Here is a 140996-nt window from a genome sequence, read left to right as displayed (position 1 = left end):
GTTTTAGAATGTTTTGCTTTGTTGTTAAATTGTATACAGTGGTACCTTGGTTCTCGAACAGCTTAGTTGATGAACAAATCGGCTCCTGAACGCCGCAAACCCAGAAGTTAAGTGTTCCGGTTTGTAAACACTTTTCGGAAGCCAAAAGTCCGATGCACCTTCCGCTTGAGTGCAGGAAGCTCCTGCAGCCAATCGGAAACCACACCTTGGTTTTCGAATGGTTTTGGTAGTCGAACTGACTTCCAGAACAAATTAAGTCCGAGAACCAAGGTACCACTGTATCTGCTTGCTCCCGGGGCTCCTTCGGGACAAAGGGCAGGATATAAATTCAATAAATTAAAAAATAGTCCATAGCTCTATAGTACATAAGAAACAACCAAGTAGGATTTGAGCAGCACATCCCGCTCCCATGGAATTCAGCAACTGGTACAGTGGTACCTTGGGTTAAGTACTTAATTCGTTCCGGAGGTCCGTACAGTGGTGCCTCGCAAGACGAAATTAATCCGTTCCGTGAGGCTCTTCGTATAGCGTTTTTTTTGTCTTGCGAAGCCAGCCCATTGACAGCTTAGCGGATTAGCGCTATTAGCTGTTTAGCGGCTTTTAGCGGATCAGCTGATAAGCGGCTTAGCGGCTTAGGAAAAGGGGGGAAAAGGGGGGGGAACCCGCAAGACATTTCATCTTGCGAAGCAAGCCCATAGGGAAATTTGTTTTGCGAAGCGCCTCCAAAACGGAAAACCCTTTCGTCTAGCGGGTTTTCCATCTTGCGAGGCGTTCGTCTTGCGGGGCACCACTGTACTTAACCTGAAACTGTTCTTAACCTGAAGTACCACTTTAGCTAATGGGGCCTCCTGCTGCCGCCGTGCCGCCGGAGCACGATTTCTGCTCTCATCCTGAAGCAAAGTTCTTAACCCGAGGTACTATTTCTGGGTTAGCGGAGTCTGTAACCTGAAGCGTATGTAACCCGAGGTACCACTGTATTTAGAAACAATGTGTGCAAGCGGAGCAGAGCCATCGTGACTAGTAGCCATGAATTTGTTGCTGTGATCCCAGCAAAAGAACCCTCCCCCTGTCCCCAATTTCCCTCTCCCGCCCCCCGCAATATTTCTGCCCTCCATACACACCCAGTCCGTAGTGAAAGGCGCACCGTTTGCCATCAACGTCCTGACTTCGTCATCTTGGCCTTTGCGAGCTGCTTCCAGCAGCCTCTTCCCCAGGTCCACCAGGGACATCTTGATACATGGGAACAGATGGTTTCAAAAATCTGGAGTTTGACATGGGGTGCGAGAGAGAGAAGAGGATACGGTACGGTTCAAGGAGAGGACATCAAACTCCACGAGGATATAATTTAGCATTTTAAAAGGCATGACAATTATTAAATGCTCCAGCCCCTCCTATAACCACTTGCCAGGAGCACAGTGCAATAGGTAAGACCTTAAGCGCTGGTTCACAATACAGCAAGGCCAATTCTTTACAGCAGGGCGTGAGAAACCTGCAGCCTTCCCAGTGCACTTGGACTCCATCTCCTATCATCCCTTGCCACTGGCCTAGCTGGCTGCCAGGAGGCGCGTCCGTCCTTGATCTTGCTGCGACAGAGCAAACAAACCCCCTAGAAACTTTTACATGAAAGAAAAAACATGGTATCTTTGCAAACCGTTCAGAGGTTTCCTTGCAATCAAGCAGTATGCAAGACTTGTCGAACAGAACAGAAATAATGAATGTGAACAGGCACACGTGCATACACGTATTTAAAATAAACACATAAAGGATGTTTCCACTTGATATTTGCATCATACACATACGAAGGGGTATGTACAAATATTAAAACTGTGGGGGAAAGCGAACGCTAATATTTCATTGAAATGCACATGGCATCCACCCACAGAGGCAGGCATGTCTCTCCCCCCCACAAGAAACAATGAGATAAGATAAAAAGGGGGGAGGCCTCCTCCCCCCTCTGTATCCCCACCAATGGCAGGACCTGAAAGTGGGGTTACAGGGCGGATAGAAGCGTGCTTGTTTGTTGTATTTTCACTCAAATGTATTGGCAAGAGGCCATGGCTCTCCTGTCCTTTTTTAGCATTCTGTTTCTGTCCCCTCCCCATATATATATATATATGTGTGTGTGTGTGTGTGTGTGTGTGTGTGTTACATTTTAGATACAGTACAGTGGTACCTCGGGTTAAGTACTTAATTCATTCCGGAGGTCCGTTCTTAACCTGAAGCACCACTTTAGCTAATGGGGCCTCCTGCTGCCGCTGCACGATTTCTGTTCTCATCCTGAAGCAAAGTTCTTAAACCGAGGTACTACTTCTGGGTTCGCGGAGTCCGTAACCTGAAGCGTCTGTAACCTGAGGTACCACTGTATTACATTATACACACACACACACACACACACACATATATATATATATAAATAATGTGTGCGTGTCTGTCATTATACGACAAAGGGCTTCGAGGTCTCTCTTGGGAATGAAGCCAAATTAAATCCATAATCCTCGATACCCATTTTAGGGGGAAAGAAAACCACTCCCATCACTCCACTTATAGATCTTCCTGCCCCAAAGAGTCTTCTGCAACCTTGAAAACCAGCAAACTCATTAGGGGAAAAGCTTCCCTTAGTTTGAAGCGGTTTTCCAAAAAACACACACGCAAATATTTGTGGCCTCTTTTCTGTGGGGCGGGATCTGCTTCGCTTGGTGCGGTTGTTTCGAGTTTCTATTACTTTATTGTCATTGCTCCCAGTATTTATCTGTTTGTTTATATACCGCTTCATTAAAAGAAGAAGAGGAAGAAGACTCAAAGCATTTGTGTGTCTGTTGATTCCTGCATGAAATCCAGCGTTGTTTCTAAGGCAGCCCTTTCTCCCGAGGAGCTCGAGGCGGCGGACGTGGCACCTTCCCCTCTTTCTCTCTCTCTCTCTTCTTCACAACAGCCCTGCGAGGTCGTGTCTCTCTCTCTCTCTCTCTCTTTTTCTTTCTTTCTTTCTCTCTCTCTCTTTCTTTCTCTCTCTCTCTCTCTCTCTCTCCTTCTTCTTCACAACAGCCCTGCGAGGTCGTGTCTCTCTCTCTCTCTCTCTCTCTCTCTCTCTCTCTCTTTCTTTCTCTCTCTCTTTTTCTTTCTCTCTCTCTCTCTCTCTCTCTCCTTCTTCTTCACAACAGCCCTGCAAGGTCGTGTCTCTCTCTCTCTCTCTCTTTTTCTTTCTTTCTTTCTCTCTCTGTCTCTCTCTCTTTCTTCTTCACAACAGCCCTGCAAGGTCGTGTCTCTCTCTCTCTCTCTCTTTTTCTTTCTTTCTTTCTCTCTCTGTCTCTCTCTCTTTCTTCTTCACAACAGCCCTGCAAGGTCGTGTCTCTCTCTCTCTCTCTCTTTTTCTTTCTTTCTTTCTCTCTCTGTCTCTCTCTCCTTCTTCTTCACAACAGCCCTGCAAGGTCGTGTCTCTCTCTCTCTCCCTCTTTTTCTTTCTTTCTTTCTCTCTCTGTCTCTCTCTCCTTCTTCTTCACAACAGCCCTGCAAGGTCGTGTCTCTCTCTCTCTCTCTCTCTCTTTTTCTTTCTTTCTTTCTCTCTCTCTCTCTCTTTCTTTCTCTCTCTCTCTCTGTCTCTCTCTCCTTCTTCTTCACAACAGCCCTGCAAGGTCGTGTCTCTCTCTCTCTCTCTCTTTTTCTTTCTTTCTTTCTCTCTCTGTCTCTCTCTCTTTCTTCTTCACAACAGCCCTGCGAGGTCGTCTCTCTCTCTCTCTCTCTCTTTCTTTCTTTCTCTCTCTCTCTCTCTCTTTTTCTTTCTTTCTTTCTTTCTCTCTCTCTCTCTCTTTCTTCTTTACAACAGCCCTGCGAGGTCGTCTCTCTCTCTCTCTCTCTCTCTCTCTCTTTCTTTCTTTCTCTCTCTCTCTCTCTCTTTTTCTTTCTTTCTCTCTCTCTCTCTCTCTCTCTCTCTCTTTCTTTCTCTCTCTTTCTTTCTTTCTTTCTCTCTCTCTCTCTCTCGGGCCTCCGCCGCCTCATCCCCTCACGCCAACTGCCCCCCCATAAAGCCACCCGGCTTTTCCCCCCCCCACAACAACAACGACCCCCCTCCGCCCCTTCCCCCTCTCACTCACCCCCTCAGAGGCGTCTGGGGTTCGGTTCTTCTCCTCTCCTAACTTCCTACCGGCATTTTTCCTTTTTTTATTAAAAAAAAAGCCCTTAGCCTTTTTTAAAAATATAGGTTATTATCATCATGGGAATATATATATATATATATATATATATATATTAAATTGGTTTTGTTTTCCACGCCCCTCCCCTCCCCCCTCGGCGCCGAAAGGGAGGCAAAATGGCGGAACCGGAAGTGCGCCTCGGCTGGGTTTGAAAACGAAGCCACCGAGATGAGGGAGCGTCTCACAAGGGATATATCCGGTACGTACGGGAAAGGCCCACCCCTTCCTCCGACGTGCGTTCTCCCCCTCTCTTCCTAGAGGGGTTGCCGCTCTATCCGTCGCCATCTCCATGGTACAATGGTAAGCGGCCATGGTTGCCCCGAGGACTTTCTCGGACGCTCTATCACTTGCCACCTCTATGGGGAGCGGCCATGTTTCCCCCCTCCTCCTTCCTCTCTATCCCTCTTATTTCTATGGTAAGACTGAAGACCGCCCTGGAGGCTGAGAGTCTATGGCCGCTGAGCGATGGAGCCGCTCTAGCCATGGGCTTCTCTATGGCGATAAGTAGCAATTTGAATATTGGTGACTTTTTCCGAGGGTTTTCAAAGCTAAAATCTGCCCAAAAACCTCAAGGCTAACGTCTTCAGCTTATTTTTCTGCTCCAGAGGGGAGACGTTATTCGTGACTTACTGCTTCATTCTTTTGCACTGGTTTGCCTTAGTGTGAATCTAAATTTGTTGATATTTTTCAAAAAGTCATTTTAAATTTATTTATTTTCCGGTCGTCTGGAGTCCCAGGCTGTGCTTCGCGAACTCCACACTGGTGGCCCGAGGGGAGATGCCGCATTAAATGTTTGCATTGGCTTCTAATTGTATTTTAACCACTCCCATTATTTCTTACATTGCATTCTTTAAAAAATTTAAGTCCTATGGGATTTTAGAGGCTTGACCGATTTTTTTCCTTTCCCCTTTACGCTGCATTCCTTGTGCACCAGTTAGAGGCAATAGCAATTAGCGGGAAATAAATTGTCTAAGCAAGTAAAATTGTCTAAATAGATATAGGAAATAAAAAAAGAAATAAAAAAAATCAGAATCATCTAGCTCAGCACATTTACAATTGCTGCCACAGGCGTGAAGTTCATTCAACCTGCAGTTGTTAAAGGTGCAGGGAACCGTGGCTCTGACAATGATAAACTACAATTCCCATAATTCATGAATAGGGAGGTGCCTTAAATGTACGGCTTGCAGCCTCATACCCATCCAGCCCAGCACTGTCTACACTGACTGGCAGCAGCTCTCCAGGGTTTCTGATGGGAGATTGCCCCCAGTCCTACCAGGAGATCCGACTGGGGACTTGGCACCTTCTGCACTCAAGGCAGCCAGTCTGCCCACTGACCTGCGATTCTTCCTTTAGGATTAAATTTCATGAAATGTACTTAAACTATCCCATAGCTGTCAACTGTCCCTTATTTGGCGGGAAAGTCCCTTATCCCAGCGCTGTGTCCTGCTGCTGTCCCTTATTGATGATGTCCCTTAAATTTCCCGGGTTTCAAAGGACGCAGCTCCTCTCCCTCCCTCCCTCCCTGCCGGCCAGGGAGGAGGGAGGCTCCAGCTGTGTTGCTTGGCTGCGTTGCTCACCCAATAAGGAGTCTGAGAACGACTGGGGGGTGGAGCTTGCATGCCTTGTGCCGATCAAATCGGCCGCGTTGCCTGGGGACTTGCCTTTGCTCAGCGCTTCCCAGCGGAGAGGTGACGGTGGTTTCCCTTGCTGCATCCCCTTTGCCGGGTTGCTGCGCTGTGGGAACCACCGCTGGAGGCTTCGTTTGGCTTCTGGCTGGGCTTTCTGCCTTTGGCTTGGAGGGACTCAGAAGTCGAACATACAGTGGTGCCTCGCAAGACGAAAATAATCCGTTCTGCGAGTCTCTTCGTCTAGCGTTTTTTTCGTCTTGCGAAGCATCCCTATTAGCGGATTAGCGCTATTAGCGGCTAAGCGGCTATTAGCGGCTTAGCGGCTTAGAAAAAGGGGGGGGGGAAACTCGCAAGACGTTTTCGTCTTGCGAAGCAAGCCCATAGGGAAATTCGTCTTGTGAAGCGCCTCGAAAAACGGAAAACCCTTTCGTCTAGCGGGTTTTTCGTCTTGCGAGGCATTCGTCTTGCGGGGCACCACTGTACCTGTGCTCCGAAAATCCCTTATTTTGGCTGCTGATCCCTTATTTTCGAGGCTGCTGGTCCCTTATTTTCAAATCTGTAAGTTGACAGCTATGCTATCCTTGCAGCAGCACGCTGTGAGATTTGGAAGGACTCTTATTTATTCCACTTCTTGTCCATTTCAGGAAACCTTTCCACCCGGTATACGGAGGCCGTGGCGATGTGCAGCAGCAGGGTCGTCGTCCGATGAATCCCTCAAAGGCGTCAAAACTGTCCCCCCAAAAGAAAGGCTTCACTTTCTAGGGGTCAAGTTCACTGCATGTATGGTGTAAAGGAAAATATTATGAACATGATGTATAGATGGTACTTCACTCCTGTAAAATTGGCAAAGATATATCATAACAGTGATAATTTATGTTGGAAATGTAAAGAAAAAGAAGGTACCTTTTATCATATGTGGTGGACCTGCCCCAAGGTGAAAGACTTCTGGGAGAAGATTTATAATGAATTGGAAAAAAATGTTGAAATATACATTTATTAAGAAACCAGAGGCCTTTCTTCTTGGAATAACAGGTTTGGAATTGCCCAAGAAAGATGTTTTTGTATGCCACAACTGCGGCTAGAATTTTGTTAGCTAAGAACTGGAAAACACAAGTCCCAACAGTGGAGGAATGGCAGATGAAGATGATGGATTTTTCGGAGCTAGCCGACCTGACTGGAAGAGTCCACGACCAGAAGGAGGAGGACTACCAGGAAGAATGGAGGAAATTTAAAGACTATTTATTTAAATATGTTAAGGTAACTTAATTGGAAAAACTTGCAAATACCAGATAGGCTTAGGATTCAAATATGCAATGTTAGAGAATAACATGTTTAAAGTTAAAATGAAAAGAAAGAAAGATGTTAAGTGATTAAGTTAATTTCATGAGAAAATTGGTTTTGGAAAACTGTTACAATGATATACACTGAAATTCAGCTAGGGGGGATTTGAGGAAGTCAAGTAACAAGTTTGGATTAAGTATAACTAAGATGTTTGTTTGTTTGTTTGTTTGTTTCAAAATTTTGGAAAATCAATTTTAAAAAATTGGGGGGATAAGAAAGGCTTTGCTTTCTAAGGAAACAGAGCCTCCCCTTCTCTCCTGCCTCCACACCCTGCAATTTATTACGTTTGAGGCCTTAGGTCATGTGTTTTCTTCGCCAGCAGCCACCACCATCGATGAGACCTTCAGCCTGGCTTTGAGCAAAGTCTGCATGGTGCGAACAGGCATCTTGCGGTCTTTTGAATGAGGCTTTTGTCCGGCGCTGGGAGGCCACAACGCATTGGGCCCCAGTGCACTGTTTGGGTACTCAAAGTCCCATTCTTCTCTCGGATCTCCGTGAGACATACGGGCATAACGCCTTTTTGTTTGGATTGGCACAGGCTGGGTTAACAGAAGCTGGGGTTTTTTTAGTCTGGGATGTGGTCAAAGGATTTGTGTAGGCCAGGAGCCCCCTATGTCAAAGACGACTCTCCCTTGGGGAGAAAAATTCGTGTGGGGCTGCATGTTGGCTGTGAGCAAAAGAAGAGCCAAGAGCAACCTTTAAAGCCCTAAGACCCTCGTACCTACGGGACCGCCTCTCCTGGTCTGCCCCGCGGAGGACCTGAAGGTCCACAAATGACAACACCTTGGAGGTCCCAAGTCACAGGTAGTTAGATTGGTTTCAACTAGGGCCAGGGCCTTTTCAGTACTGGCCCCGACTTGGTGGAACACTCTGTCACTAGAGACTAGGGCCCTGCGGGACTTGACATCTTTCTGCAGAGCCTGCAAGACAGAACTGTTCCGCCTGGCCTTTGGTTTGGACTCACTCTGACCCTTATGTCTTCCCTCCCCTTACAGTTTGGATCTATGGGCTACTTTTAAAATGAGGCTGCATTTTAAATTGCATTTTAACCTGTATTTTAAATTGGGTGTTTTTTTTTCCTATTATGTTTTTACTGTACAGTGGTGCCCCGCAAGACGAATGCCTCGCAAGATGAAAAACTCGCTAGACGAAAGGGTTTTCCGTTTTTCGAGGCGCTTTGCAAGACGAATTTCCCTATGGGTCTTGAGTCTTGCAAGTTTTCCCCCTTTCCGTCCCCCTTTTTCTAAGCCGCTAATAGCCGCTAAGCCACTAATAGCGCTAAGCCACTAAGCCGCTAGTGGCCATGCTTCACAAGACGAAAAAACTGCTAGACGCAGAGACTCGCGGAACGAATTATTTTCGTCTTACGAGGCACCACTGTAATTTTATTGGTGTTAGCCACCCTGAGCCTGGGGAGGGCGGGGTATAAATAAAATTTATTATTGTTGTTGTTGTTGTGTTGTCGTTTAGTCGTGTCCGCCTCTTCATGACCCCCTGGACCAGAGCATGCCAGGCCCTCCTGTCTTCCACTGCCTCCCGCAGTTTGGTCAAACTCATGTTTGTATCTTCGAGAACACTGTCCCACCATCTTGTCCTCTGTCATCCCCTTCTCCTTGTGCCCTCCATCTTTCCCAACATCAGGGTCTTTCCCAGGGAGTCTTCTCTTCTCATGAGGTGGCCAAAGTACTGGAGCCTCAGCTTCAGGATCTGTCCTTCCAGTGAGCACTCAGGGCTCATTTCCTTAAGAATTCTTCTTCATCATCATCATCATCATTATTATTATTATTATTATTATTATTATTATTATTATTATTATTATTAATATCATCATCATCATCTCTGTGCCACTCAATTTTCCTTCTTTTCCTTTCTCTGTTTATCTTTTCTCTCTTTCCCTTTCTGCCACACTCCCCCCTCTCTCTTTTTACACACCCACACACCCTTTCAATCATTTTCTAACACCTCCTTTTCTCTGAATCCCTCCTTTCCTCTTTCTCGCATGCTCCAGAGTCGACTTCCCAAACCCGGTGCCTTCGGGTGGGATCTCCTCCCATCCATCGCTGTCTGGTCCTCTGATTGTCACGACAAGGCTGGCCCAAGTCATTCCGCAGAACCCGACCAGACTGGCAGTGAATTATCCCAACTCTGCCCATGGGATAATATCCTTCACCACGTAATGGAGGCTGGTTCGATAGGGCAAATGGGAGGTGGCCGGCTGCCCTCCACCAAAGGTGTTTACACAGAGGCTGGACGGACGCTGATCAGGGATGTGGATATGCAAGGTTTTGCATTGTGCTTCACTTGTGCATTTGGGCAAAGGGGACACTGACCAACAGTGGCAGAAGTTGGGTTCTCACATTTCAGCAGCAGCCCATGCAATGCTAAAATTCAGTGCCCACCACCGTTCCACAACATTTTTGCGGCGCCCCCTGCAGCACGGCGTCCAGTACAGCCACATCAGTCATGCTGCCTTAAAACTTTCTCTAGCACCCAACTCAGCTACGTTAGTAAAGAAAAAGCGTTTTTGATGTGTTATAACACTGGGACACCAGATGGCGCTGTAGAGCAGAAAACCTTTCTACACGATTTTACAAAGAGGTTTTTTCCCCTTTGTTATAATTTCTGACATATCTACAGTGCTTAAAAAAATGTTTAGGGGTACTCTCATTTTGACTCAAGAAAACCACCATTTTATAGTTCAAATCGGGGGAAATAAATACAGGAAATGGACAAAAGTACAAAGATTCACAAAATGTTTAGAGGGATGTGTACCCTGCGTACCTCCAGAAATGATGCACGGCATATCTATAGAATTTTTTTCCTGTCTACCTTCAGCCAGCCTCTCAACCACCCTCCCCACTTAACTTACAACCAATTCAGGGGGTTGCCCTGGCGCATAACCCTCCTCCTCCATAGTCTCAGTGTTGCTGCTTGGAGAACTCAGCAGGGCGGAGGAGCAGGATGGGGACAAAACTGGAATGAGTTGGCTATTCCTGCCATTTGCTCTGGCGCCCCCTACTGTTGGCCTCCCGGCCTCCCACCCTACCAGACCCAATGGGAACCTGATGCCACTGTTTCTGCCGTGCCAGAACAGAAGCAGAATACTGTAACTTTACATTGATCCCCTGCTGGTGAGGCTCGCTGACCTCCCGGAAAAGCAAAAATCTGACCTTTTCCTGTTAGGCAAAGATCATAAGACGACCCGGATGGTCGCCGGATTCTGTGTACAGATCTGTAGGCGCAGACCATCCCCTAACCGAAACTAGTTCGTTAAGAAAATCCCCAAACTCGATTCCATAGGTGACTCTGGGTCATCTCTCTGCGGTAGCTTATCTTAAAGTTTTAAGTGTCTATATGCTTATCGCATTTATAAATTTATTGTTGTACATTGTTTTAAATGTTTGTTTTCCTTCTGGGATTGTACCCCCAAGTGTGTTTTATAAGCTGGTCTCCGACCGTAATAAATTATCTATCTATCTGTAACTTTAGAAGTTTGCCGCTGGCTCTCTTAAGGCTTCCGGCTCGGAACGAGAGCAGCAGGGACTGGCGCCGCTCCCAGTGATGTGCCGCCTGAGGCCAATGGGCCACTGCAGGTCACATGATAAGGCCTGAGTCTCCACACATGATGTTATTGAAAAACCTGGATCTTTGTTCTGGTCTGTGGATAAGTGGAGAGGTGGCTGGTGCAACAGTGTTTATAATATTGGCTGCTGTCTGTTAACTTTCAGGCCATGCCAGCCTTTACCCAATTCACTCCCTCTTGCCCTGGCACCACATTGACCCCTGGGCCGGATTTCCCTTGCGGGCCGCTAGTTGCTAACTCCTGCTGTGGATTGTGGCTGCAGTCGGCCAAAATCCACTCCCTTTTTGTTTTACGGTTGGAGAGGAGAGGCATTCCCGCTCCAAGGGCCACTGGCGATAAGCCTACCCAGTTCCCGTCTTATCCCACATTCCAGCTGATAAAATAAGATTCGTCCTGATTCCTGACTTTGAACCGCAACCCTGTTTTCCCAGCAGCTGCTTAAAAGACAAAGCTGTAATTTGATAGTGTACTTGTGGGGGCGGCAAGGCGGGGGGCAGCCGACCTCCTCCGCTCGGTGCACGATAAATCTCCAGGTGCGCAAATCTCTTGTGGTTATTATGAAATCACCACCACAAACGCTCTTAAAGACACCTCTTTTCTTTTGCAGTTTAATCTCAAACACGTCCAGGAGCTGAGCTTTCATCTTGGCCTACACATCTCCCTCCCTCCCCCAAGAAATGGCGCTTCTTTGGCGCCCCCACCCCCCCTCGACTGAACCCGGAAGTGGCAGCGCAGACCCCCCCAAGCCCCCCCCCCACAAATTATCCCTCTCGAGTTATTCAGAAGCAACATGTGTAATTTCACGCTTTCTGGAAGTGGCTGCTGGCAAAAGGAAGAAGGAAACGGAACTTGCAGCTCAACGGGCCAAAGACTCGTGGGCCGGAATTTGCTCACAGGCTGCTTAGTTGCCGACTCCTGCTCCAGATCCTAGCTGCGATCCCCTCAAAAGCCACCCAGCTGTACGGAGTCGTTTTTATGATCAAGGGGGTGTGGAAATGCCTCGCTTAATTCCCCGCACACTTCTGGCTGCCATCGCCACAAACAGGAACGTGGACGCACCTCAGGCCATCTCAATGTAGTTAACCCTCTAGCCAATAAATACATTCAGTCCCAGTTTTGCAAACCACAGTCCCCTTCCCTGCCCGTGAAAAGACATAAGAGACAGAACATGAGAAGGAGAGAGACACAGGCAGACGACACCGACAGAAGCCATTTTGCAATTCAGCCTCGCCGTACAATTTGAAAAGGAAAACACTACGGGGAATTGGTCAGAAGGGGAAGAGTGTAGACAAAAGGTTTAGCCGCCTCACTCGTCACACTAAAGGACAGGAGCCCAGCTGCACAGGCCTCAGATCAGGTCGAAATCTAAAGGGCCGACACAGGGTATAGGAGCCCTCCAGAAATTGAAACTGTTGAACTGGAGGAGGCTGGTGTCTTCGCCGTCGTCTTCCCCGTCAGAGATGCTGCGGTTCTGTTTCTTCCGCTCTGCCGCAAAGCTGCCATAGCCTCCCTTGGGCTTGTAGGCAACCAGCTCAGCTAAGCCCAGGTGTTCCAGCTCGCTCAGGTCCAGTTCTGGGATGGGCATCTTCCAGTACAGGAAAGAGTCGTACTGGGAGTTGACTGTGTCCCTCATTTCTCGCTGAGAAGAAAGGAGGAAGGAGGGATATTCTGTTAGGGGAACGCTCGGAGGGCTGAGCGCTAGGCATGTCGCTAATAATAATAATAATAATAATTTATTTATATGGGGCCCATCTGACTGGGTTGCCCCAGACACTCTGGGCAGCTTCCAACTCATATAAACCCATAATAAAACATCAAACATTAAAAACTTCCCTAAACAGGGCTGCCTTCAGATTTCTTCTAAAAGTCAGATAGTTGTTTATTTCCTTGACATCTGATGGGAGGGCGTTCCACAGGGAGGGTGCCACCACCGAGAAGGCCCTCTGCCTGGTTCCTTGTAGCCTCACTTCTCGCCGGGAGGGAACTGCCAGAAGGCCTTCGGTGCTGGACCTCAGTGTCTGGGCTGGATGATGGGGGTGGACACCAGGTATAGTGGGCTGAGGCCGTTTAGGGCAAGCATAGGCAAACTTGGCCTTCCAGCTGTTTTGGGACTACAACTCCCATCATCCCTAGCTAACAGGACCAGTGGTCAGGGATGATGGGAGTTGTAGTCCCAAAACTGCTGGAGGGCTGAGTTTGCCTATGTCTGGTTTAGGGCTTTCAAGGTCAGCAACATCATTTTGAGCTGTGCTCAGAAACATACTGGGAGCCAATGCAGGTCTTTCGAGACCGGTGTTATGTGGTCTCGGAGGCCGCCCCCAGTCACCAGTCCAGCTGCCACATTCTGGATTAGTTGTAGTTTCCGGGTCACCTTCAAAGGTATCCCCACATAGAGCGCATTGCAGTGGTCCAAGCGGGAGATAACTAGAGCATGCACCACTCTGGCGAGACAGTCCACGGGCAGGTAGAGTCTCAGCCTGCGTACCAGATGGAGCTGGTAGACAGCTGCCCTGGACACAGAATTGACCTGTGCCTCCATGGACACTTTTGAGACCAGAATGACTCCCAGGCTGCGCACCTGGTCCTTCAGGGGCACAGTTACCCCATTCAGGACCATTGAGTCCTCCACACCCGCCCGCCTCCTGTCCCCCAAGAACAGTACTTCTGTCTTGTCAGGATTCAACCTGTTAGCCACCATCCATCCTCCAACCGCCTCCAGACACTCACACAGGACCTTCTCCGCCTTCACTGGTTCTGATTTAAAAGAGAGGCAGAGCTGGGTATCATCTGCATATTGATGGACACCCAGTCCAAACCCCCTGATGATCTCTCCCAGCGGCTGCATTTAGAGGTTGAAAAGCATGGGGGAGAGGACAGAACCCTGAGGTCCGGGCCCATCCCTCCTCCAGCTGTGAGTCCCTCTCCCCACACCCAACATCCACACCCCTGGGTGGGTCTTAACTGCGGTACCTTCCCTCTCTCCCACCCCCAACCACACATCTCCTTTGCCCCCTCCCTCCTCACTGCCCCACCTCTCAGTCTGGAGATTTCCTTTCTTCAGGCACATAGCACACCTCCATCATCTAAGGAGGGGCTGCCCCCCAACCTGCCCCTCTTTGCGCCTTCTCTGCCAATTTTCTCTGCTCCCTTTTCTCAGACATGCCGCCCTTGGCTAGCAAGACTGCACTCCCATGGGGCAGCGAAAGATCTTTTACGGGGGGGGGGGTTCAAAAATAAAACTCCGAAAGGGGGGAGAGCAGGCTAGTTTCTCGCCTCGCCTCCCCACAAAAATAAGAGCAGCGCCTGTCCATTTTGCCTCATATCTCAGCTTCTAGAAACTTACACTTTTTTAAGAAAGAAAGAAAGAAAGAAAGAAAGAAAGAAGAGGGAGGAATTGAAATCTGGAGGTTACGCTTCACCTCAGTGTGCATTTTTTAAAAATATAATTGTACGCATGCAACTCACCTCCGTGTTTTCCTTCAAGGGAACCATCTCCTGGTTCCTGCTGTGCTATATCTATCTCTGCCTTCAATGCCTTTCTGGGCTCCCAAGAAAAATGACATCACTTTTAATTTTAAAAGCAGGGTGGGGATTTGTGTGAGTGTGTAGGCTCCTCTGAAAGACCTTTGTGTGGCATCCCAGGCATGTGGCAGACATCTGCGTTTTGAAAATAGCCCCCTCTTCAAGATGGGGGGGTGGGTGCGTGGATATTTTTATGTACGCAGACACATCCTTCTAACATTATTTCCGGATAATCGTTTTATTGAAAGGAACCAAATGACTGTCGGAATCAAAACCGAAGAGGCTCCGCGAGCCCCGAATCACCACCTGCTTAATTTAATAAGTGGAATGGAGGTGGAGAAAGAGAGAGAGCCATCAAATGGGCTGAGATCCTAACCCTACTTACCTGGGGGTAAGCCCCCTTGCGTTAACTGGGACTTCCTTCTGAGTGGACTTGGTTAGGATTGCAGCCTTCTTGTTTTAGAAAAACCTGATTTTTAAAATTTTCATTTTCAAAGACCATTTCATTTGTGCACCTCCGTCGCCTCTTTGGGTTTCTAAAAATACCTGTATCTCTCGTTTCCATAAAGAGGACCAAATTAGCATTTTAAAACGTTTTTAACACTGAACAGGTGGCTGGCGATGACATGGGTAGAAGAAGTCGATGTTAGCCCTACTCTGAGGAGACCCATGGAAATTAATCGGGGGGGGGCGTTCTCAGGCCCATTTATTTCAATCAGTCTAATCTAAACACCTATCTATAACTATATATCTATATCTCCCCCTCTTTCTTTCTTTTTTCCTTTCTCCCCCTGTGATGAGGCTGCATTTTAATGTTTTAATGTTGTATTTTCATCTTGTTTTTTAAGTTGTATTTCAATCAACTTGTTTTTATTATTGGTTGTTAGCCGCCCTGAGCCCGGTCTTGGCTGGGGAGGGTGGGGTATAAAAATTATTATTATTATTATTATTATTATTATTATTATTATTATTATGACATTTATCCCTTCCAATCCCAACGTACCCCTCCAGACAGGCTTAACAGGTATGAATGAGCCTTTTTTTTTAAAAAAAAGAAGACAAAACGTACTGTATGCAGGAAGATGCTAACTCTGAACAGATTAACAACAATGTGAGATTTATTTGTTTATTTTAAAGGACAAGTGGAAGATGGAAGAATCCGACCAGAATTAAAATACATCCGCCCCGCCCCCCCGCCCCATTTCCTTCCAAATAATATATATTTCAAATACCCTCTTTCTTTTCCGACTCTTCCTTACCTTCCTCAGAGTAGGACCAAAAGGGGCTCGGAATGCAATAGAAACAGGAGATGCCTTTTGTGCCGCCGGAGGAGAGAGACAGAGAGATCTCTAGTGGTCCAGAGAGATGGGCAGATGGTGTGATCCGTCTCCCCTCCTGCTTTTGTCTGGCTGGCTGGCTGGCTGGGTGTGTGTGGGTCTCTGTGTGGGTCTGTCTCTGTTGCGCACAAGCCTCTCCTCTTTTTTTTGCTGCAATGCAGCCCCTCCTAAGCCTTCATCGCAGGGACTGCAGCGGCCCCAGTGAATCAGCTCTAAGAAGAATTTTCTATTTTCAGTCGGGGAAGGAGGCTGAAGCCATGGAGATTTTCCTTCCATATATATGCATGGCGGATGCAATCTCTGTGAGCTTGCCAGGAGCGGGGTGGGGGGTGTTTTTAAAACGGCAACGATTAGATAATTGCTGCATTATTAGCAATTGCGATGCACGTTGTGGAGGAACAGAGAAAGATGAACGCTGGTGACACACGTCTTTATTCTAGCCTTTGATACTATATCTATCTATCTATCTATCTATCTATCTATCTAACTAACTATCTATCTATCTATCTATCTATCATCTATCTATAGTATCAAAGGCCAGAATATATACACACACGAATAATGATGATGATGATGATGATGATTTTATTTATACCCCGCCCACCTCAGCCAAGACCAGGCTCAGGGCGGCTAACACCAAATATAAAAACAATTGATTGAAATACAGCTTAAAAAACAAGATGAAAATACAACATGAAAACATTAAAATGCAGCCGCATTTCAGCGGAAACTCAATCAAAAACTTTTGGGGGGATAAAAACGTCAAGTCTTCACCAAGGCTAACTATATATACACAGTTACAGATAGGTAGCCGTGTTGGTCTGCCATAGTCAAAACAAAACAAATTCCTTCCAGTAGCACCTTAAAGACCAACTAAGTCAGTTCTTGGTATGAGCTTTCGTGTGCATGCACACTTCTTCAGATACACACACACATGTACACACACACATATACACACACACATGTACACACACACATGTACACACACACACATGTACACACACATACATGTATCCATCCTATTCTTCTGATTGCAAATTATTGAATAAAAATTGCACACTGCTTGGTCGTTAAAAAGACAAATACAACCTCAAAGCAGTTTTTAAAGAAAGATGAAACGATAAAGTTACCAATAATAAAAATTAGCAGCAGCAATTGATAAGGCTTTTGGAAAGTTAAGGTAGCAATAGGTTTGTTTTTAGCAGGTGCCAAAAAGAGCACAGCGAAGGAGCCTGCCTGGTGTCACTAGGCAGGGAGTTCCACAGGTGCTGCCACACTGAAAAATCAAGTTCTTACAAATGTGGCCCCTGCAGATGATAAAAATAATAATAATCGTACTTTTCTGTTATAGTAGAACTTGGGGTCACCTGGCGAAATTGATGGGAAGTGTTGTTGTTTAGTCGTTTCGTCGTGTCCGCCTCTTCGTCACCCCCTGGACCAGAGCATGCCAGGCACTCCTGTCCTCCACTGCCTCCCACAGTTTAGTCAAACTCATGTTCGTAGCTTTGAGAACACCATCCAACCATCTCGTCCTCTGTTGTCCCCTTCTCCTTGTGCCCTCCATCTTTCCCAACATCAGGGTCTTTTCCAGGGAGTCTTCTCTTCTCATGAGGTGGCCAAAGTCTTGGAGCCTCAGTTTCAGGATCTGTCCTTCCAGGGAGCACTCAGGGCTGATTTCCTTCAGAATGGATAGGTTTGATTTTCTTGCAGTCCATGGGACTCTCAAGAGTCTCCTCCAGCACCAGAATTCAAAAGCATCCATTCTTCGGCGATCAGCCTTCTTTATGGTCTCACTTCCATACATCACTACTGGGAAAAACAGAGCTTTAACAATACGGACCTTTGTCGGCAAGGTGGTGTCTCTGCTTTTTAAGATGCTGTCTAGGTTTGTCATTGCTTTTTCCCCAAGAAGCAGGGGTCTTTTAATTTTGTGGCTGCTGTCACCATCTGCAGTGATCATGGAGCCCAAGAAAGTAAGATCTCTCACTGCCTCCATTTCTTCCCCTTCTATTTGCCAGGAGCTGATGGGCCCAGTGGCCATGATGGGAAGTAAGTTGAAGCATTTCCCCACACAAGGCAAGATTTCACTTGCGGAACTCCCCGCTGCAAGATTTGATGATGAACGCTGCCTTAGGTGTTTTGAAGGGGCGGGTCAGGCAGATTGGAAGAAGAGGAGGAGAAATGGCAGTAGCTGAGCACTGAAAAATCTGCTTTTTGTGCATAGGTTCTTTGGTTCAGTCCCAAGGTAGGGCTGAGAACGACTTCCTGCCCGCGATTCTGGAGAGATGCTGCCAGCCAGGGCTGACAGTACTGAGTTATGTGGATCAAAGGTTTTACTTGCTCTAAAGCCACATTCTTGATCATGAGAGAACCTCCATGTTCAAAGGCAGTGTATATTTCCAAATATTCTCAGGGATATAGCTCTAGTGATGCTCCAGGAAGCTGCCTTTAACTGAGATCATCAGTCCATCTGAAGAAATGGGTTTCCCAAACCCCAAAACCTGACTGGGCAGTCAATCTAAAACGGGCCCCAAAATCCGCATTTTTCCTTCTCCAAGGGAGCATTTCTAAAATGCTTTAACTTGAGCTCTTGAGCCAAAACCCAGCTATATAAACAAGTGCTCAAAGCTCTCTCCTTTATCAGTCCTTGACGCCTAATGAATGGCCTTGTCCATTCCAAAGTGGAGCGGGGATGGCACGTCTGGGTCTTATCTTACATCCTGACCACACTCTGATGCACAGACCTAGTCCGGGAATGGCGCCAGGAGTGCTCTTAGAGTTGGTGACCTTCTTACGCCAAGATAAGGAATACAGGAACAGGTGTCGTTGGATTGGAGTTTCCTCGAGATCTGCTCTTTAGCATCAAAGAATATCAAGAAGAACTGCAGAAGGGATGTGGAAAAGAGTTAAGAGCCTCGGACATAAGATCTCCAGGTTGATGGACTGTATGGAGTGGACGGAAGTGTCTGTCAGAGCCCGAGACCGGGGAGAGGAGATGGTGGAAGAAGATTGGAAGATTTAAAGTCTATATATAGAAATATTGTAAAATTAATGAGTGACAGGAAATTGTTGGAATGAATTTTTATGGCCTTAGTAGAAATGCTATAAGGAGTTAAGTTTAAATAAGTATACTAATTTTAATGGAAATAAGATTAAAAATATGTTAAGACATTTATGTGATAGAAAATGGAGAAAGATGGAAAGGAATTGCTAAAACAATTAATGGAAGTGGAATACAAAGAGGGAGGTGAGAGGAGGTCGATGATATAAGGGAATGAAAGTTAGAATATGGAGAAGGAATGATGTATGTTCTTAAATTATTTTTGTTTTGTTTTGTTTTGTTTAGTTTATTATGTTGGGTGAGGTGTTGAGGTTGTGTTTTGTATATTGTATTGTATTGTTTTACTTTTTCTTGTTCTTGTTCTTCTTTTTTTCTTTTCTCTTTCTTTTTCCTTTTCAAAAAGCAATAAATATTATTTTTTTTAAAAAAAAGGAATACAGGAAGAGGAACAACCTTATATGGTTAAGAGTACCGGAGCAGGAACATCTGTGATGTCAACCTGTGTGTATAAGCTGACGTGGCTGGATTCCTGGGGAAGGGGGGAGAGGGTGCCTAGAGGATGTATATACTGCATGAAATTTCTCATTTCTTTGGACTTGCTGTGGACTGACCACGCAAGTGCCTTCTGCTATCCGGAGAGCAGAATAAACTCTTTCTCTGAATCCACCTCGGTGTCATTTGACTTCCTTCCTTCCTCCCGGGAGCAACGCAGACCCAGTTGGTAAAGTCTAATAAGGCTACACATCTAGATCAATATTGTCCACACTGATAGGCAACAGCTCTCCAACGCTTCAGGCAAGGAGCCTGGTTATGTCTGCACCATAAATTTAAAGCACTCTTAACAGACTTTGGCTTCCCCCAAAGAATCCTGGGAACTATAGTTCACTAAGAGAGCTGAGAGTTGTTGGGAGACCCCTCTCTCTATCCCCTCTCCCAGAACTACAATTCCCAGAGCTGTTTAACAATCAACTCTTCTTCCCAGGGAACCCTGCACCATTTAAAAATAAAAAGATTCCTGAGTTAGAAAAGTAACTTAAATAACACAGTCTGGAGTGAAAGATGACACTTTACTGAGCAAACTGAACAAAAACAGCCTATGATTTGGGGAGAAAGTCACAGGGAGGTTTTAGCTCAGTCCTTGCGCATAGCAACGTACAGAGGAAAAACGAGATGAACCAATTGCTTGACTCAGTGTAAGTCAGCTTCCTATGTCCCTATCCACGTCCGCACTTTCTTCGGAACTATGAGGACTAGAAACTTGATATTATACTTAAGGGCCTTAGCTCAGTAGTAGGACACCTGCCCTGCATGCAGAAGGTCCCAGGTCCACTCCATCTCCAGGTAGGGCTGGGGAAGACTGTGGACAGCCAGTCCGCACCAACCAGCCTTCAGGGAGTTCAGATTATGATCTGCATGCTGTCCTCCTCCATCATAGCCGCAGAACAACCCTGTGAGGTAGGCTAGACCGGGAGAAATAAAATGTGTACATGACCCTCTCTTTTCTAAACCCAAACTAATGTAGAAATATGGGGGACTGAAGAGTGGAAACAAATAAAAACAGAACCTGAAATTTACTCATTTCCCCATCCTTACTCCTTGCCGGCATTTTCAGGGAGCCTGTGGAACTCCCCGTCACAGGGAAATGCTTTAATAACCTCTTCTGAATGAGCCGGTAGCATTGCCAGCAATGGATACGACGTGTTCTTTTAAAACTCCTGGGAGACATTGCTCAGCAGGTCTCGGAACAACCTCGCAGCTTGTCTTCAATTTCATGAATTTTTCAGCAGCGGATGCTTTTTGAGCACTCGCGAAGAGGTAAATTATGGGAGCTGTCGTGTTTCATGCTGACGTAATCTCATCGCTTATAGCCTCCTTTTAGGAAGAGTAATCTCTTTTTAGAAAACGGCCTTGAAGATTTGTAATGCATAGCGGTTGTGAGTCTAAATATAAGTAATTGTACAAACTTCTGTTGCTTTTTATTCGATGTTATTTTTTTATCAGGTGTTATTTTTATCAACGGCTTCCTGTCCATATCATTTGACACCCTGGGAGGGGATCTCATTCCTTCAAAAACAAAAAGAGAAGCCTGTTCCGTATGCTTTCAATATTTGCCTTCAGATTGCTTCTTCCTGTGTTTTAGGGGGAGAAGCACTCTGGACGCGCTCAGAGGCATTCCACTCAAGGTCTTAAAAAAAAATATTATGTAAGCAACCTTCTATCCTGTTGATGAATATTTACAAAACATCCCACATGCATATATATCTTACAAGAGTTGCAGCCAATTTATAAATATTTATTAAAGTTTTTAAATATAAATGCACAAATAATAAACAATCTTACTTCTATCACAGACATAATTTCATCACTTCTTTGGACTCCCTCGCGTCTCCCGCTCCCATTTACATCGTTAAAAGTTTTTTCCAAACAAATTATCAACTTGTTTACAATCTCATGTCCACACATTCAAATATGATCTAGCACTTCTTCCAAAAAATTTTATATTTTCTTTAGCCTCACTTATCATCAAATTTCAAATCTAATTTAGTGGTGGCCAATTTTTTATAATCTAGCATCCTTCTTAACATTCAACCAAATTACAATGTTTTTGTAGATACTTCTTAAATTTCTCCCAGTCTTCCTCCATCTTCTCTTCTCCCAGGTTACGGATTCTGCCTGTCATCTCGGCCAGTTGCATATAGTCCATCAGTTGCATCTGCCACTCTTCCAGTGTGGGTAGATCTTGAGTTTTCCAGTTTTTTGCGATGAGTATCCTTGCTGCCGTTGTTGCATACATAAAGAATGTTCGGTCCTTCTTTAACACCTTCTGGCCGACAATACCCAGAAGGAAGGCCTCTGGTTTCTTAGTGAAGGTATACTTAAATACCTTTTTCAGCTCATTATATATCATTTCCCAGAAGACCTTCACCTTAGGGCATGTCCACCAGAGGTGAAAGAATGTTCCTTCATTTTCTTTACATTTCCAACATTTATTATCAGACGAATGGTATATTTTGGCAAGTTTAACTGGGGTCATGTACCAAGAGTTGCAGCCAATTTAAGCCCTATTCAGAGTAGGACCATTGAACTTCATAGACCTGGTTAATTTCAGTGGGCCTACTCAAGAAAACAACATGGAAAGGGTTAGGCTGATTTTGGAAATCGGCTCTAATTATAACAATATTATTATTGCAAGCAGGCATTTAAGAAATTTAGTGAGCTGAGTGAAAAATGAAAATTCAGATAAGAGAGGCCTTTTAAAGTCTAGCGAATGTCCTACATTTAGTTTGGTAAGTCTACATTCATCGAAGCAGCACATCAACTGCTTTTGGAAAACCAAATAATTTTAATTTTACTTTCTGAAAATGTCAGCTAATGCTAAATACTTCTACTACTAAAATTAGAATATAAATGGCAATCATTTTAATGATTTCTATGCAATTTTACGTTTTACTTACCAAGCAAAACTAAATTATATGTTGGGCAGCTTCTGTTTAAACCAGCCCTTTCCTTCGCAACAATGAGGACTGGAATCTTATTGTTCTGTTTACGAGAAGGGCCAGGCACCTCAGCAGCAGAGAACTTTATTTGGTGTACCAAAAGTCCTGGGTTCCAACTCTGGCAAATCCAAGCAGGGCTAGGAACGCCTGTCGCCCGAAACCCCCAAAAGCCACTGAGAAAACCGGCAGCCTGGATTTGTCCCTAAACAGCGAAGCAGAAGAGCCTCCAAGTTTAGTGGCAGTCTACCAGCCATGGGCATACTCAAGTAATATAGAACAGCTGTTGTTGAGACATTTCTGCTAGACAGAGCCAGGCAGAGGATAGTGACAGGTGGGTGTCCTCCCCCCCCCCCCATGCTACCAGCTGGTACCCTCTGCTGGTAAAAAGGTAAAGGGACCCCTGACCATTAGGTCCAGTCGTGGCCGACTCTGGGGTTGCGGCGCTCATTTCACTTTACTGGCCGAGGGAGCCGGCGTACAGCTTCCAGGTCATGTGGCCAGCATGACTAAGCCGCTTCTGGCGAACCAGAGCAGCGCACGGAAACGCCGTTTACCTTCCTGCCAGAGCGGTACCTATTTATCTACTTGCACTTTGACATGCTTTCTAACTGCTAGGTTGGCAGGAGCAGGGACCGAGCAACGGGAGATCACCCCGTCGCGGGGATTCGAACCGCCGACCTTCTGATCGGCAAGTCCTAGCCTCTGTGGTTTAACCCACAGAGCCACCCGCATCCTTACCCTCTGCTGGTAGACTGCCTCTAAACATGGAGGCTCTTCAGCACACAGAACAGATGGCCAACCGCTGGGGTAGGGCGTCAGAATCATCAAGGGAGAAAAGGATCAGGCCCAGGGCCGGATTCAGGTTTGATGAGGCCCTAAGCTACAGAAGGTTACAGGGCCCTTTCTATGTCCAGCTGTCCTTTGTCAACAACAAATTGTCACTGTTTTTTCTGTTGAATATATGCTATATGGTAATTTATGGACCTACGATACGATAATCTTTATTGTCATTGTCCCATACAGAACAACGAAATTGAAAAAAATCCGCACCAGAAATTCAAAAACCCATAAGCCTGCTATCCCAGCTATCCGAGCCTGGTTAGCCCCTAAAAACTCTGATACCCCATAATTGAATACAATATACTCACATAAAGACTACCTTACACTGCGTTTAAAACCAAAATAGCATTTGGATAGAAACTGTTTCTCAGGTGGATACCCAATAGGTATCTCAAGCCATTTGCACATAACAAAATATTTATTTTATCAAAGTAGTTGTTGAACTGAAATACAATTAAGAAGAAGTATATTAATAGTGAAATACAATTAAGAAGAAGTATATCAATAATGATAGGGACGCAGGTGGCGCTGTGGGTTAAACCACAGAGCCTAGGACTTGCCGATCAGAAGGTCGGCGGTTCGAATCCCCACGACGGGGTGAGCTCCCGTTACGCGGTCCCTGCTCCTGCCAACCTAGCAGTTTGAAAGCATGTCAAAGTGCAAGTAGATAAATAGGTACCGCTCTGGCGGGAAGGTAAACAGCGTTTCCGTGCGCTGCTCTGGTTCGCCAGAAGCGGCTTAGTCATGCTGGCCACATGACCCGGAAGCTGTACTCCGGCTCCCTTGGCCAATAAAGCGAGATGAGTGCCGCAACCCCAGAGTCAGCCACAACTGGACCTAATGGTCAGGGGTCCCTTTAACTTTACCTTTTATGTTAATAGTGAAATAATTATTAAGCTCTAACGTAAAATGATTTTTTATTCATAACAAACTTGATCATGCGAACATATTGGCATTTGGCAATAACAAAAGTTCCTTTAGAAACGCAATTTGCAAAGACTCACAAACTTGCTATAACATGAGATAATAATTGTAGGTGTTTTTTAATCTTATATTTTGGAAATGTGCACCCAGGTGTTTTTTTTCCTTTAATTTTTTTGGGGGCCCCCAAGAGAGTGAGGCCCTAAGCTGTAGCTTGTTTAAAGGTAAAGGTAAAAGGGACTCCTGACCATTAGGTCCAGTCATGGCCGACTCTGGGGTTGCGGCGCTCATCTTGCTCTATAGGCCGAGGGAGCCGGCGTTTGTCCGCAGACAGCTTCCGGGTCATGTGGCCAGCATGACTAAGCTGCTTCTGGCGAACCAGCGCAGCACACAGAAACGCCGTTTACCTTCCCGCCGGAGTGGTACCTATTTATCTACTTGCACTTTGACGTGCTTTTGAACTGCTAGGTGGGCAGGAACCGAGCAACGGGAGCTCACCCCGTCACAGGGATTCGAACCGCTGACCTTCTGATCAGCAAGTCCTAGGCTCTGTGGTTTAACCCACAGCGCCACCCGCGTCCCAATAGCTTGTTTAGTTTATGCATAAATCTGGCACTTATCGGGCCCCTGAGAGTCTTGGCATCTTCGTGATACTGCCAGCCTGCTTCTTCTGCCAGCAGTGGCGTAGCATGGGGGGTGCAGGGGGGGCCGGCCACACCAGGCGCAACATCTGGGGGTTAGGGTTAGGGGGCGCAAATCCACGGGTTAGGGGGAGCAAATTACTTGCGTTGCCCCGGGTGCTGACAACCCACGCTACGCCACTGTCTGCCAGTAGTGATGGAGAGACCTTTGGACCCCCAAAGGCCGCCTTTCCTGGCTCCCTTTTTTCTGCAATGCCCCGGCCGCCCCCAAGTCAGCGCTCTTGCATCGCCTCTCCAAGGCGCACTGAAGCACCCGGGTGTGTTGTGTGTGTGCGTGTGTGTGTGCGCGCGCGCGCCTCTCTCTGTATGTGGAAAGTCCTTCTGAGCATTTCCTCCTTCTCACACGCAGCGGGGTGGAGAGCCACACCTCGTGCGCGGGGCTGGATTTCCCAAGGAAAGTTTCCATGCCAGTCTGAGCCAGGGAACTGGCTGGAGGCGAGAGAGGAAGGGGGTCGGAGGAGAAGGAGCCGCGCGCCCCAAGAAGACCAGGTAAGGCTGGATCCCCTCTTTTGCCTTTGGAAACTTTCTTCTCGGTTTTACGCCTGATCCTCTGTGCGCGCTGGCGACTAGCGGGACAGATAACTGCGCTTCGGGTTCTGCTCTTTTGTAAAACGCCTCTGAGCTCCTCTCTTACTTCAAAGGCTCCCAAATATGTCTGTGTATTCTTGTCCCTATTTTCTCCCCCCCCCAAAAAAAAAGTAAGCCTAGGAAGAACTGGGACCCGTGCTTTTGTCACAAACAATCTGCCTTTTGTAAGGGGAAAGCTTTTCGCGAAAGTGCAGGGAAACTCGCAAACTTAGGGCGGTGGAAGCCAACCCGGTCCTACTCGAGAGTAGACACTGTGAAATCGAGGGGCCAGGGTCTAGCCGTTCGTTTCAAGGGGTCTACTCTGAGTAGGGCAGACTTCGGCGTTGTGTGGCCATTCCGTGTTTGTTTTACGAAATAGACCTTTCCATTTTCTTTTAAATCCGCTTTCGCTTCAGACCTTGGGAGATGGCGTGTCCTTCCCAAGCCTCTCCCAAGTTGGGATTTCTTTTTATTTTTTAGCCAAAGGAAACTCCTGAGTCCCATTGATTCAGGGGGGAAAAATGGGTGTAAAAAATCTCTCAGCGTCCTTTGCCTAGAGGATTTTATTTTTTGAAAGCTGGTTGGCTAAATCCTTTAGCAAAATTCTCATCTTCTCTCTCTCTCTCTCTTAATCCCATGACACATTTTGAAAAAAAGTTTTTAAAAAAACTGAACCACCAACAGAAAGGAAAAAAAGAGGGGAAAGCCAAGAAGTCTCTGTCTGCCTCTTAATTCTTCCCCCGCCCCTTATTTCAAAGATATTTCTGGATTTTCCACTGTCTCTTGTTGGCCGGTCATAATAATTTTTTTCATCCATAAAGCAACATTAGATCCTTGACCTCCTTCCACAAACACACACCTTTTCCTAGGGGGAAAATTACTCAGCCCAAGGCTCATTCATGCTCCTAAAGAAAGCAAAGGCCTCTGCAAAAATTTGAATGCTTAAACCCTTTCCTAAAGTTGCCGCAACTCACAGCGGTTTTGTGTCACCTCTGGATTGTGGGGAGCAGGTGGGGCAGGTGGGTGGGAAGGTTGAAACCCCATAGCTCAGCAAAGTGTGGGCTGAAAACATCATACTGTAATTTCTGCAAAACTGGCCCACTTCACATTAGGCCCATGGTCTTCATGTGGCTTTTGGGAAAGCGCCACAACTCTGCCGGTAAGCGGTTTTGGACTTTGTGGGGGGGCTCAGACAGCCTCAGCACCCCTTTCCCCATCAGCTTTTGGGGAATGGGGGTTTGGAGAGGCCCTGCTCCCCACAGCTTTCTACATCATAATTTTTAGCTCACTCTTGAAACCCGGGGAGTTTAGCAAGATTCGAGGCCTCTCTCTGACAAAGGGAGCCAAAAAAATATATTTTTTTTGTACTTTTTTAAAGAAACAGTAGCCACTTCACAAAGCTGCTTACAGGCTCTTACAAAACCGTGCAAAAAGATTCCCCTCCCTCCACTCTACCCATTTCTTCTCCTCCTCCTCCCCCCCCCCATTTCCTTTCTCTAGATTTGACTCATTGAAGTCAGAAGAAAGAAACAGGCTTGTTTTGTACGGTTGCCTCTGTGTCTGAGAGGAAGACAAGGGCTTGTCAGCTCTGATTCCTCGCTCTGAAGTCAGGCCACATTTTATAGCTCTCCTCCTTGTGAGATTATAATTGTTTCTGAAACTCTTTGTGGGAACAGGGTATTGATGTTTTCCCCCTCATAGGGAAACACACACACAGTTTTTTGAAACATCCAACACATTGTTTCAAATTCACATCCCGAGTGTGGATCAATGTGGAAGTCTTCAACTATCAATATTTCTTTTTTAAAAATATGTTTGTTTATTGCGTTTGCGGAACACATTTTATCTTTAAAGTGGCATGCATGGTTCCACCCAGTGGCGTAGCGTGGGGGGTGCAGAGGGGGCCGGCCGCACCGGGCGCAACATCTGGGGGTTAGGGAAATCCATGGGTTAGGGGGTGCAAATCCACGGGTTAGGGGGCGCAAATCCATGGGTTAGGGGGCGCAAATTACTTGCCTTGCCCCGGGTGCTGATAACCCACGCTACGCCACTGGTTCCACTCCTCTCATTTAAACCCCACAACAACCCTCTGAGGTAGGTTAGTCTGAGGGAGGCAGGAACTAACCCCCACAATTTCACACCCAGTGATCTCCCGTGTGGCCAGGAGGGAGGATGTGAACCCTCCTCTCTCCCAGGTCCTAGCCTGACACTCTAACCACTAGAGCACACTACCAATTTCATCTTTTAGATGGAAATGAACCATTGTCCCCGGCACGTTTTTGTAGAATCCAAAACCTTTTCAGATTCACGTCCCATGCAATGTGTGTGGAGTTTTTTTTGGGGGGGGGCGAATTCTTTGACTTTCTTCTTTACACCCACCCCCCACCAATGTCTGCACACCATCCCAAAAACATTTTAACAGTGCAAGCTTTCTTGGGTGGGTCGGAAACCCCACTGAACTCCATTGCACTTCCCTCCTGAGTAAACAGGCCTACGAAGAGGTTGCGCTGTTGATTTGGGTGCCGTTGCCGTTTTTTAACAGAGAGACAGTTTGCAGTAGGCAGATAAAAAGACTGTCTTTACGCCTAGATATATATAAAAAAACAACAGAAGATGTTGAGAGGAGGGGGAAAGGGAAGAGAAATTGGAGAGACATGAGTTCTTAAAATGCAAAACTTTTCTCTTAGCTGCACAACTCTCCCAGCCAGAGCTATAAAAAAAAAAATCTGTTCAGTGTCCCAAAATGAAAGGGGGGTCCATCTCTCTCCCCTCTGCAGGCACCCCAAATTACTGCATTCCTGAGCTTTTGGGGGGCCCCTCCTTCAATATCCTCTCCGCTGTGGCACTGGATTAAAAAAAAGACGTTTAGTACTTTAGTTTCATTTTCCCCACGTGAACGAGAAGGTAATAGCTGCTTTGGTAACATTTTCCACCCCACCTGAGCAAAGTCCTTAAGAGATTTCCTCTCTCCTCTATCTGCACCCCTCACCCAAAAAACCCCCCACCCCATTCCGCTCCCCAACCCCCAGCCGCTGCTTCCTAGATCTTTCTCCTCTCCTCTGAATCCCACGCCCATGACGTGAGGTCAACTGGCTTGAAGGATTTCTCAACAGACAAGTCAGGGGCCTGTTAGGGCTTGGAGTGGGAATGACATGTGCTCTGGAGGCGGGAATATGACGGATCTCTCTGCCAACGTTAGAAACTCAGATGTATACTGTATGTTAATTGCTAAACGGCACCCTAAACCTTGGTTACAGTTGCCATAACGAAATGTCTAGGCACCCTTTTTATTTTGCAATGAAATTTATTATTATTTCTTTCATTTCTATACCTCTTTATTGGGACGCTGTGGCGCTAGGGATGATGTAGTCCCAAAACATCTAGAGGGCGAGTTTGCCTAGGCCTGATTTAAGCCAATCATAATATGTGGCTAATGGGATGCGGGTGGTGCTGTGGGTTAAACCACAGAGCCTAGGACTTGCTGATCAGAAGGTCAGCGGTTCGAATCCCCGTGTTGCTCAGTCCCAGCTCCTGTCAACCTAGCAGTTCGAAAGCACGTCAAAGTGCAAGTAGATAAATAGGTACCGCTCTGGCAGGAAGGTAAACGGCGTTTCCGTGCGCTGCTCTGGTTCGCCCGAAGCGGCTTAGTCATGCTGGCCACATCACCCAGAAGCTGTACGCCGGCTCCCTCGGCCAGTAAAGCGAGATGAGCGCCACAACCCCAGAGTCGGCCACGACTGGACCTAACGGTCAGGGGTCCCTTTACCTTTAATATGTGGCAAAGGAATTGACTGGGGCTGTTCAAATCCATCTGTGAAATTCTGTTTCTTCGACTCGGCTCTTAACCATCCTCTCTCAGTCCCCACTTCTAAACATCCTACATATCCCAAGGCTTCCCGCTCTGGAAACCCCATCGACATCAAATTTTCCAACCCTTGCCTTTCCCCGCGGCTTCAAATCTCCTCTCCCTCAGGGTCTCGGCTGGCAATCTTCATCCCAACCAAACAGACAGCATTCCCTTCCCTCACAGAGTCTGGCAGCAAACATTCCGTTGCTGCTCCTTATGTCCCTGAACAGTCGAATGTCTGAGTACTATGGGCGTAGCCAGGAGGGGCAGCTGCCCCCCAACCAAGTAAAAAAACCAAAACTTAACGAACTGACCACAGATAACACAGTTCTGCACCCCCTAACACAATAATAATTAATAATAATAATTTATTACTTACCGGTATACCCCGCCCATCTGGCTGGGCTTCCCCAGCCATTCTGGGTGGCTTCCAACAAAATATTAAAATACAGTAATGCATCAAACATTAAAAGTCTCCCTAAACAGGGCTGCCTTCAGATGTCTTCTAAAAGTCTGGTAGTTGTTCTTCTCTTTGACATCTGGTGGGAGGGAGTTCCACAGGGCGGGTGCCACTACTGAGAAGGCCTTCTGCCTGGTTCCCTGTAACTTGGCTTCTTACAGTGAGGGAACTGCCAGAAGGCCCTCAGAGCTGGACCGCAGCGTCCGGGCTGGATGATGGGGGTGGAGATGCTCCTTCAGGTATACTGGGCCATTTAGGGCTTTCAAGGTCAGCACCAACACTTTGAATTGTGCTCGGAAACGTACTGCGAGCCAATGTAGGTCTTTCAGGACCCGTGTTATGTGGTCTCGGCAGCCGCTCCCAGTCACCAGTCTAGCTGCCGCATTCTGGATTAGCTGTAGTTTCCTGCAGCCCTAAAATAAATCCTGCCTACGCATTCAAGAGTCCCTTCGTCTTGCAGAGTGTTTTGTGCTGTTCTTCAGGGCCTTGTATCTCTCAGTTGTACCTTACAGCCGCCCCACAGGAGTAGGTCAGTATTATAGACCCCCAGATCTGAGGCAGGAGGAGTGGAGGAGACAGAGTGAGGTGCACAAGGGCAGCTGAGCGATTGGATGGCAGAGATGAGATCCAAATCGGCGCACATAGGAGGTACTCAATTTGCCAGCAGGACTTGCAGAAAGGAACTAGGGATCTTGGTAGACCACAAGCTTAGCGTAAGCCGATGGTGTGATGCAGCAGCAAAAATAGCTCATGCAATTCTAGACTTGATAAACAGAAGTGTAGTGTTCAGATCAAGGGAGGAACTAGTACATGGGTAGGCAAACTAAGGCTCGGGGGCCGGATCCGGCCCAATCACCTTCTCAATCTGGCCCGCGGACAGTCCGGGGATCAGCGTGTTTTTACATGAGTAGAATGTGTCTTTTTATTTAAAATGCATCTCTGGGTTATTTGTGGGGCCTGCCTGGTGTTTTTACATGAGTAGAATGTGTGCTTTTATTTAAAATGCATCTTTGGGTTATTTGTGGGGCATAGGAATTCGTTCATTTTTTCCCTTCAAAATATAGTCTGGCCCCCACAAGGTCTGAGGGACAGTGGACCGGCCCCCTGCTGAAAAAGTTTGCTGACCCCTGAACTAGTACCAAACTTGCCAGGCAATTCTATGATTTTGTGACTATCCGCCTCGTCGCTTAGACCACGATCCTAACCCTGCTTACCTGCAAGTAAGCCCCATTGCATTTGCCAGGACTTTGAAGTGGGACTGGGATAGCTCCATCTGTAAAGCGTGAGACTCTCAATCTTAGGGTTGTGGGTTCAAGCCTCACTTTAGGCAAAAAAAATTTTTAAATTTAATTTTATTTTATTTCTATACCGCCCTATACCCGTAGGAAATTCTGCATTTCAAGGGGTTGGACTAGATGACCCTGAGGGTCCCTTCGAATTCTCTTGAGTCATATGTCTGTGGAAGCAGAGTAGAGGCACAAATCGGTAGCCTTTTCCTCCGTGAATTTGCCTGGTGGTTGCTCTGTTAAAGCCGTCCCAGTTGCTTCTTGTGGCAGGGAGTTCCACAGTTTGACTACGCCACCTTTCCTCCAAGGAGCTCTCGATGGCGTATGTGGATTTTGGAGGCGGTTGTGCACATGGCTTGTCCTCACCGTGACCCTGTGAGGTAGGTCAGGCCATGACTGGCCCTGGAGCTTCATGGCTGAAGGAGATGGATAAATAAAACTTTATTCGCATTAGCCAATGGCCATAGCAACAGTAAAACATTACAGTATACTCAGAAAAGGAAATTTGATATAAAAGCACAATTTAAAGTCCTGAATCAGCCGTCAGTTTGTTGTTGTTTAGTCGTGTCCGACTCTTCGTGACCCCCAGGCACTCCTGTCTTCCACTGCCTCCCACAGTTTGGTCAAACTCATGCTGGTAGCTTCGAGAACACTGTCCCACCATCTCGTCCTCTGTCGTCCCCTTCTCCTTGTGCCCTCCATTTTCCCAACATCAGGGTCTTTTCCAGGGAGTCTTCTCTTCTCATGAGGGGGCCAAAGTCTTGGAGCCTCAGCTTCAGGATCTGTCCTTCCAGAGAGCACTCAGGGCTGATTCCCTTCAGAATGGATGCGTTTGATCTTCTTGCAGTCCATGGGACTCTCCAGAGTCTCCTCCAGCACCAGAATTCAAAAGCATCCATTCTTTGGCGATCAGCCTTCTTGATGGTCCAGCTCTCACTTCCATACATCACGACTGGGAAAACCATAGCTTGAACTATACGGACCTTTGTTGGCAAGGTGATGTCTCTGCTTTTTAAGATGCTGTCTAGGTTTGTCATTGCTTTTCTCCCAAAACAGTCAGTTAGTGGCCCTTATTCTGATCGCCCCTGCTATGAACCTAGCAACCTTTGCTGTTATCTGCTCATTTTGATCCGATAGAAGTAAGGATATTGCGGCAGTGGCTGAGCTCCCTGGGATGGTTAGTACGAGTCGGGTGATTATCTCGTTCCTCAGGTCTTTGTAGAGAGTACAGGACAGGAGGACGTGTGCCGCTGTTTCGGTGCTGCCATCTCCACAGGGGCAAAGACGTTTCTCAGGCGGGATCTTTGGGAATCGACCCTCCAGTACCGCAGATGGCAAAACATCCAGTCTTGCAAGTGTAGAAGCACGTCTGCATTTTGGGATAATATGTTTGAGCAGATATGGGGCCAGAGAATCAAAATGGAGAGGTGGAAAATGAACATACCAAGGGCAGAATTTCCTTATACAGTGGTACCTTGGGTTAAGAACTTAATTCGTTCCGGAGGTCCGTTCTTAACCTGAAACTGTTCTTAACCTGAAGCACCACTTTAGCTAATGGGGCCTCCTGCTGCTGCCGCACACAATTTCTGTTCTCAGCCTGAAGCAAAGTTCTTAACCCGAGGTAATATTTCTGGCTTAGTGGAGTCTGTAACCTGAAGCGCCTGTAACCCGAGGTACCAGTGTTGTGGCCAGGTTGTTCTGGTGCTCGATATCTTTTAGACGTTGACCAGTTAGACTATTTGCTTTAGTGGGGTCCATGGCTGAACGAGGATTTGAACCCAGGACCTGGTCCCAACACACCAGCCGCTATGTCAGGGATAGGGATAGGAGAGGCAAGCCTTTCAATGAAAGCCTGGCTTAGCATTGCCGTCAGAGTGACTTCTTTCTGCCTCACTCAAGGCCCTTTTCCTTCCTAGCCTGTACCTCTGCCTGCCCCCCCCCCCCCCCCGCGATGAAGGCTCCCTTTGTCTGGAGCATGCAAGGCAACAAGGCGGATGTCTTGGCTGGGATGCCTCTGAAGACGCTGCCTCTGACCCCCCCCCCCTTGGGAAGGGTTAATTGCATGAGGACTTTTCTACTGAGATGTCTGCATTGCAGATTCGTGCAAACTTGAAAATCAAAACGCATGCATGGTTGGTCCTCCTTTGTTAGGCGGGTTAGGCTGGGGACATACTGACGAAGCTGACTGCCAAGGGATTCGGGGCAAAGGGAAAGGAAGGGCTTCTTCATGCAACACAAGAGTTAAACTGTGGAACTCCCTGCCACAGGAAGCGGCGATGGGCAGTTTTAAAAGAGGGCTGGGCAAATTTGTGGAGGGGAGGAGGCTGTCAAAAGCTACTTGCCACAATGGTTAGTAGTTTACCCCTTAATTTACACCCTTAATCTACAGTTTCCAAAATTTTCAGGGATGCTGTAAATGTGCTTTCGATGCATGGCATGGATGTGACTTAATAGCCACTGACAGATAATCTTCCCCTGTGAATTGGCCCAGGTTTAAAAATAATAATGATAATAATTTATTATTTGTACCCCGCCCATCTGGCTGGGTTTCCCCAGCCACTCCGGGCGCCTTCCATAAAGACCAAAAATACACTAAGATGTCACACATTAAAAGCTTCCCTAAACAGGGCTGCCTTCACATGTCTTCTAAAAGCTTGGTAGTTATTTTTCTCTTTGACATCTGGTGGGAGGACGTTCCACAGGGAGGGTGCCACCACTGAGAAGGCCCTCTGCCTGGTTCCCTGTAACTTGGCTTCTCGCAGCGAGGGAACCGCCAGAAGGCCCTCGGAGCTGGACCTCAGTGTCCGGGCAGAACGATGGGGGTGGAGACGCTCCTTCTGGTATACTAGACTGAGGCCATTTAGGGCTTTAAAGGTCAGCACCAACACTTTGAATTGTGCTCGGAAACGTACTGGGAGCCAATGTAGCTCTCTCAGGACTGGTGTTATGTGGTCTCGGCGGCCGCCCCAGTCATCAGTCTAGCTGCCACATTCTGGATTAGTTGTAGTTTCTGGGTCACCTTCAAAGGTAGCCCCACATAGAGCGCATTGCAGCAGTCCAAGCGAGAGATAACCAGAGCATGTGTCACTCTGGCAAGACAGTCCGTGGGCAGGGAGGGTCTCATCCTTCGTACCAGATGGAGCTGGTAAACAGCTGCCCTGGACACAGAATTGACCTGCACCTCCATGGACAGCTGTGAGTCCAAAATGACTCCCAGGCTGCGCACCTGGTCCTTCAGGGGCACAGTTACCCCATTCAGGACCAGGGAATCCTCCACACCCGCCCGCCTCCTGTCCCCCAAGAACAGTACTTCTGTCTTGTCAGGATTCAACCTGTTAGCCACCATCCATCCTCCAACCGCCTCCAGACACTCACACAGGACCTTCATAGCCTTCACTGGTTCTGATGTGAAAGAGAGGTAGAGCTGGGTATCATCCGCATATTGATGGACACCCAGCCCAAACCCCCTGATGATCTCTCCCAGCGGCTGCATGTAGATGTTGAAAAGCTTTCCAAGCCGTCCACACGAGGCCACGGGAGAGAGGAGGTGGGCGGGAGCAGGGGGCGGCAAGGCGTGTGAGTTGCAGCGAGGCACCTTGTGACCAGACCGCAGATGCCGTGTGTGACCAACAGAACCCAAAATAACCTCTTTGCAGAAGTGCCTGGGGTCTGGGCGGAAAACCCGGCTTTCGGTCAGTGCTGTCACTGGAATCTTAAAACCTCGGTCAAGCGCCCACCATCTGCGGCTAGCAGCTCTTGAGATCTCATCCTCCCCAGACAAAAATTAATTCTGCAGTGGGAAGAATCACTGTGTATATCTGTTTTCCCTTAAGGCAGCAATTCTCAACCTGTGGGTCCCCAGATGTTGTTGGACTACAACTCCCATCACCCCTAGCTAGCAAGGCCAGAGCTCAGGGATGATGGGAGTTGTAGTCCAACAACATCTGAGGACCCACAGGTTGAGAACCGCTGCAAGGTCTGTCTGTCTATCTACCTACCTAAAGGCAAAGGTAAAGGGACCCCTGGCCATTAGGTCCAGTCGTGGCCGACTCTGGGATTGCGGCGCTCATCTCGCTTTATTGGCCGAGGGAGCCGGTGTACAGCTTCCGGGTCATGTGGCCAGCATGACTAAGCCACTTCTGGCGAACCAGGGCAGCGCACGGAAATGCCGTTTACCTTCCCGCCGGAGCGGTACCTATTTATGTACTTGCACTTTGACGTGCTTTCGAAGTGCTAGGTTGGCAGGAGCTGGGACCGAGCAACGGGAGCTCACCCCGTCGCGGGGATTTGAACCACCAACCTTCTGATCGGCAAGTCCTAGGCTCTGTGGTTTAACCCATGTCCCACCTACCTACCTACCTATCTATCATCTATATATAATCTATCATCTATCTATCTATCTATCTATCTATCTATCTATCTATCTATCTATCTATCATCTATCTATCTATCTATCTATCATCTATCATCTATCATCTCTTGGTATTGATAAAGAGGAAATGGCTGCAATTTGGAAATTCACCAGAGTTCGGGGAGAAGAGATTGTGTGTTTGTATTTGTGCTCCTGAAGTTATATCGGGGAGGTTAGATGTGATCTTGCTCTCAGTCCTCTTTGCACTTGCAAAAGTTTCCAGGTGGACAGACCACTTCATTTCCACTTGGTGTCTGTCTCATTGCTTGCTGCTTAAAATCCGGTTGTTTTTCACCCCTCAAACGTTCCGGTTTATCTTGCGTCTAAATTTGGTCGCGCCACGCACACAGGCACACAGTTACATGTCCGTAAGAACATCAGGAGAACCCTACAGCTGGATTAGGCCAAAGGAGGCCGATCTATTCCCGCGTTCTGGTCTCACCGTGGCCAAATACCCTGAAGAACCTGGAGGACTAGATAGACTGCCTCTGGAGCTGGAGGTTCCATACGAACCTCAGGAGAGCCTTGCTTCTGGATCAGACCAATGGACCAGCTAGTCCCAACATCCTCTCCTCTCAGGGTCCACCCAGGTGCTTGTGGGAAATCCATTTGCAGGATCTGAGCACACAAGCACTCTCCCCTCCTGCAATTTCCAGTCCTCTCCCCCTCCACGAATTTGCCAATTCCTCTTTTAAAGCCGTCCAAGTTGGTGGCGATCACGGTCTCCTGTGGCAAGGAGTTCCACAGTCCCACTCTGCAGGAAGAAGGGCGTTTTCTCTCTCTCTCCTGAATCTTCCCACATTTGGCTTCATTCAGTGTCATCTGAAAAGAGAGGCATTGCTGGCTGGAGTCTGTTGGTGTCCTACAAAAGGAGTCAATTTGGAGATCTGCAGAGAACACACACACATCTACAGCATTAATTATTATTATTATTATTATTATTATTATTATTATTATTATTATTAATTATTTATACCCCGCCCATCTGGGTGGGTTTCCCCAGCCACTCTGGGTGGTTTCCAACAAAGTATTAAAATACAATAGTCTGTTAAACATTAAAAGCTTTCCTAAACAGGGCTGCCTTTAGATGTCTTCTAAAAGTCTGGTAGTTGTTCTTCTCTTTGACATCTGGCGGGAGGGTGTTCCACAGGGCGGGTGCCACTACCAAGAAGACCCTCTGCCTGGTTCCCTGTAACTTCGCTTCTCGCAGTGAGGGAACCGCCAGAAGGCCCTCGGAGCTGGACCTCTATGTCAGGGCTGGATGATGGAGGTGGAGATGCTCCTTCAGGTATACTGGGACGAGGCCGTTTAGGGCTTTCAAGGTCAGCACCAACACTTTGAATTGTGCTCAGAAACGTACTGGGAGCCAATGTAGGTATTTCTGGACCAGTGTTATGTGGTCTCGGCGGCCACTCCCAGTCCCCAGTCTAGCTGCCGCATTCTGGATTAATTGCAGTTTCCGGGTCACCTTCAAAGGTAGCCCCACGTAGAGTGCATTGCAGTAGTCCAAGCGAGAGATAACCAGAGCATGCACCACTCTGGCGAGACAGTCCGTAGGCAGGGAGGGTCGCATCCTGTGTACCTGATGGAGCTGGTAGACAGCTGCCCTGGACACAGACTTGACCTGCGGCTCCATGGACAGCTGTGAGTCTAACCATTACAGAAGAGACTAGAGCGGAGAAGCAGAAGGGATCTCATGATATCCGGTCAAAGAAGCCAGAACTCCAGACAGCTCTGGACTCAAGCCGACTGACCCTTTACTCGATGACCAGCTTTGGTCAGCTTCGGAACAGGGACACGGCAGAACCGTCCCCTGCCAGACCTTCGCAAACCCTTTCTGATCAAGGATCCGCTGTTACCCATCAACCCCCATCCTGGCAAGCGATGGGTGCAAACTCCAAAAAGCCCAGTGAGATGTTGCTGCTACCCAAACTCCCAAGAAAGAAGAAATAATAATAATAATAATAATAATAATAATAATAATAATAATAATAAATTATTTATACCCCGCCCTTCCCAGTTCAAAAACCGGGCTCAGGGCAGCTAACAACAAATTTAAAACACTTAATTATAAAAACAGCATAAAATACAGTATAAAAACATGAATGACGATAAAATTCAAAAATCAAAAATCAATTAGATAATCCCCAGGGCTAGCTGGCTGAATTGGTCCTACTTGGGCCAGCGAGGAGGCCAGGGGAGAATTAGCTGTGGGGTCTTAGAGCGGGTGATCTTCATAAAAGGGGAGGGGGAAATAAAAGATCAGGTTGAATTCAAATTAAAGGCCAGGTTCGTTAGCTCTGTCTTAAAGGCCCTGCGGAAGGAGGTTAAATCCTGCAGGGCCCTGGTCTCCTGGGACAGAGCATTCCACCAGGTTGGAGCCATCACTGAAAAGGCTCTGGCCCTGGTGGAGGATAGTCGGACTTCCTTAGGGCCCGGGACCCCTAAACTATGGTTATTCATGGACCTTAAGGTCCTCTGCGTGGCAGACCAGGAGAGGCAGTCCTGTAGATACAAAGGCCCTAAGATATCCTCTCCGTGCAGGATTAAAGGAACCCAGGAGGAGACCCTCTGGATCAGACCCAAAGGTCAGCTTCTTCCCTACAGCACCCTGCCAGATGCAGCCAGGGAAGCAGACAGGCAGGGCTCCTTTGCCGTTAACCTGTGGAACTCACTGCCACAGGAGGAGGCGACCACCACTGACCTGGCCGGCATTAAAAAAGGATTGGACAAATTCATGGTGGAGGAGAAGAGCTGCCGATGGCTACTAGCCACGATGGCTATACTTTGCCTCTCCTATCCTTCTGAATCCCAGTTGCTGGAGACCACAGGCTCAGATCTTGCTTGCGTGTTTCCCAGGAGAGGGACCTGGTTGGCTGCTGTGAGGACAGGATCCTGGGATAGCCGGGGTCCCCCTTGGCTGCCCAGTCCAGCCACAGGGCTCTTCTTAGGTGCTTGTGGAACCTCCAGCTGCAGTCACAGTCTATCTGGACCCCCTAGGCTCTTTGTCTGTCCACTGGGAGAACAGGGTGGCTGGGCCTCCACTTTGGCCTGATCCTGCAGCAGGGCTCTCGTGTTCTCTCTGGCAAGCAACCCGCTCAGCTGGGTGACCCGGAGCCAAGCAGAGACCAGTCCGTAGGAATGGCCGGGCAGCCGGCCTGAGCACTTTCCCTGCGCAAACTTACTGCAGATAAGGAGCTCCCCGCATTGCAAGACACCTCTGTTGCTTCCTGCCATGTCTTGAGCAACAGCTGATTTATTTTCTTTCTCTCTCTCTTTTTTGCAATTTATCCCCGGCCGCTGTGTAGCAACAGGCTCAAAACAGAAAGCAAGGAAGGGAGGGTGATGTGTCATGAGGCTCGCTTGCCTTTTGAGGAGGTAGGGTAAAAGAAGCAGGCAGATCGGCTGCTTGGCCTGCAGACGGTGCCAGGGTCAGTCCCCCAAAGCACCTCTAGGTACGGCCGCGAGAGACTCCCAGAGAGCCTCTGCCAGCCCGTGCACACAATATTGGGCTACATCAACAGGCAGCTTCCTGTTTAAGTCAGCTCTTGAATCAGAACCATGAGGACTAGGAAGTTGTTTTGGTTTTAGGGGAAGGACTGTAACTAACTGGTGGAGCACATGCGTCGTACGCCGAAGGTCGCGTGTTCGATCCTCAGGTAGGGGTGGGTGGACAAAGGGGCTTGACACCTGTGTTGATCTCCAGTCGCCGCTCGGGTTTTTACAAATGGTTTTGTTCCCCGATGTCATGAGGACTCCATAACTCTTGGAGGTAGGGAAACAAAAAGGAGCCAATTGCTTCTAACGGGAATCAACACACACACGTGAGTGTCGGCCGGCCTGCGGTTTTTAGATAGGCTCCACTTCACTATAAAGGGCGAAAGGCTCCACCAACTACCGTATTTTTCGCTCTATAAGACGCACCAGACCATAAGACGCACCTAGTTTTTGGAGGAGGAAAACAAGAAAAAAAAATATTCTGAATCCCAGAAGTCAGAACAGCAAGAGGGATCGCTGTGCAGCGAAAGCAGCAATCCCTCTCACTGTTCTGGCTTCTGGGATAGCTGCGCAGCCTGCATTCACTCCTTAAGACACACATACATTTCCCCTTACTTTTTAGGAGGGAAAAAGTGAGTCTTACAGAGCAAAAAATACGGTAATTCATTTTCAAATTAGGGGCAAAATCTAGGCCGCTTGTCTTCCCAGCTGTGCTCCGGGGTTTGGGGCAACGGACGTTCCCAACCCCAATTGGGATTTCCAGGGATAAGACCCGGGACTTTCCTCTGTGTTCTGCCCAGAGCTATGCCCCTTTCTTAAAGCACGATAGTAAGGTGCCAGTCCTCATGGTTTAAACAGGAAGATGCTCAAGCCAAGTTCCAAAACCATCCCACCGAGCTCTGGACCAGTGGATTCCCTGGGGTTTCCAAGGATGGGGGCATTCCCAGCCCTACCTGGAGACGCCAGGGAACGCCCCGGGACCTCCTATTGATACTACGTAACTTCCTTTAAAACCAACAGGAAGATTCTAGTCCTCATGAATGTGAGACGAGGTCTGATCTAGGCAGGAACTGAGGAGGTGTTTTCTATAGAGCCAGAAGCCACTTCTTCTTCTTCTTTTTGTTCTTAATCAAATAATATTTATTATTTTCAGCAGATTTGTTGTTGTTGTTGTTTAGTCGTTTAGTCGTGTCCGCCTCTTCGTGACCCCCTGGACCAGAGCACGCCAGGCACTCCTGTCCTCCACTGCCTCCCGCAGTTTAGTCAAACTCATGCTGGTAGCTTTGAGAACACTGTCCCACCATCTTGTCCTCTGTCGTCCCCTTCTCCTTGTGCCCTCCATCTTTCCCAACATCAGGGTCTTCTCCAGGGAGTCTTCTCTTCTCATGAGGTGGCCAAAGTCTTGGAGCCTCAGCTTCAGGATCTGTCCTTCCAGGGAGCACTCAGGGCTGATTTCCTTCAGAATGGAGAGGTTTGATCTTCTTGCAGTCCATGGGACTCTCCAGAGTCTCCTCCAGACCAGAATTCAAAAGCACCAATTCTTCGGCGATCAGCCTTCTTTATGGTCCAGCTCTCACTTCTATACAGCACTACTGGGAAAACCATAGCTTTTACTATACGGACCTTTGTTGGCAAGGTGATGTCTTTGCTTTTTCAGATGCTGTCTAGGTTTGTCATTGCTTTTCTCCCCAGAAGCAGGCATCTTTTAATTTTGTGGCTGCTGTCACCAGATAAACACAGTAAAAAAAAAAAAAAAAGATTAACAATAATAAAAACAAAGAAAGAATAAAAGAAAAAGAGAAAAAAGAAAAAAAGATACATACAGCATATTACCACTTAATTAATTAAAATTAAGTACCATCCATCTTCATAAACATAGTATTTGACTTCCTCGAATCTCTTCCATCCAAATTTCTTAGTAATTACATGTAGCAATTTCCAATATCAGTGTTTCAAAAGACTGTATCACAGTCCTAATCATATTACATAACTTTCCTTATCGTACATTTTCTTATTTATAAATTTAATTCCAGTTTAATCCTAGGCCTAATTGTTTCTTTCAAGTGGTTACATATCTTTAATATTACAATATTTATTCAAATAGTCTTTAAATTTCTTCCAGTCTTCTTCCAACCACTTCTGTATTGTCTGCACACTGGCTGGCAGCAGCGGCTGTCCTGGGATTCGGACAGGGCTCTCCCTCCCAGTTCTACCTGGAGAAGCCAATGGCGGGTCAAACCTTCTACGTGCCAAACAGCTGCTCTAGCCACTGTGACACAGCCCTTTCCCCCTCCAACTGTGCAGACCCAGCCTTCGTTGGACAGCGCCTGACGTTGTTCCACTGCTGAGTTGCCAGGCTCCTCTCCTGCCCACGGGGCCAAGGGCCTCTGCCCCATAAGTCCAACCTGCCCCCCACAAGCTGCTGGGTGCCCAGCCCCGCTTTCCTCGCAGGATTCAAACGGAGAGGGCGCCCAGCTCACTCTGGACGTGAGCCTCCCTGCCGACTCTGTGCACATCCTGTTTTCGTCCGACACTCGATCCCTTCCGAGAGCGAAGCCACCAGAGATTTGTTTTTTAAAAAGAGAGAAAGAAAGGGGGGCAGCCGAGGTTAAGGAAGTGAAATATCAGCCGTTGGTTTTCCTGGCCCCCTCGGGTGGCGTTTGTGCCGAACGGAAGGGGGCGGCCTGTTTTATTTTCGTCTCCTGCCTTTTACTCCAAGGGGCTCGAGGCCCCACCCCAATTTAAACAGGCCTGGGATCCACTGGTGAAAACGGGGCAATAATTTTAACAAATACGTTTAATCCCCTTGACAAAACTGTGAGGTGGGTCAGGCTGAGAGGCAGTGGCTGGCCTTCTAGGTTACCCCCATTTTGCTTCGTGGCTGAGCGGGGATTTGAACCCAGATCCTGGTCCGACACTCATATATTTATTTATTTATTTATTTATTATTGATACAGTAAGAAAAAAGAAAAAACGCAAATACGGTGGTACCTCGGGTTAAGTACTTAATTCATTCCGGAGGTCCGTTCTTAACCTGAAACTGTTCTTAACCTGAAGCACCACTTTAGCTAATGGGGCCTCCTGCTGCCGCCGCGCGATTTCTGTTCTCATCCTGAAGCAAAGTTCTTAACCTGAAGCACTGTTTCTGGGTTAGCAGAGTCTGTAACCTGAAGCGTATGCAAACTGAAGCATATGTAACCTGAGGTACCACTGTACCAAATTACACACAGGAATAACCATAGACACATAATTTTCTTAAGAAACAATAAAACACAAATTGGTCTTAAACCTAAAGACCCAACTTCCCGTCTATTCCATGTTTCAATTTCATATTATTTATTGCCAATACACACTTTTATCACAATTAAAACTTTTTCTTAATATATCTAATTTCTTTTAGCTGCCTTGCAACTATTACTGAAGTTCCTCGAATGCTGCAACAGAATTTAAACCACTATTTTTGTTTTTCAAATATTCTTTGAAAACCTCCCATTTCGAGACAAATTCCTGTTTCGATTTATTCTTTATTTTTTTCTGAGAGACCGTCTAATTCGGCGTATTCTGTCAGCTTTTGGATCCAATCTTGTATAGAGGGGATTTCACTACTCTTCCGCTTTGCCGCGGTCAGAACTCTCGCTGCCGCCGTCGCATATAAAAATATACCCTTCCTCTTTTGCGGAATATTCCTGGTCCGACACTCTTAACCGCTAGGTCGCACTAGTTCTTAGAGTGGGGCTTCAAAACTGTGTGTTTACAGGGGAGCCAGACTGGATTGGCCCTAGAGTAGGACCAGTGGGGCACTGCCCCACCAGCTTCGGTCTGCCCTCTGCCAGCCCTCGCTCGCTTGCCTTCATACTGACAACCAGTTTTGGGGGTGTCCGTTTCTCAGTGTTGCCTCTTCTGGAAGTCAGCAGCGAGGAAGGGGTCAGGGGCAAAAGTAGAATGGGATGGCTCTGCCCCCTATTGCCTCTGGCGCCCCCTACTGCCAGGCTCCCTACCTCCCACCCCGTCACGCATAATGGGACACCATGCAAGGAAGAGATTTGGAGAATCTCCCCAAATTACCATATTTTTTGCTCCGTAAGACACACTTTTTTCTTCCTAAAAAGTAAGGGGAAATGTCTGTGCATGTTATGGAGCGAATGCGTGGTCCCTGGAGCCGAATTGCCCAGGGGTGAAAAGCAGATCATCCTTTTTTCTTCTTCTTTTTTTTTGAAAGAGGGAAGGGGGTGTTGAAACAAAGCTGCTGATCGTTTGCTGATTGGGGAGAGAGATAAGGGACGCTAGAGATAAAGGAGGCTGCCTGGGAGGGGGGAGGTAAAGACAGCGAACTTGCAAGTAGAGGAGACAGGAAGACTAAAGCAATGAGGAGAGAAATTTGAAGAAAAGGAAGATCAAAAAACTGCTCCAGTTAAGGAAAAGACACTAAGGCAAACAAGAGGGAAGGGAGTGTTGAAAGGAAACAGCTAATCAGCAAGCGATCGGGAGGGAGATAAGGGATGCTAGCGATAAAGGAGGCTGCCTGGGAGGGGGGAGGTAAAAGCCCATGGATCCTCAGGATTTTTACATCGGGTCACCCCAAATTCACCATCAGATCACATATCCATGGCTACAGCCTGCACCAAAAAAATCACCCATCCACTGTTTCGTGGGGCCACAATGGCGCAAAAACGTGGTTACAATGCACGGATCCACATGGATCCTCAGGATTTTTGCACTGAGTCACCCCAAATCACATGTCTGTGGCCACAGCATGAACCACAGAAATCATACATCCCCTGTTTCGTTCAGAATATTTTTTTTCTTGTTTTCCTCCTCTAAAAACTTGGTGCATCTTATGGTCGGGTGCGTCTTAATGGAGCAAAAAATATGGTACTTTCCTTTTGCAGTCCTCTTCGGTGCCCTCCTTGGGCGCTTCTGCCAGACCAGGATGTGCTTTTGAATTCTTGAAGCTGGTTCTTGCTTCGTGGCGGAGGATGGAGGGGTGTTTGAGCGTGAGAGAGAAGGGATGGGGTATCAAAATCTCTGGCTTCTGCCTGGCAGGAATGCGGCCCCCGGAACGTCGCCCCTGGGAGAATGTGCGGCCCCCTTGTCCCGGGCTGACCTCTCGAGCCAAGTCTCCTCTTTCAACTGCTGCGTCATTTTAATAGGGGTTTATTATGATTATTATTATTATTGCCACATGTTGTAATGACTGGTGTTTATTTTTACACTGTAATGAGACTGCTTTTTATCGTGGGTTTTAATTAGGGACGAGCTTTGCGTAATTGGCTTTTAGTCTCCGTTAACGGTAGCCTAGTTCAGAGGACTGCTTTGGCTTCAAGCAGCATATATGTTAAGGAAGAATAATAAACACAGGTTATATACATATTGATATATATCTATATGTCTATAATCTATAGTTATCTCTCTGTATATCTGTATATGTGTGTATGTATCTATATATCTACATACAAACACACACAATTGCTGTGTCGACCCAAATCCTCCTCAAAAATATACACCTATTGAAATTTATTTTTTATTTTTAAATTTTATTTATTCAATTTATATACACCTTTTATCAACATTAAAAACACATTACAGAACATGAGTGATTAAAAACATAATAGAAAACATACTGACAGCCTAATAATAATAATAGAATTGGCGCCATGACTAAGGCGTCATCTTCATTATGCGTTTATTTATTTTTTAAAATAATATTTATTAAAATTTTAAAGGTTAGAAAAATAAAAAATAAAAATACCACATTAAACACAATTAAAACAAAAATAAAACAACACATCACAATATGAAAAAACAGAAAAATAAAATCCATTAAACAGAAACAAAAACACAAAGAAAAATACAGCAAATCTTCTCATTACTTATCTTTCATTAACTTATTTCCTTGACCTCCTCACACCTCCCTTTTTTGTATTCTAGATCAAATATCCATTTCAGCAAATCCTTTCCCTCTTTTAAAATTTTAGTCCTGTAAATTATCTTAATATGATGTAACTTTACTTTTCCTCCTTTCACCAATTAACAGTCAGTTATTCCCAAATCCTTTATATCATTCCTGCTAAAATCATATAATATTGTTCCAACATCCTTCTAACAGTTCTTAATTTTACAATGTTTCTGTAAATAGTCTTTAAATTTCTTCCAATCTTCCTCCACCAACTCTTCTCCCTGGTCTCGGATTCTGCCAGTCATTTCCGCAAGTTCCATGTAGTCCATCACCTTCATCTGCCCTTCATTATACGTTTAAAGCAGTATCATCCCAATTTAAACAGTTATGTTCCCCTGCAAAGCATCCTGGGAACTGTAGTTTTCACCGGGCGCTGCGACTCCTTAGGACCCCCCCATTCCCCACACAAAGCTACGATTCCCAGAGCGGTTTAACACTTCCCATTACTGTGATTTTATTGGTGTTAGCCGCCCTGAGCCCGGCTCTGGTCGGGGAGGGCGGGGTATAAATAATATTTATTTATTGTTGTTGTTGTTGTTGTTGTTATTATTATTGTTATTATTACAGTGGTACCTCAGGATGCAAACGGGATCCATTCTGGAGCCCCGTTCGCATCTTGAAGCGAACGCAACTTGCGACTGTATGAGTCATGATTCGCCGTTTCTGTGCATGCACGTGACGTCATTTTGACCATCTGCGCATGTCGCTGCGGAGCGCAATCCGAAAGTGCTCATCTTGAAACATATTCAACCCAAGGTATGACTGTACAGTGGTACCTCGGGTTAAGTACTTAATTCGTTCCAGAGGTCCGTTATTAACCTGAAACTGTCCTTAACCTGAAGCACCACTTTAGCTAATGGGGCCTCCTGCTGCTGCCGTGCCGCCAGAGCACAATTTCTGTTCTCAGCCTGAAGCAAAGTTCTTAACCCGAGGTACTATTTCTGGGTTAGCGGAGTCTGTAACCTGAAGCTTATGTAACCTGAAGTGTCTGTAACCCGAGGTACCACTGTATTACAATGCCATTTTAAACGTATGGCACAGATGGGTCCTCAAGGAAGACCATTTGTTTTGATGGATCTGCTTTGGCTAGGACATAGTAAGATCCCATTCTGAGGGAAACTGTATCTCGTCAGCGAGCCAGATTCTTACGTTAACACCCACCTTGGGCTTGGGCCGGCGGGCGGGACCACAGCCCTGCCAATCAGTCGCCTGGCAGCCTGACCCCAAAGCGACATCACCAGCCCTGCACACCTGATGCAGGTGGCAGGGGTGGCTAAGCAAACTGCTCTTTCACCGCGTAATTCCTGCCTCCAAAAACAGCCCGCCTGGATTCCCACGTCTCAGGTTCCTTCTTATTTATTTTCTGCCGCCCCACCCCGGTCCAGGTGGAGAGATGAGTCAGAGGTGAGCAGGTTGAGGCAGGAAGGTGAGTCAGTTTGGGCCAGGAGGGCTGGCCTTTCGCCTCGGGGAGGCCAGTCGTGCCAGGGCAGGTCGGATCCGTACTTCCCCGCCTCTCTGTAACATGGCAGTTACTTCTCCTCTCTGAAACGAGGGCAGATGGGGCTTTTTGGAGAGGCGAGCCGGTGGGAATAAATGCCTGCATGAACACTGCTTTATTTCCTTTGTGTGATGCTTCTGAATTCTGGTGCTGGAGGAGACTCTTGAGAGTCCCATGGACTGCAAGAAGATCAAACCTCTCCATTCTGAAGGAAATCAGCCCTGAGTGCTCACTGGAAGGACAGATCCTGAAGCTGAGGCTCCAAGACTTTGGCCACCTCAGGAGAAGAGAAGACTCCCTGGGAAAGATGTTGGGAAAGATCACAAGGAGAAGGGGACGACAAAGGACGAGATGGTGGGACACCATCATGAGTTTGACCAAACTGCGGGAGGCAGTGGAAGACAGGAGTGCCTGGTGTGCTCTGGTCCAGGGGGTCACGAAGAGGCGGACATGACTAAACAACAGCACAACAACAATAAATTTTATTTATATCCCGCCCTCCCCAGCCAGGGCAGCAAACACCAGATATAAAACAATTGATTGAAATACAACTTTAAAAAACAAGATTAAAATACAACATTAAAATGCAGCCTCATTTCAGCAGAAACTCAAAAACTTTTTGGGGGGATGAAAATGTCAAGTCTTCACCAAGGCCAGCTATCCAGACTGGTCCTATGTGGGCCAGAAAAAAGCCAGGGAAGTCCCCAAATAGGAGTTCCATCACAGGATGAGAAACGAAAAAGGAAAGAGGGGGAGGGGATCAAGTGGATTCCAAGCCAAAGGCCAGGCGGAACAATTCTGTCTTACAGGCCCTGCGGAAAGAAATCAGATCCCACAGGGCCCTGGTCTCATGAGGCAGAGCATTCCACCAAGTCGGGGCCAGTACTGAAAAGGCCCTGGCTCTAGTTGAGGCTAATTTGACTTCCTTAGGGCCCGGGACCTCTAGGGTGTTGCTATTTATGGACCTTAAGGGCCTCCATGGGTGTACTATCTGATAGTGGCGTGGCTTTCTCTGAGCATGTGCAAACGGCACGTTTTTGTTTCCTGCTGAGCCCAGGGGTTGGCCCTCCCTAAACATTAGGGAGAGCTTTCCAATGGCAAGAGCTGGAACGGACAACCTCAGAAGGTATTCTACTCTCTTTCCTTGGAGGTTATTAAACAAGAGTTTGGATGGCCATCTTTCAAGGATTCTTTAGCTGTGAGACTCCTGAAGCGCTGGACAAGATCACCCATGAGGCCCAACCTTACAATTCTATGATTCGGTCCACCTGCCTACTGACCTCCCTGCCTCTCTTTCTCCAGGCGTAGCCATAGCCTCTCCCATCATCTGGGACTGGCCCTTGCGAGTCAGAGTCCAGATTTATTGACTGATTTTGTAAAAATAAAAAAAGTACACCGCTTGCTCGCTCAAAACAGCAATCTCAAAGCGGTTTCCCTGGAAAATAAATTCTTAATAAAACAATGGAGTTAGTGGTTAAAAACATTTGAACAATAATTAAAAATCAACGAGCCACAAACAGCTTAAAACGCACGTCAACGTTCTGCACACCTGGGTAGTCTTGCCAGAACAAAAATGTTTTTAGCAGGAGCCAAAGAGAGCTCAGTGAAGTTGGCTGGCTGAAGTCAATGGCATAGCTGTCTTTTCTTGCGAGGAATCCTATTCGGAATAAGGGAATTTCCCTTAAAAAAAAGAGAAACGTTGACAGCTATGCAATGGGAAGGGAGTTTACAAAGATTCAAGACTATCTATCATCTATCTATATCTATCTTTTTATCTATCTATCTATCTATCTATCTATCTATCTATCTATCTATCTATCATCTACAGTGGTGCCCCGCAAGACGAACGCCCCGCAAGACGGAAAACCCGCTAGACGAAAGGGTTTTCCGTTTTGGAGGCGCTTCGCTAAACGAATTTCCCTATGGGCTTGCTTCACAAGACGAAATGTCTTGCGAGTTCCCGCGGGGTTTTTTTTGCTTCCCCCCCCTTTCCTAAGCCGCTAAGCCACTTATCAGCTGTTCCGCTGATAAGCCGCCTCTCAGCTGATCGCTAAAAGCCGCTAGACCGCTAATAGCGCTAATCCGCTAAGCTGTCAATGGGCTTGCTTCGCAAGACAAAAAAACCGCTAGACGAAGAGAATCGCGGAACGGATTCTTTTCGTCTTGCGAGGCACCACTGTATCTATATCTATCTATCTATCTATGTATCTATCTATGTATCTATCTATGTATCTATCATCTATATCATCTATCTATCTATCTATCTATCTATCTATCTATCTATCTATCATCTGTCTGTCTGTCTATCATCTACTTACCAACCTACCTACCAACCTACCTACCTACCTACCATCTATCTAATCTCTATGTCTCATAGATAAGCTTGGAAGTGTTCTCATGGCACCCAATGCCCAAATCCACTTTCCTTTCTCTGAGACGTTTACCGCTATTCCAAAGCAAAACCCAACACGGCAGACAGCACTGATTGGCCAGCGCCCGGGTCGTCACCGACACGATGCTGAGCCCCTGGAGTGGTTTTGCAACCTTAGGAAACTTGTACAGAGTCAGACCCTTGGCCTATCTAATACAGTACTGTCCACACTGATTGGCAGCAGCTGGAGAAGCCACTGGGGAATCGAACCCGGATCCTCCTGCACGCCACTGACCCACGACCCTTCCCCATTCGATTGCTTCCTTTCGCCTCCGTTTCAACATCCCCCTGTTCTTTCTTTGGTGCCAATTTTAACTGCAATCATTGGATTTGATTTTAGGTTTAACGCGCTGGGTGGCTTAAGGTTTTACTGGTCCGTTGGTATTTTAAGGGTTCGTTTGATGACAAGCCGGGTATTTTTGGAGGTGCCTCTGGCTTGACCCAGAAAGGTGGACGGGAAATATTTCAAACAGATAAATATAGCCGCTGCAGCAAGGGGAGTTCCAGCCTTCCAGCTGTCTCTTCTGGTTAGCCCAAAAGAGCTGCAGCTTGGAGGTGCGGGGTTTTAGAATCAGAGAATCACAGAATTGTAGTCTTGGAAAGGGACCGCAAGGGCCAGGAATCAAGGAATCAGATACTTGCAAAACTCTGGACAAATTACTGTCCCTAGAGAGGGGGAGTCAGGGGAGTGGGAAGCTGTGATTTATTTTCTTACATTCTTAATATGTGTTACATTTTATTTTATTTTATAAAATGTATACGGCGCTCAACTGCAGGAACAACAACCCTCAAAGCAGTTTACAAAGATAATAAACAATAGAATTATCAGTAAATTTTAAAAAATGCCTTCAGAACATTAAAAAAAATAAAATCAATAAAATAAAAACTGATCAAAACATACATCCACATTTTTTTCAGGTTTCTTTTTCTTTTATTTCAAGGTTCTAAGTTATAGTTTATCACTCAACAATTTTCTTTATTCTGCCATACTGTCTTCCCGCTCACCCTCCCTCGATATTTATAATTATGATTGCAGACAATTGTGTCTTAAAATTCCACCATATCCAGTTTCATCCTCTTTCATGGGTTTCTTAAAATATTCTGCTATTTTTTCTTAAACTTCAAACCCCACTGTGGATTTCACATATGGGAAATTATTTTTTCAATAGGCTAGAAAAAATCTTCCAGTCCACCTTGAAAGAGTCTGGATTTGTGTCTCCTATACACTTTCTCCATGTCTGGGGAAGCCCGTCTCAATAAAAAACCTTTTTAGCAGGCACCGAAAAGAGTGCAGTGAAGACATCTGCCTGATATCAAGAGGCAAGGAGTTCTGTAGGCGCTGCCCCATTAAAAGATCAATTTCCTTACAAATGTGGAACGGGTGTTATGTGGCACCTGTTGTTGTTGTTGTTGTTGTTGTTGTTGTTGTTGTTGTTGTTGTTGAATGTGGAACGGGTGTTATGTGGCACCTGTTGTTGTTGTTGTTGTTGTTGTTGTTGTTGTTGTTGTTGTTGTTGTTGTCGTCGTCTGTGGGTGACCTTGGACCAGCCTAGCCTGCTCTGCAGCGCTGTTGGGGGAATTAAATGTAGAACGTAATAAATCTTCACACACACACACACACAGTGGCCAATAAATGGCTGTGCTTAAAACAATAAAGGTGAAATATTTGCAGAACTTCACAGACAAAGGTTTTCGGGAAAAGCAGCTCATCGCCCTGGAAAAACGAGGTATCCCTGCCAATTTTCTTCTTATAGACTTGTAATTTCTATTACGGTCATACCTTGGTTCGCGAACGCCTTACCAGTCGAACGTTTTGGCTCCCAGATGCCGCAAACCCGGAAGTCAGTGTTCTGGTTTGCAAACGTTCTTTGGAACCCGAATGTCCGTCACGGCTTGGTTTCCGAACATTTTGGAAGTCGAATGGACTTCCGGAACGGATTCCATCCGACTTCCGAGGAACCATTGTATGTCAGAAGTCTGGAACGCACCGTATTTCCCGCTCCATAAGACGCAGCTGCCCATAAGACGCACCTAGTTTTTAGAGGGGGAATGCAAGGGGGAAAAATTCTTTAAAGGGAGTGCTGAGCAGAGCCTGTAGGCATCCCAGGTTCTGCTCAGCGCTCCCTTTTACAAGCCGCGAGGAGCGTGTGTGCGGCGCTTGCAGGCTTTTCCCCGAGGAGGGAGAAGGGCAGCCCGTATTTTTCGCTCTATAAGACATACTTTTTCCCTCCTAAAAAATAAGGGGAAATGTGTGTGTGTGTTATGGAGTGAATGCAGGCTGCAGCTATCCCAGGAGCTAGATCAGTGTTTCCCAACCGGTGTTCCGCGGCACACTAGTGTGCCGCTGGACGTTGCCTAGTGTGCCGTGGGAGGGAGGCGGGCGAGTCGGGCTAATCCTCCGACGAGCTCCACCTCCAGACCCATTGCTCAAATCCTTTAACCCAGGAGGGCGGGGAGAAAGGGTGGGAAAAAAGAAGGGGAAGAGAAAATATTTTTTTAAAAAAAGGAAAGAGAGGGAAAAAAGCGAGGGATGGAGGAAGGGGAATAAACAGAAGGGGAGGACAATGAAGAGGGGCGGGGCTTGGCAGGCAGCAGATAACTGGGGAGGGGGCGCGGCTGGCGGCGGCTCAAGGCAGGAAGGGAGGAGCTGCCTCGCGGAGAGTCTTGGGCTGCAGAGATTTCCCGTTCAGGAGCGCGGGAGGCCACGCCGTGGATGGGAATCTCCTCCTCCTCCTCCAGGAGAGAGGGTGGTCTGCCCCACCGAGTCGGGCGTGCTCAAGCGTGGGAGCCTATAGTTAGAGCTCAGCTCCTTTTCTTGCCTACCCCGCCCCCCCCCCACGGAGCACATTTTCCTCGCCCCCCCAACCCCCGCATGTAGAATAGAAGCCCTCCAGCCTCCACGGTGCACAAACTCTCCCCTCTGCAACGAAGCGCTTTGTTGCATATCTTTGGTGAGGTTTTTAGGCAGTCTTGGTGCACCTTAAATCAGCGCTAATTGCGCCTGGACGCAGTATTTACTTCCGAGTAGGCCCCCTCCCCCCCCCCCCCCGGTAGCACCTGACGTTGCTATTCGTATCATCAGGTTTGTTTGTTGATAATTTAATTGTTTTAAAAGCATCATGCTAAAGAGCTCTCTCCCACCCCCAGACCCTTGGGCAAAACAGAAACACACACATACACAAACACAGAGATTGAGCCCTGCAGGTTTTATGAAATGAATGGATTCTGAATGCCTGTTTCAGTGGCTTGTCCGCCTTAGGCCGCTGGGCCAGACACCTGTTACACGGTGCAGTCCGTAAGCTGTGAGCGCTGCTACCTGCCGCCGAGACCACGTAACGACAGTCTTGAAAGACCTACATTGGCTCCCAGTACCTTTCCGAGCACAATTCAAAGTGTTGGTGCTGACCTTTAAAGCCCTAAGCGGTTTCGGTCCAGTATACCTGAAGTAGCGTCTCCGCCACCATCGTTCAGCCCAGACACTGAGATCCAGTGCCAAGGGCCTTCTGGCAATTCCCTCACTGTGAAAAGTGAGGTTACAGGGAACCAGGCAGAGGGCCTTCTCAGTAGTGGCGCCCGCCCTGTGGAATGCCCTCCCATCAGACATCAAAGAGATAATCATTACCTTCTATGCTGTTACTATTTTTTTATTTTTTTTTACATAAGTAAAAAGTGACCTTTCCCCATCTGGCATGGTGGTGTGCCTCGAGATTTTTTTCATGAAACAAGTGTGCCTTTGCCCAAAAAAGGTTGGGAAACACTGAGCTAGATGAAGGCTCCCGCTGCTCTGAGGAGGCTTTGCACGGCGAAGCTAGAACAGCGAGAGGGAGCGCTGCGCAGCAATTCCTCTTGCTTGTCTGGCTTCTGGGATAGCTGCGCAGCCTGCATTCGCTCCATAAGACGCACACACATTCCCCTTACTTTTTAGGAGGGAAAAAGTGAGTCTTACGCAGCAAAAAATACGGTATTACAGATGTCTCTGGACCTCTCTCTCTCACCCTGCTTGAATATTTCACACCTGTTTTCTGGGATGATTTTGTTCTGTGCTTGATAATAATATAAAATATGGAGAAACATGTACACCACCTGAGTTCCTTCGGTCTGTCTACAACTTCCTTAACATCCATCTACAACTCCACTAGCATCTCTCAGTATTGTGAACAACACCAAACTTACCCTTGGTTGGTATCTTCATGAACTTACCTAAAAAGATACAGTCAAGAAGACTGAGTTAAAAATTTGAAAAATCCATTGAAACCAGACATTATAAGTTCATCTTAAGTTGGGTAGTTCACAAGTTCCTGTGGCTTTTTCTCAGAAGATTGATAAAGAATGTATAATTCTTTTGGTAATTATTGTTTGTATATTAGTCGCCAACATGTTGCATGAGTCGTACTGCCAATTTATATCCTTACAGCAGCCTTCTGAGGTAGACTATTCTGAGAGACTGACTAGTCCCTGGGGCCGCACCCAGTGCGTGGCAGGATTCGAACTCTGGTCTCCCAGGTTCTGACCGCTCACCACGATGTAAAAACCAATTATACCTTTGTTTTTCCGGCTTTGTCACAGTTAGGGGCGTTCCCACCTTACTGCGCTCTGCTGGGTGGCGTGTACCTGATTGTTTGCCCTGTGTCGTGTCCTCCCCGTGCAATTAATTTGAATTTATGGACTCTTACGCGGCCGGAAGACGTGAAGGTAGTAGCTAGAGGCTTGGGTAGCCTTAAAAGCGGGCTGAGGCAAATTTCTGGAAGAGGAAGAGAGGATACCAGACCCTGGAGAAAATGAGAGGGGAAACAGAGAATGGGGGCTGTTTCTTCTCTGCCCTGTTTATAACCTTCCGAGAAGTAACTAGCTGTCCTCCATCAGGAGCAGGAGACTGGGCACAATGGACCCACGTTGGCTTCCAACCAAATATTAAAATACTGTAATACATTAAACATTAAAAGCTTCCCTAAACAGGGCTGCCTTCAGATGTCTTCTAAAAGTCTGGTAGTTGTTGTTCTCTTTGACATCTGGTGGGAGGGCATTCCACAGAGAGGGCGCCACCACCGAGAAGGCCCTCTGCCTGGTTCCCTGTAACTTGGCTTCTCGCAGGGAGGGAACCGCCAGAAAGCCCTCGGTGCTGGACCTCCGTGTCCGGGTAGAATGATGGGGGTGGAGATGCTCCTTCAGGTATACAGGACTGAGGCCATTTAGGGCTTTCAAGACTGGTGTTATTTGGTCTCGGTAGCCGCCCCCAGTCCCCAGTCTAGCTGCCGCATTCTGGATTAGCTGCAGTTTCCAGGTCACCTTCAAAGGTAGCCCCACGTAGAGTGCGTTGCAGTAGTCCAAGCGGGAGATAACCAGAGCATACACAACTCTGACAAGACAGTCTCCAGGCAGGGAGGGTCTCATCCTGCGTACCAGATGGAGCTGGGAGACAGTTGCCCGCCGCCCTGGACACAGAACTGACCTGCGCCTCCATGGACAGCTGTGAGTCCAGAATGACTCCCAGTCTGCGCACCTGGTCCTTCAGGGGCACAGTTACCCCATTCAGGACCAGGGAGTCCCCCACACCTGCCCACCTCCTGTCCCCCAAAAACAGTACTTCTGTCTTGTCAGGATTCAACCTCAGTCTGTTAGCTGCCATCCATCCTCCAATCGCCTCCAGACACTCACACAGGACCTTCACCGCCTTCACTGGTTCTGATTTGAAAGAGAGGTAGAAACAAAGGGTGTGTGGGCACCTCTGTTCCCAGAGTGGCCAGACAGATGTCTGTGGGGAAGAAAGTGCATGCAGGATTCGAGCACTAGTTTGTTTCCCTGTCTGGTGGTTTCCCTCAACCGCTATTCAGGGTTCCTATGGGGTATGTATGAAACCTCCAGGTGCAGAGGCAGTCTATCTGAATTCTTGAGTTATTAAGGTCGTATTTGAGAGGACAGGAGGCTGAACCAGGCCTTGACCTCATCCAGCTGCAGGTCTCGTCTTACGTCCACACCTCCGTTGAACCGCGGCTTCAGTTTCCTAATCAGATTGAAGCCAGTTTGAGGGAAAGGGGAGTTTCTCAAGGAGCCGCTTGCGGACGCCACGCAGACATGGCTCAAGTTTGGGCACCTTGCAGGATCGCAAAGCGAGCGGAGGAAATCTGTGGAAGCCCACCGAGAGAACGTTGGTGGAGTGTCAGGAAGAGTATCAGGAAGAGTGGAACAGTGGCGTAGTGTGGGTTGTCAGCACCCGGGGCAAGGCAAGTAATTTGCGCCCCCTAACCCCTGGATTTTAGCACTCGAGTGCGAGCGAGCGCCCCCCAGATTTTGCGGCCGCCCCCTGCACCCCCACGCTACGCCACTGGGGCTGGGGGCGAGCGAAGGAGCCAAGGACCCCCCCCCTTAAGCCTCAGCAGGAATTTATTAAATTTATTATTTGCGGAGCCCCTGCGGGCCGAGGCAGCCGAAGCCCCCTCCCCTCGGGCGCCTCCCCGCCCCCTCCTCTCCTTGGGCTGTAGGTGGAGCCCGCGCTCCGAGGCGCTCCAGATCCGGGCTTGGCAAGCGCCTCTCCTCCCCCCGGCCTGGTCCGGGGGCTTCCAGCCGCGCTCCGTCCTCGCCCGACCCCCCCCCCCCCGCGGCTGAGACTTGCGCTGAGAGCCGGAGCCAGCGGCGCCCCCTTCCGCCGGGAGACCCTCGCCCGCCCGCCGGCTTCCTCTCGGAGGATTTTGGGGAGAGCAGGGCGCGGCGAGGCCCCTCGGAGCTCTCCTCCCTCCCAGTCGGCAGAAGCAGCTGCCGCCTGTGGCTGGGCCGAGGGGATGGCGGCAGCGTCGGGGTGCGGAGGCTGCCCGTGCCCGGCCAGGCGTTGGTGGCGGCGTCGGCACTGTTGCAGCGGCTGCTCCTCCTGCGAGCAGTGAGTGGAGCGCCGCCGCCACAGCGGCGGCGGCGGGGGGCGGGCGCGCTAGGGCGCAAGGCTGGCGGTGGCGGCGGGGAGCCCGGCGGAGGAAGGAACTTGTCCCTTCCCTCTGGACTCGCGCCCCCCCAGATGTTGCGCCCGGTGCGGCCGGCACCCCTGGCACCCCCCACGCTACGCCACTGGAGTGGAATAAATTTAATGATTATTTAGTTAGATTTGTTAAACTAACTGAAAACAGCTTGCAGATACTTAATGGGCTTAGGATTTTATTTATGTTAAGTGATGAATTACCGTATTTTTCGCTCTGTAGGACGCACCTTTTTCCCCTCCAAAAATGAAGGGGAAATGTGTGTGCGTCCTATGGGGCGAATGCAGGCTTTCGCTGAAGCCTGGAGAGCAAGAGGGGTCGGTGCGCACTGACCCCTCTCGCTCTCCAGGCTTCAGGAAGCTATCCGCAAGCCTTCGGAGTGCCCGCCGGGCTCCGAAGACTTGTGGATAGCAGTCTGCAGCCCAAAGCCCGGGGAGCGCAGCGCCAACTCCCGCTGCACTCCCCGGGTTTCAGGCAGCTATCCACAAGCCTTCAGAGCGCTCCCCCAGCCCGCAAGCTCCGGGAGTGGCAGCAAGGCTGCGCGCAACCTTCCCGCCGCTCCCGGACCTGTTCTGGGGGCTGGGGTCGGGGGAAGCTTGGGCTTCCCCCACCCCAGCCCTGCGGCTAAAAACGAAGCCAAGACAGCGAGCGGGATCCATCCCACTAGCTGTCTTGGCTTCTGCCAAAGCCACGCGCAGCCTCTCCCGGCTGGAGAGGTTGTGCGTGGCTAAAGAGGAAGCCAAGACAGCCAGCTCTTTGGGGCTGGGGGGGAGGAATATTTTTTCCCCTTTATTCCCCCCCCCCCAAAAAAAACCTAGGTGCGCCCTATGGGCCGGTGTGCCCTATGGAGTGAAAAATACGGTAATATGTTTAATTCCATAAGGTGAATATCAAAGGATGTTCATGTTTTGAGTTAAATTTCATAAAAATTGGGATTTGGAAAACCGTTAAAAGGACATGCAATGAAATTCAAGCAAGGGGAAGCGAGGAAGTCACTTAACAAAGTTAATAACTGTAATTTTCAATAAGGCTATGATTTAGGTTTGTTTGTCTTATGTGTTTGTTTGTTTGTTTGTTTGTTTGTTTGTTTGTTTGTTTATAATATTGTGAAAACTAGTAAAAAAATTGGGGGGAGGAGAGAGAATGTTCTCCCGTCCCAGGAAAAGGAGCAAAGACTCTTTGCTGAGTCACGTTTTTCCTTCCTCCTGACGAGGCTTTTCTCCGCTTGCAAAAACAGCAATTTGCTCCATGACTCTGTCCCGGTGCCTCCGTCATCCTTTGGCAACAAACGAGAACCCTGGTGATCAGCCGCAGCGGCTGCCGGCAAACCCCGCCGGAGGGATGAAGGCCGCGCATTGTTCCTGTCTGGCTGATCCCACAGCAGAGTCTTGGGGGCTGGCTGGGCCTTCCCCGGCGGTTTGCTAAAATGATGCCTTTAACAAAAATCTCTTCTTAATTCCGCTTTGCTAAATCCCCGTCGGAAACTCCTTACCTCTGCCTCAGGAGAGCATTTTGGCGGATCGGGCCAAAAGGGGACTATCTTTTTTTTTATAGTAATTTTTATTCATTTTAACATATAAATTATAGTACGTACCACAAAACTTTGACACTTATACAGTCTTTTTGGACTTCCATCAGCACCTCTGATGACCCACCGTTTTAATCACTTCTTATGCATTTCTTAACTTTATTTTACCTTTAAATTTCTTAACTAATCATCCTTCCCCTTCTCCATTTTTGCAATATTTCGGATAATACTCCTCTCAAAAGTTCTTGCAAACCTACAAACGTCGTATGATCTTCACAAATACTTTTCAAATAGTCCGTAAATTTACTCCAGTCTTCCGTGAATTTCTGGTCCCGCCGGTTTCGAATCCTTCCTGTTAGTTTATCTAGTTCTGCATAGTCCATTAGTTTCATCCTCCGTTCTTTTTTCGTCGGTAATTCTTCTTGCTTCCATTTTTGGGCCAATAACATTCTTGCTGCCGTTGTTGCATATAAAAAGAGCTTACATTCCTTTCTATTTATATCACTTCCTACAAAGCCCAGTAAAAATGCTTCTGGTTTCTTTATAAATGTCTATTTCAACATTTTTTTCAGCTCATCTCCCAGAAGCTTTTCGCCGTTTTACATTCCCACCACATGTGATAAAATGTTCCTTCTTTCTCTTTGCATTTCCAACATTTATTGCTAACTTTATACATTTTAGCTAACTTGACAGGTGTAATATACCATCTATACATCATTTTCACCATATTTTCCTTTAAGGCATTGCATGCAGTAAATTGTAATCCTTCTTTCCATGGTTTTACCCAGTCACTAAAAGGGGCCCATCTTAGTCTGGTATCCTGTTCCCTCTGTGCTCAATTGCCCCCAACCACCTAGAAATCTACATAGACTGCCTCCGGGCCTGGAGGTTCCATCCTGGCTAGTAGCCACTGATAGCCCCCTCCTCCACCATGAATTTGCCTAATTCTCTTTCACAGCCGTCCAAGTTAGTGGCTGTCACCTTCTCCTGTGACAGGGAGTTCCACAGTTTAACTGTGTGATGCACAGGGTGGATTTCACGATTTAAATCACTAGTCAGTAAGACTTGGTTTAAATCATTATTATTTTTTACCGAAAGACTCATTCTTGCTGGTATAATATTTACAACCAGATGAAGGTTTCCTTTTTGGAATAATAAATTTTCAGTGCAGTTTTTACAGTTGTAGCAAAAATTACTGGTTTGGTTATACGATTAGAACTACATACGACAGATAATTATGAAATTATTGTTTTTATTTGGGCAACTTTCCTGCTGTACTTTATTGGAAGGAGGAAAACAATCATTTCCTTAATAACAATTGAAACAATTTATTTGACTAAAACAATAACATTGTAGCATGTGTATCCATGTTTGTTAACTGATGTGGTTAAACAATTAAAAAAAAAACACCTTAGACTGAGTTTTAGCACACATGAAAAACTTAAAATGAATCCTTATTTCCTAATGAATAGCCTTTGGACTATAATGCAACTTAAATAGAAAACTATCTTTGGTAAGATTTTTCCTCCAAAAGCATTTTATTTTAAAAATCCAATGGAAATTTTAAAAATCCGATATATATTTTTTAAATCATTTATTTTTATCCACCTTGGTCAGTGCTAGAAATTCCTTTTGTCTGTCCTTCAGATGTCCAGGAGAATAATATTTTTTTCTATTCTCCGAGCCAGGGACAATTTCATAAACTTCTATCACATTGCTTCTTACACACTTTTTCCCTACACAAAAATCTCCCAAACACCACTTTGTTTCTTCATCAACCCCCAGCAACCAATTTTACTTCTTTCTTTCAATTCTTTAAAACTTTCAGTTTTCTTTGAATTAAAATCATTTCCTCCTAGATGTGCATCTCTACAAATAAACTCCTTTTCCTTCCTCCCCCACTTTTTTTTTCTTTTCCAAATTGGGCGTCCTCTCTGACTTTTGCATCGCGATGCATCAGCGATCAGCCGTACCATCTTTTTGGAACCTCAGGACTGCGATAGAGGAAAACCGGCAGCATTTTTATTTATTTCCGATGCCACTTTGAAATGCGCCCACACGACAGTGACAACAGAGATGATCAGCAATGGTTTCTGGGCTGAATGAGTCAGTTGAAAGAGAGATGAAAACTAAGGACCAAGCAAAGTGCTTCAAAAATGCGGCAAACCTCTGAGTTCTCAGGAAGTGTTCATCAGGCAAAAGGAGAGTTCTGGAGCACTCAAAAGCTTGTCACATTTTTTTAAAAAAACAGCAACTTTTGCTAATAATAATAATAATAATAATAATAATAATAATAATAATAATTTATTATTTATTATTTATACCCCGCCCATCTGGCTGAGTTTCCCCAGCCACTCTGGGCGGCTCCCAATCAAGTGTTAAAAACAGTACAGCATTAAATATTAAAAACTTCCCTGAACAGGGCTGCCTTCAGATGTCTTTTAAAGATAGGAAAGCTGCTTTCCCCCTTCACATCTGGTGGGAGGGCGTTCCACAGGGTGGGTGCCACTACAGAGAAGGCCCTGTGTCTGGTTCCCTGTAACCTCACTTCTCGCAATGAGGGAACCGCCAGAAAGCCCTCAGAGCTGGACTTCAGTGTCTGGGCAGAATGATGGGGGTGGAGACGCTCCTTCAGGTATACAGGACCGAGGCTGTTTAGGCCTTTAAAGGTCAGCACCAAAACTTTGAATTGTGCTCAGAAACGTACTGGGAGCCAATGTAGGTCTTTCAAGACTGGTGTTATGTGGTCCCGGCGGCCGCTCCCAGTCACCAGTCTAGCTGCCGCATTCTGGATTAATTGCAGTTTCCAAGTCACCTTCAAAGGTAGCCCCACATAGAGCGCATGGCAGTAGTCCAAGCGGGAGATAACCAGAGCATGCACCACTCTGGCCAGACAGTCTGCGGGCAGGGAGGGTCCCATCCTGCATACCAGGTGGAGCTGGTAGACAGCTGCCCTAGACACAGAATTGACCTGTGCCTCCATGGACAGCTGTGAGTCCAAAATGACTCCCAGGCTGCGCACCTGGTCCTTCAGGGGCACAGTTACCCTATTCAGGACCAGGGAGTCTTCCACACCTGCCTGCCTCCTGTCCCCCCAAAACAGTACTTCTGTCTTGTCAGGATTCAACCTCAATCCATTAGCCACCATCCATCCTCCAACTGCTAGGGTGAGCGCATGCCCTGATCTGTATTTGAAGGATCTCCTCTATCTGTCCAGTCTTAAGTCTGGTTTAAAAGACCCCTGTGTGTCAGACTAAGGCCTAGGAGACCAGAGTTCGAATCCATCCATCGTTAAGAGGCGACATGATGGAAGTTTATTAAATGATGTACGGCATAGAGAAGGTGCATAAGAATTTTCCTGCCTCTCTCGTGACAACTCAAACTCGTGGACCTCCAGCAAAGCTGAATGTTGGAAGATTCAGGACAGGGAGAAGAAAAGTTAACCTATGGAACTCCCTCCCACAGTAGGCAGTGATGACCACCAACTTGGAAGGCTGTAGAGGAAAATTTAAAAGCCAAAAGTTCTCACACCTTTACACCCACTGACTACATCTCTTTCCTTCCATGTAAACAAAAGGCACCATCAGATTTCAAGGAGCTGGTGAGAGGGTTGCCGTGTAGGGAGGATCCCGAGGGCCGGATATATAGGCACAGAGGGCCGCATTAAATCTCCAGGTCTGAGTCTCCCTCCACCAAGTATAAACAGCTGTGGTCTCTTAGGAATCAGACAGGCTCACATACGCAGAATAATAATAATAAATATAAATATAAATATAAATTTTATTTATACCCCGCCCTCCCCGGCCAGAGCCGGGCTCAGGGCGGCTAACACCAATAAAATCACAGTACAAAATAGGGAGGAAGGGGGGGGACCCAATTTAAAATACAGGTTAAAATGCAATTTAAAATGCAGCCTCGTTTTAAAATTGCTGATAAATCAAAACCAGAAGGGGAGGGAAACATAAGGGTCAGACTGAGTCCAAACCAAAGGCCAGGCAGAACAACTCTGTCTTGCAGGCCCTGTGGAAAGATGTCAAGTCCCGCAGGGCCCTAGCCTCATGCGACAGAGCCTTCCACCACGTCGGAGCCAGTACTGAAAAGGCCCTGGCCCTAGTTGAGACCAGTCTAACCACCTTGCGACTGGAGACCTCCAAGGTGGTGTCATTTGTGGACCCTAAGGTCCTCCGTGGGACATACCAGGAGAGGTGATCCCGTAGGTACGAGGGTCCTAGGCCGCACAGGGCTTTAAAGGTCAAAACCAGCACCTTAAACCTGATCCTGTACTCCACCGGGAGCCAGTGCAGCTGGTATAGCACCGGGTGAATGTGATCCCGTGGCGAGGACCCTGTAAGGAGTCTCGCTGCGGCATTCTGCACCCGCTGGAGTTTCTGGGTCAGCTTCAAGGGCAGCCCTGCGTAGAGCGAGTTACAATAATCCAGCCTGGAGGTGTGTGCATTTAAAGCTCCTTCGGTGCACTTTTAAAACACAGGGGTTCCTGTCCTGCGAAGCAGAGTTTGCTAAGGATGCCGGGAATTGTAACTCTGTGAGGGGTAAACTAACTTTCCCAGGATTCCCGGGGTGGCAGTAGTGTCCTAGATCGGCTCCCAATTTTTAAACACGGCTGTGTTCCGTAGAGGGCCTGGCCCTTCTCATTTTGGTTATGCTTTGGGCACCATTCATTCATACAGAATAAAACTAAAGTTCAACAAAACTTTAAATAGAGTTCAACAATAACAAAGGGGAGAAAAACCACAGTAGTTGCAATATCAAATCATTACAATTAACCAATTTTAACATTTTATAAATACTAAGAAAGAAATTATACCACATCACTTTTAGCTTACTGAGCTTCTCGTACTACACTTTTCTCTCTTTATCTTTTTCTTAACGTATCAAAAAAGGGAAGACCAAGAAAGGAAACATCAAAAGGAAAAAAGAAAGAGAAGGGGGAAGGGGAGGGGAAGGAAGGGGGGGAGAAAAGGAAGAAAAATACAAAGCAAAACAAACACGTTTAACTTCCGATTAGACTCATTGTATTATTATTTCTACAATTTTTTCACACACAGTTCCAAGTTGTTATATTTCTTTCTTTGTTTTCCTCAGATATCAAAAAACATAATATTTGTTGTTTTACAAGGTTCATTCTTTTTCTGCCAGGAGATATTTGTTATTGTAATACTTTCCCAAATATTCTTTAAAGATCTTCCATTCTTTCTGTACTTTCTGTTTTGGATACCCTCTAATTCTCCCTGTCATCATATCCATCTGTAGATATTCTATCATTTCGACCTGCCAGGGCACTATACATTTAAAGCACATTCATAGAATCACTGAATTGTAGACCTGGGAGAGACCCTGAGGATAATCTAGTCCAACCCGCCGCAATATAGGAATAGGCAGCTGTCCCGGCCGGGTTTCGAACCCGGAACCTTGGCATTATCAGCACCACGCTGTTAACCAACTGACCACATGGCTTCCCGCAAATATTCCTGGGAAACGTAGTTTCCGTTAAGGGCTCCGGGAACCGCAGCTCTGTAGTGGGTCAGCTACAGTTCCCAAGATTCTTTGCAGGGAGGAACCATGGTTCCTGAAGCGTTGTAAGAGTGCTCAAAATGTGTGACCTCTGTATTTTTTAAAAAATTGGGCTTTTTATTATTTGCAAGGCTGGGATCCGACGCAGTGCAAGCTCCGCTGAGCTCAGTGGGCTCAATTTTCAGTAAACACACATCAGATTGCGCAGCAGTTGTGTTATGACTTTCCGGCCCGTCGTGTGACGCAGGCGGCCGCAAAAGCTTGAGAAATCCAAGCCCCGGAGCCAGTGACCCTCGCTGAGTCTCTCTCTGTGGCAACGCTTGCAAAATGAGGAAGTGGCGTCTTTTTCGTTTAGAGTTCTTTTTTTAAGAAAAATAAGTCACTCCAGTCTGGTTCTATGGAAACACTCCGTTTCCTGTTATCTGCAGAGAGCAGTCAAGTCGACCAGTAAAAAATGAGGTCTTATCTGCCGGCTCTCATCTTCCTCAAAGGGAAGTTGTGGGGCGATCTGCGTTGCAACGCCCTTCAGTAAGAAGGTGTCCTTTTAAGAAAAGGGAAGTAAAAATCATATTAACAGTCTTCCCCAAAAGAGAATTTCTTCCTCAGGACCAAAACAGGGCAGGAAAGGGTTATTAAGCCTTGTACATGACAAAGGAGGCAGCATAATTAAGAGATTAAAATGTTGAAATATTGAAAGCTTTATGGAAGTTTTTAACCTTCTTTGGACTATCTGGAAAATTATTAAAAGTTCGAACAGGATCCAACATAGCAGCGTATCGACCATGAATTTTTAAAAAGGGGGAAATAAAGGAATAATTAATTGTAATGAAGGGAAAATATAATAGATAAAAGTATGTTGTAGATAGATAGATAATTTACTACGGTTGGAGACCAGCTTATAAAACACACTTGGGGGTACAATCCCAGAAGGAAAGCAAACATTTAATACAGCAGGAAAGGGTGGGATTGGAAACATCAAGGGGAAACCAACATAAAAAAATATTTTAAACTTGTACTAAATTTGAAGTTAAATTGTGAAAAATCTTTGAAATTCAAATTAATTGGCCAAAAAAACCGCACAGCCTCTGCGATCCTAATACTCGTAGCTGATGCTGTTTGCAGTTTCTTCCTATATACATAGAAACGCAATGCTGTCGTCACGCAGCTTCCATTGGAGGATTTGCAGCGCAGGATTTGCAGGAAGTCAGAGCTCAGCCTCCCATTGGCCGATCTGTCGTTCCTCAACAGGACCCTGGATTCACCAAGGGTGGGTGGGGTTTCTGAGCGATTCAAGCGGGGGGGGGCAGCCCTTCATATAAAAATAAGAGCCTTGCTGCAGGATCACACCAGCATTAACCCCAGCTTCCTGTCCGTACAATGGCTGCTATGACACCAGGATGCTGAGCTGATCCAGAACGCCTCTTCTGACGCTTTCATCTTCTTAAGGAATATTTAAAATCTCCTAAATGACTCTCTCTTTCCTCCCTTCCCCAAAGGTAGACTTCAAACAACATCCGAGGAGTCCTATTTGTTTCTGCCTCGCTGTCAGGGCACGGGAACGAACTCCGCAAATCTCCGCCGGCATCTTTTCTCCGGAACAGCGGAATTGCCTCAGCTCGCGGAATGATCTCGGAGGCCGTCGTGTGAATTTTCTGGACCCTGCAGTGGTGGTGGTGGGGAACAACTTTGGGTTGCGACGGTCGCAGAAACCTTCCAGCGTAGAAAAGGATCCGGCACGCGGAAAGGGGTTCGGCTTACCAGTATCTGAGAGGAGATCGACCCCCTAGGCGGAAAGCTGGAATCCTCAACGAATATGAGCGATTTCTGGCACAAGCTGGGTTGCTGCGTCGTAGAGAAATCGCGGCAGGTGAGTCGTCCCGAATCTCTTAGCCCAGGAGCGGAGAACAGCAGCCCAGAGGTCTGAATTCAGTCTTTGGGGTTGGTTTTTCCTGCCCTTGGAATGCTCCAGTGCAGAGAGTTGGCAAGATTTTTTAAAGGCTTGATTATTTTTATTATGTTTTTTAAGGCTTGATTTTTATTATTAGTTTTTAGATACAGTGGTACCTCAGTTTTCGAGCGTCCCGGATGCCGAACGTTTTTCAAACGCCGAAAACCCGTTGCTTCCGTTTTCGAACGCACCTCGGAAGTCAAACGGCTTCCGCTGCCTCTTTTTCCATTTTTCCAATTGAACTTGCAGCCAGCCCTTTGCGCCTCGGTTTTCGAACATTTCGGAAGTCGAACGGTATTCTGGAATGGATTACGTTCGAGAACCGAGGTACCACTGTATGCTGTAAGCCGCCCAGTGTGGCTAGGGAAGCCCGGCCAGATGTGTGGGGTATAAATATTATTATTATTATTATTATTATTATTATTATTATTATTATTATTAGTTCCCCCAAGAGGGGTTGACTGCTAAAGCCACTCTGGGAACTATAGCTCTGGAAGGCGGGGAAACAGTCGCCTGACAAGTCTTCACACCTGTAACAAACTACAGTTCCCAGAATCCTTTGGGGGAAAGCCTTGACCGTTCAGCGTGGTATCAGAGTACATTGAATGTACAGTGCTACAGTGGCTTGAGATAATGACTGTTTTTGTTACCAACACACTGGCAAAGTTTCCTGCAGCCGTTTATTTGGACGGATCCTGTGGTTTCCACCTGTTTCGGTGGTACAAGGTATATCTTGACTGGGTTTGCCCAGCCACTCTGGGCAGCTTCCAGCGAAACGTAAAAAGGCAATAAGACATCAAACATTAAGAACCGACTCTTAAATCACATAGAGATATTTTGGTAATTAATCACTAACAGGTCTAATGATAAATGAACAGAAATCACCCTCATCCGGCAATCTGCTTCCAATAGCTCAGTCGGTAGAGCACGAGACCTTTAATCTTGGGTTCATTGGTTCAAAGCCCCCACTGGGCAAAAGATTCCTGCATTGCAGGGGGTGGACTGGATGACCCCTGGGGTCCCTTTGAACTCTACAATTCCATGAGTCTATCTCAGAGGCAGGGACGCGGGTGGTGCTGTAGGTTAAACCACAGAGCCTAGGACTTGCCAATCAGAAGATCCGCGGTTTGAATCCCCACAACGGGGTGAGCTCCCGTTGCTCGGTCCCAGCTCCTGCCAACCTAGCAGTTCGAAAGCACAAAGTGCAAGTAGATAAGTAGGTACCGCTCCGGCGGGAAGGTAAACGGCGTTTCCGTGCGCTGCCTGGTTCGCCAGAAGCGGCTTAGTCCTGCTGGCCACATGACCTGGAAGCTGTACGCCGGCTCCCTCGGCCAATAAAGCAAGATGAGCGCCGCAACCCCAGAGTCGGTCACGACTGGACCTAATGGTCAGGGGTCCCTTTACCTTTTTAACTCAGAGGCAGCTATACTTGTGAATACCAGTTGCTAGAAACCGCAGGAGGGCAGAGGGCTCAGCTCGTGTTTGGGGTTTTCGAGTAGGGATCTGGTTGGCTACTCAAAGAACCCCTTTGGCCTGATCTGGCAGCCAGGATCTTTTGGTGTTCCTATGGAACCTCCAGCTCCAGATGCAGTCTATCCAGATTTCCAGGTTCATAGAATAGAATAGAATAGAATAGAATAGAATAGAATAGAATAGAATAGAAAGTAAATAGAATAGAATAGAATAGAATAGAATAGAATAGAATAGAATAGAATAGAATAGAATAGAATAGAATAGAAAGTACTTCCAACAAAGTATTAAAATACAGTAGTCTTAAAAGCTTCCCTAAACAGGGCTGCCTTCAGATGTCTTCTAAAAGTCTGTTAGTTGTTCTTCTCTTTGACATCTGGTGGGAGGGCGTTCCACAGGGCGGGTGCCACTACCGAGAAGGCCCTCTGCCTGGTTCTCTGTAACTTGGCTTCTCGCAGGGAGGGAACCGCCAGAAGGCCCTTGGAGCTGGACCTCATTGTCCGGGCTGAATGATGGGGGTGGAGACACTCCTCCAGGTATACTGGACTGAGGCCATTTAGGGCTTTCAAGGTCAGCACCAACACTTTGAATAGTGCTCGGAAACGTACTGTGAGCCAGTGTAGGTCTTTCAAGACTGGTGTTATGTGGTCTCACCAGTCTAGCTACTGCATTCTGGATTAGTTGTAGTTTCCGGGTCACCTTCAAAGGTAGCCCCACTTAGAGCGCATTGCAGTAGTCCAAGCAGGAGATAACCAGAGCATGCACCACTCTGGCAAGACAGTCCAGTTCTTAGGGGCATTTGGTCTCTGTGGGAACAAGGGGGGCTGGACTTGATGGACCCCTTGGCCTGACCCGGCAGCCAGACTCTTCCAAGTGGCGATTCCAATGCGCCAAAGCTTTGCTCGCCTTCTGGCTCAGGCAAAGCCCTGTTTTTCTGTGTTTCCTCGACTCTAGTGGTGATGTTTTCCTCCCGTCATGTTCCTCCCTCTCTCCCCACAGCCGAAGAAGATGCGGCGGAGAATTGACCGCAGCATGATAGGGGAGCCCATGAATTTCGTCCACCTGACGCACATCGGGTCCGGAGACATGGCGAACGAGGGTCTTCCCATGGTAAACCTCTCTTCTCTTCGGTGGTTCTGTTTGGGTTCAGAAGGAGTTGGGCGTTTCTACACAGCAGATACAGTGGTGCCTCGCAAGACGAAATTAATCCGTTCCGTGAGGCTCTTCGTCTAGCGGTTTTTTCGTCTTGCGAAGCAAGCCCATTGACAGCTTAGCGGATTAGCGCTATTAGCGGTTTAGCGGCTTTTAGTGGATCAGCTGATAAGCGGCTTAGGAAAAGGGGGGGGAAGGGGGAAAAACCCGCAGGAACTCGCAAGACATTTCGTCTTGCGAAGCAAGCCCACAGGGAAATTCGTTTTGCGAAGCGCCTCCAAAACGGAAAACCCTTTCGTCTAGCGGGTTTTCTGTCTTGCGAGGCGTTCGTCTTGCGGGGCACCACTGTACAAACTTTCCCATCCACTCAAGCAAATGGCAGGAAGTGGGTTTTTCATTAGGTTCTATGGGGAAGGAAAGGTTTGGCCTCGTCTGCCCTCTAGCGGCTGTTTGAGGGCGGCAGCCGAACCGGCCTCATTTTTAATTTTGGTTTTGTAAAGGTTTTTTTTTAAAAAAATTTCATTTTATAACGTATATAAACCAGAGACAGCAGTTGCAGCCGCAGATGCAAATCTAAAGAGGAGCAACAAAACTGTAAACCAGGCATGTAGAATGAGTTCAGTTGCACATGGGTTAATAAATAAATAAATCCCAAATCCAGACTATCAACATTTGCAGATTATCAGATCTGGTTCCAGGCTTGTGACGTGGACTGGTTTAACTGTAAAGGAATGCGTAATCATTATTAACATGTCTGGAGCTTTTGGTCCTTGTCAATATCTCAAATCATGCATAATTTGCTCCATTCTACTGATATTGCAAAGCGAGCGATACCAAGTGCGAAATTCTGGGCTGTTTTCTTACTAGCCCGTCCGCCAAGATCATATATAAGGCCAGTTCTTTTGACAATATATCTCTCTTGGTATCATCAGAAATATTTGGCGACATTAATTTTGGACAGCAAACCCTCGGTTTTTTAGTATTTTTCTTAAAAATTATTTATACATTTTTCCATTACAAATTTTCACATTCCATTCAATTTACTCATACAATCAGAATCATCGACTTCCCCTTCCATGGTTCTGTATATATACCCATTACGGCTACATTTTTAAATTGCTCCATAAATTCTTTTGTTCTCCTTCTGCCTCATATCTTTATATACTCTAAACTGCTGAAGTTTAACCTGTTAACATGATACTTCAAATATCCTGCAGTTAACATGATTCTTCAAATATCCTGCAAACATTTTCTTCTCTTCTTTAAACACTCCACCTTCCTGATTTCTTTAGTAATATTAGGGTTGCCATATTTCAAGAAATCCGGACACAAAGGTTGTTGAGCTTTTGGGGGGAAATTGCCCAAAGAAAGTTCTTTTTTTGGAAATTGTTCAATTTTTTAAGGAAAGTTGCTGAGCTTTTTTAAGGAAAAAAACCCAGACGTATGGCAACCCTCGTAATATTTACCATTTGTGTCAAAGTAAAATTCCCTTCATAAAGGATAAGCTATGCCAAGCTTATCACAACCCTTCCAACAATGAGGTGAGATGGAAGAGGACGTTTTTGACGTTTGCCAGGGAACAGAGAGCCCTGGTTATTAATCAGGATCGAAAGCTGCAGCAGACAGATTTTGACAGTTTCAGAACTCCAGGGCTGGCAAAATCTGGGCTTGCCACAGCCTGCCCTCCCCTTTTGCAAACATGCCTCTGTGTGTATCTGGGCTTCATCCTTCCTCGACCAGCTGGCGCTGAGAGTCTTGTGTGTGAAAGGGAGATCCGAGCGGCAGCCAGACGCCGTGCCCTCGCTTCTCCAGCTGAGATAGCGCCAGCCAAAAACCCGCCCTGCCTTCGCCACCCCGATCGCTTCACCCCCAGTTCCAGATTTACGTATAAGCTAAACAAGCTATAGCTCAGGGCCCCACTCTCTTGAATATAGAGTGAATATTTTCAGTGATTTATTTTTTGTAACCAACAGAGTGTTGGAAGTCCCTTTTATTTTCGCCTCTTTTTTTCTTTTCATCTATTTTTTGGTTTTCCTTAGGTGCTTTTATTTTTGTCTTTGAGGCCCTTTCTGCATTTCCAAGGTGGTGGTTCTGAGTTGCCCTCCTCTTTGCGTCCCACAATTCATCTCCCCAGTGTCGTCCTGCACTCTGCATCCTCATGGGGCCGGATCCAACCTCCTCCGAGTAGACCCATCTGAACAAATGAAGATGGGCTAACCTAGGCCTTTTCAGAGACTCTACTCGAGAGCCATTGGTTACGACCCCCAGCATCCAGCTTGGATGCGAGGAGTCAACATAGCTGTCAACCGTCCCTTATTTGGCGGGAAAGTCCCTTATCCCAGCGCCGTGTCCCGCTGCTGTCCCTTATTGATGATGTCCCTTAAATTTCCTGGGTTTCAAAGGACGCAGCTCCTCTCCCTCCCTCCCTCCCTGCTGGCCATGAGGAGGGAGGCTCCAACTGTGTTGCTTGGCTGCGTTGCTCACCCAATAAGGAGTCTAGGAACGACTGGGGGGTGGAGCTTGCATGCCTTGTGCCAATCAAATCGGCTGCGTTGCCTGGGGACTTGCCTTTGCTCAGCGCTTCCCAGCGGAGAGGGGACGGTGGTTTCCCTTGCTGCATCCCCTTTGCCGGGTTGCTGCGCTGTGAGAACCACCGCTTGAGGCTTTGTTTGGCTGCTGGCTGGGCTTTGTGCCTTTGGCTCGGAGGGGCTCAGAAGTCGAACATACCTGTGCTCTGAAAATCCCTTATTTTGGCTGCTGATCCCTTATTTTCGAGGCTGCTGGTCCCTTATTTTCAAATCTGTAAGTTGACAGCTGTGGGAATCGAAGGTGCTGTAACAGGACCACTTCTGACACCGTCATCGTAGAATGGGGGACTTGGAAGGTAATCCAAGGATCATCTAGTCCAGTGTTTCCCAACCTTGTGCCTCCAGCTGTTTTTGGACTACAATTCCCATCATCCCTTGCCACTGGTCTTGCTAGTCAGGGATGATGGGAGTTGTAGTTCAAAAACAGCTGGAGGCACAAGGTTGGGAAACACTGATAGTCCAACCCCGTGCAATGCAGAAATCCTGACAGATGGGCCTACTTGGAAAAGGAGGGCCCGCTACCTTCTAAGCTCTGCCATTCCACCTCCAAACAGCTTTTGCCTTCCAAAACTTCTTCCTAATGCTTAGTCCTAACCTCGATCTCTTTCTCTCTCTTCCCTCAGACGGGCGCAATGCATGAAATGAGATCCAAATGCGGCCGAGATCGACAGTGGAGCAGCTCCCACGTTTTGTAGCTCTGTGGTATTTCCCCCGCTTTCTCTTCTGTGTAAGTGCCTTGCTAGATACGAAAATCCCTTCCCTTTTTTTTTAAAAAAAAAAGTTCCCCATCCGATCATTAAGGACTAGCTGCTTGTTCTGCCATAGGGGCAGGAATCCTGGCTCCCTGCCCAAGGTTTGAGCTGTAGTCCCTGTGGGAATGTTCAGGGAGGCAGGAGAGGATATATTGTTTATTAATATCCTTCCTAACTTGCGCTAGCAAGTTCTGTAACAGGCATCCCCAACCTTTGGCCCTCCAGATGTTTTGGACTACAGTTCCCCTCATCCCTGACCACTGGTCCTGTTAGCTAGGGATCATGGGAGTTGTAGGCCAAAACATCTGGAGGGCCAAAGGTTGGGGATGCCTGTGCTATAACTTAGTAGAGTTTTACATTCCCCTTTTAAACGCAGAGCAGATAGCTGGTTGCAGGCTTGTTTAAGCCTCTTACTATTAGGTTCCTGGTAAAGGGACCCCTGACTGTTAGGTCCAGTTGTGACTGACTCTGGGGTTGCGGCGCTCATCTCGCTTAACTGGCCGAGGGAGCCGGGGTACAGCTTCCGGATCATGTGGCCAGCATGACTTCTGGCGAACCAGAGCAGCACACGGAAATGCCGTTTACCTTCCCGACGGAGCGGTACCTATTTATCTACTTGCACTCTGACGTGCTTTCGAACTGCTAGGTGGGCAGGAGCAGGGACAGAGCAACAGGAGCTCAACCCGTTGCGGGGATTTGAACCGCTGACTTTCTGATCAGCAAGCCCTAGGCTCTGTGGTTTAACCCACAGGATCCTAGTAAGTTCCCATATATCCCTCTTAAAAGAATAAACATGCCACAATCTTGTTTAAAGTACAGTCATACCAGTTACAGCTTCAGGTTGTGCGATTTCGGGTTGTGCACCGCGCCAAACCCAGAAGTACTTCCAGGTTTCGGCACTTGTACATGTGCAGAAGCGCTAAATCGCATTTTGCACATGCACAGAAGCGCCAAATCGCAACCCGCACGTGCGCAGACGCGGCGCAGCGCGTTGCGAACGTGCTTCCCGCACGGATCACGTTCACAACCTGAGCGTCCACTGTATATATAAAAGTTTACTCACATCATCAGTTCACAGTTGGATCCCTGAAGGCAGACTTAGTTACAAATACGTAGATATGGATCTACCCAATATAGGGGGGTTAATCCCAGTGACTGCAAACTGGCAGTCGCTGCAGTTCACGCGACGAAAGGAAGATGGAGAAGAAGGGAGGGGGGCTGCGTGCCTTGTGCTTTTGTTACCTGCACAGGTAAAGTCACACCCACCCCTAGTCACATGCAAAAGGAAGGATGCTCCAGCCCAGGAGGAAACAGGAAGTTTTCGACCGGCTAGAACAAACATCCCCTTGCATGTCCACTCTAGGAAAACAAGGAATGTTGTACTTGTCTGCTACTTATGTATCACATCCCACAGTCCTCACTGCCTGGAGAGCAGCTTGCCAGGGAAGTCTTGAGTTAAAATATATGGCTTAGACGCTGTTTTCTAAGTTTCACTTCCCCTGCCAATTCAGGTGGAGGATCTGGAAGGAGGTGGAGAGGGAATGTAATTCTTCTTTCCAATCTTTTTTCTTCTCGCAGGTCCCGGGCAAATTAACGAATCGAGAAAACCCAAAGAAAGAAATAAGTATGTAAACAACCCTCGCGCGAGCGGCCTGCTCGGATCCTGTCGAGGCAGGTCGGCGAAGCTCAGAAGACACCAAACACCCTTCGTAACTTATGCAAACTGATTCCAAATCGGATCGGATTTTCTTTTTCTAAAGAGCGTCAGCAACAAAAACGCAGCAGCTTATTCCGCCGCTAATTTTCGCCTCCCAGATTTGCATAGAAAGATTTCCTGAATCCAACACTCCCTTAGCTGCCGCTTCCTCTCTCTCTTCTCTCCCCCCCCCCCAAAAAAAATGCAGAAGCATCTCTGGACCCTCAGTCAGTCTCTCATGCCGTCCTTCGTTTCGTGGCTGCCGCATTTTGCTTTTTCAGAACTTTGCAAGGAATCGGGGCGGGCGTTTGAGGGAGATTGACGCCTGGGGCTCCATCAAGCATCTTTGTCTGCGAACATGCCATCCATTTAAAGCACACCCAAAGCCTCTTCCACACACACACCTGCAGGCCAATCACCCTGGGAACTGTAGTTTGCTATGGGTGCTGGGAATTGTAGTGCTGTAGGAGTAAACTACAGTTCTCCGGATTCTCGGGGTACATGTGCTTTAAATGTATAATGTGTGTGCCATTTTGCTTCATTTTTTAAAAGTGCATTCTGTTTTATCCCCCTCAAAAAATCTGGAGAGGAACTTCCCGTAACTGGGTTGTGGTTTTGTTTTGTTTTTACATGGAAGTGTAATCACTGGATTTTGGGGCTTTTTCTGGGGAGGGGGAGAAGGATCGACCTTTCCATGAGGCACGATTTTTTAAAAAGAGCAGGAGGCAGAGTGCTAACCCTGCTGGAATCTCCCCTGTGAAAGCCTTGCTGAAATGACTGGAAGGCCTGCGAGAGTGTGGTTAGTGACGTCACAGGCACTAGCCAGTTGCCACCTTCCAAAATTGGCCAGCATTTTGCTCCTGCTGCTGAAGACCTCTTCTCTGTGCCAGTCACTGAAGATGAAGTGTGGCCGCTTTTGGGTTTCCTGCGGCAAAGCATCCCACACTCAGGGCGGCCTCTGCACATTGGACTTCCTCTACCGAAGGACAGCAAAATGGGAGAGACGATGTTTGATCAGGCAAAGCGAGAGAACGAACACGGAAGATGGAGAGGATCCGGTCCGGATGATGGCAGAGTCTTGTCGCCTCTTTGGCCAGGCAAAGCACCGTGAAGGGAGAAAATCTCTGGATCACATCAAGGCAATTTTGGAACTTCCTTTTATATGTATAAAAAATGCAATATTCCTGTTAAAAGCTGGGCAAAGTTCGTCATTCTGTTGGGATAGGGACATTTCACTGAGATCTTGCTTGGACTGCAGGAGCCTTGATCCTCAGTTCTTCCCGTCGAATCATGAATGTTGGGCTCTAGAGGTGCTCAGACTACAACTCCCAGCAGCCCCGGCACACCCAATGAGGGAATTATGGGAGTTGTAGTCCAGCAATTTCAGGTGGGTGCATCCCCCTCCCCAATTTCTGGAAGTTCCTCTCTCTGACCCTGTGAAATTCTCCGCAGAAACATCCCCCCATCTGATCGCTAAGGACTAATCCTGACTCTCCTCCCGAGGGGTGGAGAACCTCAGGCCAAATCCGCCCCCCCGGGCTGCTCTGTTTGGCCCTCGGAACTCTCCACAGGCCACGCCCCTCTCCACAGGCCACGCCCCATCTCCGTCCCTCCTTCGCATCCTGAATGATGTTCCCTGGCTGGGATTTGTCCCTAAACTCTGACGGGGACACACAGAGAGAGGACTGCGTGAAAATGTGCAGGGTCCAGCCCACTGCAGAAAAGCGAAAATTATATCTCTTGCTATGCCCGTTTTTCTCCCTGGCACCACTGCCCACAGATGGCACGCTGCCCCCGGAAGGAAATTCAGCCCTCCGGCCAGTTCCTCGCTCCAGAATTACTCCTTCTGACTGAATGGGGTTTCCCAAGAGGAGGAGGAACTCTGAGGTGGGGTGTGTGGGAAGGGCGCTAGGGGCTGGTGTTGGGGGAGCACTTCAGATTTCAAATTTCTAGGCCTCATGAGGCTCTGGCACCGGATGGCGGATCGTTCCCACCCCCATTCCTTCTCTCTCATTATTATGAGCAGGGGCATTGCAGGAAATATGAAGCCAGCGAGGCTGAACTCTGGAATCGCTTTAGGGTTCCACTGCAGATAAAATAAAATAAAAAGCCCACATCTTTCTGTTTGTTAAAGGAAAAATAGTACGCTTAGCTTACTTAAGCAATGCCAGCTTTGTTTGTCTGTTGATGCCCCCCCCCAAAAAACCCTCTTTGCTTTTTCACATTAAGATGAGGAAGACTTCCATCCATTTGCTCATTACACGACAGGTTTGAAATATATCAGAGTCTGCCTTCATTTCTATGTGTGCTGGCAAAAGAATGTTTTGCTGCCATTTTACCACCTTTGTTTAAAAAAAAAGTTAACAAATGCAGGAGGGCGAGATTCAGCTAAGTCAAGCTCAGAGTATACCTATTGAAATGCTCCCTTGCTTTCCCTGGGTCTCCTCGGAGTAGGACTGATGTCACCCAGAGGCTATCAGATAGCTGGGAATTGACATTTAGAACTTATGGGTGAGGAGCCTCGATCCTTGAGGCCAAAAGTGGCCCCCAAACCCCTCTGCCTGGCCCTCAGAGCCATCTGCAGGCCATGCCCCCTCTCCCCAGGCCACACCCCTCATTGGCTCTCTTTCACACCCTCCTGGAGCAACCTTTCCGTGATTCGAACTCGGATCCTGCTTCCTGCTTGCGTGGATGTAGGATGGAAACCTAACCCTACTGCACAGAGGCGAAGTTTGTACTCCTTACTCAGCCGACTTTCCCCCCTGACACATTCGAGCTGAAGAAAACCTCCGGAACTGTCCTTTCGCTCCAAATTAATCTCAAATCTCAATCATCTGAAGGAAACCGGTTTAGAAATACAGCTATGCTACAATGCGCCCGTATTCCTGCTCCCCGTAACTTTGGACCCGCTCCCCTACAGCCCCAAGTATTTCTGGTGCGGCCCGACCACACCAAACAGGGGATTTTCTCAGGCTGCGAATGAAGTCGGCTCTGACTCTGCCTGCCGTGTCCTCTGGCGCCACCTACTGTTGACCTCCCACCCTGATCACCACTTTGCCTAACATCAGAGCCGGCCCCATCTCACCCCCCCACCCAAAAGCTCCTGCAACCACCTCTCCCCTCTGCGATTTCAATGGGTGACTCCGTGTCAAACTGCTTAAGTTTCGCGCCGGCAGGGCTGGCGTCGAAACCGTCGCTTTTGGGAAAGAATAGCTGGACTATTTGGGTGTATACTTGTTTGCTGAAAACATGTTCTCTTTTCTTCTTTTTTGTAAACGAGAAAATTTATGGGGGGGGGCGAGGGGGCAGACCAAGCTGTCTAATTATAACGAGGAAGCTTCCTAAAAGAGTATTTTTTTTAAAGGAGGGGAGAAGCCGCAATCTGTGCACAGAAATTTCGCTGGGGTGGATGCAAGAATCTGGTGTGTATCCGATCGGCAGGAAGGTTGGGTTGGTGGGGTAGAGGAGGAGTGGGGTAGATTTTTTTATTTTCCTTCGCCTCTTAAAATGTTTTCTCCCCTCTGCACTGCTGCCTGCCCCCCCGCCACCGCCAACTTGCGACCTGTTCTGGAGAGTGTAATGTATGCTTGAAAAATTAAAAAGTCAAAAGATGGTCAGGATCTGTGTCTTGGATGGCAGGAGGAGGGAGAAAATGGCAATACCTGCCCACTCCTCCTCTTAAGAGACTTTCCCTTGAGGTCCCACCCTGCAATAATTTCATTATTATATGAAGTTTGGATTCCAGAGATGATGGGCCCAGCAGCTGTTCTTAGAGGACCTTCAAGTCCACAGTGCACATCATAGATTTAAAACACATTCGATGCACATTTTTCCCCGGTCCAGGAATCCTGGGAACTGTAGTTCAGCCCCTCGCAGAACTACAGTTCCCAGCACCCTTAAACTACAATTCCCAGGATTCTTGGGTGGAAGCCAGGTCCATTAAACGCGCTTTCAAGATATGGCATGGATTTGACCCAATTGCACCTGGCAGGTTTTCTTCCATCTGTGAATTTGTCCGTGTTTATTCTTTAGTTGAGATTCCTGCATTGCAGGGGGGGGTGGACTGGATGACCCCGGGGTGTCCCTTTGAACTCCACACTTCTATGATTCCCTGAACAGAAAAAGAGGTGCATCTTCAGCATTTTCTGGAACCTATTTCATGAAGGTGCCAGGGGAGAAAGATTCACAACTTAGGGGCCACTGCAGAGAAGATCCCGTCTTGGGTCACGAACCCCCGAACTTCTGAGGGTGGTGGAGCTACCAAGAGGGCCCCTCTGCCAATCTGAACACCCAGGGAGGTCCATAGGGAAGGAGGTAGCCTTTCAGATATTTGGGGTTTAAGTTGCTTACAGGTCATGCAAGCGCCGAGCAGAACCTCAAGCAGGAATCTGGCTGCTATGTTTTGAACCAGTTGGATTTCCTGTGTCGTCTTCAAGGGCAGCACCACAAAAAGTGCATTGCAGCAGTCCAGCCTGAAGTGGACCAGGGCATGGAGTGCGGCGGGCCAGTCACCCATGTCTGAAAGGGGCCTCCTGTAACTATGTTGAGTCCAGGAGCAACCCCAGACTATGACTCTGCACCTTCCATGGGTGTCCAGAACAGATAATCTCCCCAACTTCTGGACCTGGAAACTCAGGAATATCTCCTAAAAATCCGTACAGTTTGGAAAGGTTCAGACTGCATCCAAACATTTAAAGGAAGATCCGCAGCGTAGATGCAAAGCAAACCCAATGTGCCTTTATAGCATGGGACACCCCCCGCCATTGAATTCTGGGAGCTGTCGCCTGTCAACAATGGGAATGGTAGTTCAGTGAGCAAGGAACTATAGTTCCCAGGATCCTTTGCAGGAAATCACCTGCTCTAAAAGCACGGTGCAAGCCTTTATCTCGGGAACGGCCGTGCAAAATTTGGTTATGATATCTTAAGAGAAGGGACACGGGTGGCGCTGTGGGTTAAACCACAGAGCCTAGGGCTTGCCGATCAGAAGGTCAGCGGTTCAAATCCCCGCGACGGGGTGAGCTCCCGTTGCTCGGTCCCTGCTCCTGCCAACCTAGCAGTTCGAAAGCACGTCAAAGTGCAAGTAGATAAATAGGTACCACTCGGGCGGGAAGGTAAATGGCATTTCTGTGTGCTGCTCTGGTTCGCCAGAAGCAGCTTGAGTCCTGCTGGCCACATGACCCGGAAAAACTCTCTGCGGACAAATGCCAGCTCCCTCGGCCAATAAAGCGAGATGAGCGCCGCAACCCCAGAGTCTGTCACGACTGGACCTAATGGTCAGGGGTCCCTTTACCTTTACCTTATCTTAAGAGAGCTTGGGATACGTAGCAAGGAGACAAACAACTTTTTTTCAAAATACATACAGTGGTACCTCGGGTTACATACGCTTCAGGTTACATATGCTTCAGGTTACAGACTCCACTAACCCAGAAATAGTGCTTCAGGTTAAGAACTTTGCTTCTGGATGAGAACAGAAATCGGGCTCTCGCGGCGCGGCAGCAGCAGGAGGCCCCATTAGCTAAAGTGGTGCTTCAGGTTAAGAACAGTTTCAGGTTAAGAACGGACCTCCAGAACGAATTAAGTTCTTAACCCAAGGTACCACTGTAGATACAATCCTGTACTGGAGGGATATCTGTGCCCTCCTTCCCAGATACTTTAGGATTCCTACCTACCATCATGGCCTCAGCATTCAGTGTGCCTATTGGTCAGGAATGAGGATGATGGGCGTTGTAAGGCCATTGTATCACCTGTCCACAAGTCACCTGTCTGTGCCCCAGTCTCTCTACACCCGAGAGAAATAGAAAACAGAAAAACCTACTCAGGAATCAGCATTTTTTATTCAGCTGCTTTCAGCAGCGGGGGGGGGGGTGTCTCCAAAGGAAGGCAGAGGAGACCCCAAAAAGAATACTCAAAAACCCCTTTCTTTCCAACACAGAATGTTTAGGATGCTGCATCAGTCCGTGGTACAATCTCCTTCGCCCTGCCTGTTTTCCCGGCTCGCTTTGTTGCCAATTTGAAAGCAGTTCTGGCAAATCAAGGGTGTTTGCTTTTGGGTAGAAGAAGAGCAAGATCCGAAGCGCCACGTTTCCTAGAAGGCCCTGCTCAGGGCCGATGTTCAGCGATCGCCATGGCTGCTTGGCCTTCACTGCTGGCGCCTCGGCTTCGGTTCCTGAAGTGTAAAAATGGGAAAGCAAAGAGAATTAAAATGGGAAAGCAAAGAGAATTAAAATGGGAAAGCAAAGAGAATTAAAATGGGAAAGCAAAGAGAATTAAAATGTAAGAGGGGAAACACATGCCGCACACATTCGTGGGAATCTACCAGCTCCCCAAGATGTTGCTGGTCTGGTCAAACAACTCTGTTTGAGCGACACTAGAGACGAGGTGGGTCAGATGTGTCCCTACAGAAGAGGTTATTAAACAGTAGGTGGCATGGAAAGTTCGGAGAGGGAAAAGGTTTTCTCCCTCTTGCATCATGCTAGAATTCAGGGGCATCCGAGGAAGGTAAACCTTGGAAGATTCAGAACAGGTAAAAGGAAGGCATTCTTCAGAGCATAGTTAGACTGTGGAACTCCCTGCCACAAGGGGCAGGGATGAGCAGCAATTTGGATGGCTTTAAAAGACGACTGAGCAGATTCATGAAGGAGAAGGCCGTGGGTGACTTCTAAGCCACAATGGCCATACTCCACGGTATGCGATGTTTCTGCACACCAGCTGCCGGAGACAGCAGGAATAATAATAATAGTAATAGTAATAGTGATAGTGATAGTAAAAATAATAATTTATTATTTATACCCCACCCATCTGGCTGGGTTTCCCCAGCCACTTTGGGCGACTTCCAACAGAACACTAAAATACAATAACCTATTAAAACATTAAAAGCTTCCCTAAAGAGGGCTGGCTTCAGATGTCTTCTAAAAGTCTGGTAGTTGTTTATCTCTTTGACATCTGATGGGGAGGGCTTTCTACAGGGTGGGCACCACCACCAAGAAGGCCCTCTGCCTGGTTCCCTGTAACTTGGCTTCTTGCAGTGAGGGAACTGCCAGAAGGCCCTCGGAGCTGGACCTCAGCATCCGGGCAGAACGATGGGGGTGGGGACGCTCCTTCAGGTGTACTTCAAGAAGGGGAGAGTTGCTTCTGAGCTTGGGGCTACCTTTGAAGGTGACCCGGAAACTACAACTAATCCAGAATGCGGCAGCTAGACTGGTGACTGGGAGCGGCTGCCGAGACCACATAACACCGGTCTTGAAAGACCTACATTGGCTCCCAGTATGTTTCCGAGCACAATTCAAAGTGTTGGTGCTGACCTTTAAAGCCCTAAACGGCCTCGGTCGTGTATACCTGAAGGAGCGTCTCCACCCCCATCGTTTTGCCCGGACACTGAGGTCCAGCGCCGAGGGCCTTCTGGCAGTTCCCTCATTGCAAGAAGCCAAGTTACAGGGAACCAGGCAGAGGGCCTTCTCGGTGGTGGCGCCCGCTCTGTGGAACACCCTCCCACCAGATGTCAAAGATATAAACAACTACCAGAAATTTAGAAGACATCTGAAGGCAGCCCTGTTTAGGGAAGTTTTTAATGTGTGACATTTTAATGTATTTTTAATCTTTGTTGGAAGCCACCAAGAGTGGCTGGGGAATCCCAGCCAGATGGGTGGGGTACAAATAAATTATTATTATTATTATTATTATTATTATTATTATTATTATTATTGGTTTCCCATTGAGACATCTGGTTGGCCACTGTGAGAACAAGATGCTAGACTAGATACACCTCCTTTGGCCTGATCTAACAGGCTCTCATGATCTTATGCAACATTGACCACATTGGCCAGGTCCAAGGAGAACTGTGATCCAACGTCACCTGAACCTAGGAACTAAGATAGACTGCCTAGAGACCTGGAGGCTCCATGAGAACATCGGAAGAGCCCTGCTGGGTCGATCTTGGCTGAATCTCTTCGCTCTGAACTTAGCCGGGAATTTTTTCAGTGCCGGCCCAAAACATTTATCTGCCTAAAGGAAGGCCGAGATGGTGTGTTCTTGCACAATTCTAGTGATTACTGGTGAGCTGAAAGGCGGGATATTGGCAGAAGGTGGACCCAGAGCCGATGGCAGGCAGAGCTACCCCCTGGGTTGGTTGTAGGGAAGGAGACAGGCAGGTGGGAGGTCTGGGGAAACACCTTGCTTTAAATTAAAAAGAATCCACTCCCCAAGCAAGCGGTGTAATTCTGATGGGAAGCATTCCTCTGAGCACGTGCAGAGAGTAGCCGTACAGGGCCCCACTCTCGCGACCCGAAACAACAGGTCTCCACAGAGGAAGGCCTCCCTGTGGGGATAAGCAACCTCATATAACCGACATGCTTAAGTTGAATTAGGGACGTGGGTGGCGCTGTGGGTTAAACCACAGAGCCTACAACTTGCCGATCAGAAGGTCGGCGGTTCAAATCCCCGTGACGGGGTGAGCTCCCGTTGTTCAGTCCCTGCTCCTGCCAACCTAGCAGTTCGAAAGCACGTCAAAGCGCAAGTAGATAAATAGGTACCACTCCAGCAGGAAAGTAAATGGTGTTTCCGTGTGCTGCTCTGGTTCGCCAGAAGCGGCTTAGTCCTGCTGGCCACATGACCTGGAAGCTGTACGCCGGCTCCCTCGGCCAGTTAAGCGAGATGAGCGCCGCAACCCCAGAGTCGGCCACGACTGGACCTAATGGTCAGGGGTCCCTTTACCTTTAAGTTGAATTAATGCATGAAGGGGTTAAGACCATAGAGTAAGCTGTCCAGCCAGGCTTAGATCACTTTGGGAGGAGCTAGATAATCAAGACTTGGTTCTCCTCCAGTTTCCCTGAGAAGCTTGGCGTGTAAAGAGGTCTGAGCCTGTTGCTCCAAGTTCAGGCTCTTACAAGCCACTCGAGTTCCTGTACCAATAATTTAGGAACTTCCACCACTGTAACTAAGCCACGTTTTTCTGCCTGCGTTTTCTGACTGATGTGTGGGAAAGCACATGATCGTGACCTTGAAAGAGTTTGTAAGTAAACCAATTTTTAACTTACTAAACATGTGCTCTTTTTTTCTGTGCTAGGGGAAGAGGGGAACTTTGGAACTTTGGAAGACTTTGGAACTTTGGAAGAAACTCCGAGGGGCATACTGTATTTCCATGCTTTTATTTGCTGCATGTGTTATGGTTTTAAATCTCTGCTTTGCCCCAAACCTGGATCTTGGCATCCAGGCAGTCCTTCGTTTATATGCCTATTTAAACGAGAAGAAAGCCCACCACCTGACATAAGAACATCAGTAGAGCCTGCTGGGTCTGGCCAAAAGGGGCCCTTCTAGTCCAGCATCCTTGTTCTCCAATGGCCAACTCCATCCCTCTTCTGGCAAGACCTGAGCGCTACAGCAGCTCTCCCCTTCCGTGGCTCATCACAGAGCATAGCTACCAATAGCCTTTCCCAACCAGCGAGTGCGCCTGCATCAGCCCTAACTCATAGGAGCTGGTTGAGAAATTTGAGTTTTCCTCCTCCCTCCCCATTCCTTTTCCCTTGTGTGTCGTGTTGCTATTGTTTTCCAGATTGGATGCCAGCATGGCGGGCCGTCTCGTTTTAACAGATTGTATGCAACCCACTCTGGGGGGGGGCTTTGGGCCAAAGAGCAGGGGTGCACCAATGCTCTGAATGAATAAACAAAACGGGGAGCGCATTATGCGGCGCCTCGGCACCCCCTGCCCATCTGTCCCCCACCTGCTCCGGCGGGAAGGCGTCCTTGATGCTCTTCCAGAGGTCCCTGAGTCCCTCGTGGACCTGGGTCCAGAAGTCCTTCCTCTTCTGCTCCTTGTCTTGCTTGATGTCTTGCAGTGCGCAGATGTGCATTGGCCCCTGGTCGCACGCCAGCGTCGAGGAGTTGCACTGGCCCTGCTTGCACTGGCAGGCCTGGTAGTTGCACACCTCCCTCTCAAAGCGCAGGATGTCGTAGTCAGCCGGGTCCAGGTGGACGCCGGGCTGCGAGTAGGTGATGTCTCGCACCCGGGACATGCTCCCCGCGGCGCAGTTGCAGTGCCACTCGCTCCACTCCTGCCAGGCATAGCGGTTGTCGCCCACGACGAGGACGGTATCCTTCTCCTGCGAGGTCCCCGCGCTGAACGTGATGGAGACCGACACCAGCGGCGCTTCTGTGGTCATCTGGGTCTCGTTGCTGTTGGTGTAGCCTGCCGCCACCGTCGCCATGGCAGCCTCGGGGATCAGGGCCACCAGGTGTGGCGGCGCACCCATCTGGGTCATGTCTTCCGTGTCCTCGCCCAGGCCTGGCCCGGGTGCCAGCCAGCCCCACAGGCAGAGCGTCAGCACCAAAGTGACGCCCCCTAAGGCCATGGAGGGGGACTGCGGGTTACGAGCTTGGGCAGGGACAGCGCCCGGAGGTCTTGGTCTGGTCGGGATGGGAAGGGGAGGGGGCGTGGCCTGTCGTTGTTGGGGGCGGGGTCTTGCTAGGCAACCTGCTCAGAACTCTGGGGGAGAACAAAGGAAGGGCGGAACTCTGGGGAGGGCAAGTAGGCAGGATTTATGAAAATGCGGTGGGATTGAAGGCTAATAATAATAATAATTTTTAATACCCCGCCCATCTGGCTGGGTTTCCCCAGCCACCCCAGCGGCTTCCAACAGAACACTAAAATACAATAACCTATTAAAACATTAAAAGCTTCCCTAAACAGGGCTGCCTTCAAATGTCTTCTAAAAGTTTGGTAGTTATTTTTCTCTTAGACATCTGATGGCAGGCCGTTCCACAGGGCGGGTGCCACCACCGAGAAGGCCCTCTGCTGTAACTTGGCTTCTCACAGGGAGGGAACCACCAGAAGGCCCATGACGCTGGACCTCAGTGTCCAGGCAGAACGATGGGGGTGGAGACACTCCTTCAAGTATACAGAACCGAGGCCGTTTAGGGCTTTAAAGGTCAGCACCAACACTTTGAATTGTGCTTGGGAGCCAGTGTAGGTCTTTCAGGACCGGTGTTATATGGTCTCAGCGGCCGCTCCCAGTCACCAGTCTGGCTGCCGCATTCTGGATTAGTTGTAGTTTCCAAGTCACCTTCAAAGGTAGTCCAAGCAGGAGATAACCAGAGCATGCACCACTCTGGCGAGACAGTCCACAGGCAGGGAGGGTCTCATCCTGCAAACCAGGTGGAGCTGGTAGACAGCCGCCCTTGACACAGAATTGACCTGCACCTCCATGGACAGCTGTGAGTCCAAAATGACTCCCAGGCTGCACACCTGGTCCTTCAGGGGCACAGTTACCCCATTCAGGACTAGGGAGCGATATTGGAGCAAATTAAGAGGCACAACCAGGTTCTTTTGAATATTGGGTTCATTCATTCATTCACTGATTTGCTTATTTATTGCTGACCCTCCACCCTACGGTCCCAGGGCGGGTTACAGCATCAAGACACATGATGAAAAACTGTTTAAAACATACAATCATAAAAGGAATAACATGTGTCCTAAAAGCATACCTCAAGTCTCAGGGTAAAGAGCACTCTCACATTACACGTGCAAGAGAGTGTATCTTCCTATATACATAAAAACGTAAGGCTGTTGTCACACAAGTGCAATGCAGCCTCAAAACCCTGGATTTGCAGGAAGTCAGGGTGGGGGAATGGGAACGAAAGAGAAGGCAGGTTTTAAACAACAGCAGAGGTTTGCGCAATGGAGGGATGCCGAGGAAGAAGAGTTTGGATTTTATATCCCACTTTATCACTACCCGAAGGAGTCTCAAAGCGGCTAACAGTCTCCTTTCCCTTCCTCCCCCCAAACAAACACTCTGTGAGGTGAGTGGGGCTGAAAGACCTCAGAGAAGTGTGACTGGCCCAAGGTCACCCAGCAGCTGCATGTGGAGGAGCGGGGAAGCGAACCCGGTTCCCCAGATTACGAGTCCACCGCTCTTAACCACTACACCACACTAGCTCTTTATTTTTGAAACGAATTATGGTTTCCCTCCTCTATACAGTATGCTGTTTTAATGGGGAAAAGCAAAATACATATTTTAAACTCCTCGTGTATATGCCTACTTAGAAATAAATTCAACTCAGGTTAATGGGGTTTGCTCTCAGGTAAGCTATAGTTTCATCATCAATTAGTTTCATCATCAATTAATCATGCGAAAGGCTGGGCTGGATGAATCCCTAGCCGGAATTAAGATTGCTGGAAGAAATATCAACAACCTCAGATATGCAGATGACACAACCTTGATGGCAGAAAGTGAGGAGGAATTAAAGAACCTTTTAATGAGGGTGAAAGAGGAGAGCGCAAAATATGGTCTGAAGCTCAACATCAAAAAAACGAAGATCATGGCCACTGCGCCCATCACCTCCTGGCAAATAGAAGGGGAAGAAATGGGGGCATTTCTTGGGCTCCATGATCACTGCAGATGGTGACAGCAGTCACAAAATTAAAAGACGCCTGCTTCTTGGGAGAAAAGCAATGACAAACCTAGACAGCATCTTAAAAAACAGAGACATCACCTTGCCAACAAAGGTCCGTATAGTTAAAGCCATGGTTTTCCCAGTAGTGATGTATGGAAGTGAGAGCTGGACCATAAAGAAGGCTGATCGCCAAAGAATGGATGCTTTTGAATTCTGGTGCTGGAGGAGACTCTTGAAAGTCCCATGGACTGCAAGAAGATCAAACGCATCCATTCTTAAAGAAATCGGCCCTGAGTGCTCACTGGAAGGACAGATCCTGAAGCTGAGGCTCCAAGACTTTCTCCACCTCATGAGAAGACTCGACTCCCTGGAAAAGACCCTGATGTTGGGAAAGATGGAGGGCACAAGGAGAAGGGGACGACAGAGGACGAGATGGTGGGACAGTGTTCTCGAAGCTACAAACATGAGTCTGACCAAACTGCGGGAGGCAGTGGAAGACAGGAGGGCCTGGCGTGCTCTGGTCCAGGGGGTCACGAAGAGGCGGACACGACTAAACAACAACAAGAAGCCATAGTTTTGTTTTCAAGTTTACTTGTACTCGGTGGTACTGCGATCTCCTTCCAGTCTATCTTCCATTTCCTGCAGTTCATCCTCCAGTATCACTGTCCCAATCATCTTAATTACATTTGTCCATTAGGTATTTCTGAGGTGTACGTAATTCCATCATCAAAAGGTTTCTGGGCTGGGAGGTTGGGCTGCAGAGAGAGGGGGTGGGCAAGGGGGCAGCTGGAGGGGGTGCGGGTAGAGTCTGGTTGGCAAGCTTTGTAAGCTGGGCAGCAGCCCCTAGTGTGTGTGGCGAGATAGATATATAGATAGATAGATAGATAGATAGATAGATAGATAGATAGATAGAGTGGTACCTCGGGTTACATACGCTTCAGGTTACAGACTCCGCTAACCCACAAATAGTGCTTCAGGTTAATAACTTTGCTTCAGGATGAGAACAGAAATCGTGCTCCGGCGGCATGGCAGCAGCGGGAGGCCCCATTAGCGAAAGTGGTGCTTCAGGTTAAGAACTGTTTTAGGTTAAGAACGGACCTCTGGAACGAATTACGTACTTAACCCGAGGTACCACTGTAGATAGATAGATATGATTTACGGCTATTGGGCCAATCACTGTCTCTCAGCCTAACCTACCACACTGGGTTGTTGTGATGGTCAATAACAGAGGCAGGGACAAACATTTCCTGCTTGGACGAAAAGTGAAATAAATTTAAAAACAAATTTTAAAAACAGATAAATGAGCTGCCATTTACCTAGTTTACATTTCGGAGTGGGAAGGAAACTTAACGTATATGTTGCAATTAAATATGCATGCACAGCTTTACATAAAAAAAAGAAATTAAAGCCAGGTTTTCCGGACCCAGTATTTTATTCCCAGAATGCACAAACCATTTCCTATCAACCTGATCAATAGAAAATTTTGGAGGTAGCTTTTTCAGTCTGGAGGAGGAACACTAAAAACTCAACGTCCCATTGGGGGCTTTTGTTAATATCAGTTTATTTACAAATGTACAAGTTATGCCCAGGAGAGCCAGAAAGCACCAGGTCAGGTGGGTTCATCTGGGTCCCCCAAACCAAGCAGCATGTGTTTGTGAACCCCTCACCCCCCCAAACCCCCCCCACTTCTCTCTCTTGTTTTGGGCCATCCAGCTGAAAAATACATTCCATTCCAAAACTGTGTCTCCTCATTCTTTCCCCCTGGTACGCTTATTGAAAGCGAGTAGCCGGCAGCTCGAAAAAGCCACCGGCAATTCGTTTAGTGAGCAAAAGTTTCCAGCCGTTTCAGCCTCTTATAAGAATTAAACAAAAATTGGCGTTAAATAGCAATGACCTCAGCAGCAAGCCGAGAGCAGTTCGTCGACCCAAAGCTTTCCTGAACAGAGCTTTGGGTTGAATGCTTGGTTGCAGCTTTCCACTCTGTATGTGCTCAGAGACACTGGGCTGCATTCAGTGTCAGTCCTGCGCAGAGTTAGACCCTGCAGGACCCAGAATCAGTCTCCTTTTCGAATTCAGGTGCAGAACAAAACTATCGTAAGTTTCCTTTCCTTTTAACCTCTTTAAAGAAATGTTTTTATTTTTTGATGTATCACGGTATTTTAATATTTTGTTGGAAGCCACCCAGAGTGGCTGGGGACGCCCAGCCAGATGGGCAGAGTATAAATAAATTATTATTATTATTATTATTAGGGGAATGTTTAAGAAGCAGGAGGGTCTTAGCGACAGAGAGGGAAGGAAGGAGGCACCTGTGAGTGTGTGTGTGCTTGTCAGCATTTGACACATTAAAAAAAAATAAAAATAAAACACTGTCGTAAGGTGCTAAGTCATGCAGCCAGCTTCACGTCTCGTTAGCTCCGGGAACAGACCCTGGCTTGCTCGAGCCTGGAAGAGATGGAGGAAAAGGGAACAGAAAGGGCTGTCAGACATTCAAATACAGTGGTACCTCGCAAGACAAATGCCTCGTAAGACGAAAAACTTGCAAGACGAAAGAGTTTTTCGTTTTTTGAGTTGCTTCGCAAGACGAATTTCCCTATGGGCTTGCTTCGCAAGACGAAAACGTCTTGCAAGTTTGTTTCCTTTTTCTTAAAACCGTTAAGAAAAAGGTGCATTCAGGGGGTGCAGTTGCGACTTGACTTCGAGAAGCAACTCATAGCACGCGGTGTGGCAGCCTTTTCTGAGGTTTTTGAAGACTTTGGTGATTTTTGAAGCTTTTCCAAAATCCGTGCTTCGCAAGACGAAAAATTCGCAAGACGAAAAAACTCGCAGAACGAATTAATTTCGTCTTGGGAGGTACCACTATATTAAACTGAACAAGGCTGCAAACGCATCGTGCACACTGCCAAAACGCCACACACATTTAAAGCATTTCCAAGTTTCCTTGGGAGCATCCCAACAGAAAGGCCCCCCTTTGTCCTGATCCATGTGCAGAGCTCCTTTTGCATTCTTATGGAACCTCCAGCTCCAGAGGCAATCTACCTTGATTCCTAGTCCTTAGAGGCCTGTGGCCACAGGACGCTGGGCTAGGTGGGCCTCCAGCCCTTCTTACGCTCTTCTATCCCCTTGGGGCTCGCTCACCCACCCAAGTTTGCTTTCAGGCATGGTGGTGGTGTAACCAGCTGCTGAAGGAACAAGCCGCCCTCCTCTTTCCGCTGCCTCCTTGGGGACCCAGGTGGGGACGGAGGGAGTGGGAGGGCCAGGTACTCACCGGTGGACGCGGTCCGGGATGTGGACCTGCTCCAAAGGGATAAGGTGGCCCAGTTCCTCCAGGCTGTCCACAAACTGCACTTTCCGGCTGAACTTGGAGCTGGAGAAAGAGAGGGTGCAAGAAAGAGAAGCTAAAGGGGCAGGCAGAGGCAGGAGCGAGGCAGCAGTAAATCACACTGAGCAAGCCAGAGTTAACTCTTGATTAGCAAAACAGGATTGGCACAGGAGTGTCAGGCCTAGGGAGTGTGATGGCCTGGGACTCGGACTCGGAACCAGAGGAGACCAAGTCCACACCGGATCCTTTGCTTCAGGCATCATCTGAACCAAGTCTGGGGCCTGATCCTGAAGAGCCCCAGTCTGCACAGGTTCCCCTGCAACAAGCACCGGCCAAGTCAGGGGCCTGAGCCTGCCCTGGCTCCAGATGCAGGGATTCCCTCGTTGCCTCCAGCTGGGCCATCACTTACAGCTGCTCCACTACCAGCTGGGTCAGGAGAGGCTGAGGCGGCCCCTGGGTCTAGTAACCCACCAACGTCTCCCGAGCTGCAGAGACTGAGGTCTGAGAGAAGGAGAGACCTGAGTACTGGCAGGAGGAGTGTTCGCCTTTGGGTGAGACAGGGAGGTGAGTCGACGGGGAATCAGGACCGGCCGTTACCCCGACAGAGATAAAAGGCTGTTGGACCCTGCCCCAGGTTGCGGGAGCTGTATGCCAGATCCTGTACCTGTCCTTGCCTGGTGTCCTGCCTTGGCCCTGTCGGACCAACTCCCAGCAGAACCTGCAGATTCTGGACCAGTCCTGGACCGCGTTTCACGCGTTACCACTGGGCCCAGCACAGGGAGCACAGCAACTTGTCTCCGGCAGGTCTTGCCCCCACGAAGCAGCTGCCGAGACTGAAGGTGCCCACCTCTCCAGAATTTTCCCAAAGCAATCTGAGACTACGCCGGCATGTCTGCCTTTGCTCCTCTCTCTGTATGCGTCTCCTAGTCCTGGGAGATTTAAATGCAGTAAATAATAAAATGATAATAATTGGCCAGCCTACCTAATGAAAGGTCTGAACACCGCCATCAACGCTTTGATGTACCAAGTGGGATGGACGATAATCAACGTCTTCAGGTTCTTCCGGAGCCTGTAGCAAAAAAAACCCAAAGGAACTTAAGGCACTGTTAAACTGGTGGAACTCCCCGCCACAAGATTATCAGCAAATTGGCAAATGAACTTAATTTCCTTTTGGCTAGCCTCTGGTGTGAAAACATGTATCGTTGTTTTTAAAAAAGAAACAGTGCTCAGTTGGTTAGACCGTGGTGCTGATAACACCAAGGTTGCAGGATTGATCCCATTATGGGACAGCTGCATATTTCTGCTTGCAGGGGGTTGGGCTGGATGACCCTCAAGATCCCTTCCAACTCTATGATTCCATGAAGGAAAGAAACGAAAAGATTTCATTTTCTAGAAACAACGGTCTGTTTTTGCTTTTCTAAAACATCATATCGGTGTTTCGGAAATAATCCATTATTTTCTTACACAGTCCTAGTAGCCCTTTCAAAATAAACAGCGAAACACCAGCACACTGTATTTCAAAGCTGTGGTAGACAAATAAGAAAGAAGAAAAAAATGGACCTGAATGAAACTTAAAAGTGACCACGTCTGTTTAAGAATTTCTGCAGCAGGAAAGAGAAATGTCTTTCCATTATTTGCACCGGCCTATAAGTACAGTGTCCCATGGACTGCAAGAAGATCCAACCTCTCCATTCTGAAGGAAATGAGCCCTGAGTGCTCACTGGAAGGACAGATCCTGAAGCTGAGGTTCCAATACTTTGGCCACCTCATGAGAAGAGAAGACTCCCTGGAAAAGACCCTGATGTTGGGAAAGATGGAGGGCGCAAGGAGAAGGGGACGACAGAGGACGAGATGGTGGGACAGTGTTCTCAAAGCTACCAGCATGAGTTTGACCAAACTGCGGGAGGCAGTGGAAGACAGGAGCGCCTGGCGTGCTCTGGTCCAGGGGGTCACGAAGAGGCGGACACGACTAAATGATTAAACAACAACAATACGTACAGTGGATGCTTGAGTTGCGAATGTGATCTGTGCGGGATTCATATTCGCAACCCGCAGCGTCCGCAACCCGCAACAACATGTCTGCGCACATGCGGGTTACGATTCGGTGCTTCTGCGCATGCACACAGTGTGATTTAATGCTTCTGCACATGCGTGACTGCTGAAACCCGGAAGTAACCCAGAAGTAAGCCATCGGAAGGCGGGATAGAGGGCAATTCGGCCCCCAATCTGGAAAAGATTCCCATAGCAGAGCAGATCCACAATTCCAGTGCAGCAAAAGGAAGCAATAAATTTTGCGCCAGGAAAGCCCAGCTGGCGTTCGGGGAAAGTCCCAGATAGTTATCCGAACTATTTATTGTTCGGACTTGTAGTAAAGTCGGCAGGTGGGGAAAGTGGACTTGAAAAGCAGGTTTTGCAAGAAGACGTCATGGAGATCTGGGCGACAATTTGGCTTCAGCCGAAAGTTCAGGATCAATCCTGCCCAGCCGTGACCTTCGGCGAGAAGAAAGCATCTATTGCTCAGAGCTCTGGAGCGTAAATTCACGTCCAGATCTGAAGAAAGAGGTACTGAGAACTTGGGAATGTTTTCACGCAGGACAGGGCAGGAGAACCTTAGAATCATAAAACTCATATGAGAGAGAGAGAGAGAGAGAGAGAGAGAGAGAGAGTTTAAAAAATATTTAGAATAACTTTTTATTTAAAAACCTGAAGCCTTCCTTTTAGGAATTCTGGTTTTCCCAGTAGTGATGTATGGAAGTGAGAGCTGGACCATAAAGAAGGCGGATCGCCGAAGAACGGATGCTTTTGAATTCTGGAGCTGCAGGAGACTCTGGAGAGTCCCATGGACTGCAAGAAGATCAAACCTCTCCATTCTGAAGGAAACTAGCCCTGAGTGTTCACTGGAAGGACAGATCCTGAAGCTGAGGCTCCAAGACTTTGGCCACCTCATGAGAAGAGAAGACTCCCTGGAAAAGACCCTGATGTTGGGAAAGATGGAGGGCACAAGGAGAAGGGGACGACGGAGGACGAGATGGTGGGACAGTGTTCTCGAAGCTACCAGGATGAGTTTGACCAAACTGCGGGAGGCAGTGGAAGACAGGAGTGCCTGGCGTGCTCTGGTCCCGGGGGTCACAAAGAGGCGGACACGACTAAACGACAACAGGTGCCGAAATCCCAATGGAACAGAAAAGACTATTTATGTATGCGACTACAGCTGCGCGGATGTTAAAGTCTTTAGCAGAGAAGAATGGCAGATCGAGTTGATGGATTGTGCCAGGAGAATCAGAAATCGGGAAGACCAAACTTTTAATAAGGAATGGGGAAAATTTATAATTTATCTTAAAAACCATTGTAAACAGTTAAAATCGTTTGTAGGATTGGAATAACACTTGTAGTTTAATGGTGAATTTTTGGACGCAAGGGAGAGGTAAAAGATCTGGATTATTATAAAAGATGCAGGAGGAAATGATTAACCAAAGGACCCACAAAAGGGGAGGAAGGAAGTTCAGGAGACTCTTGGGAATCTTGTTTCTATGTTGTATGTTGGATATATAACCGTAAAATCTTAATCTGAAAAACCAAAAAAATAACTTATAAAATTATAAATTATAAAACCAAATAAATAAATTATATATGTATATATAACCCCCTGCAGAGTCAGCCAGAACTGCTTTAGCTGCAATCTTTTTTCTTTCTAGAATGTAGTTTTAAAATGTATTCATTTCCCCTCATAAAATTTATACACTGCTTGCTTATGAAAAGCAAAACGCCTACAAATAGAATAAATAAAATAAAAACAACTCTTTTAAAAGTTCGGAAGATCAGCAATGAACTAAAACAGGTCGAAACACCCACCCACATTCTACATGTCCGGACAGGCTTTGCCTAAACAAAAATGTTTTCAGCAAGCGCCGAAAAGAGAACAGTGAAGGACCCTGCTTGGCGTCAATAGGCGGGGAGTTCCGAAGGGGACCATTCCCAAAGTGGAAGAATGGGATTCACGTGGCACCTTGAGCAGTGTTTTCATTTTGCTTTTAGACTTTGTATTTGTTTGCTGCCCTGAGCTCCTTGGAGAGGAAGGGTGTTGTAATAATAATAATAATAATAATAATAATAATAATAATAATAATAATAATAGGCTCCAGTACGTTTCTGAGCACAATTCAAAGTGTCGGTGCTGACCTTTAAAGCCCTAAACGGCCTCGGCCCAGTATACCTGAAGAAGCGTCTCCACCCCCATCGTTCTGCCCAGACACTGAGGTCCAGCGCCGAGGGCCTTCTGGCGGTTCCCTCCCTGTGAGAAGCCACGTTATAGGGAACTAGGCAGAGGGCCTTCTCGGTAGTGGCACCCGCCCTGTGGAACGCCCTCCCACCAGATGTCAAAGAGAAAAACAACTACCAGACTTTTTGAATACATCTGAAGGCAGCCCTGTTTAGGGAAGCTTCTAATGTCTGACGCTGTATTGTTTTTAATATTCGGTTGGAAGCTGCCCAGAGTGGCTGGGGAAGCCTAGCCAGATGGGTGGGGTATAAATAAATAATAATTATTATTATTAGTTAAAGGTAAATGACCCATGGACTGTTAAGTCCAGTCAAAGGCGATTCTGGGGTTGCGGCGCTCATCTCGCTTTCAGGCCGAGGGAGCCGGCGTTTGTCCACAGACAGCTTTCCGGGTCATGTGGCCAGCAGGACTAAGCCACTTCTGGCGAATCAGAGCAGCGCAAGGAAACGCCGTTTACCTTCCCGCCAGAGCGGTACCTATTTATCTACTTGCACTTTGATGTGCTTTCGAACTGCTAGGTGGGCAGGAGCAGGGACCGAGCAACGGGAGCTCACCCGATCGCGGGGATTCGAACCGCCGACCTTCCGATTAGCAAGCCTAAGAGGCTCAGTGGTTTAGACAACAGCACCAGCCACGTCCCTATTACTATTACTATTACTATTATTATTTCTAGTCCTGCTCCTTGGAGCTACAGAGCTCAAGCCTGCTCTGTCTGGGGCAGGAGGATTTGTTGATCAACCTAACCAGGCTGATTTTTTATTTTCTTAATAATATTGGGAGTTGTCTGGGACACAGATCCTTTTAAAAACACACAAGCTCTGTCAGGAGTAACCATGGACCAATGGTACCAAATAGTCTGGGAAACAGCCTTACTAGAAAAATTAACCGATAAACTGAAACGGACACGGGGACAAATAGAAGAAGATGCCTTCACCCCAGTATGGCTCCCCTTCATCACCTACACAGCCCAACAAGACAACGACAAAAATCCACCAACGGCATACAAATCAATATGGCTAACCTGATCCAAAACACCCACCCACCCCACTCACACACGAAAACAAAGACCACCACAGCCAACCACAAATAAACAACCACACCTTGGCCAACCCCAACCTCTCTCACCACCAAAGGAACACAAGTGAACAGCAAAGAACCTGCACAAACAACGCTGACACAAAACCCTACATATAGTAAGTAAAATAGAAACATCGTCACCCGACCCCATCCCATAGCTGTCAACTTTCAGATTTGAAAGTAAGGGATCGTCAGCCTCACCTGTCCCGGGGACAGTCTACGGGATATCTAACAATCCGGGATAGCAGCGGGAAACGGCGCTGGAATAAGAGAATTTCCCGCAAAAAAGGGAAGGTTGACAGCTATGCCCCCCCCATCTCCCCCCCTCCGCCTCTTTCCCCCTTTTCTTTTTATGTCTCAACAAATGGAACTGATTTGTAAAAATGTCACATGGGGGGGGGTATACGAGAGAGAGACATTGCAAACACTTTTGTAAATCAAGAAAATCTTTAATAAAAAGAAAAGGGGGGGGGGACCCACAGGCTCAGAGCCAATGCTGCTCACCGTCTGTCGATGGTTTGGTAACACTGCTTGATCCAGGAAAAGGAGGGCACCTGGCTGCGGGGTGTGGCTCCACTCAGACACACCAGGATGTAATTTTCGGCGACCATCAGCTCCAGAGTTCCAATGATGTACCTGGGATTTGAGGCAAAACAGGGACGTCAGAGCCGGTTTCAAAAATGCAATAGATACACTGGATAATAGATAATTGGTCATAATATAGACATGGAAGCATGGGAGCGATTGTGGAATATGGGTATAAAATTTACAGCTCCCTTGGCCAGTAAAGCGAGATGAGCGCCGCAACCCCAGAGTCGTTTGCCACTGGACTTACCATATTTTTCGCAACATAAGACGCACTTTTTTCCTCCTAAAAAGTAAGGGGAAATGTCTGTGCGTCTTATGGAGCGAATGTGTGGTTGATCGCCCTGCCCCCTTGCCATTGTTGAATGTTCTGCAGACGGAGGCTGTTTCCCCAGCGACATGGGACTGGCGGATTAGATTATCTGTCTGGAAACTGTAGAAACGGCTCCCTTTCCTTTCCTTAAGAAGCTGCAGAACTGTGATTTGAACCCCATAAAAACGGGATTTTTTTTCCCTTTGCAAAGTAAGCTCAACAACTTTGAGCTGATCCTCAAAAAAAGGGGTTTCCCCCTTTGTAAAAGAAGCTGCACAACTTTGAGCTGATCCCCCCCAAACTGGGCTGTCCGCCTTTCCTCCTCTAAAAACTAGGTGCATCTTATGGTCAGGTGCATCTTATGGAGTCCTTTACTGTTGCCTTTTATGGTTTAAGAGAAAATTACTGTATATGAAAATGATATATCGATGGTTCCTAACACCGAGAAAATTGGGGAACATGTCTAAATCGAAATCAAAAAAGTGTTGGAAATGTAAAGAGAAAGAAGGTTCCTTTTATCATATGTGGTGGTCTTGTAGTAAGGTTAGCGGGAAATGATATACAGTATTATAATGAATTGAAAAGGATGTTTCAAATAATGTTTGGAAAAAAAAAAAAACACCAACCCAGAAGTTTTTCTTTTGGGAATTATAGGGACAAAACTACCCAAATTGCATAGAAATTTATTCATGTATGCTGCTACAGCGACAAGAATGTTACTTGGAAAGGAAGAATGGAAAGGAAGAGGAAAGGAAGAATGGATACAAAAACTTATGGAATATGCAGAAATGGCAAAACTTACCGGAAGAATAAGAAATCAAGATAACAAACATATATATATATATATATATATATATATATATATATATATATGTATATATATAGAATGGAAATGGTCTATTGAATGTTTACAGATAAATTGCAAACAGATCAAAACACTGGCAGGATTATTGTAATAACCTGCAGTTTCATAAAAGTATATAAATAAACGAGCAAATTAAAGGAATTCGGATATGCAGAAGAGATTAAAAAATAAATTTAAGGAACGGGAGAAAGAGGGGAAAAGGAAGTCGAGCAGTGAAATGTTGAAATGGTTGTAAAATTAATGAAATGTATAAATCTGGAAAGTATAAAAAAAAATGAAAAAAAAAATGCATTTAACAGAGAATCGTAGCATCCCCAGCAGTCGACAGCCCCGGCAGAATCCCTTTTTCCCACCCAGTTTCAAGGGACCAGGTGGCTCTCACCTGAAGAGATTCTCCATGACGTACGGATAATCTGGGATGGAGCTGTCGGGTAAGTAGCACGAGGCAAACATGATGATGGCGTTTAGGCCTTCTCCGAAGTAGCCTGGGAGGAAATAAGGGGAGAGGTCAGCTGAGAATCCTTTGGGAGGAAGGGGTCACCGGTCACACTTTGATTTGTGTCTGTTACACGGTGACGGACAGGTTGGATAATAATAAATAAATAATAAATATAATATTTTATTTATTTATTTATTTATTTATTTATACCCCATCCATCTGTCTGGGTTTTCCCAGCCACTCTGGGCGGCTTCCAACAAAGATTAAAGATACATCAAATTGTCACACGTCAGAGAGCCTGGAGTCAAGAAGCCAAGGGTCCGAGGGTCAAGAAGCAAGGAGTCAAGAAGCCGAGGCCCAAGGATCAGGAAGCAAGGAGTAAAACGCAGCAAGGCTAGAAACCAGTTGCTGTGGCAAAGAGCTGAAGGGAAATGCTGACCTTATATCCCTTCCCGGCTCTTGCCACCAGGTGCAGCGAGTTACCAGTCGGCCTCACCTGTGCGGCCGCGCCTTGCCTCTCCAGAACAAACTTAGGAAGGCCCCAGTCCTGCAAAGCCCTACTGGTCCCAGGGCCTGGCTCCTGCACACACGCCTGACACTGGCATTATTCCTTACCTCCGTGAGAGATGACTTTCTTGTAGGGCTCGACGGCACCCAGGTCCACTTTCTGCTCCCGCTCGTCCGTCAGGAAGATCCGCCACTTGCGCCCGTCTTGGCCCTTGATGTCCACCACGCGGCCGGTGCAAAACTTCTCGGGCAAGTTGCCCTCCACCCTCCGGGCTCTGGGGAGATCATCTGTGTGCATCGGACAGGGCAGCCGGGGTGGGGGGAGGACCAAATTTGGGTCAACGTCACGCAAAGGATCTGGAAACGCCTGAGCAGAAGCTGGACAGCTTCTTGGGACAGCGTTTCCCAAACTTCACAGCGGGTTGGTCTAGATGACCGCTGGGGTTCCGTCCAACTTACTGTTCAAGGATTCTATGAGCCTATTTTCCACCCTCCTAGTTTCCTCGGGGCGCAGTGGATCCCACAAACAAATCTCTTTCCGTTCCCACGCAGGGCCCACCTCCCTGGGGTGTCGTCCGCCTTGGGAGAACCTCGAACCCAGGCCCCTCACCTTCCCATTCAAACTCGTGCCCGTTCTCGGAGCCTTCCTGGAGCTCGCTGTCGGACGGGGTCTCCAGCTCGTCCACGTTAATGTCCAAACTGCCTTCCGGCGTGGCTTCCAGCCCCTCTCCAGATTTCACCGAGCTGAGATCGGGGGCTGGCAGTCTTTTCTTCATGAGCCGTCGACCGCACAGCTCTAGGGTGTTGGGGGCGACTGGTGTGGGGCAGAGGAGAAGAAGGAGGGGGGGATCAGAGGTCAGAGGCCGGACGCTTGCTTGGCATTCAGAAAGACACTGATTCAATGATTCAATCCTGAAACAGGAAGGTGGACTAGATGGGCCTTGGAGGGCCCTTCCAACTCTTATGATTCAGTGATTTAGGCCCATGGACAGGTCAAACTGAGGCACTGCCAATGAGGGGAGGGGCCTGGACAGGGGCCCCCACAGGCCAGAAGGAAGACACACAAACCCTGTTACTCCAGCAAACCCAAGCAGCCACCTGGTGGGTCTCTTACCTGGGCTCATTTCCGAACTGGATTCTTCCAGATCCTCCTCAGAGATCTCCTCTGGAAGAGGCCTGCAAGGCAGAAAAGAGAAGGGGCCTCTGAGGAACGAGAGGAAGGTGGGGGAGGCAGAGGCAGCGTTGCCTAGCAGCTATAGCAGGAGCAGCTGGCATTTTCCATCCCAAGAACCTTCTGAGGGCCACAGGGCCAGAGGGAAGAGTGGTACAGCCAGCTAGTTTCTATCCACACCTTCCCCCCATCTTCCAACTAAATAATAATAATAATTTATTATTTATTCCCCGCCCATCTGGCTGGGTTTCCCCAGCCACTCTGGGCGGCTTCCAACAGAACACTAAAATACAATAACCTATTAAACATTAAAAGCTTCCCTAAACAGGGCTGCCTTCAGATGTCTTCTGAAACTTTGGTAGTTATTTTTCTCTTTGACATCTGACGGAAGGGCGTTTCACAGGGCGGGTGCCACCACCGAGAAGGCCCTCTGTCTGGTTCCCTGTAACTTGGCTTCTCACAGCAAGGGAACCGCCAGAAAGCCCTTGGCGCTGGACCTCAGTGTCCAGGCAGAACGATGGGGGTGGAGACGCTCCTTCAGGTATACAGGACCGAGGCCGTTTAGGGCTTTGAAGGTCAGCACCAACACTTTGAATTGTGCTCAGAAATGTACTAAGCAGAAATTAGGTGTGACCAGAGGTCAAGGAGACATCCCAGCAAAGGAGGTGGGTGTGTTTCTCGGGGAAGTGCCGGATAAAGGACTGGAGGGCCGCATTGGCCCTGCCCTGCCAGGCCTGAGATACAGCACCTAAGAACCCAAGAACTGCCTGGGCATAAGTGTGGTGTGTTTCCTCCCAGCGAGGAGTCCCATGGATGCCTCGGGGAGGTGCCTGCCAGGTTGAGATGGATGCCCCTTTTTTCCAGCACCCCTGCGGCCAACCGGTCAGCCAGCGAGCTGAGCTGAAAGGCCCACCCCTATCAGTCGGCCTCCAGCCAGCCAATGCCCAACGTTCTAAGATAGACTGCTCTTGGGCATGAAGGCTCCGTTCCTCCATCTCCTCCCCGGGACACCCGCCGTCACCTGCGTTACCCCGGCACGCGGCTTACCGAGGGAATTCATCATCCTGCCATTCCTCCTTCAGTTCCATGTCCTTGATGTTCACGGCCTCATCGGTGTTGTCTCCCTGTTCGGGAGAAAGAGGTTCTGCGAATTCCTTCTTAAACCTGCAACAGAGAGAGAGAGATTGGTCGACAGCCAAGTTCTGCAGATGTCTCCGCCGAAGTTCGTCTTGGTGCTGAGTTCCAAAGAAGCTTGGTCAAAATTGAGTGGGGATGGCTGTGACCTTTCGCACCTAGAACCCCTCTGTCCAAGGACGTCTGAGCTTGGTTTCGCCAGCCACTCTGGGCAGCTTCCAACAAAGGATTAAAATACAGTGGTCTGTTAAACATTAAAAGCTTCTCTAAAGAGGGCTGCCTTCAGATGCCTTCTAAAAGTCTGGTAGTTGTTCTTATTGCCATCTGGTGGGAGGGCGTTCCACAGGGCGGGCGCCACCACCGAGAAGGCCCTCTGCCTGGTTCCCTGTAACTTGGCTTCTTGCAGGGAGGGAACCACCAGAAGGCCCTCAGAGCTGGACCTCAGTGTCCGGGCAGAACGATGGGGGTGGAGACACTCCTTCAGGTATACAGGACCGAGGCTGTTTAGGGCTTTAAAGGTCAGCAACAACACTTTGAATTGTGCTCGGAAAAGTACTGGGGGCCAATGTAGGTCTTTCAAGACCGGTGTTATGTGGTCTCGGCGGCTGCTCCCAGTCACCAGTCTAGCTGCCGCATTCTGGATTAATTGCAGTTTCTGGGTCACCTTCAAAGGTAGCCCCACGTAGAGCGCATTGCAGTAGTCCAAGTGGGAGATAACCAGAGCATGCACCACTCTGGCAAGACAGTCTGCGGGCAGAGAGGGTCTCATCCTGCGTACCAGATGGAGCTGGTAGACAGCCACCCTGGACACAGAATTGACCTGCGCCTCCATGGACAGCTGTGAGTCCAAAATGACTCCCAGGCTGCACACCTGGTCCTTCAGGGGCACAGTTACCCCATTAAGCACCAGGGAGTCCTCCACACCTGCCTGCCCCCTGTCCCCCAAAAACAGTACTTCTGTCTTGTCAGGATTCAACCTCAATCTGTTAGCCGCCATCCACCCTCCAACCGCCTCCAGACACTCACACAGGACTTTCACTGCCTTCACTGGTTCTGATTTGAAAGAATTATCCCGTCCCAACCAACACACCACTGAAATCGCTGCCTATTCCTCTGCAACAGTGCCGGATTTATGTATAAGCTAAACAAGCTATACCTTAGGCCCCCACCCTCTTGGGGCCCCCCAAACAATTTAAGGGGGGGGCTGCTTGTACATTTCCAAAATATAAGATAAAAAACATACAGCAACCGTGTTTTGTGTTGTGTAGGCTCCTAAGCCTACACAATCCCGGACGAGCCCAAACTCTTTAGACTCTTGAGAGTCCCATGGACTGCAAGAAGATCCAACCTCTCCATTCTTAAGGAATTCAGCCCTGAGTGCTCACTGGAAGGACAGATCCTGAAGCTGAGGCTCCAAGACTTTGGCCACCTCATGAGAAGAGAAGACTCCCTGGAATAGACCCTGATGTTGGGAAAGATGGAGGGCACAAGGAGAAGGGGACGACAGAGGACGAGATGGTGGGACAGTGTTCTCAAAGCTACCAGCATGAGTTTGACCAAACTGCAGGAGGCAGTGGAAGACAGGAGTGCCTGGCGTGTTCTGGTCCAGGGGGTCACAAAGAGTCGGACACAACTAAATGACTAAACAACAACAGGCTCCTAAGATGTACTGTATTTTTCGCTCTATAAGACGCACCAGACCACAAGACTCACCTAGTTTTTGGAGGAGGAAAACAAGAAAAAAAATATTCTGAATCTCAGAAGCCAGAACAGCAAGAGGGATCGCTGCGCAGTGAAAGCAGCAATCCCTCTTGCTGTTCTGGCTTCTGGGATAGCTGCGCAGCCTGCATTCGCTCCATAAGACACACACACATTTTCCCTTACTTTTTAGGAGGGAAAAAGTGAGTCTTATAGAGCAAAAAATACGGTAAGTCATGGGCCCCGCCTGCTCGCTAAAATATCACTGCTTTGTTCCTTCCTGTATATAGGGTGCCTACATTCTGCATGGACTGGTTGCAGGCAACATGTGCAAATGGATTTAGATACCTATTAGCTCCAACAATTACCATATAGCATATATTCAACACAAAAAACAGCAGCAATTTGTTGTTGACAAAGGACAGCTGGACATATAAAGGGCCCTATTACCTTCAGTAGCTTAGGGACGCATCAAACCTAAATCTGGCCCTGACCTCCACAGGTTCAGCCTCTTTCCTCCCTCTGTCCTCAAATTTTGGGCTCTAGCGCCAAGCAGACCTGCTCTCTGGTGCAAAAGCAGTTGCACCTTCTCCCCCTGCCAAAGACCCCTGCCTCGGTTTCCCTCCCCTTCCTGCATCATACCGCTCATTGTAAGCTCCTCGGGGCAGAGACCCGCCTCCTCCTTCTCTGCAAACACAGCCGCTGTGCAACACCAGAAATGTTATTTAAAACGACAACAGTGATAATTAACGTCAATAATAGTTGGCGATGCATTAGAACGAAGCCCAAGCCGTTGGGAATTACCTTCCAAATGAATTTGGCCTCTGGGAGCTACCGGTTGCCCAACTGAGTAGCTCAGGAGGTTAAGAACTGTGAAGAGAGAAAGTTTGCTCCAGGTAATCCACAAAGGTTTCTCATGCTAAATATTCACCGCAGGGCTGGTTTTGCAGCCGTGCGCCACACCCAGGAGGGGGAGTGGCTGTTTGCTCCCGTAGCAACCGGGCCGATGGATCGGCAAGCTCTGCACAAACTATGCAAAAAACCAGCTCTGCGATGGGAGGCGGATCCTGGTACGGCATTTGAGTTCTCGAACACAAGGTGAACCTGAAAGGACAAGCAGCCCTGCTGGATTGGGGCCAAGAGGCCTAGCCAATCAGGAATCCTGTTTCCCACGCTGGCCAGTCAGGGAAGACAACAGCCGGCCAAACGCCCGGCCTTCGATTGAATCGCCTGTTCCCAGCGCCAGGCGATTCTGAGAGGTAGACTGCCCCTGAGAATGGAAGCTCCGTTCCACTAGCAAGGCTTTGCTGCTGACCTCTTGGTTTTAGAATCATAGACTCGTGGAGCTGGAAGGGGCCACAAGGTTCATCTAAATCCAGCCCCCTGCAATGCAGGAATCTTTGGCCCGACGCAGCACTCGAACTCGTGGCCTTGAGGTTAAGAGTCTCATGCTCTCATGCTCTGAGCTATCCTAGCGTTTGATAGATAGGTTTCAAAATTTATTTTGTTGTGAAGGATGCAGTCCCTTGACCAAGGATGCAGTCCCTTGACTGCCCAGAAGGAAGAAGCCCTTCAGACAACGAGGGAAACTTGTGGAACTCCAGGCCACAAGATGTCTTAAATGGAGATTCCAGATTCTGGAGCAGTCTACCACATGTTCAGGACAGGGGGAGGACGCTCCTTGTAACTTTCCGAGAGGTGCCTGGCTCTCTGCTGGTGGGCTAGATGGGAGCCTTACTCGGCCACAAAGACATTTGTACATGGGATCGTCGAGTTAGAAGGGACCCTGGGGTCATCTAGACCAGTGTTTCCCAACCTTGAGACTCCAGCTGTTTTCGGACCACACTTCCCATCGTCCCTGACCAATGGTCCTGCTAGCTACGGATTATGGGAGTTGTAGTCCGAAAACAGCTGGAGCCCCAAGGTTGGGAAACACTGATCATTCTAGACCAACCTGTCGCGATGCAGGCTAAAATTAAATCATACATGACAGGTGGCCATCCATCTTCATTCTTTAAAACCTCCAAAAATGACTCCTCTCATGGGAGTCTGTTCCACTGTTCCTCTTACTGTCAGAAAATTCTTCCTGATGGTCTGTCGGAATCTCCTTTCTTGTAACTTGAAGCCATGGGTTCGAGTCCTACCAGTTTGCTCCATCGACCATGTGACAGCCCTTAAGGATGCGCCAGCAGCTTTGGAAACTGCAGGGGGCTCCAATCCACACAAAAAAAGAAAACTGAGTACTCCTCTTTCGGAAGTCACTGGCAGGAACTTAAAAGTGGCTTTGGCAAAGAGCACTTGGCAAGCAGCTGCTCTCACTGCGAGCCCTTGGTTGCAAGTTGCAACTCAACAAGTGGTAGGCTTGTATTTTAGAATGACTGGGCAAATATAGCATAAATTGGGTGCTGCTTGTTTGTACAGAAAGCTTGGTTAAACGCAGCAGAATTCAAATTGCATTTTGAAGTAAGCATGGCTCCGTGGGGAGAGGAGGGATGTGACCATGGTTGTGTGCCAAGTGGAAGAAGTGAAATTACACACTTTGGTTCTAATCCGCAAGCCAGCCAGGGGCTGCGCCTGTACTTCCTGAAAATGTAGATGACCAGTGTTGTCTCATTTGACATTGCCAATCACTTGCTATCAATAGCCGTTGGAAGGGGTCGCCTGAATTCACTCCCACCCACCCCACCCCAAATCCTTTTAAGCTGCACACAGGTCCTTGTATGATCAGTGGAAACAGTTGGTCCTGGCAAGTATTAACCACTCTCAGTTCCAACCTGATAATTGCCACCTGCCCAGGTTTTAACTTGTCTGAATTAATTTTAAGATGTACCGTATTTTTCGCCCCATAGGACGCACCGGCCCATAGGACGCACCAAGTTTTTTGGGGGGAAAATAAAGAAAAAAAAAATTATTTCCCCCCCCCAGGCGCTTGTGGGGCCAGCAGCGGGGAGAAGCGCTCTTCTCCCCGCCGCCCGCCTGCAGATCAGGTCCGGGGACAGCGGGAGGACGCGCTGCGCCTCCCAGCTGTCCCCGGAACTTGCGGGGCTGGCGGCCGGGAGAAGCACGCGTCTCCCCGCCGTCAGCCTCCAAACCACATCGGGAGACAGCGGGATGGTGCCGTTCCACCTCCCCGCTGTCCCCCGACCTTGTGGGACTGGCGCTGCGGCTCTCCTGAAGCCTGGAGAGCGAGAGGGGTCAGTGCGCACCGACCCCTCTCGCCCTCCAGGCTTCAGCGAAAGCCTGCATTCGTCCCATAGGACACACACGCATTTCCCCTTCATTTTTGGAGGGGAAAAAGTGCGTCCTATAGGGCGGAAAATACAGTATTTTAATGAATTGATGTCTGTTTTTAATGCATATTGTGTTGTATTTATGATGTTAGCCACTCTGAGCCCGGCCTCAGCCGGGGAGGGCGGGATACAAATAATAAAAATATTATTATTATTATTATTATTATTATTATTATTATTATTATTATTAAGATATCTGAAAACGGCAATCACACCTCCTCTCTCAGTCTCCTCTTTCTCCTCTCAGTCTCCTCTTTCCCACACCTGACTCCTTCAACCGTTCCTCACCAGGCTTGTATCTTCCTGGTTCACCAGGGGAGTGCATTGAACGAAAGTGAGCCTGAATCTGTGCTGGCTGCAAAACACCTCATTCCAGATCGGTGATCCGTGTCTTGCTGAGCCTCCCAGACATGAATCACACTCCCCTCCTTCTCCTCCTCCTTCTCTCCGGACAAGTCAAACAGGTCCTAACTCATCTGCACGTTGAAAAGGCAGAGATTTCTTTGGCTGATGTCGTGTCCCAGGAACAGCAGCGGCCAGAGAGACAAAATGTGGTTTATTTTGCAGAGGGAGCGTTGTGTCTGTCGTAGAACAATGGAATCGAAGAGTTCCTGGCCAGACCTCTCTACAGAAAACATGAAATTGTCAAGGACAAGAGCGTCCCTGAGCATGTTTGGTGTGTTATTTATTTCTGCGCTCCTTTACGGCAGACAAGGCCAGAGTCAAGAGTAGATAGACATACACGCCCTGCTCACAGATAGATACCATTCACATACATAGAAGCAGAATTGTAGAGATGTAAGGGACCCCAGAGGGACGCGGGTGGCACTGTGGGTTAAACCACAGAGCCTAGGACTTGCCGATCAGAAGGTTGGCGGTTCGAATCCCCGCGACGGGGTGAGCTCCCCTTGTTCGGTCCCTGCTCCTGCCAACCTAGCAGTTCGAAAGCACATCAAAGTGCAAGTAGATAAGTAGGTACCGCTCTGGCAGGAAGGTCAATGGCGTTTCCGGGCGCTGCTCTGATTCGCCAGAAGCAGCTTAGTCATGCTGGCCACATGACCCGGAAGCTGTACGCCGGCTCCCTCGGCCAATAAAGCGAGATGAGCGCCGCAACCCCAGAGTCGTCTGTGACTGGCAGGGGTCCCTTTATCTTTACCTTTAAGGGACCCCAGGGGGTCATCCAGTTCAACCCCCAGCAATGTAGGCATCTCAACTACAGCATCCATGACAGCCATCGAACCTCTGCTTTAAAATCTCCAAGGAAGGAGTGCCCACCACCTTCCAAAGGAGCCCATTCCACTATCTAACAGCTCTTGCTGCTGTAACGTTCTTCCTGATGTTGAGTCGGAATCTCCTTTCTTGTGACTTGAAGCCATGGGTTCGAGTCCTCCCCTCCGGAGCAGGAGAAAGCTTGTTCCTTCTTCCATGTGACAGCCTTTCAGATATTTGATGATGGCTCTCATATCTCCTCTTTTCCAGGCTAAACATACCCAGCTCCTTCAACCGTTCCTCATTAGGCTTAGTTTCCAGACCCTTGATCATTTTGGTCACCCTCCTCTGCACATGTTCCAGCTTGTCAACATCCTTCTTAAATTGTGGCTCCCAGAACTGGACACAGCATTCCAGGTGGGGTCTGACGAAGGCAGAATAGAGTGAGACTATTGCTTCCCTTGATCTGGAAACTAGACTTCTGTTGATGCAGCCTAGAATAGCATTAGCCTTTTTTGCTGCTGCATCACACGGTTGAGGTTGCGGTCTGCAAAAACCACATCACAGCAAAAGGGGAGTCTCATGACACCTGAAAGACTCACCATTGTATTATGGAAGGGGCGGAGAACCTTCCTCAGGCCTGAGGGCCGCAGTCCCTTTTGAGGAACCAACCAGAGGCCAAATGTCAGTCATGGGCAGGGCCTGAGGCAATAGTGGGCGGAGCACTGCAAGTGAATTTTACTTTAGTATACAGTCATACCTCGGGTTAAATATGCTTCGGGATGAATATTTTTGGGTTGCGCTCCGTGGCAACCCGGAAGTAACAGAGCGTGTTACTTCCGGGTTTCGCCATTCGCGCATGCGCAGAGGCTCAAAATGGTGTCACGCGCATGCACAGAAGTGGTGAATTGTGACCCGTGCACACGCAGACGTGCAAACGCGGGTTGTGTTCACTTCAGGATGCAAACGGGGCTCCAGAACGGATCCCGTTCGCATCCAGAGGTACCACTGTAATAATCTAATTTCTACACAACAACAATTAAAAGTTCAGAAAGTTGAAACGGAAATAGGCCAAAACCAGAACTCGCATCAACTTTCCAAACATCTGGGTAGGTTTGTCTAAACAGCAATGCTTTTAGTGGGGCTGGGAGATATATCAATATATCATCCAAAACCAGTTTGAAGTCCATATTGTGACATCGGTTTCATAATTTCTGACCTGGCAATATATTGCAAATCGTGATGTGTGCCTCCTATGCAAAAATGTGGGGAAACCAGATTATCGCCCAGCCCTGGTTTTTAGCAGGCCCCCCAAAGACTACAGTGAAGACACTTGATATCAATAGGCAGGGAGTTCCACAGTTGACACGCTAAACAATCAAATCTTGCAAATGCAGAACAGGAATTATGTAGCAGCGCCAGTTCCACCGATCGAATTGGCCCAGGAGGCGTTTATGGGCTAAGGCGATTTTGAAGGTAAACCGGTCCCAAGTTGTTAAGGGCTTTGTATATTAATAGTGACACCTTTGAACTTGGTTCTCTCCCTGTTTCATCCTCACTAAACAACCCCAAGAGGTCGGTTAGGCTGAGAAGCCGCAATGCGACCCAAGGATGCCCCATGTCCTTCATGGCCGAGCGAGGATTCGAACTCTGGTCTCCCAGACTGACTCTCTGTCGACACTACGACGTGGGCGTTGGCCCCTAAGACACTTTGGACGGGTCCCAAATGTCGGGTGTGGAACGTTTTATATTCACAGCATCCCAAATTCTGCAGAGCCAGGATTTCGCATGGTGATTAACCCCGTAAGGTGTGGAGCACGAAACAGGGACGGAGGACTCCTTCCTGTAACCCGCAGAGCAGTGTATTATTATTTTTCCTTTGGCAGGTTCTTGAAGCCTTCTTTTCTCTGTCGCGGTTATAAACCACCCTGAGATCTTGCGACAAAGGACGGTATATATATATAAATCCAATAAATAATAATAATAAATAAATAGAATGATACAGGCTTATTTTGAACCTCCCTTGGGAATGTCTCCAAGAACCCCTGAGATTTGCAGACTGAACAGGAAAGGTCATAAAAACATAGCAAGCCAGTTTTTACCTGGTCAGAGCCACTTAGTTCACTTAGCCCACTACACGGACCGGCAGCATCTCTCCAGGGGACATTCCCAAATCTACCCAGAACCTTCTGCATGCAAGGCAGGTTCCCTTGCCCACTGAGTGACACCCCCTTCCCTTAAAAACATTGCCAAACTTTCAGCCATAGAGGTATTGAAGAAATGACTGTTTCAATACTGGCACAGGAGGGTCGAAGTCAGTATCACCCACACTGGCCAGCAGCAACCTCCCAGGATTTTGGACAGGAGTTTTTTTTCGCATAGCCCTACCTGGAAATGCCAGAAATTAGACAAGGAGCCTTCCGCACTCAGAGCAGGCTCTCTGCCTCTGAGACTCCCTTGCGAATCACCTTTCGGACTCACCTTTCGGAAGGCAGAGCCGCCTCATCGCCAACGTAAGAGCCCATCCGGCCCCACTGCAAGGACTAATTCGGGCCTCGCCTGCTCCTAAGAGGAGGTCAAAGACACAAAAGAGCAACTCTGGGGTGTTCCAAGATGCCGGCGTACAGCCTGGACTCATCCCAAACTGGTTTTTCAGCATGATTCAGAATTGGGCAGCTGGGTCCTAATGCCGTTGCAAGAGGTAAAAAACTTTTTTAAAGTAAGATATTGAGAAATAAGGACATATGAGCAGTCCTGGTGGTCAAGGGCAGTAGCCTATCTAGATCAGTTTCCTGTTATCACAGTGACCAAAGGCAATCTGGGAAGACTGCCTCTGGGGCTGGAGGCTCCATAAGTCCCTGTAACTTCACTTCTCATTGAATCATGGAGGGCCAGGCACTGAGGGCCAGCTCTGAGGGCCTATTGGCAGTTCCCTCGCTGGGTGCTTTAGCTGAGATTCCTGCATTGCAGGGGGTTGGACTAGATGACCGCCAGGGTCCCAAGTCTACGATTCTATCGTTCTATGAAAAGTGAAGGGAACCAGGCAGAGGGCCTTCTCGGTAGTGGCACCCGCCCTGTGGAATGCCCTCCCACCAGATGTCAAAGAGATCATCTTTATGACTTTTAGAAGACATCTGAAGGCAGCTCTGTATCAGGAGTTTCTAATGGTTTTTTTTAAAAAAATGTTTTTACTTATACTTTTCAAATTTATACATTTCACTAGTTTTACAACCAATATAACATTTCAGAGTTTGACTTCCTTCCCCCTCTTTCTGCGGCTCCTTAAATTTATTTTTTAATACCTTCCGCCTATCCAAATTCATTTAATTCACTCATTTAATTATCTACTTTTAAGCATATACTCTTACGAAACTGCAGGTTATTGCAATAATCCTGCGTATGTTATTATCCGTTTGCAATTTATCTGTAAATATTTGGTAAACCATTTCCATCCTTTTATTAAAAAGTTTATCTTTATTTCTTATTCTTTCAATAAGTTTCGCCAATTAAAGTTTGCTGTTTTGTGGTGTTTTTTATATTTTGCTGGAAGTGGCCCAGAGTGGCTGGGATACAAATAATAAAGTTATGATTATGGTGATGATTAAGCACATCAGAGGAGCTCTGTATGTGGACCAGGTCACTGGCCCCTAAGAAACCTGGGAACCAAGTTGAACCAAACAGCAAATAAAAATCGACACCTGAAAATCTTTTCAGTTCTCGTGCTCTTCAGCAAGTGAAACAGCTGTAGAATTTCCAGCCCGGCACCATCTTTTCTGGCCAACATTCAGGATTGTTGTTGGGGCTCCTGATGTTTATTTGCCACGATAACTAGGAATGGAGCCTCCATAGGCAGTGGCAGTCTACCTGGGACGCCACACATAGGTCTCTATATTCTCCTGTTTTGCACCCAACCCTGACCCCTAGTGTTGGCTAGTGGAGTAGCAGCACTGTCAAGTTTTAAAAGCCCTTTTCCGTCAATAAACGGCCCACTTCTTCGGCAACCTTGTGAAATGTGTATTTTTATGACATGCCACACAGGTTCGTGTGTCGGGGTACTGGTACCTGCATACCCCATTGACAGGAACGCAGCCCAGATAGGTGGTGTCCATAAAAAGGTAAAGGGACCCCTGACCATTAGGTCCAGTCGTGACCGACTCTGGGGTTGTGGCGCTCATCTCGCTTTATTGGCCGAGGGAGCCGGCGTACAGCTTCTGGGTCATGTGGCCAGCATGACTAAGCCGCTTCTGGCGAACCAGAGCAGCGCACGGAAACGCCGTTCACCTTCCCGCCGGAGCGATACCTTTTTATCTACTTGCACTTTGACGTGCTTTCGAACTGCTAGGTTGGCAGGAGCAGGGACCGAGCAACGGGAGCTCACCCTGTTGCGGGGATTTGAACCACCGACCTTCCGATCAGCAAGTCCTAGGCTCTGTGGTTTAACCCACAGCGCCACCCACGTCCCTTAGGCGGTGTCCATACTCAGATCCTATTTACAATCCTGCGCATGTTGTGCTCCGTCACGGATCAGGGCGGAAATCTCCTCCTGGGACAAAAACTTTAGCTTCCCTGCATTCCCTGGGAGGAACCTCGAACCTTCGCCACTGCACAAGCGGTTAGCAATTCAACAGGTGCAGCTGCTCTCAGTCCTGCATTTCACAGCCAAGAGAAAAAAAGGGTGTGTGTTTTTTTCTTTCTTCGTTCTATTTGTGAACCTGGCCTTTCCTTCCAAGGAACTTGAAGTGGCGTGCATTTTTTTTTCCTGCACCCCCTCCCTGTTTCATCCTCACAACAGCCTTGTGAGGTAGGTCAGGCTGAGAGACAGCAGCTGGCCCAAAATCACCCCGGCGAGGGCTTCGTGGCTGAGTGGAGATTTTCGAACCCGGATCTTGCAGGTCGCCGTCCAACGCTCACCCACCCTGTATCTTAATATCTGGTGGATTGATCATGGTGAGGGAGGGGGAATGTTTGATCAGCAGAGGATGGTGTCTGGTGTAGGTGGGGCCAAACCAAGTAGTGGGTGGAGCCAGAGCCAAAAGTGGGTGGGGCATCCTTTTCTCCCTCCCTCTCTCCTCCATCAGCTTTTCTGTCTTCTGCCCCTGTGGGTGGTCTCTCTCTCTATTTTGACTAATGGGTATATTGAGGATGGATATATAGATTTTTTAAAAATAGGTGTTTTTAAAAACACAGTATTCCTAGACATCTGATCTACCAGGAGCTGGCACAGAAATAAAAGATCAGCTATATTATAAAACAGAATGTATATTTGAGTGCAGGTTCTTTGTTTTTGTTTTTATTCATTAGAAAGTGTATTAAATCCATTTCAAACATACTCCACAACAGCATGCTAGAGACACACAGAGGCAGCTGAAGTCTTTGCCCCGCGGTGAACCCGAAATCTTGCAAAAGGTGATTATTCAGCTTCGTCTGCAGCGGCTGTCCCGGCGCGAATGCTAAAAGTCTCGTCGTACTTTCCCCTCTGGCCTGGTCCAACAGGTCTGGAAGGTTTCCCACAAAAGCCTGTCTGACCTGTTGGACCAGAGGCGACGGCAAGAAAAACAGGGTGTGTGTGTGCATATCCCACAGATAACAATGCCTGTCTCCGATCCCTCTTGAGGCAACAGCCTATCTCTGGATCAACAGCTCGCCAGACCGTTCTCTTCCCCGTTTCAACGAGCCTTGGGCTCCGTGGATCAAAACCTCTTGCTCTTAACGGCCAGTGGAACCGGGGAGCGAACAGTAGACACGAAACGTTTCAAAAGCCAGACCTGCTCTGGGACCCCCGTTGACAGAGGTCTCCCCGCGATCTAAAATATGATACCTGCCATTGCTGGATATTGTTTTAAATGTCTGCTTTTCTTTCGGGAGTGCAGTCCCATTATGTGTTTTGCAAGCTGGTCTCTGACAGTAATAATGAATTATTATTATTATGATTACATGCGGGCATCTGCTCTGTCACCCTTTGTCTCTAGCCTTTTCCATTAGTGGAGACCCTGCACTCAAGGTCTGTCTCCCTGAGCCGCAGAAACGCTTTGTCCAACCATCTCCCCGCCCAAAAACCTTTCCCCGCTGCCTCTCGTTCATCCGCGTGCGGGACCGCTTGGCGGAGAAACGTGCTGCGTGTTAGATTCCCCCACATCTGTCTGTGTGTCCGTTCGCACACACAAACACATTCACACACCCCTGCCAGAGAATTTCTCCGGGTTCAAAAAGGAGTCCGTCCAGCATCACTTCTTCCCCGGTTCGTCGTCCGCGGAGGAGCGAGCCTCGGCGATGCGGCTGAACTTTTCGAAGACGGCCTCGGCCGACAGTTTGGGGAGCCCCCGGTCGAGGGGGCACTCGTCCACCAGGCTGTTCATGGGCGTGGGGGGCAGCGGGGCGTCGTCGTCCGCGACCAGGTCGTCCCCCAGGCGGTGTGGCTTCACGGGGTCCTTCCTGAGGCCGCCGGCCCCCCGCTCTCGCTCGCAGGGTTCGGCGCCTCGGGGCTCCGGCATCGTCTTGCCGCACGGGGCTGTGGCCTCGGGCTGCATGGCGGCGGGGGCCGGCCGGTCCCACTCCCGCAGGAAATCTCGGACGACGGGGAGGACTTTTTTGCGGGAGGCGGTGGTGTTGCCCTGGTGGTAGGCTCGGACGGTGGCGTACGGGCTCTCAAGGGGAGACAAGCTCAGGGGAGGGCTGCTGGAGGTTTCCAGAGCTCGACAGATCTGGGGAAACAGAAACACAACAAGCTCGATGGTTACAGAAGATACGTTCAACACTGCAATACAGTGGTACCTTGGGTTAAGTACTTAAATCGTTCCGGAAATAAGATGGTAAATAACAAATAACAAATAAAATATTGATGTATGTAATTTTTATTTCTTAATTATATTTAGTGGTAGTATGGCTGTATTGTTTTTTGTAACATAAAATCATTCAATAAAAATTAATTTTTTTAAAAAAAAGCAATGACAAACCTAGACAGCCTCCTAAAAAGCAGAGACATCACCTTGCCAACAAAGGTCCGTATAGTTAAAGCTCTGGTTTTCCCAGTAGTGATGTATGGAAGTGAGAGCTGGACCATAAAGAAGGCTGATCGCTGAAGAACGGATGCTTTTGAATTCTGGTGCTGGAGGAGACTCTTGAGAGTCCCATGGACTGCAAGAAGATCCAACCTCTCCATTCTGAGGGAAATCAGCCCTGAGTGCTGACTGGAAGGACAGATCCTGAAGCTGAGGCTCGCAGCGCACGGAAACGCCGTTTACCTTTCCGCCAGAGTGGTACCTATTTATCTACTTGCACTTGACGTGCTTTTGAACTGCTAGGTTGGCAGGAGCAGGGACCGAGCAACGGGAGCTCACCCCGTAGAGGGGATTCGAACCGCCGACCTTCAGATCGGCAAATCCTAGGCTCTGTGGTCTAACCCACAGCGCCACCCGTGTCCCTTAAAAAAGGTGTAGTCATAGGTATATCAGTGAATCCAAATCTGAATTGTCAAATTGTGTTATTACTGTTATTCTGGTTTTTGTTGTATGTGTATTTTGTGGTTGATGTCTGTATCAAAAAATTGATTAAATATTTTTTTTAAAAAAGCAAGGCAGAGGGCTGAAAACCTCTTTCCACAAAGGGTTTTCCTGATGCAAAAAGGTTTTGTTTTTTAGCCCTTTGCCTTGCTTTTGGGGCTTTGGGAAACTCCCAAACTCCCAAACAGATTCCCGACAGCCTCGTGAGAGTTTCCAACACTTTGGTAAGCCCCCTTTCTATGTATTTATTTTTCATCGCTGTGCGTACAGCGGCAATTGTGCATGTGAAATTACTTGTGTTCCTACCTTACTTATTCAAACTTCACATTTCGCCCCCCCCCCGACCAAGACTCAAATTAGAACCACACAGATGAAATACAGAAAGCTGAAAAACAACGGTTCAAAAGTAATTAAGTCCTCGCAGAATCACGTGGCCATAGAGTTTAAAAGACCGAATCGGTTAGAAATGCATATCACGAAACGGCTGCTGTGTATGCCTTTCGCTGTTTGGATATTGCTGTGCCCTTACGACTTTCATAAACCGATAGTCAATACTGAAAATAAATGTGTGCAGCCTGGGGTCTCACGATGACAGGAGAAAGGTGTGAGAAAAGGTTAAGGAAATAAAATGAAGCAAGCAAAGAAAGAGCCTTAGCTCAGCTGCAGGCGGTTAGATGGATGGCGGCTAACAGATTGAGGTTGAATCCTGACAAGACAGAAGTACTGTTTTTGGGGGACAGGGGGCGGGCGGGTGGGGGGGGACTCCCTGGTCCTGAGTGGGGTAACTGTGCCCCTGAAGGACCAGGTGCGCAGCCTGGGAGTCGTTTTGGACTCACTGCTGTCCATGGAGATGCAGGTTAACTCTGTGTCCAGGGCGGCTGTCTACCAGCTCCATCTGGTACGCAGGATGAGACCCTCCCTGCCCATGGACTGTCTCGCCAGAGTGGTGCATGCTCTAGTTATCTCCCGCTTGGACTACTGCAACGCGCTCTACCTGGGGCTACCTTTGAAGGTGACCCGGAAACTGCAATTAATCCAGAATGCGGCAGCTAGACTGGTGACTGGGAGCGGCCGCTGAGACCACATAACACCAGTCCTGAGAGATCTGCATTGGCTCCCAGTACGTTTCCGAGCACAATTCAAAGTATTGGTGCTGACCTTGAAAGCCCTAAACGGCCTCAGTCCTGTATACCTGAAGGAGCGTCTCCACCCCCATCATTCAGCCCAGACACTGAGGTCCAGCTCTGAGGGTCTTCTGGCGGTTCCGTCATTGCAAGAAGTGAGGTTACAGGGAACCAGGCAGAGGGCCTTCTTGGTAGTGGTGCCCACCCTGTGGAACGCCCTCCCATCAGATGTCAAAGAGATAAACAACTACCTGACATTCAGAAGACATCTCAAGGCAGCCCTGTTTAGGGAAGTTTTTTATATTTAACGCTATACTGTTTTTAACACTTGATTGGGAGCCGCCCAGAGTGGCTGGGGAAACTCAGCCAGATGGGCGGGGTATAAATAATATATTATTATTATTATTATTATTATTATTATTATTATTATTATTATTCAGTGCATCTGTCTGGAGTGCAGAAGGCCAGCTGCAACGGCGCCTCTGGGAAAGGCTGCGAAAGAGGAACGCCAGATCAAAGTCCACCTCGTGGCTCCCGTCTGCAGGATGGAGGGGGCTTGCCTCCTACCCGTTGGTCGCATCCTGAGACCCCAACCACTCACCTCAATCAGAGAGGCGAAGGATGGGCGTAGAAGGGGTGGCAGAGAAATCGTCCTAAGCTGGGCTCTCTCTCTCTTGCTCCGCCGGCGTGGAAGTTTCTACGGCTGCTGATAAGAGCCTCTTATTTTAGGTCTTTTTTACAGCCCCTTTTGGAAATGAGGAAGTCAGCTGAGGACAGCAGCCCCCGGATGGCGGTGACTCACTTGTGGGCTGTACGCGACGTCAGGCAAATTCAGGAATGGCGGCCGCAGGATCTGAGCCTGCCGTTGCGATGCCAGATTAGCCTTTGTCAATAAAAGGCAGAGGGTGGGGTGGGGGGTTAGGAACAGTCCAAAAATATGCCTCCACAAAGAGGAGGGCCCCCCCCATCCGATTCTCTAGGGCAGCAAGGTCAACTCGGAGCGGTCAAAAGCCTTTTTTTGGCGCTTCGACGCAGGGCTAGCTCGGATTTTCTGGGCCGAGGGCTACTTCTGTCCTTTGCGGACCCTCCGGGGGCCACGTGGCGGCATAAAGTGGCTATATGATGCCACACACACAATGCGCAGCACATGTGTACAGCTGAGATCAGAGAATTGTGGCGTTGGAAGGGACCCAGAGGGTCATCCAGACCAACCCCCCCTGCTGTAGAGGGAACTTTCTCTCTCCAAAGAGCTCAAAGTGGTCCACGTGGTTCTCCCCCTCCTCCTTTAATCCCAACAACAACAACCCTGTGAGAAGACAGCAACTAGGCCAAGGTCAGAACCAGGGAGCTTCATGGCTGAGAGGTGATTCAAACCCGAGTCTGTCCCGGGTTCTAATTCAGCACTCTCATCACTGCGCCACGCTGTATCCCGTACAGCAGAGCAGCGGTTGCAAATGCTTCCGCATTAACTACCATGGCAATTCTCAACAACAGCCCTGAGGGTTGCTCATTTCGAAGCAGCAATTGCTTTGGAGGGGGGCGGTTAACGGAATTTACGCGGGTCCCAGAGAACCAAAGTTTAGCTGGATGAAGGTCCAGGGTTCAAGGAAAATCCACGCCGGATCAGGCCCCAAGGCCCATCCTAGACCAGGATCCTTTTCTCGCAGCAGACATCCAGCCCAGTACTGCCTGCTCTGACCGACAGCATCTCTCCTGGGTTTCAGGCAGGAGATACCGTATTTTTTGCTCTATAAGACTCACTTTTTCCCTCCTAAAAAGTAAGGGGAAATGTGTGTGCGTCTTATGGAGCGAATGCAGGCTGCGCAGCTATCCCAGAAGCCAGAACAGCAAGAGGGATTGCTGCTTTCACTGCGCAGCGATCCCTCTTGCTGTTCTGGCTTCTGAGATTCAGAATTATTTTTTTCTTGTTTTCCTCCTCCAAAAACTAGGTGCGTCTTGGGGTATGGTGCGTCTTATAGGGAGAAAAATAGTTCCTAGCCCTACGTGTGGATGCTGTCGGATACTGGACCGGGGACCTCCTGCGTGCAAAACGAGCGCTATGCCACAGAGCTACAGCTCCCCCCCTAAAACTAAAATTATAAGATTCTAGTCCTCAGGGTTCTGAATGCTGATCTGAAGAGCAATGCAGGAAGCTGCTTCCTGCGGACTCAGATCACGGTCCCAGTGGCTCCTCGGGGTTTCAGGCATGTATTTTGCTGCCCAAGGTGGAGATCCTGGGGACTGAACCTGGGGGACCTTCCCTTAGGCTCCCCCAAATTCTAGCCTGCCTTCCGGTTCCAAATAGCATTGCACCCACCCATCCCTTTTGCCTGAGCTCTACAAATGCCGCAGCCTTGACTCTGCAAGGCTCGTTTGACAACCACAAGAAATCGAGCCTTTGGGGTCATCATCGGGCCGGCTCTGTGGAACTCTCTGCCACTGGAGATCCCACAGGACAACTTTAAAACACCTGCTGAAAACTTTTCTATTCCAACAGGAGTACATCCTTCCACAAGGTTTAATTTATGTCCGTTTTTAACTTTCTAATGGATTTATAGTATGGTTTCATTGCTTTAAACTGCTTTGACATGTACATTTGTTTATGATATGGAGGTAGAAAAGCAATTTTTTAAAATAATGATGGAGTAGGGAGAGGTAAGTAAAGGGACCCCTGACCATTAGGTCCAGTCGCGGACGACTCTGGGGTTGCGGTGCTCATCTCGCTTTATTGGCCGAGGGAGCTGGCGTACAGCTTCCAGGTCATGTGGCCAGCATGACTAAGCCACTTCTGGCGAACCAGAGCAGCGCACGGAAACAGCGTTTACCTTCCCACCAGAGCGGTACCTATTTATCTACTTGCACTTTTGACATACTTTTGAACTGCTAGGTTGGCAAGAGCAGGGACCGAGCAACAGGAGCTCACCCGTCACGGGGATTTGAACCGCCGACCTTCCGATCGACAAGTCCTAGGCTCTGTGGTTTAACCCATAGCACCACCCATGTCCCGTGGGGAGAGGAGCCCCCCTAAAAAAAAACCACACCAAACCAGTGGGCAGCATCAAAGCTACAGCCAGCCTTGCAACCTGCCCAGCCTTGAAGGCCTTTCTTTGCCAGAGGCGAAAGCTGTGAGGACTTCTCATTGAAAAAGAAAGAAAGAAAAACCACCCAAAGAAATGCCCTCATTTGTATTCAACGAGGAAGGGCAGAGAGGGAGGAAAAAGGCGATTTTTACAGCTGCCTTGTCAAGGACGGAGGCTAGGGGAATTAGCTGCTTTGTGAACCATGTCCCTCGCTTGTTATGCGTCCATTAACTTCTCCCACTTCCTAATAAACTCCTTCCACGGGGCGGCGTGCAGGGGAAGAGCCGCAAAAGATATCGAGTTAAGGATAATGGTTTGGGGCCTCTTTCTTTTGCAATAAAAATTTTAAGGTCTTCTATATCTATGATAAATGTTATTTAAATGTACCAACAAAGCGCATACATAGATGTGTGGACCACGTGTCTGGAGCAGCACAGGAAGACCGTCCTGAAACCATTTTGACTCCCAAACTGACCGAATGTTTTCTCTGCAAGGAGGGAGGGCAGGAATTGGGTAGTCACCCAAAGGAATGGGCAAACTACCAGGAAAGGCAATCAGATAAGGAGGCATTATCAGATAACATGGCAGACAGGAAAAACAACAACATTCAAATTTCTGTTGTAGACCACCTTTTCTGTGGTGTAGGTATGATGTTTGTGGGGGGTGGTCTTGAGCTCCAGGGCAGGGAATTTAAAATGTATATATAAGGGCAGGCACACCTTGGTTATGGGTCCTCCTCCTTTCCTGTGTGTGAGGGGAGCACCCTGTTGCAACAGATATTATTATTATTATTATTATTATTATTATTTATTTATTTATTTATTTATACCCCGCCCATCTGGCTGAGTTTCCCCAGCCGCTCTGGGCGACTCCCAACTGAGTGTTAAAACTAATACAGCATCAATAAAGATCAGGCTTATTAGCTGCTTTGCTTCTCAATATTCTCTGGTTGGCCTCTGTTATTTTCTCCGACTGATAGAGAACCTACAAAGGGCTCTTGTGTTCCCCGTAAGGGAATAAGGGCAGATTTTTGTTTACAGTGGTACCTCGGGTTACATACGCTTCAGGTTACATACGCTTCAGGTTACAGACTCCGCTAACCCAGAAATAGTGCTTCAGGTTAAGAACTTTGCTTCAGGATGAGAACAGAAATTGTGCTCTGGTGGTGCAGCGGCAGCAGGAGGCCCCATTAGCTAAAGTGGTGCTTCAGGTTAAGAACAGTTTCAGGTTAAGAACGGACCTCTGGAACGAATTAAGTACTTAACCCGAGATACCACTGTATTACACTTTAAATGCACTGCACAGTGGAAAAGGTTTCCAAACCCACCAAGCAGCCCACACACAAGAAGCATCGCTGCCTGCAGCTTTTGAAGGCAGAGCGCAGCCATCATGCCTAGCAGCCATCGCTAGGCCTCTCCTCCGCCATAAATTTGCCCTGTCCTCTTTCAAAGCTGCCCAGGTTTCAAAGCCATCCTGTGGGAGGAAGTTCCGCAGGCCAACTCGGCGCTTCGCGAAGAAGGAATTCCGTTGATCTGTCCCCAATCTTCCAACACCCAACTTCACCCTTCAACAACCCTCCATCGTGCCCCCCATGAGTGTTTTGGAAGGTTGTGCCCTTGAGCTCTTCCCTGCCCAGGCGGGGGGGCAGAGATGGATGTCTGCATTGAAGCTAGCCTCATGCATAAAACCGACATTTATATCCGTTGCTCTGCCCAGTTTTGTCCCTGGCCCTGCCCACCACCAGCACACGGTCCCCGGAAGGCGCCGTATTCCGAAGAGGCCTGGTTGTTGTTTTTCAAACACCTCGGAGGGAATCTCTCTTGCAAAACAATGCTACGGCGGATGGGCTCTCGGCAGCTTAAAAGACGAACAAGTTTGTTGCAGCGGAAGCTTCCGAAACACAAATGCCTGTCCTCAGCAGGCAGGGAAATTTCGCAGGCAAGCGAAAAGCGGCCGCAGTTCGGAGCGAAAGGACTTCGGGGGACGGTTGGCTTGGAAGGTGAAATAAATTGGATTCCACCGGTCTGGGCACAAATAGAGACAAGGGTTCCCTTTCCCACTGCCTCCACTGGCTATGTTATCGCAAAACATCACTGAACTTTTATTCTTGCAACTGAAAAATTGCAGAGGGTTTGTTTCGCTTCTGGTTTGCTTTTTGAGCGTATTATTCACCATTTCTGATGCTTCTCTAACTGGCTGGGTGTGGTTGTGTTTGGCTCTCTCCCCCAACCCCGAATGATTGCATTACCTCACATGCAGATTGAATTAACCAGTTGCTTAACTAGAACTGATATATATGATTACTCAGCCAAGGGTTCTTTTTTTCAAGCAGGAGACAGCCCCCGAAGCACTTCTCCAAATTTAAATAAATAAGTTTTTTCCATAAAATTTATATTCCGCTTGGTGGGGGGGGAGGGGTTGGGTGGGACACACCACTAAACGATTTGCAAAAAGGATAAAACAATGAAATTATCAGTAAAGAGACGGTTAAAAACTGGCATTTAAAGCCTTCAGAAATCAGTGCTGGGCTGAAAATGAGATTTTAACGCATTTTGATGTTCTACATGTCTGGAGGGCTTGCTTAAACTTTGACCCTTTGGGGGGAAACTAAGCCAACTGGAAAGCATGATTTTAATAATAATAATAATAATAATAATAATAATAATAATAATAATAATAGAGAATGAGATTTTCCTAGGTTCTTACCACACTGCCAAATTTTCCAGTTTGAAATACAGGTTGCAGTTTCGTAAACATTCGAGGCACTTTGGAAAAAATGAAGCCCTCTGAAAATGCTGAGGACTGGGGGCTTGATCTTTTAAAAATAATAATAATAAGGGAGTGGTATAGTCTCCTAGATTTTTACCACGCTGCCATATATTTTTGTATTGAAATACAGGTTGCAGGTTTGTAAACATGCGTGTAATAATAACAATAATAATAAACATTAGTAGTAGGTTGTGCAGGAGAGAAAATTTATCCTGAGCCCTATTGGACACAGCGGCATATCGGCACTGAGCAAATGCATTCAGGGTGGTTAAAAAAGGAGGCGCCTTTAGATTCCTGCCAGAAGACACAAACGAGCTTTTTAAATACTGGCAGGGAGGAAGAAAGAAAGGAAGGAGAAAATGGAATCCGTTAACACCCTTCCTTCTTAAAGCTCTGCCTGTGCAGAAAAGAAAGCAATTGAATCAATACAGAACCGAATTAATGCAGGGCTGAGAAGGATACCCTCCGCCACTCAAAGATGGGGAGTGGGGCAGTGGACAGAGGAAAGTGGGGGGTGTAAAGAAGAAGACCCTCCCCAGAGACCCCACTTACCTTCCATCAGGCAGGCCAGGGGAAATGTGGTGTGACAATCGCGAGCATGATAGGGCTTTCTCCTGCGCACTGAACGTCCCCCCACTTAGTTAGCTGGTGATCTCAGAAACCTTTGACCGTGGTTAATGAATGACGACTGCTTTAGCAGAGGGGTGGGGGACCCACTCGCCTGCGTAAACATCCCTCCCCCTTGCCTTGGGAGTCAGCCAAGCAAGGCTCCCTTCTCTCCAGACGGATGGATGGATGGATGGATGGATGGATGGATGGATGAATAAGGACTGTCTCTCCTGCCCCACACCCCCACACCCCAGCTATGGCAACTGGGATGATCTGGGGAGAAGCAGGCAGAGGATATGGGGTGGAGGCTTTGGGGCACCGTGGAAACGTAGTGTGAGAGCTGACGGGGAGGAAGGGAGCCCAGGAAAAGGACAAAGGACTCGATCAAAATAGCAGGGATTTTTTTTGTTCGCGCATAGAAACCTTGCACGTCTCGACTTCGAACTCTGGAAGAGAAAGGTGGTTTTCGGACCGGTGGCCAATTTTGCAAGGGGGGAGTTCCAAACAGTTCAGATCCAGGGGAGGGGTGAATGTTGTTCCCTTGGGGAGGGTTAATGTGTTGGCAGCAGGTGGGGCCAAAGCGGTGGGGGTTTGTGGAGTGGGTGGGGTTTTGGAAACGGGCCATGGGTTCAGCTGCAGGTTACCCCGGCAGGGATCAATTGGGAGGCCTGATTTCGCATGCTTGTGTGCATCTAGTGTTTACACCATCGTAAAGAGGTTCAGAAAAGGAGGGTGGATCCGTACGAAAGGCGTTCGAGTTAAGATCAACGCACGCCGACTCAGACCCACGTAAAAACTACATGCACCGTGAACAAACATTCATTTCTAAATGCCCCAAGCAAATCAAAGTTTTTTTAACACGTATAAGAAATAATAACATTGCACAAACCCCCAATAAAACGATGTAAAACCGAAATTATTTTTTTCGGAAAAGCCAGAACGAACATAACATTATGAATTTCCCCAGGCAAGATACAGCAGCCTCTGTTAAGTAAATAAAAATCCCCTATCCGTTACTTCAGACAAAAACGTGTAGTCTTCGGTATTGAGTATATCTATCCTGTCAAAAGAGCAGATAAACGATGTGGTCTTACCCCAGCTGGACTACAATTCCCATCAGCCCCCACCAGCGCAGCTGCATGGGAGTTGTAGTGCAAAAGATCAAGCTGGGAAAGCCTGAATGGACCTCTCTAACATTTGTCCCACCAGCGTGGAAGACAGAGAGTTCTGTCCGAAACTGCTGCAATTCTACATGTTCGCCCGAGGCGAGGAACAGAAATCACGCAAGTGAATATGAGCAACACACTGGCCAACAAAATGCCCCAAAGGGAAACCTTGACGCAGGACCTGAGAACAAGAGCCACCCTCCCTTTCTGTTGTTTCCAGCAACTAGCATTCAGAAGCATTCCTGCCTCTGACGTGGAGGCAGAACCTATTGCAGCTAATAGCCTTCTCCACAAATGTTCCTAATCCTTTTCTAAAGCCATCATTGCCTCCTGTGGCAGCGAGTTCCACAGTTCAACAGCACGCTGGGTGAAGAAGGAATTCATTTTATCTGTCCTGAATCTCCCAACATTACACAATTCATTCCACAATCGATAAGAGACGCTAGAGATAAAGGAGGCTGCCTGGGAGGAGGGAGGTAAAGACAGTGAACTTGCAAGGAGAGGAGACAGGAAGACTAAAGCAATGAGGAGAGAAATTAGAAGAAGAGGAGGAGCAAAAAACTGCTCCAGCTAAGGAAAAAACACTAAGGCAAACAAGAAGGAAGGGAGTGTTGAAAGGAAGCAGCTGATCAGTAAGCGATCGGGAGGGAGATAAGAGACGCTAGCGATAAAGGAGGCTGCCTGGGAGGGGAGAGGTAAAAGCCCATGGATCCTCAGGATTTTTACACTGGGTCACCCCAAATTCACCATCAGATCACACTGAATGTCCATGGCTACAGCCTGCACCAAAAAAATCACACATCTACTGTTGTGTGGGGCCACAATGGCGTGAAAACATGGTTACAAAGAACGGATCCACATGGATCCTCAGGATTTTTGCACTGAGCTACCCAAAACTCATCGTCAAATCACATGTCTGTGGCCACAGCATGAACCACAAAAATCATACATCCACCATTTCGTTCAGAATATTTTTTTTCTTGTTTTCCTCCTCTAAAAACTAGGTACGTCTTATGGTCAGGTGCGTCTTATGGAGCGAAAAATACGGTATGTTAGTCTTGGCCAAAACAGATAGGTTTTAGCAGAAGCCGGACTGCAGCAGAATGGAAACAGCGGCGATTACAACCAATGCCGGAGGGGATGGAAATCTCTTCCTCTTTAAACACCCCTAGTTTAAAGGCGCAGGAGTTCAGAAATAAATGTGACCAGCCTATCACTGAGAAAAGGGTGGGGGCTATTTCTAACCAATGCTTTGCGGGGTCCAATATCCTGGAAATCAACCACAAGGCCCCTTGCAGCAACCTGTTGTGTTTTCTAGGGAAGGACTCGCTATTTTTTCTCTCATCCCGACAGGGCGCCATTCGAACTCACCGCTGCCTGGAGTTCCGGGACTTGGCTGTACACGGCGAGCTGCCTGAAAGGCACATTCTGCTCGTTGAAGGAGATGGTCATGGCAAGCAAGGCGTCGTAGCTCCTCTGCCGGCAGAAGGCGGACAGCTCCTGCTCCAAACCGGGACGGCGCAGGAAGACCTGAGTGGAGAGGAGGATCGTGAGAAAAGACAAGGAGGAAGGAACACAGGCACACCTGAAATGGTTTCTGGCCCCTTCCTGTGCTCACCTGTAGGTTCATGTATACGGCGCTGAGCGCAATCACAGCATTTTCCCCAGAGAGGGCCTTGAGGTCCTTCCTCAGCATCTGGTCTGTGGTGAGTCCTGGGTCATAAAAACATAAGAAGAGCTTTCCTGGATCAGGCCAGCGGCCCATCTACCGTATTTTTCGCTCTATAGGACACACCTTGTTTTAGAGGGGGAGAACAAGAAGAAAAAAATTCTCTCCCACTCTGCTCAGCGGCCCTTCAGCGAAGCGGCAGGAGAAACGGAGCCCCTTCCATTTCTCCTCCCGCTTGGCTGAAGGGGCGCTGTGCAGCTCTCCCTCTCTGCTGAAGCCGGGAGAGTCTTGCTCTCCTGGCTTCAGAAAAAGGAAGCCGAAGCCTTCGGAGCGCAGCGTGAGTTCCCACTGCGCCCTTAAGGCTTCAGGGATAGCCACCTGAAGCCTTCGGAGTGCAGCAGGAACTTGCACTGTGCTCTGAAGGCTTCGGGTTCCTTTCACTGAAGCCAGGAGAGTCAGTGCGCACTGACCCCTCTCTCTCTCCAGGCTTCAGCGAAAGCAACGCGTAGCCTCTGGAGCGTGGAGGGAGCACTCCCTCTGCACTTTGGAGGCTTTGTGTTGCTTTCGCTGAAGCCAAGGAGCCTGCATTCGCTCCATAGGACGCACAACCATTTCCCCTTAATTTTTGGAGGGGAAAAAGTGCGTCCTATAGAGCAAAAAATACGGTAGTTCAACATCCCGTTCCCACAATGGCCAAAAATGCCCCAAGAACCTTCAGGTTCCATCAGATGAGCTCTCTAGCTGGACCAGGTCAATGGCCCACTTAATCCAGTATCCTGTTCTTGCTGGGGCCAGCTGGATGCTTTGATGGGAAGCCCCTGGGCGGGACCTGAGTTCGAAAGCACTCACCCCGCCTGTGATTCCTAAGAAATGGTACAGTCATACCTCGTGTTATGTCCGCTTCATGTTACGTTCTTTCAGGTTATGTCCTGCAGCGACCCAGAAGTACCGCAAAGGGTTACTTCCGGGTTTCGCCGCTCGCGCATGCGCAGAAGCACAAAATGATGTCACGCGCATGCGCAGAAGCGGCAAATCACAACCCGCGCATGTGCAGACGTACTGCTGCGGGTTGCGCTCTTTTCATGTTGCGAACGGGTCTCCAAAACGGATCCCGTTCGCAACCAGAGGTACCACTGTACAGTCATACCTTGGGTTTAAGTAGCTTTGGGATGAATATTTTCGGGTTGCTCTCCACGGCAACCCAGAAGTAACGGGATGCATTACTTCCGGGTTTCGCTGCTCGAGCATGCGCAAATGCTCAAAATTATGTCACGTGCATGCGCAGAAGCGGCGAATCGTGACCTGCAGATGCGCGGATGTGGGTTGCGTTCGCTTCAGGATGTGAATGGGGCTCCGGAACGGATCCCATTCACATCCAGAGGTACCACTGTATTCAGAAGCACCTTGCCTCCAGCAGTGGGAGGGAGTTCCAGAGTTTAACTCTGCTCTGGCACAAAGAAGGGCTTTCTTTCGCTTGCCTTCAATCACCCAATATTCAGCTTCAAGTTTTACTTTTACAAGAGAAACCCTTTCCCCCCATCCATGCTCCCGGCACGATGCATCATCTTATTCACCTCTTACCCTATACCCTCTTTACTTGCCTTTCCTCTAAATTAAAAATAGCCCCAAGTGTGTATTTTACCTTTTCTTATAGGGGAGTTGCCCCACTCGCCCTGCCTCCAATAGTTTTGGCTGCCCTTTTCTCAACCGTTCCGGCTCTGCAATATCCTTTATGAGGCAAGACTAAGGGGGACGGAGGACGGCTCATACCTGAGACATCAAACTTGGCCCTCTGCAGGGCTTCAAAGATGACGCTTCTGGAGGGCAGATCAGGGAACTTCGACTCCAAAAGGGAAGCGTAATGGGTGTCCTTCGGGGTCACTTTGCCGGCTTCAGGGGACATGTTGACACAGTCCAGAACGATCGTACCTGCAGAGTCAAGTAAGAACCAGGATCAAGAGGCAACACAAGACAGTGCAATCCGGAAAGAATCTTTTACGTTTGCAGGTTTGAAAGACGAGAAGGGTGAGAACTGTGGTTCCCCAACTTTGGGGGGCCAACCTCCCCTCCTTGCTTCTACCCCCTAAAGGTAAAGGCAAAGGGACCCCTGACCATTAGGTCCAGTCATGACCGACTCTGGGGTTGTGGCGCTCATCTCGCTTGACTGGACGAGGGAGCCAGTGTGCAGCTTCTGGGTCATGTGGCCAGCATGACTAAGCCGCTTCTGGCGAACCAGAGCAGCACACGGAAACGCCATTTACCTTCCTGCCAGAGTGGTATCTATTTATCTACTTGCACTTTCGAACTGCTAGGTTGGCAGGAGCTGGGACTGAGCAACGGGAGGTTAGCCTGTTGCGGGGATTCGAACCGCCGACCTTCTGTCGGCAAGTCCTAGGCTCTGTGGTTTAACCCACAGAGCCACCCGCATCCCGGTTCTACCTCCTACCCATCCCTATTAAAAAGCAGAAGCGCCCAAGGAGGGCACCGAAGAGGACTGCAAAAGGAAAGTACCGTATTTTTCGCTCCATAAGATCCACCTGACCATAAGACGCACCTAGCTTTTAGAGGAGGAAAACAAGGGGGTGGGGATTCTGAACGAAACAGTGGATGTGTGATTTTGGATGTGGTTCATGCTGTGACCACAGACATGTGATCTGATGGTGAATTTGGGGTGACCCAATGCAAAAATCCTGAGGATCCATGGGCTTTTACCTCCCCCCTCCCAGGCAGCCTCCGCTAGCGTCCCTTATCTCTCTTCTGATCCCACTGATCAGCTGTTTCCTTTCAACACACCCTTCCCTCTTGTTTGCCTTAGTGTAGTATCTTTTCCTTAGCTGGAGCAGTTTTTTTGCTCCTCCGTTTCTTCTAATTTCTCTCCTTACAGCTTTAGTCTTCCTGTTTCCCCCCTTTGCAAGTTTGCTGTCTTTACCTCCCCCCTCCCAGGCAGCCTCCTTTATCTCTAGCATCCCTTATGTCACGCCCCGATTGGCAAACGATCAGCAGCTTTGTTTCAACACCCACTTCCCTCTTTAAAAAAAAAAAAAAAAAGCATGATCTGCTTTTTGCCCCTGGGAAATTCGGCTCCAGGGACCACGCATTCACTCCATAAGATGTACAAACATTTCCCCTTACTTTTTAGGAAGAAAAAAGTGCATCTTATGGAGCGGAAAATACGGTATGTGCAGGATTGAATGTAGGTATGTAGGAATATTTTTAAGGATTGCATGAAATGTATGTTTGTTTGTATATCCGTAATATGTATGTATAAATGTTGAATTATCTTAATAAAAAAAATTAAATAATAATAAAAAGAACAGAAACCTCTGCTGGATCAAGCCAACGGCCAAACAGACGGCGAAAGGAAGACCTGAGCTCTCTCCCGTCCTGCAGTTTCCAGCAACAGGTATTCAGAAGCATTACTGCCCCAGACCATAGAAGCAGAGCGAAGCCATCTTGGCTAGAATCCACTGCCAGCCTTCTCTGCCATGAATTTATCCAATCCTCTTTTTGAGAGGGAGCCCCAAAAATCTAGAGGGTGTCATGTTGCCCACCGCTGCTCTGCAGGGCTACGGATTCCCCACCTGCCAGCATTTGCCTGCGGGTTGTTGTTTTTTTAGCAAGCAACCCCTTCCCCTCATGTCGCTGCAAGCCGCTAGTCCTCACCGTGCAAGAGAGCTGCTGTCTGCCTGTCCAAAACCTGCGCCGGGCTCTGCAGGATCCTCTCCGTCACCAGCGTGGCGCATGAACCCACCGGCTCTGCCGTGACTCTGCAGGGAGGGCCCCGCTCCCGTTCCAGGGGCCGGTGGTCAATCACCTCAACAACCGCCTCGTCCAGCACTGCATCCCCACTGCAACACAGACGTAGCACAGTCAATATATGCACCACAGCATGAGCAGGTGCTGGAAGACATTTCAGCTTTGCTCGCTGCGCATCCTGTTATGAGAACGTGGCTCACCGCTTGAGTCAAAGCTGGGGGGCCACTGGGCACGCTTGCAGGTGCACCACCTGGCCAGTAGGGGGAAGTGTTAGCTGAGGGAGGGGCCAGGCCCATGGGTGTAGACAGCTCTAGTGTCCATGTGCTGCAACTGCATCTATCCCCAAACCATAGTTGTGTGCGTCTGTTGGCCAATTCAGTTCTAAGCACAGGTGGCGCTGTGGTCTAAATCACAGAGCCAAGGACTTGCCGATCAGAAGGTCGGCGGTTGCTCGGTCCCTGCTCCTGCCAACCTAGCAGTTCAAAAGCACGTCAAAGTGCAAGTAGATAAATAGGTACCGGTCTGGCAGAAAGGGAAGCGGTGTTTCTGTGCGCTGTTCTGGTTCGCCAGAAGCGGCTTAGTCATGCTGGCCACATGACCCGGAAGCTGTATGCTGGCTCCCTTGGCCAATAAAGCGAGATGAGCGCCGCAACCCCAGAGTTGTCCGTGACTGGACCTAATGGTCAGGCGTCCCTTTACCTTTAAGCATAGGGGCTGGGGGACAGGCGTGGGGTTTCCCTGGCACCCACAAAGCCTCTGAGCTCCGTCACTGCCCCCTTGGCCACCAAAATCACACACTGCTGAAGGAGGAAGTTTAAAGAGTGACGCGCTTTCTCAATTCCTCCTTCAGCTCTATGTGCTTTTCAAGGCATCCAATTAATTCCACCGGCTCCAGATTTTACCCAGATCCCTTGGAAAAGTGATGTGTGCGTTCGTGTGCACACGCCCTTTCTTTTCCTGTCTCTTCTGAGGTGTTGATCTGGGGAAAGGGGATGGAGAAGCAACAAAATTGGGGTGCTGTTCAAAAATGCTAATGCACCCACGGGGGCCTAAAAAAAGGCTGGCAATCCATAGCTCAAAAGACTCTCCTCTCACATCCAAGTCCTTTGGATCCCCTACCTCTCCCCTACTTAGACAGCATCTTAAAAAGCAGAGACACAAGGGCACAAGGAGAAGGGGACGACTGAGGATGAGATGGTGGGACAGTGTTCTGGAAGAGACCAACATGAGTTTGACCAAACTGCGAGAGGCAGTGGAAGACAGGAGTGCCTGGCGTGCTCTGGTCCAGGGGGTCACGAAGAGTTGGACACGACTAAATGACTAAACAACAACAACAACCCTCTCCACTGACCTCGGCAGGATGTGGTGGTCAACCAGCGTCAGCGAAAGAAGGCCTGCCTGCTTCAGGGTGGCAAGGTCAATCTCGTCCCGGAAGACGAGCGAACTCTCTGCGATGCGCTGCTCTTTGAGGAGGAAGGCGCTCTCCGTGCGCAGAGGGAATTCTGAGCGGGGGATGTTCAGGACCGGGATGAAGGCTGCCTTCGAGTCCGGGGCGGTCTGCGGGGCAAAACGAAAGGTACATTAAAATCCAGCTCTCTGTTACATGGATAAAGTTGCTCACGTTACCCAGTGACTGAGTACCAAAAAGAGCCTTGTAGATGTCTCTGAGCAACTGCGGAATTGGATGCCCTCAAACTCTCATTTTGTGGGGAGGAAACAAGCAGGTTTCTAGTCCTTAAGGATATAAAAACAGGCCCGAAACTGCCCGGGCAAAGCCCGACATCAGTCACAAAGGTACATAGATCATAGATCAGGAAGTGTTGGGGTATAAAGCAAGGAGACGAAAGGTATAAAGAAAAGTATTACAAAGAACCTGTGCAAGAGGCAATTAAGAAATATTCCAAGATAAGGCATAAACAGATCATGTAATTTATACACACACACACACACACACACACACACACACACACACACACACTGGTACCTCGGGTTAAGAAGTTAATTCGTTCTGGAGGTTCGTTCTTAACCTGAAACTGGTCTTAACCTGAGGCGCCACTTTAGCTAATGGGGCCTCTCGCTGCCGCCACACTGCCACCGTCCAATTTCTGTTCTCATTCTGAAGCAAAGTTCTTAACCTGAGGTACTATTTCTGGGTTAGCAGAGTCTGTAACCTGAAGCATCTGTAACCTGAAGTGTCTGTAACCCGAGGTACCACTGCATTTATATCTTTTGTCTTCTCCCTTATACCTGACCATACACAATTGTGTTACAGTGATACCTCAGGTTAAGTACTTAATTCGTTCTGGAGGTCCGTTCTTAACCTGAAACTGTTCTTAACCTGAAGCACCACTTTAGCTAATGAGGCCTCCCACTGCCACCACGCTGCTGCCGTGCAATTTCTGTTTTCATCCTGAAGCAAAGTTCTTAACCCAAGGTAAAATTTCTGGGTTAGCAGAATCTGTAACCTGTAGCGTCTGTGACCTGAAGGGTCTGTAACCCGCGTACCACTGTATTTACTTTTCCTTTTGTTGAATTGCTGGAATATTCTGTTCGTCTTGTTACATGTTCAATAAAATGATTTAAAAAAAAAAAATTTAAAAAGGAAGAAAGAAAATGTTGAGCGGCTGAGGGGCAACGTCCCTCCCCGTTCTCAGTCTTTTCTTATACAATCCACACCAAATCCAGTTCAGAGCACTCTGAGCCCAGAGCTGCCACATGGCGATGACCTCGTCGCTCCACGCCAGCCTCGCAGGCAAACGCAGAACTGCGGAACCAACCGTAGAAAGGCAGCAAAGAGGGCTCTTCAAAGGGGCAAAGGGAAATTGCTCCAAAGGGTGGAAGCGAAAGACCGACCTTTGCAAAGAAGTAAGCGAGGGCCAAAGCGGACACCATGGAGTCCAGGTCACAGGCCTCATTCCCCATCACCACGTGGACCTCCTGGTTCCTCCGGACGTGATCCTACCAAATAAAAACAAAGGGGAAATGGGAGAGGAAACGCAGAGGTTGAGCAACTGCTTTCCCTGGAGAAGATCCATTCCCAGGTAGGGCTGGGAGACTCCTGCCTGAAACCCTGGAGAGATGCTGCCAGTCCGTGCAGACAAGCCTGAGCTAGATGGAAGAAGGGTCCAACTCAAGGCTGCTTCCTACGTCTACACATTTTGCAAATGGAGACGAACGGGTGCCTTATGGATCGAGCCCAGGAACGAGAGACCTGGGTTTACCATTTGCCAGCCAGCGCTGTACTTACGCCCAGAGAAGCCTGTGTAGCCACAGGCCTGCTCCTCGGAAGGAAGATGGTTTCTGGAGGACGAGAGCGCCTGTGGTTTCGGGGGCAAAGGGGGCTGTTCTTGAGGACCTACAACGAAAGTTGTAGCCTTTCAGCGCTGGGTGCTGGGACAAGGGTCGATCTCCCGTTAGCGAGGGCAGGGTTAAAATCTCCCACTCGGTTGTGAAAACTCAGGGGTTAAGGCCGCAATCACACCAGGCATTGAAAACACACACCTCTCAAAAGAATCCTGGGAACTGTAGTTTGGTAAGATTGGTGGGCGCTGCACCTTTGTGAGGAGTGCGCTACAGTTCCCAGGATTATTTTTCCTTAGTCTCTTTCTCTCTCTGCCTAAGCATATTCCTTCCCTTCCTGCCCCCACCGATAATTTGTAAAAGGGTCACAACTCTGACACGGACACCCCCCTATTACAAACGCAAAACCTTTTGCCAATTGTGCAAGCATTATTTATCGTTTATTATTTACATAGATCTACATTTGTGCGTTGCGGTTGCTACCGGCACCCCAGTGCCCGAGTCTTTGTGTTTTCCTCCTCCTTTCCCATCCTTGTTTTCCTTTCATGTTACGCCTTTTAAGATGGTCAAATCTGAAGGCGGTCGCTGTCTTGCTTACTGCTCTGGGACGCTTTCCTGCTGAAGAGCGGAGTCTAAAATAAGAGATGGGAATACCACCAACACAAACCAGTCTCTGCCACGAAGCACCTTACACTCTTAAGTTAAGGCGGGGAAAGGGGAACAAACTGAAAGGAAGTTCATCCGTGTAGTGTAGGGGTTAGCGTGTCAGACTAGGACCTGGGAGACCAGAGTTCCAGTCCCCCCACTCAGCCCTGAAGCCAGATGTGAGCCAATTACTGTATTTTTTGCTTTATAAGACTCACTTTTTCCCCTCCTAAAAAGTAAGGGGAAATGTGTGTGCGTCTTATGGAGCGAATGCAGGCTGCGCAGCTATCCCAGAAGGCAGAACAGCAAGAGGAATCACTGCTTTCACTGCGCAGCGATCCCTCTTGCTGTTCTGGCTTCTGAGATTCAGAATTTTTTTCCCCCTTGTTTTCCTCCTCCAAAAACTAGGTGCCTCTTGTGGTCTGGTGCGTCTTATAGAGCGAAAAATATGGTACTATCCCTCTCAGCCTAACCCACTTCACAGTTGTTGTGGGGTTCAGTGAGGAGAGGGAGAAGCACGTCAGCCACCTTGAGCTCCTTAATAATTATAAATAATAATAAATTTTATTTATACCTCGCCCTCCCCGGCCAGAGCCAGGCTCAGGGCGGCTAACACCAATAAAATCACAGTAAAAACATAATAGAAGGGGGCGGGGGGGGGGAGAAAAAAACCAATTTAAAATACAGGTTAAAATGCAATTTAAAATGCAGCCTCATTTTAAGGTATCTGATAAATCCTTGGAGAAAAAGGTGAAATATCAATGCAATAAATAATAAAAGTAAATGAGGCAATTCGCCTTCTTTATCTTCCGAGGAGACTGTATCGCAATGGAAGCCTATACCATGTGCTTCTCTGAATATAAGGTTTGGATCCAATTGCAAGGTGCAACCACAAATACACACAAGGCCGCTGTGAGGTGCATTTTGGGGTGAGAAGCTGCCAAGAAGCAGGCAAGCGCTTTGCTGAAGCTTTCCCGGTTTAAGCCCATTTTCCTGGCCGCTGGGGAGACCTTGAAAGGTTTCTCTCATCTGCACAACCTAAGAGGCACCAGGTGCCGTTTCCTGGCTACTGCGAAACGCAACACGGCCCATTTGCTAAAGCACTCCAAGAGATAAGCTGGCCCAAGGTAAACTGATTTCCTCCCAGGAGCAGCCTTGAAAGCTGTGGCTGTGGCAAAGGTGGAGGCAGAGAAAACAGCTGCAGATGGTTGAGATGCAAAAAGGGAAATTAAAATCGAGGAGGGAGAGAGTGGTTTTTTTAAAAAAGAAATCAAACAGGAGAGATAGGCATCAGCACTTTGTGTAGAACATTGCTCGAGGGCCTTGGAGAAGCGGGTGCCCTTTTAGAAGCCGATCTCTCTCTCAAAGCACATTAGTCCAGCATTATTGCAGCCCATATAGGCTGATGTAGAAACATCACCTTGCCGACAAAGGTCTGTATTGTTAAAGCTATGGTTTTCCCAGTACAGTGGTACCTCGGGTTACATACGCTTCAGGTTACATATGCTTCAGGTTACAGACTCCGCTAACCCAGAAATATTACCTTGGGTTAAGAACTTTGCTTCAGGATGAGAACAGAAATCATGCTCTGGTGGCACAGCAGCAGCAGGAGACCCCATTAGCTAAAGTGGTGCTTCAGGTTAAGAACAGTTTCAGGCTAGGAATGGACGTCTGGAATGAAATAAGTACTTAACCTGAGGTACCACTGTAGTGATGTATGGAAGTGAGAGCTGGACCATAAAAGCTGATCACTGAAGAATGGATGCTTTTGAATTCTGGTGCTGGAAGAGACTCTTGAGAGTCCCATGGACTGCAAGATCCAACCTCTCCATTCTGAAGAAAACCAGCCCTGAGTGTTCACTGGAAGGACAGATCCTGAAGCTGAGGCGCCAAGACTTTGGCCACCTCATAAGAAGAGAAGACTCTGTGGAAAAGACTCTGATGCTGGGAAAGATGGAGGGCACAAGGAGAAGGGGACGACGGAGGACGAGATGGTGGGACAGTGTTCTCGAAGCTACCAGCATGAGTTTGACCAAACTGCGGGAGGCAGTGGAAGACAGGAGGGCCTGGCGTGCTCTGGTCCAGGGGGTCACGAAGAGGCGGACACGACTAAATGACTAAACAACAACAACAAGTTCAGCATCTTATGTCTCACCACGGCCAATCGGATGCCTCCAAAAAGCCTGAAGGAAGGGTGCGAGGAACACGGCCCCCTCTTTCCCCACTGCTCGCACCTTGAATTCAGAGGTACAGCCACATCAGATTCTGGTGCAGCTGGGTTAGAAACTCAGATATATACCATAAGTTAGGCGCACCGTGGACTAAGGCAGAGGTTTTTAAACTGCGGTTGCCAACCTAGCGCCCAGAAATCTCCACGTACAGTGGACGCTCGCGTTGCAAACGTGATCAATGCAGGATGCGCGTTCGCAACCTGCAGCGTTTGCAAGCCACGTCTGCTCACATGCGGGTTGCGATTCAGCACTTCTGTGCATACGCAAAGCACAATTTAGCGCTTCTGTGCATGTGCGACCGCCAAAACCTGGAAGTAATCCGTTCCGGTACTTCCGGGTTTCGGCGGTCCGCAACCCGAAAAAACGCAACCTGAAGCGGCTGTAACCCGAGGTATGACTGTAGTTGCATTTGGACCAGCGTCAGTAGCAAAAGGCGCCTGGTGAATTTCGAACGCTGGGGTGCAGCCGTTGTGGTGGATGATGGGTTCAGATACCTAGTGTCTCTTGTCTGTAACTTTTCCTCTGCCCCCACCACGAGAAGAAGAAAAAAGGAAGCGTGGAAAGATCACTTGGGTAGTCCTGGTGATTTAATAACACTCACAAACCACTAACAGGGTTAAAAATAGTAGCAACAGCTCTCTGGGTTTTGCAATGCAGTGCTTCAGCCAAGTCATGTTCACAGAAATGCACCCAGAGAATGTGTATCAGTGAGATAAATGCAGGAATTTGGGGCTAAGCAGCTCGTTTTAGATGCCCGTTCTAATTTGTGAGTGTGTTTTGGATGCCTGTTCCATGGCATTTCTCGAACTTGGGTCCCCAGCTGTCGTTGGACTACACCCCCCATCATCCCTGACCACCGGTCCTGCTAGCTAGGGATGATGGAAGCTGTAGTCCATCAACAGCTGGAGACCCAAGTTCGAGAAACGGGAACACGTCTTTGCAAAAACGTGTGTCTTAGGCAAAATGGCAAGCATGTGTCTCTTAGGCAAAACCATTTATTATTACTGAAGTACTGAATATTCTTTTCTGAAGGCTTCTTTTTTTAATTGCAAACTGACATATAAATGTGGAGACCTGAGCTTAAGATTGGAAAAAAAAACGAAAAACTTGAGAGAAACCAAAATCAACCACAAACATACATATTTTCCCATTGAAAGCAACCTCTCTAGCTAAAGAAAAGGAAGGAAATTTCCATAGACACAAACTCCCTCTATTAAAGTTTGTCAGGCTAAGGGAGACAGGTCTGAAAATTATTATTATTATTTATTGAATTTATATAAAACGAGGGTGCACTGCAAACAGCGGCAATCAGATATCTGCTGATGGGGCAGCAAGTCTGCTGATTCAGGACACGAGGTGATTTATCACCCTATCTGTGGGTTTGGACAGATCCTGGTGGGGAAGCGAGAAAGCTCTGCTTCAGCAAAGCGAGACAGCGTTTGCTCAAGATTCAGAGAGAGTGCAAAGGGAGGACTTTTCCGCTTAGAGAAAAGGCGACAGAGAGGCATGAAATAAAAAATTTAAGGTCTTATATATATAATAAATGTTCATATATGTACCAAGCAAACACATACATAAATATATAAACCACATGTCTGAAGCAGCACTCGAAAACAGCCATGAAGCCATTTTGGTTCCCAAACTGACCAAGTGATTTCTCCGCAAGGTCGAAGGAAAATGGAAAAGCCTCCCCATTGTCTTTTCCTTCACAAATCCTGTCTTAAGGGTATGTCTGTGTATGAAAAGGGTGAGCCTGTGACCTGGCTTAGGAACTAAGTATTTATCATTACAAAAGACTGGCCAGGCTCCCCAGGGTATCTGATCAAGTCACCATTAACAGGTAATCTGCCAAACAGGAGGTAAACAACGCACTCAGATTTCTGTTGTAGACCGCCTCTTCTGTGATGTAAGTATGATGTATCTGGGGGGGGGGTCTTGAGCTTCACCCCTTCTGTGATGTATGTATGATGCTTCTGGGGTGGTCTTGGGCTCCAGGGCTGGCAATTTAAAATATCTATATAAGGGCGGGCACACCTTGGTTCGGGGTCCTCCTCCTTTCCTGCGTGAGAGGGGAGCACCCTGTTGCAACAGTTCAATAAAGATCAGGCTTACTAGCTGCTTTGCTCTTCAATATTCTCTGGTTGGCCTCTGTTATTTTCTCCAACCGATGGAGAACCTGCAAAGGATTCTTGTGTCCCCCCTAAGGGAATAAGGGCAGATTTATGTTTATTACAGGTGACACGGTAGAAGCTTTGCAAATTTATGCAAGGCGTGGAGAGATGTTTTTCTCCCTGTCTCAAAACACCCAATGAAACTGAACGGTAGAAGATTCCAGGCAGATAAAAAGGGAGAATTTCTTCACGCAGCGCAGTGAAACTATGGAACTCCCTGCCACAGGAGGCAGTAATAATAACCACCAACTTAAGAGCATAAGAAGAGGCTGCTGATCAGGCCAGCATCCTGATCTCACAGAAGCCAGCCAGGTGCCAGCAAACAGGATTCTAGCGCAAGAGCAACTCTCCCTTCCTTGGGGTTCCCAGCAACTGGGCTCATAGTCACTGATGGCCATCCCTTACCAAACTACAGTTCCCATGATTCTCTGGGAGAAGTCATGGCCTTCAAATGGGCTTTATGATGCGTACACACCCTTGGCTACTTTTTTCTCTACGCCAGGCATAGGCAAACTCGGCCCTCCAGCTGTTTTGGGACTACAACTCCCATCACCCCTAGTGAACAGGACCAGTGGTCAGGGATGATGGGAGTTGTAGTCCCAAAACATCTGGAGGGCCGAGTTTGCCTATGCCTGCTCTACGCTTTGCTAGCCTAGCCGGTTGCGGTGCTGTGACTGCATTCAACAATCACGAGAGAAGAATGATTCATGTTTTAAAAATGGGGGGAAAGGAAGATACACACAATAAACTATACAGAAGAGGAGATTGTAAGCACTCAGATGCCACGCTTTGACAATGCGCCCAGCGCAGATGGCTTTTTTCTTACACAAACCAACAAAGGGGTGGGGCAGATAAATCATTTTGGCAACTGCAAATAAAACAGTGGTTGCCAAAAGGAAACAGAGGTGCCGCTCACCCCAGATTTCATCCCGAACATGAGCTCGAGGCAATGTCCCAACCCCAGGTACTGTGGTTATATGACAGGTTTGGCAAGGCACTTTGCATGTGCTCAGAAACACTCTCATTCTCCCCCCCAACAGAGCATCTTTTTTTAAAAAAAAAAGATGGATTCAGATGCCTAGGATTTTTTCTTCTTCGATTTCCTCGTAGGAAAGATGCTTCCAGGTCTGAACTTTCATGAAACTGTGAATGTAAGAAGAATCCCCAGTGGTGGTTCAGACGGAGGGCTGACACGGTTAAGCTTTCTTGCTCACCAGCAGGACATGGCGGATCCTGCCATTTGTCTTGGGCATCCAGTAATTAATGATAGACTGCCTTTGAAGCTGGAAGTTCCATCTAACTGGATCAATTTTAGATACTGTACCGCCTTTCCGTATATCAGGGCAGGCAGTCCTTTTTCAGGCTGAGGGCCGCATCCTCTCACTGAGAACCTTCTGGGGGCCAGAAAATAAGAGAGTGCAGCAATGCAACATGACTCTTCTGTAAATTTGGCTGCCTTCCAAACACAAGTCAAGAAGATTCTACATGCGCAGAGACCTCCATCTGGCAAGCAAGAGGCATGAGCAGAGTTCAAGGACACATTCCAGCCAGGCGGGAACACTCAAGGGAGGGGTGGAGCAGGGCTGGTGAGGGGTGTGGCCTGAGGAGAGTCCTGAGGGCCGGTTAAAGAGGCTTGGGGGCCGCATTCATCTGCTTGGCCTGAGGTTCCACATATGCTTAAGGGGTGGGGAGGGTTGCGAGGTGGCCAGAGACAAAGCCACCAACGGACTGATCCCCCCACCAATTTGTCTAATCCCTGTCTGACGAGCAGGCTTAATTAAACCTCAAACAAATTTTATTTGTCCTCAAACCGGCTTTCAGCAACTTGGTGCCCTCCAGATGTTGCGTGACTCCAACCCCAGCACATCTGGAGGGCACCAGATTGGGGCCTCCTTAAACAATCCTCTCATTGTTCGTTCCAGAAAAACAAGTTTTATAAACACTTACAAAACACCCGTTTCTCTTTTTTTGGACCCTCTGAGTTTAAACAACAACAACCCTCAGCCCAACAACTTTTTCGTGTTTTCCTTTTCTAACCCCTTCTCCCAATTACTAGGCTGCTTCATGGTGGAGAATCCTAGAACATCTGTCGGCTTTCTGAAAGCCACCACAGGCCGGTTCAATCCTCCCCGGAACCGAATCGTCGCTTTGAAGAACGCGGTGCAGAGCACGTGGTTGGAGCCTCACCTTACGCTCGGGCAAAGAACCGCTCTTCGTCTCAACAGCAAACTCCCTTTGCAGACGCGGAAAGTAACTTGAACTGTTCTTAGCAAAGGGCCATCCTCTTTGGGTGGACTTCTTGTTGTTGGCACCCGTCTGTCTCGAGAGACAATGGAGTGCCCCTCTGGGGGTGCAAGGTCAAACCGCTGCATTGGCAGCACTGAAGCGACCTCCCCTGGGCGCAAGCTTGGGCAGCGGGTCTGGAAGTCCTAGGTTGCCCAGATAACAAGACCCCGCTCTCGGCCTCGCTGCTGTGGTCCAAATGAAACTCTAAACAATCACAGGCAACACAAGGTTAATAATGTTCTAACAAAATATTTGTCACACGTATTATTTCACAATTCTTAAACAGAAAATATGTAATGGAGTCACAAATAATGAAAATCAATCAATTTTGCATCAACAAAATTAGAGAATGCAATCAATCAGTATCAAAGAGGCAAATCCAGTGGATGCTCGGGTTGCGAATGTGCATATTCGCAACCCGCAGCGTTCGCAACCTGCAGCGGCACGTCTGTGCACGCGCGGGTTGCGATTTGGCACCTCTGCGCATGCGCAAAGCACAATTTAGCGCTTCTGCACATGTGTGACCGCCGAAACCCAGAAACAAGCCATTCTGGTACTTCTGGGCTTTGGCGGGTGCGTAACCTGAAAAAACGTAACCTGAAGTGGCTGTAACCTGAGGTATGACTGTAATCCTTTCAACAGTCACAATCCTGTAACCGTGCAGTAATGGACGCTCCAAACATAGAGCAGTTTTTCCGGATGATGAACTGTTTTGATAGTAACTCTTCATCAGCTGGCGATAATGTAACATGTTTTCTGTTTAAGAATTGTTGAAATAATACGTGTTACAAATATTTTGTTAGACCATTATTAGCCATGTGTTTAGAGTTGTCTGTGTTGCAACACAGAGGATTTCCTTTGTTACATATCGGTGGTCCAAAGCAAAGCAGAGCAAAATATTTGGCACCAGCTGGGCTGCAGGAGTTACTGGGAGGATGCATAAAAGGCACCATCCAACCATCTTAGGGACCCCACTACGGATTTGTGTAGGGTTTACTCCTCAGATACAGAGGTACCTTGGTTCCCGAACGGCTTAGCTGACGAACAAATTGACTCCTGAACGCAGCAAACCCGGAAGTGTTCCGGTTTGCAAAGGTTTTTCGGAAGCCGAACATCTGTTTCAGCTGTCGGCATTGTTTCCGGGGCCAATCAGAAGCCGCGCTTTCGTTTCCGAACGTTTTGGAAGTCGAATGGACTTCCGGAACGGATTCCTTTCGACTTCCAATGCACGACTGTGTTGTAAACAAAAACTGCCCTTTTCCCTTATGGGGTATCCAAGAGCCCATATAGAGTCCTTACATAGGTTCCCTATTGGTATGAGAAGATAACAGAGGCCAACCAGAGAATATTGAGAAGCAAAGCAGCTAGTAAGCTTGATCTTTATTGAACTGTTGCAACAGGGCGCTCCCCTCACCCGCAGGAGAGGAGGAGGAACCCAGAATAATGGTGTGCAAGGCCTTATAAAGACTTTTGAAATTGCCACCCTGTAGATCAAGACCACCCCCAGAAACATCATACATACATCACAGAAAAGGTGGTCTAAAACAGAAATTTGAATGTTGTTTTTCTTCTGTCGTTGTTTATCTCCTGTCTGGCAGGTTACTTGATTGGATTGCCTGGGTAGCCTGGCCAACAAAGGTCCGTATAGTAAAAGCTACGGTTTTCCCAGTAGTGATGTATGGAAGTGAAAGCTGGACCATAAAGAAGGCTGACCGCCGAAGAATTGATGCTTTTGAATTCTGGTGCTGGAGGAGACTCTTGAGAGTCCCATGGACTGCAAGAAGATCAAACTGATGCATTCTTAAGGAAATCAGCCCTGAGTGCTCACTGGAAGGACAGATCCTGAAGCTGAGGCTCCAAGACTTTGGCCGCCTCATGAGAAGAGAAGACTCCCTGGAAAAGACCCTGATGTTGGGAAAGATGGAGGGCGTAAGGAGAAGGGGACGACGGAGGACGAGATGGTGGGACAGTGTTCTCGAAGCGACCAGCATGAGTTTGACCAAACTGCGGGAGGCAGTGGAAGACAGGAGTGCCTGGTGTGCTCTGGTCCAGGGGGTCACAAAGAGGCGGACACGACTAAACAACTAAAAAACAACAACGGGTAGCCTGGCCAGTCTTTTGTAATGATAAATACTTAGTTCCTGGGCCAGGTCACAGGCTCACACCCTATTCATATCTTAAATGTGCCCTTAAGACAGGATTTGTGAAGAAAGAGACAATGGGGAGGTTTCCCACTTTGACCTTGCAGAGAAGACATTTGCTCACTTTAGGAGGAATCAAAATGGTTCCAGGTCGGTCTTCCTGTGCTGATCTATGAACGCGCTTGGTTGCTACACTTATGAACATTACCATATATCGAAGACCATAAAATTCCTATCACAACTGTACAGACATATATGGATCCGCTGTCCAAAAGACCTCCGTAGCTCAGGGGTTCAGAGTGCGTGCTGACAGTCCCAGGCTCAACCCCACATTGGCATAACCCTGGAAAGCTGCTGCTGCTGCTGCCAGTCAGTGCGGAAAAACAGGGTTGCCATATTTTGAAGAGCAAAACAGGGACACAAAAGAGGACTATGGGTTGCTATGACGACTCTACCCAAGAAAGAGATATATACATATCAGATATAGACATAGCTCAACAACTTTGGGCCAAATAGTAATAATAATAATAAGGTCCAGGTTTTCACTTTTTGAAATATAGCAACCCTATTCAGTAATATAATAATAGGGAAAATGTATATGCACACAAATATGGGGGGGATGTATGTATGTATGTATGTAAGCATGAATCTCTTTTTAGGACCCACCTTGTTTCTGTAATTTTAAGCTGTTTCAAACACTTTTTACTATTGTGTTTCAATTGTTGGGCAGGCAATAAATTGTAATAATAATAATCTCTTTCTCTCATATATATATATATATATATAATGCCCTCCCATCAGATGTCAAAGCGATAAACATCTACCTACAGATAGGTAGCCGTGTTGGTCTGCCATAGTCAAAACAAAATAAAAAAATTCCTTCCAGTAGCACCTTAAAGACCAACTAAGTTGGTTCTAGGTATGAGCTTTCGTGTGCATGCACACTTCTTCAGATACGCTGAAACAGAAGTCCCCAGACCCTTCTATATAGTGAGAAGGTGGGGAGGGGTATTACTCAGAAGGGTGGTGGGAATGGGTGATTGGCAGATAGCTGTGATGAGCCTGTTGACGACTCTTGACGACTGCAATAGGTCTTACAGGAAAAAGCAAGGGGTGAAAAGGTGAAAAATGGCTTTGTCATGTATAATGAGATAAGAATCCAAGGTCTTTGTTCAGACCAGGTCTCTCCATGGTTTTAAGTTTGGTAATAAGTTGCAATTCAGCAGCCTCTGAAGTGTGCATGCACACGAAAGCTCATACCTAGAACTGACTTAGTTGGTCTTTAAGGTGCTACTGGAAGGAATTTTTTTATTTTGTTTAAACATCTACCTGACATCTGAAGGCAGCCTTGTTCAGGGAAGTTTTTAATGTGTGACATTTTAGTGTATCTTTCATCTTTGTTGGAAGCTGCCCAGAGTGGCTGGGGAAACCCAGCCAGATGGGCGGGGTACAAATAATAATAAATAATAATAATAATAATAATAATAATAATAATGATTATGATGATGCTGTAAATATGAGGTGTGCATCATATTTACAGCTCCGCCCCCAGACACACATCCCTGCCCAGGGTGACACAATTTCCTCTCATGAGAGCGTCCCTTTTAAAAGCAGCCTATATTTTTACGTCTCTATATGGCGAGGCGGGTACCTGAAGGGCGGCTTTGCGGCCTCCCAGGAAGCTCTCCATGTCCGAGCTGGCGGAGCTGGCGGAGGGGGAGGAGGCCGCCTGGCGGAGCCCGCGAGAGGGGAAGAGGAGGAGGAGGAGGAGGACGGGAAGGCTTGCTGCTCCTCCTCCTCCTCCTCCTCCCTCTCTTCTTTCTCCCGCCGCGGCCTGCTCCCTCTCCCCCGCCAAGCAGGCGGCTTCGCCGGGAGGGAAAACCAATCGAGGGCGGGGATCGCCGCGGGGCCTACATGCGGGGAAATCGTGTCGTGCTTGTGAAACCCAGTCAGACGGGCGGGTACTAACAACAATAACAACAACAACATTCTTATTTATTACTGTTTTATTTTAGAGCAAAGAGACAAACGAGCGACCGAGCGCCTTTTTTGGCAGTTAAGCGAGCGTCGTTCCCTCAGG

General features: G+C 48.1%; 6 protein-coding genes across 9 annotated transcripts in view; 1 reads left to right on the top strand and 5 right to left on the bottom strand.

Moving 5' to 3' along the window:
* The window catches only part of GABPB2 (GA binding protein transcription factor subunit beta 2), a 14263-nt gene extending 10022 nt beyond the window's left edge, over positions 1 to 4241 (bottom strand). Inside the window, exons 1-2 of the mRNA XM_081841124.1 lie at positions 4089 to 4241; positions 1122 to 1261 (exon numbers count right to left, since the gene is read on the bottom strand). Of these exons, the coding sequence (XP_081697250.1) occupies positions 1122 to 1229 (108 nt within the window). The 5' untranslated portion in view covers positions 1230 to 1261; positions 4089 to 4241. The remainder of the gene's footprint in view (positions 1 to 1121; positions 1262 to 4088) is intronic.
* Positions 4242 to 11935: 7694 nt separating this feature from the next.
* On the bottom strand, positions 11936 to 15780 carry MLLT11 (MLLT11 transcription factor 7 cofactor). 2 transcript variants are annotated; one of them, XM_081841496.1, is made up of 2 exons: positions 15521 to 15780; positions 11936 to 12378 (listed from the first exon to the last, which is right to left on the bottom strand). In XM_081841496.1, the coding sequence occupies exon 2, from the start codon at positions 12370 to 12372 to the stop codon at positions 12088 to 12090; it is 285 nt and encodes a 94-aa protein (XP_081697622.1). In that variant the 5' UTR covers positions 12373 to 12378; positions 15521 to 15780; the 3' UTR covers positions 11936 to 12087. The 2 variants fall into 2 exon arrangements, with proteins under 2 accessions (XP_081697622.1, XP_081697621.1); XM_081841495.1 differs by lacking the exon at positions 15521 to 15780 and adding an exon at positions 14205 to 14329.
* Positions 15781 to 24920: 9140 nt separating this feature from the next.
* On the top strand, positions 24921 to 74314 carry CDC42SE1 (CDC42 small effector 1). The gene is made up of 5 exons (XM_081841514.1): positions 24921 to 25107; positions 64091 to 64461; positions 67012 to 67122; positions 70376 to 70479; positions 72083 to 74314. The coding sequence occupies exons 2-4, from the start codon at positions 64408 to 64410 to the stop codon at positions 70445 to 70447; spliced, it is 237 nt and encodes a 78-aa protein (XP_081697640.1). The 5' UTR covers positions 24921 to 25107; positions 64091 to 64407; the 3' UTR covers positions 70448 to 70479; positions 72083 to 74314.
* Positions 74315 to 78015: 3701 nt separating this feature from the next.
* On the bottom strand, positions 78016 to 82632 carry LOC309330023 (uncharacterized protein). Its single transcript, XM_081841417.1, has 2 exons — positions 81917 to 82632; positions 78016 to 78366 (listed from the first exon to the last, which is right to left on the bottom strand). The coding sequence occupies exons 1-2, from the start codon at positions 82541 to 82543 to the stop codon at positions 78340 to 78342; spliced, it is 654 nt and encodes a 217-aa protein (XP_081697543.1). The 5' UTR covers positions 82544 to 82632; the 3' UTR covers positions 78016 to 78339.
* A 3365-nt stretch (positions 82633 to 85997) lies between these two features.
* On the bottom strand, positions 85998 to 107109 carry BNIPL (BCL2 interacting protein like). Of its 2 annotated transcripts, none has more exons than XM_081841261.1 (10): positions 106952 to 107109; positions 98187 to 98303; positions 97083 to 97144; positions 96579 to 96782; positions 96077 to 96256; positions 95405 to 95507; positions 93764 to 93895; positions 88886 to 88972; positions 87850 to 87948; positions 85998 to 87026 (listed from the first exon to the last, which is right to left on the bottom strand). In XM_081841261.1, the coding sequence occupies exons 1-10, from the start codon at positions 106993 to 106995 to the stop codon at positions 86993 to 86995; spliced, it is 1062 nt and encodes a 353-aa protein (XP_081697387.1). In that variant the 5' UTR covers positions 106996 to 107109; the 3' UTR covers positions 85998 to 86992. The 2 variants fall into 2 exon arrangements, with proteins under 2 accessions (XP_081697387.1, XP_081697388.1); XM_081841262.1 differs by lacking the exon at positions 106952 to 107109 and adding an exon at positions 100776 to 100924.
* Positions 107110 to 109744: 2635 nt separating this feature from the next.
* PRUNE1 (prune exopolyphosphatase 1) lies at positions 109745 to 140711 on the bottom strand. 2 transcript variants are annotated; one of them, XM_081841093.1, is made up of 9 exons: positions 140568 to 140687; positions 129390 to 129497; positions 128996 to 129100; positions 127494 to 127699; positions 126050 to 126234; positions 124157 to 124315; positions 122336 to 122430; positions 122089 to 122247; positions 109745 to 111171 (listed from the first exon to the last, which is right to left on the bottom strand). In XM_081841093.1, exons 1-9 carry the CDS (start codon positions 140604 to 140606, stop codon positions 110695 to 110697), a joined length of 1533 nt encoding a protein of 510 aa, XP_081697219.1. In that variant the 5' UTR covers positions 140607 to 140687; the 3' UTR covers positions 109745 to 110694. The 2 variants fall into 2 exon arrangements, with proteins under 2 accessions (XP_081697219.1, XP_081697220.1); XM_081841094.1 differs by lacking the exon at positions 129390 to 129497 and having other exon boundaries at positions 140568 to 140711.
* Between the last annotated feature and the right edge of the window lie 285 nt (positions 140712 to 140996).

The sequence above is a fragment of the Podarcis erhardii genome (genome assembly GCF_964252035.2).
Source record: "Podarcis erhardii genome assembly, chromosome: 15".
Classification (NCBI taxonomy): Eukaryota; Metazoa; Chordata; class Lepidosauria; order Squamata; family Lacertidae; genus Podarcis; species Podarcis erhardii.
This window is presented reverse-complemented; position numbering and strand designations above follow the sequence as displayed.

Coding starts and splice junctions, on each gene's coding strand:
- BNIPL (XM_081841261.1), bottom strand. CDS start 106,995: ATGGGCTCTTACGTTGGCGATGAGGCGGCTCTGCCTTCCGAAAG. Junction 96,783..97,082: donor CAGTTCGGAAATGAGCCCAG/GTAAGAGACCCA, acceptor GCCCCACACCAG/TCGCCCCCAACACCCTAGAG. Junction 93,896..95,404: donor GTCATGGAGAATCTCTTCAG/GTGAGAGCCACC, acceptor CTCAAATCCCAG/GTACATCATTGGAACTCTGG.
- PRUNE1 (XM_081841093.1), bottom strand. CDS start 140,606: ATGGAGAGCTTCCTGGGAGGCCGCAAAGCCGCCCTTCAG. Junction 127,700..128,995: donor TCGCTTACTTCTTTGCAAAG/GTCGGTCTTTCG, acceptor TTTGCCCCGCAG/ACCGCCCCGGACTCGAAGGC. Junction 122,248..122,335: donor CCGTATACATGAACCTACAG/GTGAGCACAGGA, acceptor CTCTCCACTCAG/GTCTTCCTGCGCCGTCCCGG.
- LOC309330023 (XM_081841417.1), bottom strand. CDS start 82,543: ATGGCCTTAGGGGGCGTCACTTTGGTGCTGACGCTCTGCCTGTGGGGC. Junction 78,367..81,916: donor ACGCCTTCCCGCCGGAGCAG/GTGGGGGACAGA, acceptor TTTACACTTCAG/GAACCGAAGCCGAGGCGCCA.
- MLLT11 (XM_081841495.1), bottom strand. CDS start 14,231: ATGGTTCCCTTGAAGGAAAACACGGAG. Junction 12,379..14,204: donor CCTTGAAGGAAAACACGGAG/GTGAGTTGCATG, acceptor CTTTCTTCTCAG/CGAGAAATGAGGGACACAGT.
- CDC42SE1 (XM_081841514.1), top strand. CDS start 64,408: ATGAGCGATTTCTGGCACAAGCTGGGTTGCTGCGTCGTAGAGAAATCG. Junction 64,462..67,011: donor TCGTAGAGAAATCGCGGCAG/GTGAGTCGTCCC, acceptor CTCTCCCCACAG/CCGAAGAAGATGCGGCGGAG. Junction 67,123..70,375: donor CGAACGAGGGTCTTCCCATG/GTAAACCTCTCT, acceptor CTCTTCCCTCAG/ACGGGCGCAATGCATGAAAT.